Source organism: Phaethon lepturus, unplaced genomic scaffold, assembly GCF_000687285.1.
Source record: "Phaethon lepturus isolate BGI_N335 unplaced genomic scaffold, ASM68728v1 scaffold18281, whole genome shotgun sequence".
Classification (NCBI taxonomy): Eukaryota; Metazoa; Chordata; class Aves; order Phaethontiformes; family Phaethontidae; genus Phaethon; species Phaethon lepturus.
In genome coordinates this window covers 1-107,791 of record NW_010520021.1, presented here as the reverse complement: position 1 = coordinate 107,791, position 107,791 = coordinate 1, and the positions used below count along the sequence as shown (strand labels likewise).

At 39.4% G+C, this 107,791-nt stretch overlaps 1 protein-coding gene across 1 annotated transcript; it reads left to right on the top strand.

The window, feature by feature from the left end:
* Positions 1–35,022: 35,022 nt before the first annotated feature.
* On the top strand, positions 35,023–90,456 carry LOC104628612 (receptor-type tyrosine-protein phosphatase T-like; the record flags this gene model as incomplete). Its single annotated transcript, XM_010297257.1, has 5 exons — positions 35,023–35,294; positions 41,224–41,305; positions 44,506–44,621; positions 46,920–47,094; positions 90,227–90,456. Coding segments are annotated over 5 exons (875 nt in total), but the record flags the coding sequence as incomplete, so codon positions are not given.
* Positions 90,457–107,791: the final 17,335 nt, after the last annotated feature.

Genomic DNA, 107,791 nt, shown 5'->3' with positions numbered 1-107,791 from the left:
TGCTGACCCCTCTCCTTACTTCACTCACAGCATGCCACCTTTCTCCTTCAGGCAGTGCCTCAGATGCTCCAAACATTCCATTAACTGGAGTTTGCTATCTCTGCCATCTGTGCATTCCCAGTGTGACATTTGACTTCCCATGAACTCTATATAGACATGTACAAGGTGCATAGTGTTGGCAGATGTCTGTTTTAACCATATACAATAATATGAGTCATACATATTTTGGAAAATCTTGGAGCTTTGTAATGATTACCAATGTAGCTCATCTTGCTGATGAACTCACTGACCTAAGCTAGTATCTGTAGAATAAGCAATCTGCCCTCTCTCTTTACATTTATTGATCTTCCATGTAGTAGTGGTCCAGGCTGCTTGGCAGAGACATGCCTGTCTTCAGGAAAAATAAAACTAACCAGGGGTGAAGTTACAGGAATTTTGCCCTATATTCTTAAATGTACAGCAGAAGTCCATGACTATTCTGAGAGAAGAGACAGTGTTCTAGTGCTTGAAAGATTTCACTGCTGCTCTGTTCTGCAACCTGAATAAGACCCAGCGTGAGAACCAATAACCTATGAGGTAATGTGGAATGGGGGTCATAGTCTACAGTACATAAAAACTGCTTACCCAAGTTGGTAGGTTATGAATGCGTGAAGTCGCTAACTTTAGTCTGTCTCATTCCTTGCATTCCAGACTTTCTTCTGTTTTCTCATCCATTTTTATAAATTTGCAGTCTGTTAGGACAAGAAGCTTAACTTTTTCTTTGTTACATAATCTTAAAGATATTATAACTTCATACAGGTAGTTTAAATCAAAAAGCTGACTTTCTCATCATTTGTTGCGAGATCCTGGCGAGCACAGCCCAGACTACAGCTTCACATCTAGTTTGGCCTATTGCTAAATTTAATGCATCACATGTCTGCAGCATCTATGTTATACTTGGACCCCTTAGACGTCTCTCTAACCAAAGGGATCAAAACAGATCATCTAAAATCTTGGTATTGGTTCAAAGACAAATGTGAACTGCTCAGAAATTCTCGTTTGGATCTAGACACTGCTCTGTGAGAGCCTTCCCAATACAGGTAATACACTGAGAATTATTTTGGCTTCTTATTCTGTCAGCTATCTCTTTAGATTTCTATTTCCCTTTGTCTGAGAGAAACTTAAGAAATAGATGAATCACCAACATCCTCCCTCTGAAATAAAGGGTTCATACCTTCCATATTAAAGATAAAGTATTGCATCAAGTCTTTCATAAGGACTCCACTCAGTCTTCATCTTTTGTGGAAAAAGATAAGCCACTGATGTTTCTATCTGAAATTAACTCTTTGTTCAAACTGAAATCAGCCTAATGATTCTTCCCTACTACTTTTAATTAAAAGGATATGTGACCAATGCTAGGGTTTTTTTAGTCACCCTACAGATGTATGCTAACCTTTTTTTTAGCTCTTCAGATAGCAGACTTAATCTTCCCACCTGCTTTTCCTGAATACTTTTTCATTATTCCAAAAGTAAAGGCAATAACTATTACCTCACTTGATGATAAATATATTTAAAGCTTTCTTAAATTAAGTTCAGATATGAAATCTGAGAAGCTTATGTCAGGGTCGTGCATGTACAACATAATAGCCTGGCCATTGCTACATCGATATCAAAGTGAAATCAAGAAATCCCTATACACAAATAACAAGCTATGCAGTGACTTTGTACCAATACAGCTGTAGCTGCACTAAGAGAGGGCAAGTGTTCAGATGCATGGGTGAAAGACTGTAGGTTTTATAGACATCTTTATAATTAGTTCAGGTATCTAAGAGAATTCAGCTAATTTTTGGTAAGTTAAAATTAAATGGAGAGTTTGGTGCAGAAGTGAAGGAAACTGTTCCAGCTTCTCTAAACACACAGAAACTTTTATGTAGTCTCTTCACTGCAGCTTTACTTCAGAATACATAACAGTTCAAAGTATATGGCTCTGAAAATGCCATCATGAACATTAAAAATGTTTTTTTCAGGTTACTGGTATAACTGCAGTAACAGTCAATCAACATTGCAGTAGTGTGTTCTTACTGAATTTCTGCCGGGAATGTAAATGAGAAGCCATTCTGTTTTAAAAGCTTTAGCTAACATAATTAATTGCACTCATTTTCAAGGTGATGTCTGGCTTGTTTGGGGGAATGAGCAATAGGGGATTAAAAAAATTGGAAATTTCATCGGTGATTACAAAAGAGATCGTGATTTACTAATTGCCTTTTGTTGTTTCCTGACAGTTTGTATCTCTTACTAGCGAAACAATCTGCCTCAAGTCACTGAAAACATTTGTGTGTTGAGAGATTAGGATAAACATACTACAAGTAATTTTTTAGTTCTAAATTTGTTGTTTTCTTTCATGGGGAACTAGATTTGTCTCCTGTTTTTTGTAGAAAGTGTGACCATTTACCTTGTGACCCTGTACCTTGTGACCCTGTGCTTTAGATAAAAACATGTTCTGAAGATCTTAAGAGAGATTTCAGCAGAACAGAATGTAAGTGGGAGCAATCCTCTCTTCTTGGATGTGGTGGAACAGAACCCTGTTGGCACCTGTCCTCTCACGGGTTCAGCTGCAGGACATACTAAAAAGGAGTGATTTAAAGCAGTTGAACATCTAGATTCTGCATGTGTGTCTATTGCTGCCTTATCAAAACTCAGTCCCCCGCTTGGTTGTCTGATTCAACTGCTTGATATCTAGTAGGGCAGAAACTCCTCTATGGGGATGACTCCTGCTTCCTTTATTTACTGCCATGAAATTTCATTGCATATTGACCTGTCCTGGAAACAATATATGATTCTGTTCACAGGTGAATACACTAAGATTGTGAAGAAGCAGGTGTTCAGCTTGAAATTAAGGATTATAGTGCATTTAGGGGAGACACTCCTTTTATATGAATGTAAATGCAGCTGGATCTCCCCCTCTCCAGTTCAACGCTAGCAACTTGGCTTAAGGTTCACAAGACAAATTTTAAAAAGAAAAATCTTCAGAAGCAGAGAACCTTGAGAACAGATGTGATAGGACATTCAGGGATTTTTTTTTAAAGCCATCTGAGCTTCAATGGAAAATATATTTGTACTTCTGACAGTTATAACTCTTAGATTTAAATCTTTTCCATTTTGTATCTACAGGAAACTACCTTTGATATGGCTCAGTATGTCCAGCATACTGCCTACACGGATAAAGAGCACAAGAGTTTGGTTTTAATCACAGGACCTATATTATAGAAGACATACCATCACACACAAACTTTGTCTATACAGTGAGGTGCAGAGTCCCTGTATATCCTATTCTGTATGTCAAGGTGAGACTGGGCACTCCCACCAATTTCCCTAGCTCTGGGGGAAGGAAACCAGACCATGAGGTAGCTGTGGTTTTGAGCAAATCCTCTGTTGCTGAAGCAGAACTGGGGCACCTTTGAAAAGAGGACTGGAGCTGCCAGGCATGTTCAAATGCTTTTCTTTCTCTTAGCAGAGATGCATCTTCTGTGTCTAACTGCTTAATAACAGGATTTTTAGTCTTTTCCCCTCTTATTCTGCAGTAGCAATTTAGAAAAAATAGTTATCAATTAGAACTTAGAAAGATTTTTCCAATCCTAAAGAGAGAAGCAACTTTTGAGGGGTTTGGCATAGTAGGAGAGCCTTCTAATGCTTCAGCCTTAATAATTAAAAGGGGAATAAAACGTTAGGAAGATTTTTTTGGTTTATCTAAATGAAGTTTTTGAGAGCCAGCAATCGATTTCCTGTTTATGATATCATTGCTAATATAGGCTAATTAAAAGCAAGCAAATGAGCAAATATACATTGTTCCTGTTGTAGCTGGTAACTGAGGTAAGAAATTAAGTCGCTTGCCTTTTGTAAATTGTCAGCATCCTTGAAAAAAATTATTTGAGAGTTGGGGTCAGAACCCACTCCCAATGAACCTTAAGCACAAAAGGTTTCCTCCTAATATCCTGAAAACAAAATCTAAAAAGGTGGAGATGTGTTTTTTTCTTTCTTGTACTTTAGTGGTATATTATTAAGTTGCATAGGTTATTAGTCTGTAATATCAATAGACCATTTGTAAGGTATAAACAAGTATTAAAGAAAAAAAGAAATAACACGTGACAAGAATCTAATCCTCTGTACATACGAGTGAAATTAGTCTCTCTCTAATGATGGGCCTTTCTTTCCAGAGCCTTGTGCGCCTGAGCTGGGAGTGGGGAGGGGATGATAATCAGTTACTGCAGCCGCACCGTGTGAGCCAGGGTGAATCCGGGCGATAGTTTCTGCAGATTTCCTTCTCTCTACTCTGGTATATCCTCACTGGCAGCGTGTAACTTGTTAAATTAATATGTACAATGAGATCTGTTTGATTCTGTTGAATTCTGTAGAAAAACATACTGGAAGTGGGTTGAATCATGGGAGCGAACGCTTGGACAAGTTTCTGATGTGTGGGTTCCTTCGGGCATTTCCAAGTTTCACATACAAATGGAAAAGGTGCTGACTTTGTGACCTGAGTGAATTGGCAAATTGGGATCTAGGAGCCTGTGGATTTAATGAAGCAGAGACCCTGCTGATGGCAGCAGTAACCCAGTTCCAGGGTGCTTAACAAACCACAACAAGACCCTCTAAAGCATATCAGTAGATAAACAGAAAGTATCAGAAGCTGAATAAACAATAAAGGATTGGACAGCGTTTGGAAAAAGATCATAACTGATGCTCGCTGGTTCACTGAGGCTTAAATAATTTCCCTGTAGCCAATTCTATTTGGGAATGAAAAAGTAAATACTTTGTACTGCAGGACTGGTTGCTTATCTAGTAAAAAAAAGTTGAGGGTTGTTTGGCTTTTTTTTTTTTTCCCCTGAAATACTTCCCCCCCGCCCCCCGAAATATTTTTTTTCTGTGTAAAATCAAGACAAAAGAGCAGATGAGCCTAGAAGTAACAAGGTGCTAAATGAAGGTGCCCTGGATAACAGCGTGCCAGCTCTACCCCTCTCGCTGCTGTAAGATTAGTATGATTTGACATGTTTGTGATGGTTCTGAAATTACCCTGCAGTACTTTGCAAGCTAGCTCTGTTGTAAATTTGCTTCGTATTCCCTTGGTTCCTCTGCTATTGCTCTTGAGGGAGAAGTGGGGCAGGAGGGAGTGAAATGGAAGTGGTACTTCTGCTTGGCGCAGAGGATCATCTCCCTTGCAGGCTTGTGCGTTGCCTGTGTCACTTCAAGTGGTGGCAGAAATCTGAAACTGCTTGGGACACCCATTAAGCTCTGAATTCAGCACTTACTCTTTTTAGTCCCAGTAGTTGTTACCAGCATTTAAAGCCCCTGAGCCCAGTTGAGTTAACTGTTGTGACTGTCACCCAGTTGTTTTTCTTTCCTGCCCGAATGAGATGTCTCCCCTGAAAATAACATGAGTCTGGGATGCAGGAGGCACAGCTTTCAAATGTTAAACCAGATGGCAATTATCCTGAATTAGTCTCTCATTTGCAATACTCTCAGTTTTTGGAGAGTTTTTTTTTTTTTAAAGCACTTGTGATTACTGTGGTTTGACATTTAAAGACTTGTTTGTTTTTTAACTTGTTGCTAAAGTCACGTATGGTTTCTTGTATATTGGAAAGGCAATGGAGTCCTCCTGGGGACAGCACAGTGGCACAGATGTACAGGAGGGACCTGGCCTGCTTCTCATCTGTATGGAGCATTAACGGTCCAGTACATAACAGGAGACTGTGACCTGTTTTCCAATTCAGACAATTTATGTTATTTCCCTTTAAATGCCTTCTTTGGTATATACCATATATCTCTGGGTTTGGAGCTTTTTTTTTAAAGAAAAATTGCATTTGTAGCTATAACTTAGAATACAAGTCAGAAGCTTTGATCTCTCTCCCTCCTTCAGACAGGAGATACTGTACTTGTAGTAAACTTGAAGATGCAGAACAATTTTATTTTCATTTTCTAGTGTTTTAAAACAAAATCATTATTTGATCAATGAGAAGAGTAAAGTGGATTTTTGAAATGTGAATACTGATTTCTGAAACAATAAAAATCTGAGGGATTCTTGTGTAACTTCTCTGCAACAAAGGAATTCACCTCGACTGGATCAGGCAAATGTGGGAGAAAGCTGCTGCCTCCACAGAATCATTCTGCCTTTTGTAGTTGCTTTGTGACCGGTTTGGGGTTTGGACTGCGAAGTGAAAAATAAGTTATCAGGATTGTTTCATTCTAATGTCTTCAGAATGATTTTTCCAATTTGTAGTACTCACAGATATTTCTATGTATGTTGTGATTTGTAAACTCTCTTTACTTTTCATGTCCTGACACAACCCTGAAAAAATGTTTGAAGAGCAGGGTGATATCAGGTGATTGTTATTCTGAAAACATCTGAGAAAGTGGGAGTTTTGTTGCATAGATCCAGGTTTGCTGCTCAGATGACTTTTTTTAATTTTTCCTAAGAAAAACTGCTACTACCTCCATTGATTGCTACAGTTATACAGATAACTGTATTAAGTTTCTTGTTCTGTGCAAGGAAATAGTCTGAAAATTTTGGGACCTACATCTGGCAGTGGAATGTTTAAAGTGAGCGTTGCCATTTATTATTCAAAGTGATGAGCAATTCTCATCTTCCTTTCAGTGTCTTGCTAAAAGAAATACCGTCAAGCAAAAAAAGGGGGAAAAAAAAAAAAGTAACTCCTGAAATAGAACTTGTCTAGATAGTTCATCTATATCTTGTTCCTTTTGAGGACTAGCACAACTCTCATTTGCTGAAGTAACCTGGGCATCAAACCCAAATTTTTGTAGTTACCACTCCAGAGAGATCTTATTATCTGAGATATGTATTACCTATTGGAGAGATCAAATATATTTCTTCATTATCTGCCAAATTCCACTGGATTGTTATTTATATGTTTGCAAAATAAATCTTAAATAAGAGAAATCTTAAACAAAAGCACCCTGTTTCTACCTTCCACCCTTAATTATTTCTTATAATGATAGACTCAATGTTTGCTTTGACTTATGGCCAAAAATTAGAGTAGTTTTTGTGTAAAAGTGGAGATAAAAGAATAATGAGCATAATCTGAAGTAGGGGAAGGAATTGCATCATCCTCCAGAATGACAGTCAATATTAGTATACATTAAAGAAACTAATTAAAAATATTTATGGAGGAGGAATCCATTGAAGATCTGAAATCAGTGTGTGAGCTGGGCTTAAGTATGCATTTTATCTCTTTGCTACATAGCAAATTGTGAAAATGATAACTCCTAGAATTGGCCTGTGGAATTTGTTACAGGGGTGTGACTGGGAAGTCTGTAGCAAGATGCTGAAAACACAGACTTAAGGTTTTGTGTAAAGGTTATTTATAATCAAAGGTATAAAAATGATTAGAGCTTGTTCCAGCCTAGAGGTTAGGACAATATACGATTTGGGAGTTCTAGATAAATGTAAGGCAATGAAGCTGTAAAAGCTGAAAACAAGAAGAATATAAGTAATCATACAGTTGAAAAAAAAAAGCTGTAATAGAAAAAAGGGTTATAAAGGATAAAGCTGATGCCTTTAATGCATTGTTCAGCAGCATTAAAAGTGCAATAAAAAGCAAGCAAATTCTGGAATGAAGGAGTGAAAATTCTAACTGTCTCTTCAGGGCTGCTGGGCTGGCTGCATTACGTGGAACTCACCCTATTACAGAAAGGCTGTTAGAAAAGAGGTGAGGATACAGCAAAGGTCAAACTGGAATGATCTGGGGTCCTGTGAGTCTAAAAGTATTAAGGGAGGTTGGAAAAATATAGGTTTAATAGCCTTTAGAAAATAGAGGTGGGCAAAGCGGTTAACGGGGGCCGCATTGAATAAAGATGTTCTGCTGGGAATAAAATGGGCAGATCCTACAGGAATATCTGAGCTGGTGATATATTTAAGAACATTAGGCATTGTGAACCAGAAGTGAGAGAGGGCTATGCACATTAGTCACAATTCCTTGGAAGAAAGAGAAATACATCAAATAGAGACTTTCAAGGAGAAGAGTAGGGTAAATGCTCGAAGTACTTTTAAAACATCAGCTAAGCTGTAACTCTCAATATGGGGAGGAAGAGGGAAGTGGCTTTCCACCAGCCTTTTACTCCATAAAAACGTCCCAAACTTCCTTTGCAAAAGTGTTTTGTACATCTGAACTGTTCTCACTTAGTTGGAATAGTGTTGGAGAATGGAGATTTGAAGGTTTGTGTGGCTACTGGGATCGCTAATGAAAATCCAGGCTAAAGAGTGGAAGAAGAGGGGAGAGAGACTGCAGTTATACTGGAAAAATGAACACTGCTTTGATGTTGCTGTTGTACCGGATCTAGAAGTCTCCATGTCATCGTTCTAGAGGTGTAGCATTCTTTACATTTTCTTAGTCGAAGCTTTTCTGAAGGCACAGGCATCTCAGTCAAAAACGTGCTTCTGCAGCTATACTTTTATAAACCCTCCAGATTGCTTGAGCCTTGTGCAATAGCTGTGATGCTAAGCACTGAACTTTTCTAACAACTACCTGTAATCTTTCTGAAAAAGCTGCAGAAGGACTCATTCTGCAGTACAATAAAAGTTTTTAGGGAAACATACTCCTTTTTAATTTAAGATAAATGAGATTAAAACTGAAATTTTATTGCCTGAAGTTAATTTCTAGCTGTCCTACTCGTCAGTCCCAGCTCTTCAGTGATTATGGGTTCACTTGGTAGTGACAGTGCTCCAGTATGTGCTTTAGTTCGGTTGTTTTACTCGGCCTTTCCCAACCACATTGAGTTTGCTTACATTATTTTATTAAGGAAGTATGATACACAACACTATACTAGTGACAAAATAATATACAGTAGGCTTGAACACAAAGAACCCAAACCAACTTTCCTTTTTGTATGAGTTTCCTTGCTTCAGCACACACAGTATCATATATGGTACTATTGTGTTTTTCTCTGCTACCTTTTTAATTGATTGCTTTAATTATATATTATGCATCCATTTAGACTGCAGTCATAGTCAAAACAATGCATTTGGTACACTCTGTATATCCTAAATGTTACATTTGGCCAGCCTGTGTGTTCTCACTGAACAATTGCATAGGCGTATTTTGTGGATTTTTGGTGCTGGTTTGACTAAGAGACATTCTGCTCACTAGCTTGTCTAGATGCTTATTGTTTACCCGTCAAATTTTTCAACACTTCACTTGTACAGATGATGTTTTTCAGGCTGTGAAGACATTGCTTTGTTCTGAAACAATGATATTTGTTTGTCTTGGTGCATAAGAATTAACTTAAGTATCCTGGTAAACAGTAAAAAGAACATAGTCATAAATATTGATTTTTTTCATTAAACAAAACTTTATTTAACATATTTCCAAACTATTTATTGCAAGCAAAAAGTAAACATTTAAGGATTGTTTAAGGTGGAGATGGTCATTCAGAAACTCTTAGTCATCAGTGAAGTGAAATGGTAAAATCAAGGATGAAATTGTGGGTCTTGAGAATAATTTTTAGGGGAGAAATGGGTTGTTTACTGCCACAGGGCAAAGATATAACAAACTTTGGTGTTTCTCTTTACTGTTTGAGGTCTAACAGGATGAGGTCTGAACTGCCATTAGAAAGGAAAGAACTGTACCTGGGAAATACTAAAGCTTTCTGCTTTCTTTATGATTTTTGCAAATAACAAAAGCAACATTGTGTCCTTATGCTAAAGTGAAGCTAAATGGAGCTTTGTGGGCTCTTCTGGTTGTATGGGGGCTTTATTTTGTGGTTTTCTGGATTGTGTTTGTTTTTCTTTCCAATTTATCTCTTAACCAACAGGCTAGATTCTCCCACGATGCTTTCAGTGTATCTCTTAGCTCCTGGCTTTCTTAGAGCCTGGCCAGTTTGCAGCAGTTGACAATTTAATTTGGCAATTGTTTTCCCAAGAAAAGAACAGTAATTTTTCCCATTCTGTAACTTGCCTTCCTTACTTATGGAGCTTTTCAAAGGTCATAATATCTTAGCACACTCTAAATGTTGCAAAAGATTTAAATAACTTCTACTTCAACATAGGGGTAGGTATCATCAGTGAACTCAGCTACAATACGAGAGCTGAAAGCAAGCTGCATGAGGGAATCTAGGTAGAAAGTAAATAAGGTGAGGAAAAGTTAAAAATGTGGAATTAGCGGAACACTGAGATAGATCAACAAAGCAAATTTAAATATTTGGGTAAAATAATTTGCTTGGAATTGCCAGGAGAAATCACTGGCTTGTGTTCAGTCTGTGCCCCGCACTGTTTTAATTTTATGTCTTCTGTCTGTTTGTAATGTACTTTAAAAAAAAAAAAAAGTTAATAACTCTGCAAATTGGAGATAATTTGAGCAATGACCAAAATGGATACTTGTAATTTAAAAGTAATTATTTTTATTAATAAATAGCCAGAAGACAAGCTAGCTTAAACTTGCATTTGGTCAGAGAAGGTCTGTAGACAACTAGTAAAGGAAGGAGTATTTCCTTTCATGTCCCCAGAAAATCCTGTCTAAACACAAATTATTTATTGAGATCACATAGGTCAGACAGTTACTTGGTACTTAATGGTGTTTTATGCAATTTGTTTCTTTTCATTGTGGTTATTTCCAGTTGTTGAAGTACTCTATTATGCATGAGTGTACTATGACTATATATACAGATATTTTCTGCAGAGGAGGGATGGAACAGGCAGGACTATATGGGGACTTAACGAATTTCCATGTAGGTTGTTCTGAATTCCAGCTTGACCGCTAACTCGCTCTGTGGGAATGTCTGACTAGCCTTCCTTGACTGAACTGGTGAAATTGGATCTCCAAAATCTACAGTGGCACTCTTAAGGATGCAATTGTATTTCCCCAGTCTGCCTCTTGGTAAATAACTGAGTGCCTTTTCATACTTGGCAAGGAGATTGTTTTGGACACTTGCCCATACCTCAAAAAATGCAAAAAAAAAAATCTCGAGTGCCCTGGAATGGCATTGAAAATAGTTATGGAGGTAAATGTATAACTTGTAAGAGGCCAGTTCTTCTCTACTTGCAGCTGTTCTTTCGTCTTTACTTGCAAATTATTCTGCATATCTAGTTGAGAAACTAATGCTTACTACTGTGCTACCTGGCCTCTCTCACTTCGAGTGTTCGGTGGAAAAACACTGCCCTGTGCGGGGCATTGTTATCTCATTGTATGCTTTCTGATGTAGCAGCTCATGGAGAAAAGATAATGGTAGGGAGTTGTTGTACGGGGTTTTTACATTCCAGTGAAAATGCTTTAATCTAGCTTGAGACTTTTTCTGACACTCTGGTCTGAGCAATGTTCACTTGTTCAGTTTTGCACAAAAGGTAGAAATACTGCATGTAGTTTGTCTTAATCACTTCAGTCTTTGACTTCAGACCGTCAGAGGCTGAATTTCTCTTATGGCAGCGGGAATTAGGACCTTTAGAGGGTCACAATTTATCATGTGCAAGTATGATTTGTCTTGCTTCACTCAAACTGGACTTTCATAGGTTTAATTGAACTATGTTACTGTTGGGGGGGTTGCTGTTTGATCTCACTTTATTGGGTATCCAAAACATAGCTATTGACAAGCAAAATTAAAGCTGAGTGAAAAAACAGAAGTGAGGAAGGAGAAAATGTTACAGGAGGCAAATATCCCTACATGTTTTACAGAAATAGGACTTAAGTTGCCAGAGGCATTGTTTGTGACTTCATAGCTGAAGTTGAATTCCCTAAACCATGTAAGAAACTAAAAAATTACATGGTATAATGCAAGGTTTAAAGGTGTAGACAAGCATAGAGCTGTTTGTTTTGTCTGGAAGCATACAGAAGATCTGTGGTACACTAGGAAAAAATCACCTTGGATGAGTGACATACATAACTAATAGTCTTTTTACTGTTCCTCAGCTGTGTTCTCTGTCAAGGCACAGGCTATGTCACAGTCCTCAAGATTTAAACAGCTCTTTAGAAGTGTATTAGAATGTAAAAAAATTCTTGAGGAACTTACATGTATTTTAAAACAGCATCTTCAATACACGCTTGCAGTTGTTTTCAATAGCTATTACAGCAAACATTTGTGTTTCCATGCCTAGTTGCTCTTTTATGACCTGACAATGTAAATGTTTTTCATGTCATTGTGAGATGGTGCTGGTGGAGATGCTCACAGTATAGACATGTTGTTGTCCAAAATCCCCAAGGATAGCAAGGCACAACTACTTCTGATTGTCCCTGTGAGGTCTGTTACAGAAATACAGATACCCATTTTGATGACTTGCAAGCGTATTTGTGTAGGATCTCAGCTTAAGTCATAAACTATTACGTCTTATTGCCAAGATAGTGGGCAAGCTTCTTTTCATATTCCAGGAAGTGGCAAGAACATGTCTCCTTAGGGGAAAAAAATACAAAGGGTCTTAGCAGTCAGGACACTTGTGCTCCTTTGAGTGATGACATGGGCTACGTTGGTGCAAAAGGATCAGAACAGATCGAAAGGCTAAAGGAGTACTTGAGATGAGCAGTGTGCTCAATAGTGTGCTTGAGGCCTCCAGCTTAGAATGTTCCTTAAAATAAGTTTGGAATTAAGCAGTAAATAAGCTATCAGTATTTCAGACCCAAAATCCATTAAAACACAAATACTTTTCAAGTCATTGATACTGTATCTTCCAAATGCAAAACATTTAAAAAGCAAAATAAACATTAATTTTCTTAATTGTTTAAAAAATCAAAATTATTCAAAGGCACTGCTGTTCACATAGTACATTGGAAATATGGTTGCTGTGTCTTTCTTACCTGTGCATCAGTGGTTATATGGGTTTTTTTCAGATTAATACTATCTCTAAGACAAGATTGGTGTGTGTTTCTGCCAGTAAAGGAAAAGATTGGTTCAGAAGTTGGGAAAACAGGTCTTTTCTGCAAATACTTCTCCAGCCCCCAAAGCTGCTACAGACCATTCAAAATCTGTATGAGGGCTCCCTCTGAAATTCCTGGCAGACTCAGATGGGCTGATGATTCTCATGCATTTCTAAGGATGTTAAGCTTGGTCAAGGCCAAATAAAAACCAAATTGGAGAAAGCAAGAGAAATATTGTGAAATTAGTCACAATGTGAGTGGGTTCCTGTTTTTAGGAGGTGGGAAGCTTAGAAATTTGGGCAAATGGCTGTTTGTTGAGAATTCCAGTGCCTGGTTGAAAAAATCTGTCTGATATTTGCTATTTGTTGTGGAAGCTGTTGTTCCTTGCTAGTAAAAGGCTCAGTGATCCAATCCAGGAATAGAAACAGTGCTTTTGTTGCCTAGAGGCACATGTTGTGATGAGCAAAAATGAACAGTGAGTAACTCATCAGAAGAAAAATGCCAGATACAGGATTCATACTATTACAGAGCCTAAACAAATTCATAGTTGTCAAGCTAGGTTGGTGAATAATTCATAAATAAGAAGTGTCCATGTTACTGGGTAGACCACTCATACAAGGTTTTGCTCAGCTCCTTCTCGTGGTGGTGACTTACGAGCTTGTGTAAGTCCCCCCCATGCCCCCACAACAACCTTTTTTGTTTCATTTATCTGAATCGCTGTGTCAGGAGTTCAACTGGCATCCATACCCCTCTGCCAGCATTTCACAAGGAGCTGAGGCACTGATCTCCATGATCTTTTCTTCAACAGATGGCCTGGTGGGGAAAAAAGAATCTAGTTAATGCCAGCTTAGCCACTTACATTACTTCTCCAAGATCCTGCCTCCGTGTGAGCAGAAAAACAGTAATGCAAAGCATTTGCTGTCACGTTCATTACATGGGTTTGTAGAGCAGTATGGCACGGAAAGCTGATCCCGCATGGAATGCTAGTGTGAAGTGCTGAGTGTTTCCAATGCTTATACATTTTCCTGTGGACTACTTTTCCTCTTTGGGAGATACTTCATATCAGGAAAGTATAAGGATATCAGTGATTTATTCATTTTGCCAAGCATAGGATCACCACTGCTGAGATTAAATCTTCCATGGAGTTACAGTTTCATGTTTGTTTTTTTGATGATGTGGCAATAAGGACAAAGACCTTTCTGGCCTTAAGGGGCACAAAAGGCAGCTGGCATATGAATGGCAGAAGCAGCTGAACTACTGAGGTGTTTGAATCATTTGTGGTGTATTATCACATCCTTTTTAATTATTGTATTAGAGTTCTTGGTTCTTTGAACTTGGCACAATATTCACTGAAATGTTTTGCTCAGCTCCTGAAACTAGCTTGCATTTTAATAAGTGAAGCTCTAAGACTGACCCTTGGTTTAGAAATCTGCATCCTCTGGTAGCATGTTAGTACTGGGGAGTAACTTTGTAATTGGATTTTCAACAGATACGAGTGTGTTTTAAGTCCTCCTTGAGCTCTGTGAATGGTCCTAGTAGCACATACCGGTAAGTAGGGAAGAGGCACATAAACACAGAATTTGGAGCATAGTGATTGCTCTATATCCCCTAATTTGTGAAGGAATCTCTGGGACACTGTTCCAGCAGGTGCAAACTAGCAAGGTCAAACAGCTGCTGTAAATAAAAGCTGCTGTGGCCGCTTTGAATGAAGATTCAAGTGAGACATAAGAAATTCTGGATTTTTTTCTTTTCTATTTCATTATTCAGCATAGAAAAATCAATGTACATGTCTATGCTGCATGTATTAACAAGGCGTTATTTGTAGCATCTGGATGCATTGTGAGGCAAAAGCCCCAAAGAAAATCACAAATAAAACTTATGAGTTAGTATTTTGAGATTGGACAATATCAGCCTCGAAAGGCCTTGTGTGACTCTAATAGGACTTGGCTATTGTTGTCCTAATGACTTATTCATTAAATAGAAGAAAATCTATATGAACAGAACAAGATAAATCCATGTTTCTTCAAAAACATATGCATCAGCACATACTTCAATAAGTACTGTGAAAGTATAAGCTCTTCCCAAAGCCTGTGACAAAAGACTAAACATGCTGCTACGCTATGTGGTGGGGTAATATGTTTGAGCAGTTCAGACTTGAGAACGCTAAGGACATGTCTCTCCATTAATTAGGGAACACAATCTGTTGCATCTGCTTTTAGTTGGGGAAACTGCACTGGTTGGACACTCTGAGGAAGATGGACGACTTGTTTTCCTCACACACCTTCTATATCTGCTTGCAATTTTGGGACATTTGCAGGGCAGGAAGGGGAAAATCCCCAATGAAGTTGAGGTATCAGGACAAGAAAACATCAGGGAAGTGTCTACTGGTTTGTGAAAGAAAGGAAATTCTTAATTTTATGGTGTTGGAGGTGACCTTCAGATCCTTAGCTTATTTAAAACTTGTCTCAGCAACAAATTCTCTGGTATTCTCTGGTAGTGTATCTTCAAAGAGTAGCAAATCTGCTGTGATTCTCAGTAGCTGAATAGAATTTGTTTTTCTTGTGATTTTTTTCCCTGTATAATAAGCCTAAAACACCTTAAGTTTGAAGGTTTCAAGGTTGATAACTGATTACCCAGCCTTAGAAGAGTTTCTGTAAAACGTGATGTTCTGCAACTGCTCAGTATAAGATTTCTTGTACTATTTTATTTGAAAGCATTACAGGCTTGCTGATTCTAAAGAGAAAATACCAGACTAATTAGTTGCTTGTCAAATATGGCATGTCAGTTTCTATATGCTTTGTCGGAAGTAAAAAATACAGTCTCACACTGCGGAAATTTAAACTTAGTAGGATTAATTTCAGGTTGACCTTAATGTTCACGCTGTCTTTGCTTTGAAGGAAGAACTGTTCTCTCAATATTTATATTTATCAGGAAAATGTTGATTTTTAAGGAGCTGGTGGAAGATTGCCTGAGGAGGCAGCAACAGAATTGATTTCATTGCTTCACTCCTGCAGTAGGTGATGGAGTCGCTCTTGGTTGTGGATTGATAGGCTCGAGGCCAAAACTAGTTTGTGATTTTTTTCCTGTGGCCGCCTCAGCCCGAGCAAAGTAAGTGTTGCTTCACACGTTCTTGCTGGCTGCCGTAACTAAACAGCCACGGCATGAGGAATGAGCCCTAGAAACCGCGCCCTGCCACTGCTAGCACCTTGGCATGAGGTGCCTCGGCCCCGCTTTCACTGCGGCTTCGTGTACTGAAAGCTGTGAGTTTCAACAAGGTGCTGGGCATGGTCTGAGCTGTAACAGCTGAGAACTGGCAAATTTGATGTGAAATGTGTTGCTTAAATGTTTGTGAAAACTTTGGGGTTTTTGGGGGGTGTTTTGTGTGGGAAAGATGAGCGAGTGGGCTCTGTGGGGGTGCTTGCTAACTGCCCAGCAGCTCCCGTGGTAACTGGGTGTCCAGCCCTGCCTTTCCCTGGGGATATTCCTGTCTGGATATTCCCATGTCACGCTGCACACGATGCTCGGTTGCACCATGTTGAGGAGGGAAAACTGAAGATTGTAGCTTGGTGTTAGTGCATCTTAAACATCACTGTAGTAATAATAGCATCTTCAAGAGTTTGATGGGTAATTAAAATTCACCCTTATTTCAAAGTTGCAGGTATGTACTGCTTCACGTTTTAATGTATACTATGAGCATGCTTGAGACTCTTGTTGTAAAATCGTGTGGTTGAGTATGTGAAACCCTGTCACGCAGCAAGCATACATGCTTGAGAATGCAGGAATGAACGAGGAACAGGCACTTGAAAATTGTACCCGTAGTACTAAATGTAGTTCAAAGGTGCCTGGAGTTGTACGGAGTGTGGATGCTGTATTTAAAAACAGTGTTTTGCTTTCATTGACATGGCTGCAGTTTGTGGTCCGTGTCCTTAGTTTTGGTGCTGTCACAGTGCTGGCCAAAATACTTGGAAACATGCTGTGCTGCTCTTAATGTGGCAGTTTAGCTGTCCAGGCTTTTATTTTGTATTTCTGTAAAACAACAAAATATTTCACAACTTGATGCCATATGGAATTTTAGCTGCTTCTTGGTGTTTGATAGCATCATTGTGTATGAAATAGGCTTGTTTGACAGTTTCCTAAATAGCAAGTGGTTAAAACAATCTTTTATGCTGATGCGTAATAGAAATATATTAGAGGGAAAAATAAGTATGTTAATGACCCAGAGAATTCCATGAAGATTAAGGGTATACTCTTTGGAAACACGGCACTTAGAAAACCGAAGGGAAATGGTTGCATGCTGAGTCTAACCAATTCTGTGAACAGGAAGAAATTACACTCTGCTGTTCTTCCAAATTAGTTCCCTTGAACTATGTCTGTGTGAATACAAAATATAAACTGATGCAAATGGGACAAATTACCTTCTTGTTAATTCGTTTATGCATTGTCATGAATACACTGACTAAAGAAATCTTGAACTGTTTTAAATGAAGATGGTCTAATACTGGATACGCTATTTTAGAAGAAAAGAAAAATAAGATAGGATTCATAAAGCTTTTTCTTTTTTGGAGGAAGGGTTACACTTAGCATGTGGTATCTACAGCACCGTGTAATCAAAATTTCATAAAGATATCTATGTTGCAATTGTAAACCTAGGGCATGTTACCTGTTTTCAATGGAATATGCTGAGCCTTTGCCTTAAGAGGGTGAAACATAATTGTGTGTCCTCAGAGCACAAGCTGCAAGTGGTATGTGTTCAAAATGGAAAGATGTGTTTTAAATGAACTGCCTGTAGTTTTGGAAATTGGATTCTTCCTTACAGTATAAGAAGGCAAACCTGTAAAGGAAATTGTCAGACGGGAGGACTGCTCAAATTCCATTCCTCTGGCTCATGTCATGGTGCTCTGAATACTAAAATTAGCAGGGAAGACTAAACAAATGGAAAAGAGTTTGTTTTTGTTTTTTTTAAATGTAGTTTTTACAATCCGTAGTGGTCCATCTCTGGTACGTTTCTTACTCAGCCACTGAAAATGGTATGTTTATAGAGCCATTCTGAGCAGAGCATTATGAGGGACTATGTCTTAAGCTGTAACACTTTTTACTGTTCTTTTAGACAAAGCATTTGTTTTAATGTAGCATATTCTCCTCTGTACCTTACAGTCCCGAGCTGGGAAGGGAATGGCTCTGCATGCTGAACAGCGCTGCACTCTGTGTGTGTGCTTACAGCACTGCTGTCCTCTTAAGTTATCACAGATCACTCACACAAATAAGATGCTGAACTTGAAGGATTAGTGACAGACACAGTATTCAGGTTCTGTGTTGCAGTTCATCTCGGTGCTTTATCAAATAACTGGAGAATGCAATCTAAATGTCTTTGTATTTTTTTTTTTTTTTTTTTTTTTTGAGAAATTTTGATAGCTTGAGAAATACTCAGGCTACCCAGCATCCGATACCATTGTTCTTGATAAATTGATTACCCTGGCAATACAGTACATACACTCTCATTTAAAGGAAAATATTATGGGTTTCATGAGATCACTCATCACGGCGAGTTTAATATAACAGTGTTCTGTGAATGACAAAATCGTGAGCAAGTTATGTAGCTTTACTCTGATTAAGTGTCAGTAGAACCTCCAAAGTAAAAATACTGTTGCCTACCTGTCACAAATGTTTAGATTATTTAAACAGTTGTTTTTCAGAGGTATAAATTTTCTAATTTGGTCTTTATTAATCTTCACCTGTGAATGGCGTGCCATTGTGGTGCCTGTGGATGGAGTATGTATGTTGACCCTGCTCTAGTGCACGTGGAGTTAACACTAGTAGTAGTCAATGAAAGTGAAAGTAGTCTCTAGAAGGGGAGAAGTTGTGTAAGATCTGACAGATGTTTTTAGGGTTAGTGCTGCTACATATTTAAGTAACTGCCCTGGACTGTGTTGCAAGCTTAGGTAATGCTAACAAATAAGATCTTGTAATGATACATTTTATGTTGTATACAACTACTGGAGGAAGAAATCTTAATTATGCTATTTTTCCTGTGATTTTTATCTCCAAAGCTGTCTGGTTGAGTGCAATCTGTAAAACAAAAGTGGCACTTGGTTTTCCTTTTCAGTTGCTTTCTTAAGCAAAAATGGTTTAGGTTAAAGTATCCTGCTGATTCGTGCACTGTCTTCTGCACGGAGCAGAAAATAGTTCTGAGCAGTTATTTCACAAATACTTTAAAGATTTGGGGGGATGTATCTGCAAAACATAAAGTTCTCAGCGTAGTTTTCTTGCACAGAGAGATCTGAAGGCTTTAATTACTTTAGGGAAATATCAGCAACTCGAAACTGTATGATGTGCACAGACACACATGTTTTTCAAGAGAATACTCTGAATTATCTTCTGACAAGCAAGGCATTTCTTTAATGCTTAGTTTGGTATTGTGAGACAGCTGAAGGAGTAAGGGAATAAGTGACACCAAGCAGCATATCTAGTGGCAGTAGAAGTACAATGAATATCTGTCACACAGCGTATAATTTTGATGAAACTAATACACACCTGGAATTGCAGTATTATTGCCAGGGGCTTAAAAATTCTCGTGTCCAGAGCCTGACAGGAACCCGGGTTGTGCGTTTGTGTGCATGCGTATGTGGAGGATGGGATCCAAATTCCCTTCCTTCAGTTCTTTATTGGAATTCTCAGGTGAAAAGTCAACTGAAAATCATCCCAGTTTGCCAGAAATGCACCTGGCCATTTAAACTGGGTTCTAGAAATGAACAGGACGTGGATCCTAGGGAAATCTTTATCCCAAAATCCATGTCAGAAGAATGTTGACTCTTGGAGCTGTCCGCAACACAGATAACTCTGGCAGCAAGAGCAGAATTTGAAGTATTAAGCTAGGAGGAATAGGAGTACAATCCTGGACTAGATTTCTGTAATAAAGATTAATGGGAAAACTGAAAGCTTAATTGTGTCTGCATGCTTAGAAGGCTAGCCTGTTTGCATGAGTTTGTGAATATTCTAGTTAACTCAGTGTTAAAGCTTGTTTGTTTGCAAGGCTGTGAGGAGTAATTATTTTTCACAGATAGATAAACCTACTGAGAAAATGCTTGTTAATAATTTGACACTGATCCTGATCATGCTGAGTTCAGGGGGAAGTTCATTTGTCTGGTTCATTTAGAACAGGATCAGAACCTGAGAGAACTGCTCAAGTATATTTTAGTTTGAGTCCCTTCTAACCAAGGTATTTACATCCTGTTTCAACTGCGAACTCTTGGAGCAGAAGGGATAAGCCTTGCCTGTGGAAAAATCTGTTTCCTTTTGAAGTCATCCCAGTACTGAAAACTGCATTCAGGTTCTGAAAACATGACTGAAGTTTTCACTTTACCTCTTGGCTATCTGAAATGCTGTGCTGTAATTGCCTAACACTCTAATCAAGTCTCAATATCTTATATTGTTCCAAGACATTTAATACAGAATTTTAATTTTTATTCCTGTTTTTGCTGAGAACATCTCCCAGTATTCGTTGTCTGTTAATGACTAAAATGTGTAATCCCTCCAAAATGTTTCATACCTGCTTAAATTATGACAGTTTTGATAGATGGAATTAGTGAGTTGAAAGCGTGTCAGAGATCTGCCCTTTTACTGAAGTACATGTATATCTTGCCATTGGTTTCAGTGGAAGAATTAAGATGAGGCTGTATGCAGAAAACTATAGTGCCATTTGTACTTTAGATCAGAAAGTGTAGCTTATATATTGGAGCAAGTCATTCAACTATTGCTACACTTGGTGGCATCTTTGGAGATTGAAGTACAAGCTGAGAGTGACTGCTGTGATGACTAGCAAATAAATATAAACTTTGAGGGTAAAAATGGCATTCTATTTCAAAAAAATGAGACGGAGCCTATTAAGAATAGTTTCAAACTGTAGTGTAGACACTTGAAATTGGGGTGAAGAGAGAACTTCAGAATAAGATAACAGGAGACACTAAATTTATTTAAATCTCTGAGTTGCAGGAAATGAGAACTGGTGAGTCAGCTAGAATATCAGTAATTAGCTTCTTCACTTGGTGAAAAATGTACACTTCAGGTGGTCTAAATGATTACTTTGCACTAGTCTTAATTCTAGAAGTTATCATGTCCTTTTTTTGGACCTTTCTGCATGGATGTCAGACTAAGGTACTGGACAAACGACCAGCTGTGGTTTTGGTAAGGATCAACAAGTCTTTTTGATAGTCTGAGGAAATTGGTTGTTTTGCTAATGTGTTTTTTCATAGCTGTTTAATTGGCCGCTATAAAGAAAAGCAGGGAGTTTTGTGGTTTTTTTCTTTAAAGAAAAGAAAAAGGGATGATCCTGAAAGCTTGGAGGTAAAACCATTGAAACAAATAGATGAATCCACTTAAGTGAATCCAGCATGGAAGACTAACCAGCTGAACGTTTGCAGAGGAAACCTATGACTTTCTACTGTACAGAAATTACTTCTATGCCAGTGTAATAATGGATTAAAACTGGATTTACCAGGGATTTCAAAGCTTTTGAAATACCTCCTGAGAGTTTATTATATAAAGTAATCCTCAGGGGGAACAAATTTCTTGTGGGATTTGAAGACTAGTGGAGCCAGAAAATATTCGGATGTGGCAGAAGGTTAGAAACCGATGGCCCAAATGTCTTTCCTGATAATATATTGAATTGCACTCTGTAAGAGGAAATGAGCAATTTAGTAAGTAGCATTGCAATGAGAGAAAAATTTATTGAGAACTGTGAGGAACTTGAGACAAACTAACAGCTGGCATACTTGGGATAGGTTAGGGGCTGTGTCTCATGTATAACTTAGGATTTCTGGTTAACATTACAAACTGTTTACTCTGCAAACTAAAAATCTCTGTGTAAGCTTAGTCTTGTACTGTCTGCAATTTTTAGCTCCATCCATTAAAACAAAAGTGCCAAGAGCTGATGCAATGTTTGTAATGCGGTTATATTTACCTTCTGTTTAAATGAAATCCTCCTAGTTGGCTCAATGAGTTGAGCAATGTGGCAAGTACTACATAAAAGTTATCTAATAGGGGAAAAAGGTTGATTTAGATTGGACCAAGGAACTTACCAGGTATGATATTTGAAGTTTCCATCCAAGTAATGTTATCGAGTCAGTCTGCCATGACCTGCAGAGCTGAGAATGGGTGTTGTAGTACATCAGCAGGAAAACCTTCACCAGAAAAATGTGATTCAGTAGATATCATTAATTCCTAATAAAAATTTAACATCATGTGTATAATACTTCAAGGTGGCATTTCTTTTTCCCCTCTTAATATAAGTCAGTAACATTCAGCTAGAAAATGTCCACCAAACATTCTCTGAAAAAGAGAATGGTGATAGTAACTCCCCTGTTTATGTTGCTGTAATTCTATCAGGAGTTAAGACAGGCAAGCCAACACTGCCCATTTAAAAGAAAAATCTGTTCTGATTTAGTTCCCATAGGACTGAGCAAATAATAGTGATCACAGCTGGTTAAGGATGTGGGTTGGAATGACTGAGGCTTCTTTCTCCTGTGCCAATACGCCTCCACAGTGGTCCGCATCAGCCTCTGCTTGTGCAGTTTTGAGCTGCTCCTTTTGAGAAATTCTTGTGCTGCCATGCTGCGTGGTGACTTGTGAGATGGCCTTAATTATTTTCTAAATTCGCTGTGCCAAATTCTATCCTTGGCTATACTGCGGTACACCCAGAATAGCATCACCGATGTCAACAGCACCCGACACTTTGTTGAAACTGAGCTCAGCAAAGTTGAAAATTTGATGCAAAAATAGCTCAACACGTAACCTTTAACATATTCTGAGGTTAGAGCTGTAGTGCTGATTTCTTAAATATGCAAATAAGTGACCATATGGTTAGAACACATATGTAAATGAATATGTAAAAACAAAGTGTTCAAGAATCAATTCCTTTTCAGACACCATTTGCAGTAGTTGCCTTTTGGCCTTATGTTTAATATGTGTTTTCTGTCACAAATATAAAAGGTAATAAACCCTCTGCAGTTTCCTAGAAAACGTTACATATACAAGACATATGGGAGTTTTACACAAGTTGCGGAGGTCATAAATGTTGGCTAGTAATGTAGCTGCACGCCTACTAATGAGATATTTAATTCTGACTGACATGTAAGCCACTTCTGATACTCTGGAATTATGTCATAAAAAATATTCAGCTATTTATCTTGAACGATCAAGAGTCCAATATGTTGAAAATAAGTATGTGCTTGAACTACATGGAGTTCAGTACCTCCTAGTAAAGTTGTATTTTCACCAAAATACTACTGGCATTTGTCTTGCTGATGCCAAAGGTGATTCTAGGGTGTCTTACAGAAAGTCCTCATTGGTTCAACCTTTAGGGTCCAACTGGCCTAGTGATTTAGATTTTATGTCATTTTTTAATTAAACACAACGACAAGAAGGTAAGCATGATTTATTAACTTATCAAGGACAGGAAGCTACAGACACAGCTGTCTCAACTGATGTTCTCATGAGGTGTTGGAGACATGCAGTAGGCTGACGCAGACTGTTAGACACAGTAGACTAGTGTCTGAAAACCTTGAGCAACACCAGGGTAACCACCTGATAGCACTCAATCTCAGTGGCCTTAGAGTAGCCGCATTAAACCGAACCTTGTTATGAACCTTGAGCCGTCTATCCACACACCTCTTGACAAATGAGGCTGCATCCAGCAGATATCTGTTGCAGCCTTGGAAAGGGAGAGGGAGGTATAATGGAGTTTGTAGTCTGTCCACTTCATCTTTTAAAATGTGTGTAGAGGAGAGAATCAGGCAAAAGTGAAAAAATGTCTTCAGAGACAAACCAGAATTGGAAAACACGATCAGCTCAAAAGTAGAGAACAAAGGATACCCTGGAAAAGGAATGTTGTTAAGTTTTTAACGTCATAATTGGTCATCCACTGTATCTGGATGATGCAGAATAGTTTGAGGATAATCATGTGTTATTAGGCGTTTTTGTGTCTGACCATTGCATGTAACAGGCATACATAGGAAACATAGCTTTTGAAAACAGAAAGAAATGTTAATTCTTATATTCTGTGAATATCATGTATATTTAGGCATATCAAATAATGTTTCTGTTGACAATTCTGATATCAAGAGGCAGCAGACTTTTCACTTTTGTCTTGCTCTCCTCTCCCTCCAAGGAGAGTTGATGTGGCAGTAGCTGAGATGTAGTGACTTAATTATTTAATTGCTTACAGTCACCAACCTAAAGCATGCTTTCCTTGAATCTGTAGCTACCTGGTTGGAGAGATTTTTATATTTAGCCATTGGGTTTTAACAAGATACAGAATTCTCTTTTAAAAGTAAGTAACATATTTGAAAACAAAGCTACATAATAAGTAGCAACTACTTTTTTTTTTTTTTTGGCATTTTGTCCTAAGGAAGTTCTCTAGCATCTGGTTATAAATTATGCTCATTACACAAGTAGTTTTATGTCTTGAACTTTAAAAATACAATGAAGTGTATTTCCACAGGGTGTATACAGAGGCTGCTTACAGAAATACTGCCATTGGGAGGGGGAGGCATTTGAGAGCAGTTCATGCTACAGGTTAAATTAGGTGAGGAAGACATTTGGTATTCTGCTGAATCTTGAGCTTTCTTGGGATCTGCATTTGTAAAAGGCTTTGAACAGAGGCTTACTAAATGTCCCTACAACTCATTTCTGTGGGCCTTCTCTTTCAAGGCTCAGCTGTAATAAAGCTCTTGGGTGCTAAGAACAAGATTTGCAATGTCTTTAAATGAAGGTATTATGTTGAATTATGGCCACTCTCTCTATTTTGTTTATTTGCCCATTTAATAACCTAAACTTTATTAAGTGTTTAAATCAATTGCCTACATTTTACCAAAGTGTTAAGATAGCGATTGATAGCATAAATAGTTGTCAGGCTACAGGAATTGAAGAGCAACAAAATCTGTTCAGTTTTCAGGGTTTAGTGTACATTTTCATCAGTTCTAAAAGACAACGATGTAATGAAGAAGGTATAATTAAAGTTATAGAGAATTTTTGTCTATTGTTTATAGAGAATTGCATGTTTATTATTACAAGATTCCTTTACCTGATAGACTGGAATAGCTCCACTGCTAATGGACCCCCCTTTTTTTTTTATATATAGCACTGGCAAACAATTTATACCATATTTATAAATAATGGAATAGGGACACTCTCGAAGTACACTACAGCAGTGACCTTAGCAATGTTGAATGCTGGAAATGAATCTATTAAAAAGTTTTTCACTGTTGAGATTTATAGAATTGTTGCTGATTCTATAACACACACAACTTTTTGTTTCTCTTACAGCTCTGGCAAGCGGTCTTTTATTAAAGAAACATTTATGAAATGTGGGAGGAAAATTCTAGAAATAACTGTGGAGCCTACAGATAAGCATGAGCTATGCAGAACCATTGCCAGATGGCTGTAACTTTAGAGCAATGGTGCTCTCTGAGGTTTGATAAAAAATGTTTTCTGCTTTGTAAATCAAAATCTGAGTCTGTTGGTGAAGAGGAAGAGGTGATTTGACCACTGATGCTATTCCAGCAAACATCAGTGGCAGATGTTCTTCAGCTGATTTATAAGGAGGGAAGGACTGTGCTCTAGAGATGCAGGTGGAAAGCAACACCGGACATCACTTTGCACAACTGAAGTGAGAAATATTGTCATGAATCTTTGTGATAAACTGTGAAGTCCCTGTTATAGACTAGAGTTGTTAGACACCAGTGCTTTCAGGAACTGTCTGATCCAACATTTAGAACAAGATTTTGGGGCATCTTGAAGTGTAGTTAAGTATCGCTTCTATGTTTGTGTCTGTACAGATGTGAATTAACTGATTCATCTATGCTGATTTTCCACACTGAATCTAACAGGTTCCTTACAGACCATTCTGGCCTGTAGCTGAGGCCAAAAACTAGCAGTAGAGAAAAGGCTTCCCCCTTGCCTTTTTTTCTTTTTACCTTTTTTGCTCTTTTTTTTTTTTTTTTGCCTAGTTATTTCTGTAGTGTTACAGTCAGTTGTCTTGCAGTGCTAGGTTTTCTAGCTTGGCGATCGTGCCTATGTGAGAAATTGAGACAACGAGAAGTCCCTCCTGTGCTTAATAATTTCCTCTTGCCTCTACTGTGTTGGACACTATCACCCTCCCAAGTGCTTCTTTTCATTGCTATTTTTATAGAAGTTCTGCCTGCACATTTCAGTTTAATTTTCTGTGGGCCAGTGAAAAAATCCCTATTTGTCACTGAGGAAATTACAGAGTCAGAACCTGAATCCTGCATGTTAGCTTTATATTGCAAATATGTCAATCTCTATCATTGGCTGTCCTTGGTAAATGCCACAGGATTATGTGACCAAGGGCTATACATGTATGTTGCATTATAAGAAGAATGTTTTTAACAATAGAACGGGGAAGAAACTATTTTCATTTGACAATTTAAATACTCTTGTAAGGTTAAAAGAGTACCCCTTTAGCAAATGGAGTCCTTCTCTATGCATGAAGCAAAAAAAGCAGCATACAGAAGTAACAAAAATGGGCAAACAAATTTTAGGTGGATCGCAGTATGTGTTGCTGGGACAGACAGAACCCAGAGTGGGGACCACAAAGCTTCTGGACTCTGAATCTTATCTCTTAAGGAGACCATCCCTCTGCTTGTTAGGAGAACTGGGGTTCTTAAATTTTTGACAAAACATTTAATCCCCAAGTCCCTGCTTCACAATCTCTTGCAGAAACCCCGTTATCCACCTTAAACCCCTTGGCTTTGTCATTTGATCTCTTCCCATCTGGATTTCATAGTTGAAGAGGGCTTCCTGACTCTGGTCCACCCGCATGTAAAGAGGCAAGCCACTAAAATGCGATTATTTTTTTTTCTTCTTTGTAATCCATGATATATATTTTTTTCTTGTTTCTTCTATCGAGGGTAGTTTAGTGCTTCTCATTTGGCTGGTAGAGCCCCTGCGGTAGATGTTGCTTACTTCAGCATGTGCTTCAGGCTTGAATAAAGGGAAGTTGTTATTTGGCTGGAGGCCATTTCTGGCTTCTTAGCATCTTTCAGTGTCTGTGGGTCACCATTATTCAGACCTGGGAAAACATTTGTAAAAAGACTGTAGTTTGATAACACCTGAGACTTACTGGTAGCAGTGTCTGGATGCTGCTGGACATGCCGGCAGTCATTTATGGCTCCATCAGTGGAATCAACGAACAAGTCTGCAGTTTGCAATTATGAAACTCTGGGCAGCCTGGTTTCCCTAGTTCTGAGTATTTTCCTATAATTATTTGATTTTATATAACACAAAAGTTGTAAATTTTCTTCCTCCCAAGGACATTTGGAAATGTGCAAACCAGACCCACTTTTGTTACAGACCTACTCTTTCAGGCAAGATTGGTAAACCATTTATGTCGCTATCTTTAAATAATTACAGCAAATATTTGCGGTCACTGAAGTAATATGGGATCAATCTTGTTCCCAGAGAAGATTTTTCTTACCAAAAAACCCAACAACGTAATTCTTTTCATGACATTAATTTCTAGAAGAAAACCTCTTTAGAAATAGTAGACTGTCTCTTTAAAAAGTATGTTCCTGTGATCCAACAGTTTCCCAGGTGAATGAATTGTCCTTATGAATTATGCTGAACTCGTAGTTTATATTTGTATTTATCTGTGAATTAAGCTCTTTTTATTTCACTACTAGATTAATACAGTATGATCCACATTTGAGAAATAAAACACAGGTCCGATTTTGTCCTAATACTTGAAAAAGGGATAGCATCTATGAGATACACCTTGTTTAATTTTCCATTTGTACAAATGCTGCTGCCTGTAGTACTTTAGTCAGGGGAAAGCGATTTCTGAGCCTTGTTCAGTTGTTAGATATGAGTATGAAGAGTAGGGATATAAAAATGTGGGGAAGGCTAGATATTCAAGAAGGAAATCTTGAAGGTTGCAGGAGCAGGCCGTCCCCGTGTTCCAAAAGATGAGCTGGTGGGGAAGAAGACCAACCTGGCTGAACAGAGCTTCGGCTGGAACTCAGGAAAAAAAAAAAAAAAAGAGTTTATGACCTTTGGAAGAAGGAGCAGCTAACTCAGGAGTACAAGGATGTCGTGAGGTTATGCTGGGAGAAAATCAGAAGGGCCAAAGCCCAGCTAGAATTTAATCTGGCTGCTGCTGTAAAAGACAGTATAAAATGTTTCTATAAATATATCGGCAACAAAAGCAGCCCCCTGAGCTGGAATATGTTGAGGGGGGGCAGAATGAAGCCCCCATAATCTAAGGGGAAGCAGTTAGTGACCTGCTATGCCCCTTAGGCACACACACAAGTCTATGGGGGCAGATGGGATCCACTCAAGGGTACCAAGGGAGCTGGCGGAAGGGCTCACCACCCCACCTTGAAACATTTATCAGCAGTCCTGGCAAACCAGGGAGATCCTGGCTGACTGGAAGATAGCAAATGTGACTCCCATCTACAAGAAGCGCTGGAAGAAGGATTCAGGGAACTACAGACCTGTGGAAGTTGTCTATTTACATGTTAGTAATACATTTGACACCGTTTCCCTCAGCATTCTCCTGGAGAAACTGGCTGCTCATGGCATGGATGAGCATACGATTTGCTGGGCAAAAAGTTGGCTGGATGGCCGGGCCCAAAGAGTTGTGGTGAATGGAGTTCAATCCGGTTGGTGGCCAGTCACAAGCGGTGTTCCCCAGGGCTCAGTACTGGGGCCAGTTCTGTTTAATATCTTTATCAATGACCTGGACGAGGGGATTGAGTGCACCCTCAGAAAGTTTGCAGATGACACCAAGCTGGGCAGGAGTATTGATCTGCTCAAGGGTAGGAGGGCTCTGCAGAGGGATCTGGACAGGCTGGACTGATGGGCCGAGGCCAGTTGTATGAGGTTCAACAAGGTCAAATGCTGGGTCCTGCACTTGGGCCACAACAACCCCATGCAGCGCTACAGGCTTGGGGAACAGTGGCTGGAGAGCTGCCTGGAGGAAAAGGACTTGGGGGTGTTGGTTGACAGCCATCTGAACATGAGGCAACAGTGTGCCCAGGTGGCCAAGAAGGCCAACAGCATCCTGGCCTGTATCAGCAATAGCGTGGCCAGCCAGAGTAGGGAAATGATCGTGCCTCTGTACTTGGCACTGGTGAGGCCACACCCCAAGTCCTGTGTTTAGTTTTGGGCCCCTCACTACAAGAAGGACGTTGAGGTGCTGGAACGTGTCCAGAGAAGGGCAACAAAGCTGGGTCTAGAGCACAAGTCTTATGAGGAATGGCTGAGGGAACTGGGGTTGTATAGCCTGGAGAAAAGGAGACTGAGGGGAGACCTTATCGCTCTTTACAACTACCTGAAAAGAGGTTGTAGCAAGGTGGATGTTGGTCCCTTTTCCTAAGTTACAAGTGATAGAATGAGAGGAAACAGCCTCAACGTTGTGCCAGTAGAGGTTTAGACTGGATTCTTAGATTGGAGGAATTTCTTCTCCAAAAGTGTTACGAAGCACTGGAACAGGCTGCCCAGGGAACTGGTGGAGTCACTATCCCTGGAGGTATTTAAAAGATGTGTAGATGTGGTGCTTAGAGACATGGTGTAGTGGTGGACTTGGCAGTGTTAGGTTAACAGTTAGACTCAGTGATCTTAAAGTAATTTTCCAGCCAAAATGATTTCTCTGATTCTATTATGAAATTTGACATGGACAAATACAAGACCTGTGAAGACTTACTGGCTGGGGAACAGCTGGGCTGAATAGGACCTGAGGACCATGGCAGACGGCAAGCTGAACGTGAGCCAATTGTGTGCTCTGGCAGTGAAGGTGGCTATTTTTGGGTTGTTTTGACAGGGTCATAGCCATCACGGAAATGGAAGTGGTCCCCCCTTCATTGCCACTCTTTGGATTGCACTGAGCATACTGTGCCTCGTTTTGGGTGTCATAATATCGGAGAGACTGATGAACAGGAGCAAGATTGAGGCTGGCCACCAAGACTGTAGGGCTGGAGCACTTGTGCTGTAAGAAGAGGCTAAGGAGTTACCAGGGGTTGTTCAGCTCGGGGCAGGGAAGGCTTTTGGGGGGACCTAGCAGTGGCCCGCAGTTACCTATGAGGAGATTATCAGGAATACCAAGTTAGGATCTTTACTGTCTGGAGAATGAGACACAAAGGGTTTACACTGAAATGAGAGGTTTTGGACTGAGTATAAGGAAAAGCCATGAGGACCCTCAAGCAATGGAGCAGGTTTCCCAGAGGGGATGGGCAGCCCTCCTGGGAGTTTTGTAGGACTCGGGAGGTAAAAGTGCTGAGAAACCCGATCTGGCCTCATAGCTGACCCTGCTTTGAGCAGGAGCTCAGCCTGAGGCCCCTTCCAACCCAGATTATTCCGTATTTCTTTGTTCTACCTTAACAAGGTGATATGTTAGACTGACTTATTTGGAGATAGAACTGTTCTTTAGAAATGAGAAAAACTCTGTCTAAAACATGCTCACCTGATGGAGCTGCGGGAAAACCCATTCCTACATTTTGGGAAGGAGTTTGCTCTTTAAAAGAACATTCTGTACCTGATTCTGGTTTTCAAGGTTTTAGAAGCCTTGTTTTGCAAGTCGAGCATTTTGACAGCTTTCTTTTCAAGTTTACACTCAGTCTTTAGCGGTTGCTATAATTTCACTTTTAAACAGCACGGTTCTTCAACAGTGAAACAGCATCAGCCGAGGTCTGTCTGGTGATCACGAGGGGTTCTCAGTGGCTCATTTCTTCAGCTGTCATTTGTCAGAACACACTCATGTAATCTTAATGAACAATGTGCAAAACCATTAAAAACTCAATTACGGCTTTCTTTTTACTGCAGACGTGAGAAAATGCAATCATAAAGTGCTGATGTGTAAACACAATAGCCACCATCTGCTACAGAGTAGCATTTCAGCTCCAAAAAGAGGATATATGTTGCAGATGCATCAATAATAGGACGCTTATCAAGGCATCATTATGCACCAAGCAGGGGAAAAATTGAAATTTATGGCCAGCTAGAGAGCACTTCATGGTTTAATTCCCCAATTTTCAGTGGTATGTTTAATAACTATGAGAGAGTGCCGTTTTATGTTCCTATTGTTTGAGTGAATTTTTAAAAATGAATTTATTTACCGTCTTTGCATCCTCCTTGCTTCTGACTGAGCTGAACCTAGGACATTTATTTTTGATTATTCAGGACAAAATCAGCAAGATATTAATTAATTTAACTTGTTGATCCAAGAGCACTAAATTTAATTGACCTGATATTCAATCAGCGTGTACTTCTGTGTCCAATAAATATAAAAAAGAACTTTTACGTAGCACAGGTAATTTTTTTTTTTTTACCCCTAAACTGATTTTTTCAGTTCAGTGTTGACTTAACTTTCTGGAGGAAGGTAAATAAAACAACAATGCTAAATGATTTTTTTTCCTCTACAATTATTATTTATCAAAATTGGATATGCAGTGATTTAAAGAAGAGATTCTCCAAGATACCTTCTGTTTTATTCTGATTCTTTCCTGGAGACATTTAAGTGGCTTTCAGTCATCCATTGATCAATAATTTCCATCTGTGACATGTTAATTCATTCCCTAGTTCTTTATGAGAGTGGAAAATACGACAAATGGTTTGTTGGTGCCAGACCAGATTGTATCTCTCTTACTCACATGTGTAGGCCTACAGATTGAGAATAAGTCCCATCAGCTTCAATTCTGTGTTCAGTCTAACGAAGGCTGTCAGACTCCGAATCACAATACGTCAATTTTTATTAAGGATAATAAGGAAAATCACACTTGGCCTTAAAAGGCTGTTTTGAATTATTTTAATTTTTTTTCTGGTGGAAGCAACTTTCATGATCTCTCACCTGTCTCTAAGTGATGTATCCTGCCCAGACAAGCCTCACTGGGCATGGACATTTATAACAGCGGATCTCGGCTGTTGATCTTGGAGCATGCGGGGCAACCTTTTGAAGGCCCTAGAGGACAGGAGGTGGGACACCTGTTCAAGTTCATGCTGTGAAAAGGAAAATTAAAATATGTACAGGTGGGCGTATTTGGAGGCCAGTTTGTAGAATACAAATAATCCTCAACTGAATTTTGCAACTAGGCATATTCTTGTATCTGATGCCAATTATAGTCTTGACAAAACTATAAGTTTACATCCCCTACGATGGCCAGGTTTGAGGTGGTGTGCCCTATGCCTTGACTAGCCAGGGGAAGGGTTTATTGTGGAAGCTGCCACACTGAGTCTCTGCAGAAATAAAGAATGTGGTGTAGTTAGTAGATGACAAACTGATTTAAATGTGAGAGTAGTTTTCTCTGACAGAGATGGCACTATAAGTGGAATTTTTTTCTTTTTCACTGTCATATAAAATAATACCTCTTATCAGGACTTTACTGGAGACACATAGGTTTTTTTCTCCTGTGTATGTAAGCATACTGTATTTAAAAAAACCCATAAGCTATAAAAAGCTATGAGTAATTTGCATATGTCAATTGTTTATAAGGCTATTCTTTTAGTAAATAAGACTAATTACTTTGTTAAATGCTTTTTGATGGATGGATATTTTACTTGCTCATGTTGTCAGTCACTAGATTCAGGCTCCATAGTCTCTCTCAATTGTCAGCTGTTGCACAAAAGGCCATTGTCATACCATGAATAGCTTGTGATTCATTTTTTTGTAGGTGGCAAAAAATAAAGTTGTAATTAGTGCTTTAACTTTTTATAAAAGCTGGTGTTATTTCTCCCAGAGGAAAGCTCTTCATTTTTATATATGAGTCTGTAAAAGTGAAATACTCTCTAACTTTTTCTACCATTGAAGTACTTACCTATCCCAGTACTGTTCAAGACCATATTGTGTTAGACACAGTACAGCTTCAGCGTAGTGCTTTACGGTAGGATTCTCTGTATAATCCAAACTAAAAACAAACAAAAAGAAAAGATTGAGAAAGATGCCCAAAAGTGAAATGATGTGCCCTATGGTCCAATCAATGGTGCAAAACTGAGTTTTCCTGGGTTCCTACCCAATGTTGCAGGCACTTTGTCAAAAACCTTGTAGATGCACAGGAGCTCTGCTTTTCTTTACTGAGTGTATTAAAAGACCATACCAGCATCCTCAAGTATGAGATCTGGCACGTACAGAATTTGTCTTTGTTGTATCTTGCACTGTTTCTCAAAATGGCATTGCAGTGCTGCAGGCAGTGCATTTCACAGCAGCTACTATACTCCGCTATACTATACTACTGTTACTCAGCTGTTTTGCAATGGCTTTCCTCCCAGACTGTCAGTAGAAGAGTGGTTCTTATGACTATTCTTAATTTGTTTGTAAGGGAAGATGAGGTAGACTACGAGTACTGAGAGAGATTGTGGAAGTGAGTGTTGTAATTAGCCTTAGAAACCAGGTTGTCGGGTTTCCACTGTGCTGCCTTAACTATGTGGCTGTGCTGCCTCTTGAAGCCTCTTGGTAACCGCACTTTCTCATAATAAATTAACTTAGTTCAGAGAAACAGAATCCAAATCTCGGTTTCTCAAAACTTTAGCTTATTTGGGTGGATTTTTAAGAACAGTATGTATACAGTACTGGCTGAAGAAAGAGAAGGTTCAATGGGAGCAGGATTAGGTCAACAGTGAACACTTGTCAGGATCCCATCTTATGGACTTTGATCATTAGAGAGAAATTTATAAGTCTGGATTCAGGTCTTACGTTTCTCAAAGTCCTTGCTGTGAATCTGGAATTTCTTGATTTGGGGCCATTTTGATTTTTAGCATATCAAAGTGAAAGGCAGGATTGCCAGAGAGCACCTTGCCTATAAATTTTCATATTTCTTAGTACAGCTCCTTTCCCAGCTGTGCTTGAATTTTCCAAGGTCTCTAGAGTGTGTGATTTTTTTTATGAAAGACTGACTTCCTCCTGTGTTCATGCTTTTCAATCCTTTACAAAAGGCATGTATATTGTATAAACACAGGAAAAAAACATTTTTTTGTGGGAAAAAGTTACTGGTACCTGTTGATATAAATATATGGCTGTTCACTGCAGAGAATTGATCAAAATGTTTGTCTGGCTCATCTCTGCGTCATACTGCTACGGCGTGGAATAGGGAAAGTCAATAGGTTAGAAGTGAGGCAAGGCTTTTCAAACTCAATCTTCTGTGAACTGCAAGAGGCCAGCAGAGAAATAACATTTCTAGCATGCCTTGGCAGCAGCATCGGAACCGAGAGTGTCAAGGGGGCTGCATTTGATTAAAAATTATCATGCCTGGCTGCTGGCACACAGATTCCACACACACACACGTCCTCCCCCCACCTTTGTATTTTCTTCAGCTTTTCCTGAGTGCGAGTGTCTGCACACACATAAGGGAGATCCTTTAAAGTCAAATAACTCTCATAACGTTTTTCCTTATTGCTAACATTTGTCACCTTGATGCATCTGTGAAAGACATGAGTTAAGACACAATGTGCTCTAAAGAAACTGCTTGATGAATCAAAATGCGAGTTCAACATCAACTGCCATGTTAATATGATGCAAACTTCCAGGTTAACAAACTCATAAATTGCCTTAGTATATAGTTCCCTCTTGAAATTCAGCCTGTCCTTCCCTTCTAGAAGTATAATTCTCCTTGTTGCACTATTTCTAGTTGAGACCTTGCTGTTATGCTAACAAGCGTAATTCATTTGGGCTCTGAAAACTGGGTTTTTCTTAACACGTTACAACCTACAAAAGTTTATAGTGTCAAGATGCAGAGTTCACAGGTATAGGTTGGCGTGAAGTGGGTAGGGGCCACGAAAGCAAACATCAGCTGCGAATTTGGTCCATTGCTGTAGTTCTTGTATTGAATGTGCCTTTGAGCGAGCTGTATGCAGTAGGAGAGCCTCGTTGCTGCTTGAAGTGTGAATATGTTTTTGTTTACAGCAGCTGTTTTTATCACAAGGTTATAAAATAATAAAATAAAAGCAAAATAATATTTTTATTTCAATTTTTAAGTTACCTAATTAAAGTTGTTCTAGCTGGCCCTGAATGTGTGTATACACGGCAATTTTAAGATACTTTATTTCTGTTACCTAAAAACTAGCATAAAAGGGCTAGTTTGAGTTCTTCATGGGTTTTTTTCTGGCTTCTAAGGGACTCACTGACTTTTCTAATGGAACTGTTTTTACTGAAAAAGCTGAGCAAAACAACTCTTTCTTCTCTTCTTGCTTTCATCTATAGGCTCCTTCATGATGGTGAACAGCTCTGGGCGGGCATCTGGGCAGAAAGCTCACTTGCTGTTGCCTACGTTGAAGGAAAATGACACGCATTGCATCGACTTCCACTATTACTTATCCAGCAGAGACCGTTCGAGTCCTGGCTCTCTGAATGTCTACGTGAAGGTGAACGGAGGACCACAGGGCAATCCCATATGGAACGTATCGGGAGTTGTTACAGAAGGATGGGTGAAGGCAGAACTTGCCATCAGTACATTCTGGCCACATTTTTATCAGGTATCAGTTTGTAGTATTTTTCTCTCTTTTTCCTTTGAACATTTGGCTAGGTATGGGCTCAACTGTGATTAGCAACAGATATTCTGAAAATCAAATTCTCCCTCCCTGATTTTTTCCTATCAGAATGGGTTTATATGTAGCAGTTTTATAGCAAGAAGTTTATATAGGCATCTTGATATATTTCTTTCCACTTCACCCTTTTTCTTCAGTTGTGGTCAGTTCACAAAGTGATGGATAGACTGCTGGGAGTCAAATTATTGGAAAGTTAAGACCCACTTGTTTATCATTAAATTGGCACATAACCAGACCTGTATTGGCACTTTTCATGGCACTATGTAAACACAACTGGGTGTCTAGATGTGTAAGTGTATCTCTGCATAAATTTGGCTGAACTATTTTTGCCCCTTGGTTCCATAAGAAAGAACATTAGTTCATTCAACTTTGCATCCGGACTTTTCCTGTGCCCGTATGAGGGGTGTAAGTACATAAGTTACTAACTAATAAAATCTTGTGCCATGTTATCAATATGAGTATGCTCTTCACCTGATCCTCTGTTCCTTTTCTGTTTACCACTGCTTGTAACATACTTATACTTGTTCTGTTAGGAGATTTATTTAAAAACAAGCACAAAGTTGAGGAATGTAATGGGTAGGTTGTTTTTCGGTTGTCTTCATTTTAGAGCTTTGTTGTTGTCCGCTTCAAACTTCACGTGGCAACTTTGCAGTTTTAGTTTTAATTAGATAAGATTGCATACAATGGACTCACATACTTCTTGTTAGATGTTGAAGGCATATTTTTGTTTTGTTTTATATTCAATACAGAAAAAAAGCCTGGGAGGTAGTTGTAGGAAAAGCTGATGTACATATGATACCAATAAAAGATGTGAGTGAGATAGGAATTATGACAGAATAAACTATGAAAATGCAGCAAATAGAATGTGGATGGAAAACAGTAGGTAAAAAAGCTTGCTTTTTCTTCTTTTGCTTCTAATAACTGGGTAGGAGGTTTATAAAATCTGAGCTGAAGTAGAATGCTTTAATGTTCTGCCTCTGAAAAAGTGTGAGGAATATCAGCAGAACACATAGACCACACTATGCAGAGTGAGAGGAAGGTGTAAGAAGATGCAAATGCATGGAAAATGGTGTTTTAAGGGCTGTGCACAATTTGTCACTTGTTCTGAAGTCATGTTAAAGTGCTTCTACTCTGTTCATATTAACACGAACCTGGTTATGAACCAGAATTTACTTCATAGTAGGTGCTCCACAGAGATAACAGAAATGATCTTTCACCCATATAATCAGTGCTTGAAAAAACCTGGAAAAGACAGTCTGATCTCACACTAAGAGATCCTACTCTTAGATATACCACTAGTAGACTTCCTGAACCTTAGTCACTTCTTTTGCAAGTCCTTTTGCAGGTCAAGTTTGCTTTTCCTGAGTAAAAAGTCCTTTAAATCAAACAAGAATTTTTCACTGCAGCACAAAAATGAACAGATCGGAAGCCAGCAGTAACGACCTAGGAGTAGTTCCTTCCTAGAAAATGCAAGGGTTTTCTTTTCTTTTGAACAGGGGTGATGTTTTCTTCTCTTATATTTGTTTTCTTATTCCACAAGTGTGGCTTTCAAAATTTGAGACCTGTGCTACTATTATGGAGGATCTAATAGACTGATCTATCATCAGCCAATAATTTTATAAACCGTCTTGTGTTGATGGTCTGCAATCCTGTGAGTTTCTATATTTAATCAAGGTTTTTTAAAAAAGGGGAAGAAAGAAAACTTTATGCTTGCAAAAGTGCAGAGGAAAACACAATGAAAGACTCGGACAAAATTATTGTTATTTGGCAGCCTAAAGTAATGCTTCTGGTTAAAGGAGTCCAGAGGTGGCAGGATGACAAAAGCTTGGGTGTACTGTTGTCTAGGGAGTGTCTCATTTCACACTCACAATCTAGGATGTGCCATTGGAGTGTTATTTGTCAGCTTTAAATCAAAATTGCATGCCTGGAGAACTCTTTGTACATAAGAGGCCTGAAAGCATGTTCTGTATTTCAAAAGCACCAGGTAACACAGGAAAAACTAGCATTTTCCCTAAATAATAAAGTCTGCATCAGGCAAAATGTTGATTATTCTCTTAATGCACAGAAACCACACCATCCTGAATTGCAATGTGCATCGAAAATTCATTCAGGCAAAAAAATCTTAAACTATCTGCCCTGCATCTGAGGCTTCAAAAAGTACTTTGAGCCTTTGGACATGTGACTAGTGGAAAACTAGTAACCAAGCCAACTGCCAGAGGTCATTTTTTAGGTCTGGCAAGGGTCGTATGAGTCATCTGGATCCAAAAGCACTCTGCTGAGATATAAACGTGGGCATGGTGGAGATTTATAATGCCTACCCTAGAGTTGCTCGTACTTGGATTCCCAGCCTGCAAATGCTTTTAGTGTAGCGAGAAGAAGCTGTAATAGTTCTTGGAGAAAGGTAATACAGGTAATCTTGAATTACTGCTTGCCATAAGGATGAACTTAGTCCCAGAATGCACCAAGGGCAGCACTAGAGTCTGCCAGGGAGAGGTTTTTTGATGTATAGCAAGGAATGTTATTGATCCGTGCCTGAAGAAAACTGTTGTACCACAACAGATGAGCCAGGCTATGTTCCTAACACAGATGTTGTTGGTATATAGCAGCAGTAAAATGTAGGATTGTTTATTGGTAAGGAAACATGAAATGACTTGGTCTCGGGAGCATTTAAGAATGTTTTTTAAGAATAAAGCTTTGCATTTTGTCATCTATATGAATTTCTGATAAGTTCCTTAAACGTAAAGCATTGTTAAATGCCTGTGTCTCAACAATTACACTACACTTCTGACTTAACTTAAAAGGACATGAGGGATATTCAGTGTGAAATTTGCAGAACTGGGCCCCATAAGCATGGATTCCTGCCTTTTCCTCATGTTGGGTCTCAATTCCTTGTTTTCAGAAAAGCCTGGGTGCTTCTGTGCTTCTGGCTTTGCTAGGGCTGAGATGTTGCAAAATACAGAAAAAGGCAACAACGTGCAAGTTTGAACTGGGAAATAACAAGAATATCTGAGTATAAAGCTGAACAGATAATATAATAGTCTGTCAAAACAATTCACACAATATCGAGAGGACTCCTCCACTCTTCAGTGGATTCTGCACCAGTGTGTATGACTCAGTTCTTACCAGCTTAAGTTATATTGTGCTGTGTTAAAGACACTGTACATGTTGGTAATTAACAGAAGACAATTTTTTATGTATCGGTGCTTACTTTTGCCATGCACTAACAGCTAATACTAATGCCTTGGAGAGCTTTTCTTTCCAAGTTCTTGACTTGCAGGAAATTGAGAATTAGTTCATTGTGGCTTATAGCTTCTCACAAATGCAAAACCAAAATAAGATTTTGTAGCTGTAATGTTCAAGTCTGAAGGGAGTCACAATAGTTGCTTACATCACCTTCCCAGTAAGTGTAAATTTTATCATGAATTTTGTTTTATTTCTAAAAGAAATTACAATTTCCATACTAAGGACTTGCATTATACCCTTATTTTATACAGTCCCTAAAAAGCCTATCAAGAACCTTGACAACACAAAACACCTGTTGATGTTTTTTTGGATTATTTCATCTTCCAGAGACTTGCTTCCTCCTCTTGCTTCTCGGATAGCCTATTTTTTTTGTCCACTCTCCTCTGGAGTAGAACAATATTTCTAAATATTGTTAGCACTTGAGCTTTTCTTACTTTATAGCTTTGCCTATTAATATTTTTGTTCTACCTGGTTTTATCATGTCTTTTTTTGAATGGATGTCTTCCAGAAGATCTCACATTTGGATGTGTCTTGAGTTGAGGGAGCAGATCTTAGGAAGTCATGGAAACATTTGTAGAAACTACGTTCTAGAAGCCCAAATGCAAAGCAAAAAGATTAACAGCAATTCTGTACTCATGAAGGACATATTGGTCTACTTCCCTCGCCAGGGCATGCAGTGATCAGCATTTGGGCAGTTGAATTTTACTATATTAAATCTTGTGATGAAGGAGATGAAGAAGAGGCTAAACAGTGACAGACTGGGAATCCCAGCTGTTATTTTCTTTCTAAATAAATGTTGAAAACTGGCTTTTAAATAGTTAACTTTGTGTTCTAGTAATGAATTTTAGAGGTTACGAATTACTGAAATATTTTCTTCTACGAAACAAGTAGCTGCACTAGAATACTGCTCTAATAGTAGTAACTGTGCCAGCTGAATGTGTTAATTAACTCTGTCCTTGAAATATTATTATATACTCATGCAAAAATTAGCAATTTAGTACAGTGTGAACATTCCTTTAGTAAGAGGGAATGAAACTGGGGACAACCCTTTCAAATGCAGAGGACAGCATCCATATTACGTTCCTGTTTTTTTAAATAGTAAGGGATAGCACTTCATTCCTTTGGGAAGAGAATCGCTAACTGGAGAGGCAGCATTACCAGGTTGTTAAATAATCAGTCTGCATTTTTCTTTTTTCTATTGCAGTTTAACATTTCTAAACGTCCTGTTCCTCATAGAATCAAAGAATATCTCAAATTGGAAGGGACCCATAAGGACCATCAAGTCCAACTCCCTGCTCCTCGCAGGACTACCCAAAAAATAACGATATGACTACGAGTGTTGTCCAGATGCTCTGTGACCTCTGACAGGCTTGGTGCTGTGACCGCTTCCGTGGGGAGCCTGTTCCAGTGAGCGACCACCCTCTCAGTGAAGAGCCTTTTCCTCGTGTCCAGTCTGAACTTCCCCTGACGCAGCTTCATTCCGTTTCCTCGTGTCCTGTCGCTGGGCACCAGAGAGGAGATCAGCACCTTCCCCCTCCGCTGCCCCTCATGACGGAGCTGTAGACTCTGATAAGGTCACAGTCTACAGCTTATGTCCTGCAATCCTTTAATTGTTGGGCGAACTGCACCGTATCTAATACTGTTTTCTCCTGAATTTTTTTTTAGCTTATTTGGCAGTAGTTAACTTAGTTTTAATGATCTCTTGATCAGGTTTTTTTTCCCCTCTGTACCGCTGATTTTCAGATAGCCTGTATATTTTTAATAACTATAGGATAACTATAGTTATATTCCTAGTAACTATAAGGAATATAAGTCATATTCCTAATAACTATAAGAATGCTTCAGATCAGGGCAGTTTTCCAGGTAAAATCACAAAGCCATAAGGAAGAATGAGATTTTTGTTCATCTGTAATTGAATAACTCTCTATTAAGACCCAAATTAGTGGAACGCTTTCATTATCCAGGTACATAAATAAAATAGATAAGTATACCGTTAATGTAGAGAAATACTACATGTGGTTTTTAAGAATATTCTTTCTCAGCCCATTAGTTAGTTCAATCTAGGGAAAGGCATATATGTGGGAGAATCTTATTTCAGTCCAGTAACTAGAATCCAGGGTCATCTGTTGCTTGTGATTTGTTTTCTAATACTGCAGTGGCATGTATGCCAAACCAAGGTTTTCTCCAAAAGAATCCATGTAGGGTTATTGATTCAATAAAATTATTTTATGTCATGTATAGCGTTCTCCAGTTTTCTGAGGCATGCTAAGAACAAGATGTCAAACGATTATCCACTTAATAATCTTGTGCTGGTGCTTAAAGCAAATATAGATGTGGATATACACAGGGTATTTTTTGCTCTTCCAAATTAAAGCAGCACATAGCTGTCTCTAACACTAATAAATGTTGCTCTAACTTTTTGTTTTTCATATCAAACAGATTTTCAATCGTTGGTATGCATGTACATACTGAATTGCATTGGTATCCTGTCATTATTAATGATGAAATGCCTCGAATGACTCAGACATTGGAATAAGAGCAGAATATGGTGACTAGCCAAAGGTCTAGTGTAACTATGCTTTTTAAGAAAACTTTTCCCAATTTTGTATTTCAGGTGATATTTGAATCTGTGTCTTTGAAAGGACATCCAGGATACATAGCTGTGGATGAAGTCAGAGTTCTCGCCCATCCATGCAGTGAGCACTCTTTGTTTTTCTAACTGTATCAGTGTGTTTATAGACCAGGCTTTGCAGTCAAAAGGAGTGATTTACCCATCCAACCACCAGTGTGGTCAGCACTAGAATGTCTTCCTGTATCCCTCTGAAGTACCTAGAGACAATCAGCCTTGCGTAATTACGTAACTTTGCACGTTGTGCAAAAGGCAGAACTGCTGTCAGTCTGTGGCTAGTGCCAGGACATCTGTGGAAGTCTCTCTTCCTCTCTTGTTATGACAACATAAACCTGATTGTTTTATTATTTCTGAACCATATTACTGTAGAAAACAACATAAAAAGCTTCTGATAATATCCTGTGTGGTTAACTGAAGAAAAGAAGAAACAAATTGTTTTGGTATTTCCTTGGTAAAGGACATATCCCAAAGGTCTGTCTCTCTCAACAAATGTTAAACTCACTCAGCACCCCAGTAAAGATATTAAAAATAAATCTCATTCAGACAATGCACTTGCACAGGAGTAGAAACTAATGCAGGTTTATTATGCTGTTCAGAAATATTAGTGCCACATTTCTTCTATTGCAGCCATAAGAATAAGCTTAGATTTATTTAATATTTCTTTTCTGCTTAAACAAAACTTGAGACTCAGTCTTTGAGTCTGGACTTGTCTGGTTTCTCTGTGCACCTACAGTGTGGCTTGAGGGCTTTGTGGGTCTATATTGTGTATGCAGTATACAGTTTCTTCTAAAGATTTTTTTTTTTTAACAGCCCTAAACAGCCCCTCTTGTTAGTTTATCGTTTCAGTAAAGCAGTGACAGCTGCTCACAAAAAAAAATTGTGGATCATATCAATGGAGTGAAATTAACTGTTTTTCTTGCAATATAGAATTTCAAAGAATAGCTGCCATTCAGTGTGACAGACGTGACTCTGCTCAAGTTTAACAGGACATTCTGATAACTGCAGTATGGTTAATTGCCGTTTAACTAAATTATATTTGTATTTACCATGTGCTCATTGCTCAGGCCTTTGGGTGCATTTACTTCATTAAGAAATACTTACAATCTGTATTAACCAGATGTTGCTGATAACTGGCAACATCCAAACAAGTCCCCCAAATGGTCTGCGTGCATTCCACAGCACGTTGGGTGATGACTGATCCCTTTACAGGGGAAGAAGCCACTGAACAAACCATGAGGCAAAGCCTAGACAACAAGGTTATGGGATTTTAAACAAAGAGACAGGATGCTGTGCTACACCCCTGCTTAATCAAATATTTAAACTGATTTTAAATCTGTTTCTCCAAGTATATGCAGGTCCCTCTTGAAAATTAAGTGTATCCTTGGTGACTCAAAACAGAAATTACTTGAACAGTTCACTACTCTATTTTGAGTCAGTTTGCAACCTGCTGCGTGCAGAGCTCATTGCAAGCTGCAAGTTCTCTGCACTCTTTGATAAACGCTTCTCCTGTCTGACAGCCACCAGGGTAAATGTCACCAGGGTGTGTTCCACTGCCTTGTACAGGCTTTGCTCCCGTGTTTGTTTTGCAATTGTTATAACTCAAAGCACAGGGACCGTGAAGCTCCTGATGACCCTGGAGGTTACTGAAACTATTAGTGTTACTTTTCCATTTCTGCTTTACCTTCACAGATGACAGTATAGCAGACAAACCTAAGTATCAGCAAAAATGCAATTAAATGTCCCTAATGACACAGTAATGAAGTAAAATAAGTATCTTGATGGTGTTGCCTTTTTTTTGTTCAGTGAAGGAATGCACTGGAGTATAATTTTCATTATGCTAGAAGCTCATTGACTATGTGTACATGAGCACTTGCAATCATAGGACAGCCCTATGCCCTGGAGGTTGGGCAGACCTTGAGGACTAGAAATTTGGGGCTGGTGTGACTGCACTCACCCAGGCTGTGCAGCTTTGGCGCTGGCTAATATCTACCCACCTTAAACTGTGGGCAAAAATTGCTATTATTAGTCTGCAAATACCACGTGTAGTACATTCTGACTGTCACCCAGAGGTAGTTTTCCAGTAAACTTTGATGCAAATTACTGATCCCCAGAAAGCATGATGTTATAGAATCACTATATTTCAGGAGCTGTCAGCAAACCGAGCATGTGATGAATGGGATACAGAAACTAAATAAAAATATTTGGCATAGCATATAGGCACATGTTCTCTGTTCCTGTGTCTGTAGTAGACAAAAACCTCTATGTTAAGCTTCATGCACACACAGACACAGATGCCCACATTTTTTTGAAGCTATTTAATTACAGTAGAAGATGATGAGTTGGTATGTTGACTGAAATTATGTATTTCATCCATGTCTAATCATACAAGAAAAATGTAAAGATGAAGTTGAAAAGCTCTGACCTTTAGAGTTTCACAAAGCTGTTCAGTGTCGTACTAAAAGTTTTCAAATGGTGCACAAACCTTCATCTGAAGCCCAGCAAGAACTAAGTTCATTTAAAAGTGTCAGATTCACTGCTGTAATCTTCTTTGTTTTCTTGTGAGTTAACTTAGAGGTAAATGAGTCTGGTATTTAGTCAAAAAGATAATCCTCGATCCTTTTCCTTTGTGAACAAATGTGATGGCTGCAGTTTAATCAGTTTTATCAGTGGTTTAATATTGAATTAATACTGAATTTATTATCAGCAGCACACTGATATGAAAGATCTTAACCTAATACAGTGATACGATACTGTCATTTATATGAATATTTAATTTAATATCAGAGATTTGATATTAATGACATATCATTCTAAAGCTCTAGTTTATATTTGATAGTCAATAAAATAAAAAGGAAAAAAAAGACCCTTATGAAAATTTGGTTTGGGTCAGTCATGCTTGATAAGCTCAGAAGCATTCGATTTTTTTGGACCTTTTTTAGAAACACAATTTTCTAACAAAAAGAAATTACTCAAATATTGCTATAGCAAGCAGTAAGAAATTGTGCTGATGACCATGAACTTGTATTGTGATCTGATGTAAGTCTGTGTTTTCAGATGTACCAGAGCTCTGTATGATCCCTTAGGCCATTCCCTGTCAGATCGATCATCTACCTCGCTCTGCATTGTATAGTTAAATACTGAAGGACAGCTTTATTTTGCTAAATCACTTTGTCAGGGACAGACCCTAATGCTTTGCTGATTGTTTAGATGTGTAACAGTCAATTACCACCTTGCTCTACCCTTGCAATACTTTGCATCTTTTGTTAGGAAAAGCACCTCACTTCCTACGACTTCAGAACGTGGAGGTTAATGTGGGACAGAACGCCACGTTCCAGTGCATTGCTGGGGGGAAGTGGTCGCAGCATGACAAACTCTGGCTCCAGGTAAAATGATGCACTTTTTTGGGGGTGTGGTGTTTGTTGGTTTGGGGTTGGGTTTTTTTGTTTGTTTTGTTTGGTTTTGTGTTTGGTTTTTTTTTTTTACTTTTTTCCAAGTAAACTAAGTAGATAGAGAAAGACTGGGTGGTGGGTCAAAATCTTTTCATCCAGATCCCCTGAGAACTGCCTTAAATTCATTCTAGGTAAGAGTTTAAGGTGACAAAGGACAGAATCATGACACAGAAGGGGGAAAAAAAGGCTAGTGACAGCAAAATTTTGGTTTCAAACAAATGCCCATGTACCTCGTAAGCATTTAGTCATAAAGTAGAAGAGACAGAACAAGTGGAATATTTCTTGTCTTCTGCTTAATTATGCAATCTTCTTTCCTCTCACCACTGACTCTGGGCTGAGGGCAGAGTGGTGGTGATTAGATGTTAAGAAGCAAACCTACCCTAAGGTTTGTTTTTGCTACCTGGATGGTGAAAACAGGCAAAACCAGCTGAGTACCCACTGTGTTTCTTCCTCCCAGTTTCCCTTGGCTGCATCGATAGCAGATTGTTCCTTTTAGTCACTTGCTAAAAGACCAAAACATTCCCTCTCTTAATGTCCATATTTCACCCTGCTGGTTGGACTCGAAGACTGGGTAGTGCTATTCAAATGGGTGTAGTAACAACTTTAAGAACTCATTTTTGGTTCTAGACTTAGAACATGTATCAAACCAGAGAGGTGGAGTACATGTTTCCCAGTGAAGGACAAAGTTATTTCCTCTGCCCTTTGAAGGGGTCCAACATGTGGAGCCCCAACATTACCATACCATGCTCTATACGTAGAGCTCTTCTAGAAACTTTTAAAATAGTTGAACTTGTCACTTCTTCTAAACTGTGCAATTAAACTCCTCATGTCCCAAACAAGAGGATTCTCTTGCTTATATCTACTATGCATGTACACAGGGCCAACGTAAACTTTCAGAACGCTTAACTCAGTCGACAGTTTCTATTCACAGCTTGGGCTGATATGACTGAGGGCCTGACCACCCTGTATTTGTAGCATCTGAGGCAAACAAGAATGGCCTTTGTTGTGGTTGCTATGGCGTTTGTAGTCAAATAACTAACGGATTTTCTCAAACTTTTAAATTGACTTCAGACATTTTAACAAACTTTAAAAATAACAATTTCATGTATCGCTTAGGTACTAGGGGAGGAATCAGTTTACCTAATCATAAAAATGAAAATTACTACTGGGGAAAAGGCTTGGCTTGAGTTGGTGAGAAATGTAGTCGGCATCATGTAAAAATGACTTGAGAGTCACTTTAACTATACTCTCATCACAGCTGTTCCCCTAAAAAATACTTTTTTATCTGAAATTTATTAACCCATGATGTACTTTTAGCATCCACAGAGATACATTTTTGGCTTATTCTTTATCTTTTTTCAGTTCTGTCAGTGAAATCTTTCCACAGTTATGACTAGATATGTGTAAAAACAATTCTGACCTGAAGCAGTATGAACCTTTTCCTGTGAGAAGCAGGGGTTTGGGAGGAAATCATTATTGTTGCTAGTGGAAACCTGCTTTTCATTCTCTAAAATTGAAACTTTTAATGAAAATAGCCTTGGAAACACCCCCAAAAACTGATTACTGGAAATTGGCAAAACAGCAGTGTGTTTTCCTTTGAAACTCCTGAGAAACTAGACCAACTGAGCAAGTTCAGGTGTTTATGCTGTGGAGTACTTCTATTTCTAGCTAATTCTTCATCCATTTGGAAAAATGTAGTCTCACATTGATAGAGGGGTTTATTGAGGAATGTTGGACATATAAAGATGTCTGCTCATCTAACCAATTTAAATAAATTGGTTCAGAATCAATTTTCCTCTGAAAATATCAAATTTATAAAATCTGTTCATTTGTAGCATTTTCCCAGGTGTGCAAAATCCATTCATTTGTAGTATTTTCACATCCTAGACAGACCTCTAAGTATACAGTGTACAATTGCATGGTCTGAACTGTCACTCTCCACCCTTGTCAATACACATAACACATCAAAGGCCCAAATATGCTTCAAAAATTAAATAGACATGAAAACTTAAATATATGTGTGAGAATATTTAAGCCCTAGTTCATACAACCCTGTAAATTTTTCAGGGGTATGGCTAGCAGTCTTCTCTTGAAAGATTGTGCTTATATAAAATCTAACCTAGTGATGTGATGGTTTGAACAACATTATGAAACATAACAAAGAATGAATCACATATGGATGTATAATCTGTGTGTCTCCATGACTGACATTATTCTTCTCTGCCTTTACAGCAGTGGAATGGAAGGGACACAGCACTAATGGTCACTCGAGTGGTCAACCATAGACGTTTTTCCGCTACTGTCAGTGTAGCTGACACCTCCCAGCGCAGCATCAGCAAGTACCGATGTGTCATTCGTTCAGATGGTGGATCTGGAGTTTCAAATTATGCGGAATTAATAGTGAAAGGTAGGTTGCACTAAAGCAGCAGGTTTATGCAAGATGAGTGTTTCCTCCCAGATGGCATCTATATATAAAAATTGACATCATATTGGACCTTTTTCTTTCATATTAAAGTTAAGTAGGAAAAAAAAAGGTAAAAGTGACATGAATTTCAATCATTTTCTTAAAACAAATATTTGAATCATAACTTTGTATACAGCCCTTTTCGTAAGCTTTTGTAGTAATGCATGGTGTAGCTATGGATACTTTTAATGTAGTCAGCTAAACAGTTTGTCAGCTTCATCTGCCTGCCTTTACAGTATTAGGCATCAATAATCTTGTGATGGAGCATTGCATGTCAGAAAAGTCTACTCAGGGATGCTGGGAATAAATGATGGGATCGATTCTGTGGATGTCCTGAAGCACACAGTAGAAACATCAGTACTTCTTGAAGGATACTAGGGTTTTAGCCCTGTTATTTACTGTGATTCAAGAGCTGATACAGTGCCTGACACATGCAAGATGTGTCTTAATCTTGCCTTCATGAGACATGCATGCTATTTACAGTGCCTTTTTTTTTAAACTCTTCTTGCACTGCATCACACGGATGCTCACTGCCTCTCATGTGGAGAGATCAGAAGGTGGCTAAGTTGCTCCTGAGACATTGTGTGTTTGGGGTGGGGGTGATGTCAAATGGGAGGAGTACGAGTCTACTCAGAGTATAATTTTATTGACCTAAATGTTTCACTTTTCTATGAAAATGGAGGGCTGCTGTAGAAATGGGATCACTTTCATCTCCGCTGTAGTACTTCCTGGCAACTTACTCTGTCATTTGATGATTAGTATACTGATGCCTTTACACTGCCTTAAATATAGAGTGCTGAGTGGTGCAGATATTCAAACTACACAGATCGCAAAGAGAGTGCTATTAGATGCCAAGTGCGTTTAATTCCCACTCGGTGATCTTGCATCTTGTTCAAATCCGGAGGAATTAATTAATGATTAAAACGGAATTGAGTTGCCAAGAGTAGCATATCTAGTATTGTAACACAGCTAAATAAAGGGAAGAAAATCTCCCAGAGCAACAAAATACCAGAATATGCAAAGTTGAGTAGGTGCCTGACACTTCCATGTTCATTGATATAAGAAGGGAAAAAATAGAAGAATGTTATAAACATGAATGGTTGGACGTCCACCAGCAGAGACGTTGAAAATTTCATTGCTGGATTACTCAGGCAAACACCTAGCTAGACGAAATTTTAGGAGAGTAATATTGTTATGGGAAGGTACACTCCTCTGCTCCTTGCTCCTGCGTCATAAGCAGGTAAGGTTAAGTGGTTCATTTGAGGTTAGTTTGATGCAGCACTGTGGCACACTGGGGTTGCGTGGATGAGTGCTTCCAAGCAGTCTGACTAATTTTAGTGTGGATAATAGTGAATTGTAATGCATGCACACAGGCTGAAATGAAAGCAAATTGAAATTGTTTAATTCTGAAGAGATGTTTATTGAATTGCAATAATGTACTTGGGTATACATTAAATTAGTTTGTAACTGAAGTTTTGCTCAGTTGATATTCCTGCCCCTAAACCCACTAAATCCAAGCTGATACTCTGCTGCTCACTTGCTTTCTCTTGATCAGTTGAACATCAAATCAGAGGGGATTCCTTCAACAAAGGTTAAAATTTAAAAGTATATCTTTGTAATGTAAAGATCTCTTTGCTTCCCTATGCATAAGATGTTTTATTGTATTATTGAGAAAGGAAAGAATAATTTACATTTCTCAATATTGTATGATAATATTCGGTAGATACAGAATGAGAGGTTTTGCTTTGAAATACATGAACTTCTTCAACACCCTAAATTGGAACAACACATACTTCTTTCAGCAAATCAAGTGATCAATGAAATTAAACATGCATCACTTTCTGCCCCCCCCCGACATCTTTACTAAGAACAGTGTGCTGTTGTAAAGTAATTGCTCGAAATGTTAAACAAAAGATCGTAACTTTATTAGTTTCAAATTATTACAGTATATTTAGTGGCAAGAGATACCTCTGCAGTACTGTGAAAATGCTTTTCTGTAGACAGCTATTTGCTGTATATTCTAACACTTTTCTGTCCTCTGACTCTGTTGCAGGGCTTGCATAAATGGCAATACACTTATTCTTCTCTTTGCACTCTAGAATCATAACGGTCGAGCCAGGGAAACCTGTCATTTCCATCTGTACACCTTACTATCCTTTGGTACTCCAGTGGAAATAGTGCTCTCATCTCTCACTGTTGCACATTTAGTAATTTAATACAATTTTGTACAAGGTGTACAAAACACCCAGAGATTCTATGTCTTGCCATACATATGAATGGAAGGCTTCTTGTCTGTAATTTTATTTTAAGTAAAAGCTGCATGGCAGTTACTTGTATTCTGATCTAAATGTACGTTTTGCTTATGTAAAGATTGTTTAAAATACTGTGGAAATTGGCTGGAATCTTATCATTTAAGGTCTGTATTAATGATAGTGTCCTTCCAGGACATCTGTTACGTTATGTAAGGCTGTGAATAACATTTTAAACTGTGTGTGTATGTATGGAGGTTTATTTGCAATTGTTTTTTTCCCTGATCTCTTTCAGATATTCTGGATACCAAAAATAGTTATTCAAAACATAGTGGGAATTTGTGGAGAGCTGATAAAGAGGGAATATTACAGTATCTAAAACCTATTTTTCATGAGACAATTTTTGTGAGATTTTCACTCTCCAGGAGGTCCCTCAGAATGATTTTGTTGCTGCCTTATGTAAATTCTTTTAAGGCTGACAGAACTTTCTTATGGTCTGTTCTGCTACTACGGGAGTAGAAGTACTCAACAGAGCCCAGCTACATACCTCTCGGTGTATGTTCTAGGTCTCTTGGCTTTCAAAGTGTTCGGTTAGTTAACACGGATGAAAAACAGTCTGTCTCTTAACTGAGTGGCTTTCTGTCATCCTTGTGATATTTGGGACAGCTCATCTTCTATCAGTCCCTCTTTTCTTGAGGTTTTTAGATGTGAAAAGCTGATGCCTTCAGTGACACCAGAGGGAGAGGTGGTTTCTTTTTTGGAGTTGCTTAGTATTTTTTCTCTAGGTCTTTTCTGGTGTGATGCTTGTCACTGTAATTGCACCGTCTGTTTATTAACTCACCAGGTACACAGCGGAAACTGCTCTAATGATCTGAGTCTTTTCCTCATAAGTAGATGCTGGAATTTAAAAACAAACAAAACCAAAACAGAAAAACCACATACACAACCCCAAAACAAACAAAACCACACCACAACAAAAAAAAAAGTGTCAGGTTATCTGAGTTGAGATACTCAAGTGTGAAAAGCCTGCTAAATAGACATTTAAATAAATCTATATATTTAAGCTTCTCCAGTATTAAATATACTGTGCAAATTCCAAATTCACAATTATAACGCAGAATCATCAAGGAAAACCCCTCCAGGTATTTTGACTATCTCGGTATTTGTTATTGGATCTGCGTCCAGGATAGTTTCAGTTAATTATTAAAGAGCAGAAAGTCCTATTAAGACAAAGAGCTTTCTGGAGCTTAAAAGTAGTAAGAAATAAAAACATCTGTATTCTACAGCTGAGCCTGAACCTGGGCTGGAGCTGGCCCTAGAAATGTTGCATCAGGACCTCCATAGGTTTCCTTGAATAAAATAAGTGCAGTGTAGGTATGAAAGTATATAATATGGCGTTACACATGTAGTCTAGAGTAGAGCTTGTTCCTGGGATGAAAATATAATTGTCTTCAATGTAATTGTTTAGGATCCTCATAAACTTCCAAGTTTTCCCCTTTGTATTAAGCAATTACTAAGAGAGGTGCTGGATATGAAAAAGATTCTTTAAAGTTTGTTTGTTGGTTGGTTTATTTTTTAAAAATTTATTTTCATGACTGATGCACAGATAGTTCTATGCCCCAGGATATTCATGCCAAATGTTCTCAGTAAAACTAATCTAATATCCTTGCCATCATGGGGTAATATAAGTACTGTTTCTGTGGTTGTACTCCAGTCCCCATATTTCACTCGGGAGATTGGGGGTGCTGATATGAAAAGTAGGTACTGTACTGCAACTATCCTCTTTTGCTATCGGCGTGGCTGGAAGACCGAGTCCATTCCCTCCGTTAGAACCAGTTAGGAGATAAGCTCAGCTGTAGTATATGTGCGTTTTAGATTTCACTGTTAAAAAAAAAGTTGTGGGTGGTTTCTTTTCCTAGTATGCATTAATAAGTTCAGATAGGAGTTTTCATGCCTTCCAGCTACTTATCAGACTCATCCAGATACCAGAAGTTGCTGGGTAGATTTGGATTCATCTGCCTGAGTAATGCACATTGATCAAGGTCCTGGAAGTTATCACCTTGCGAACAGGAGACAGTCTCTTGCTGGTGCTACCAACAGTATCACTAAAACTGTGATAATGAGGGTTCTCCTCAGGCTGCATGCTGTCTCTTTCTCTTATTTTTTTTCAGCTTACACAAATAGGTTCAGTCTGCAGAATTTACATGTACTGCACCATGAGAAGTTAAGTATAGATTTGATAAAGCATGTAATGATGCTGCTCTTTTGAACACTACATCAGCACAGAATGGGTTTTTTGTGTGTGTGCATGTGAACCATTTATGAAGGTTATTCTGCCTTTGAAATTACTGAACAAGGGAGAATGGCTTCATGATTGTAGAGCATCTGAAAAAGCCACTTACGTTCCTTTATTTCTTTGCAGTCACAGTGGTGTAGGTTTTTTTTGAATGTAATACTCCCTTCCTCGGTGTTCGCATCTGGCCGGTAATTACTTGAACTTGTTGCTCTGTTTAATTGTCTAGTTTGGTGTAATCCAATAGCAGTTGCTTTAACTCAGTTTTGATAATTAGATGGGTGTGTAGTGAGAAAAGGGGAGGCAAAGAGATTACAAACACTCCCTCTGACCAAGAGCTTTAACGCCACTTTCTCTTCTTTCAGTCCAGCTTAATAACTTTCTGTGAGGTGGATGGGGAGATGTGAAGACAAAGCCATTGTCTCATAGAAATCGACAGTTAGCATGAACGATATGTATTCTTTCAAAAGGAAACATTTCCTTCTCCTTCTGTTTAACCTCCAGAATAGACTGGGAAATGAAGCCATCTCTTGAGAGCTGATTAATGCATGCTTTATATACAGGATCCAATTTTCAGAGTTGCACCGAGTGCCACGTAGACTTGCAGTCATGTTCCAGTATGTGCATTCCTTTTTCCCTCCTGTTTACATTCATGAACAAGGTATAAATTAGAATAAGCACATCCAGGAAAAATACAAAACTACAGCTGGGGTACAAAGAAAGCTTGAAAACTAATCGTGTATTGACAATTCAATTTATATTTTTTCCCAACTTTTTGTATCTTTTTCTTTAGTAGCCTTTCTGTTCCTGTGTAAAATGAGTAGGGAGTCCTGTCTTAAACTTTATCTTGATTGTAACCACTTGGGAAATTATAAAGACCTTCCTGTCACACCAGTGAGATGAGTTTCAGGAATTTCTTGAAAGATGGTGTGCATAATTTGTGAGTTTTTGTTTGTTTTCGTTTTTTGTTTGATTTTCTTCCTCAGGTGAATTTAAGTCCAAGTTCTGGTTTTATTCTGACTGAAATTTCACTTGAGAGACTGGTAGAGAAGTAGGCATGGGATGAATTTGCTTGGATTTGTTTTTAATGTATAGATTCCTAAGTATGATGTTGCTCGTGATGTGTGCAGGTCTTGGCTAAATACAAGATACAAATGCAATAACACATGAAGAAAGATTAAAGAACCATCTTTGAAGCAGAAGGGACTTGAGTAAATATCCTTCAGTTTTTCAAGGATGAAGTGTATTATGGAAAGCTGTTTCTTCCTTGTTTGAGGAATTGTCTCCAGCCTCGCTGATGCATCTTGGGTGCCAGTTGTTGCTGTGGCATGGTGAGCAGATAGCTCATGTCAGCTGTAGTTCTATTGACTGGAAGTCATGGGGGAAGAAGTCCTCACTGGTCTTAGAGAAAGCTCTAAATAGCTAGTTGTAGTGAGGAGGTCTCTGAGGGTTATATTCTTCACTCTTTCAAGACTCTAAGAAATAGCTTTTCCTTACAATGAAGGTGTGATTAACTTGGTAAAAGATTTGGGGGTTTTTATTTATCTTTAATTGCAGTTACTTGAACTGAGTAACTGCAAGATTCCCTGTGGGCAGAAGGGAACTTTCTTGTTGCTTTGGTTAGCAACTGTCTTTTGTACTTTATCTATGTCATGTTCCTTCTTCCCTTCATTCAAGGGAACAGAGGGAATCTCTGAAGAACAAAAATAATGAAAGGGAAAACATCACTGGTTGGTAGACCTTCTCCTTTCTCTAGATTCTCTCTGCTTTCCTTGACTTTTCTGTGAATTGATCTTGCAGGGTAGATCTCTAATAGAAAAAGTGATAAGCCTTGTTCTCTCATCTGCAGTTCTCATCTGAGGTGCCTTATCCTATCAGACAATATAAAGGAGAAAATGGGCAAAAAAGGCTAAATAAGCTCTCTTGTCATCGCATCCTCAATCCTAAAATGTTAAAAATGTTTCAATAATTTATATTAAACTTTGGTCTTCAGAGAAAAGATATGATCCAAAAATTAGTGGAAATAGAATGCTATTTATTGGTGTATATTCTGGTAAACCATACTTACCTATTCATTTCCTATTTTAGGAAGAAAACTCGCAACAAACAGTGCAGGTGGCAGAAGCAAGGATGCTGGCAAAACACAAATGAATGTGTTTCAGCCTACCTAGGATTGCACTTGTGTTTGAAACATATGGACAGGGTAGTTTCACGTATCTCATGCTGCCTTACATCTTGCAGAAAGATAGCAGTAATGTGACTTTCTAGGACGTTGCTGCTGGGTGTAAAGAACATTAACTTGAGTTCTTGGGTTTTCAATGCTGGAGGCTTCTGTTGTGCTGTAGTATCCATTTGTCAGTCTACAGAGTCTTGCAACTACCAGTTCTCATTTATTTTATAAAGGAAGGGAGGAGTAGCAGGTACTTGGCCAGTATTACTTCTCCTTCCCATTAGTTTTACAGCATGCTTGTCAAGTGTACTCAAAATACAGAATTAACACTTTATATCGCTTTTTCTCCAATCTATGCTGCTGTTTTTAGTAGGGTGTGTTCCTGCTAGATTATCCCTATGGTTTACGTCCTATAGTAGGAACTTTCAGCCTTTTCAGCTTCTAGTTAAAATTATGAAGCAGGTTTAAGGCAACAGCATAGAAATTAATTCAGGACAGCCGATGCTCAGGAAAGAGCATCCTATGCTAAGGGGCATACCCCAAATGCCTTTGCTAACTGGAAAGTTTCTTGCAGTGGTTAGGTTGGTAACTCAAACCACCAGATGTGTGCCATTGTAAAATGTGCCTGGCAGCTTTTCATTGCTCTTTGTTTCTTTTTAATGTAAAAATTTTCATGTGAGTTGATTGCTAATGATGCTCGTGTGACATTACAATTCAAAATTACACTTTTTTTTTTTTTTTGCTTATGCCTTAGCTAAAAGATTTAGCAGAAAAGATGATTCACATTCATTGTGAATTCGCATTCATAGCTTTCTACTGCTCATCTTTCTTCTGCCTGTTTAATTGTAGGGAAGTTATTAATGGGCTTCTCCTGGAAAATAGAATCTAAAGCTGTTCTTAATTTACTCACCCTGTGGTTACAATCCTGTTAAATGCTTTTAATTCAAGAGAAGTCCCTTGAAGTATCATCTGTCTCCATACTTGGTGAAGAGTCTGGTATGATTTAGGCTTACTTGGACATTTGTGAGATATAATTGTTGGGTATGAGCTGTTATCCCAGCAGGAAAGATATCCTTTTCACATCAAAATATTAATTCTGTTGCAGCAGAAAAAAAATAACCTAAAAAAGTAGTGCTTTAATATGAAATGCAGGCAAGGATGCATCAGATTTCTTACTATGAAAGGATGATCATTAATATGGGAGCCTTTAAGAATGAACTGGCAAAACAAAGAGTGTATTTACGATACAGTGAGACTTATATATCCCATTTGTATAGGAGAAACAAATGAATTTCCAACGAAGGGCATAGACTGTTTCTGTAGATGCAAATGTCTCAGACCGACATGATTATTGGAACTTTTAAAAATTTTGCAGCGTTGGACACAGCGTAAAGATGCACAGTTACTGATCTCTCTCAGAAATACAGGAGTTGCTGCACCTAGTAGGTTTTCTGCAAAGGTACTGTATTGTAGGACAACTGAGCTAAGAGGTTCAAAATCACCTGAAGGGATGTGGAAGGGACAGTTTCTGTCCTGAGCAAGGTGCTAACGAATTCCCCAGCCATCTTTGCCTTGATTTAAACTTTACCCTTTATGGGCAGCATACTGTGAATCTGCTTAGCACATAGTTGGGTTTCTTAGGATGTGTGAAATGTGTGCCCAGTTTTTATATTCATTTTTATTGTTTAAAAAAAAAATTGCAAAGCAAGAGACAGAACAGTTAAAAGCAATATGTTGGTTCATGGTGATCTGTGCTAAAGATGACTTACCTTGCTTTGTTTTACTTGGCTTTTTGCCCTTGTACATCTTGAACCACCTTTGATTGTGTTGAGGTCTAACCTCAATCATTAAACAATCTCTCTTCGTGTGCATACTCAGCCGTAGAGACTTCCAGGTCTGTGTGTTATACACACTCTTCTACCTCCTTTTCTTCTGAGCGTGCCACTACATGTGCTCCAACTCATCTTCGGTACGGGCACTTTTTAAACTACTCTGCTGGGTTTGGAGGGTGGCATTTACAAGCTGAAGCTCTAATCCTAAAGTAAAGAAGGTTGCAAGTTTTGGAGGAAAGAACGATGGAGCTTTGTAAACACCGAATTGTTGAGTTCAGAGCTAAGGATATTAGCATTATGGCAGCTCCAGAATCTTTTTAGCTTCAAAGCTAGGAGATGACAAAAGTCTTTTGAAGCCTGTTAGCGGTGCTGAATGGAGGCATTCAGCAATCTTGTGTTAGGTATTCAGATAAATGGGATTTTTAAAGTTTGCATAGCATTTACTTCTGAATGATGGGGCTGAACTACTTTGCTTTCAAAGCTGGTAAAACTGAACTCCACGGAGGAGCTGGGTGTTGGTTATGTTTGCATTTGTCCTTTGGGAAGGAAGAGATTAAAGAGCACGTTTCTGTGTTAAGGAAAGAATGATCACTTTAAAGTTAGTTCCCCACTCATCCGTGGGATTATTTGAGGCAAGAAAATAGCCAAAATTGCAGTTTTGAATTGAGATTTTGCAGTCTTCCTTCTCCATCTCTACCCAATTGAAGAATGCTTCCTTTTTCTGAGCAAATAATTTCCCAGCATCCGTTCCAGCTGTAAAATGATGAAATATACTTCTCATAAAATCACCACCCTAAAATCTGTTGTGCTGTTTTTTTAGTTTTGATCTGATGTGTTAATTTTTTGCCATGTTAGAGGCTACCACTTGTTCCCCTCTTTTTACTGTTGCTGGGACACTGGTTCAGATCACATCTTCACTGTTCCCTGTCCTGCTGTGACTTTTAAAGAACACTTTAGATCTAAGAGCAGATACCTGCTGAGCAGCAGTTGAAGAGGGTGATGATTATAGCAAGCCCTGCCATTATTTTAATTGTTAGCTTATGAATTTGAAGAGGAAAAAACATAATATGATGTTTCCTAACTCTCTACAGACCGTGCTGGCTGCTGAACAGCTATGCTATAAGACCTTCAACGTGGACCTTGTAAAACTCTGGCTGGGCTTATTCATAGACCTCTCCTAGTGTTGCTGATTTTTCTAACTTTCATTTTATTATCAATAATTTGCACTGCAGCATTGTGCTCTGCTGTGCTGCATAAATATGTAAAACCCCTTCTCTGAAGAAGTTACTCCCATCCTCTTTCTTATTTTTTTAACCAGGTTTCTCTCCAGTGCATCTCTTGCCTCTCTCTCTTTCTCAGCGGGAAACTTTCCATCAGTTCTTGCTTGTATGTGAGGAAGATGCAAATAGCTGCAAGACTTAGGCTATCTCTCTTTGGATCCTATAAATCAGTCTTTGCTTATGCTTTACTGTCCTATTTATTAGCCTGCAGCTAATACTGAATTACATGACAGACTACAACTTACAAACTGTTTGTTCCCTCAGCAGGATACAGGCACAAATTAAAATGCAAGGGGTTTGGATTGCTTACTTCCTTAATTTTCTCTTTTCTTTCCTTCATATTATGGCAAATGCCTCTTCTGCGGCTGCTGCTGCTCTTGAGTTTTTGACTGACTCTTGTGAACACTGCTGACCATTTCATGTTGCCTTTTAATCAGCACTATGGTATTATTCAGTCTTCTGACCCAGATTGCTCACTAAGTAGTGAATTGTCAGTGTTTTCCACAGTTTTGAGGTTGAAACTCTCAATCTGTGCTTGCTCTTGCATTGTTTTCTACCATCTCCCTTCTACTTAACCTTACCTCTGTTACATACCTTTGCTCTAGTTGGTGAATCTTGCAAATCATTTACTTTTGTTTGCCTTGTGTCAAGAATATGGTGCTTTAGGGGTGACCAAGAATTTTGGTATGTGCATTTTGTTGACTATCAGTTAGGCTGTTCAGGGCATGCAGCGATCACTTAGCTTGTGGAAAGTTTTATGATTATTATTGTAGTCACAAACGCATATGTTCCTGAGAACTGAAATCTTGTAGTGGACAAGCATTTTGTGTATACTTCTATATATCTAACTATGAGAAGTCCTAAGTGTAATACTCTTCCAGGAATTTCTTTTTCGGGATTTAAAATTGGAGATATTCACGTGCTGCCAATATTAACTTATGTATTCAAAGCTCTGGGAGTGTGAGTCTTGATTTTGTAAATGGTCTCTGACAGTTGAGTGCTCTGTTTATTTTCCACTGCTTACTAAGAAAGGACAGGACTACATTAAAAGCTGTATGGGTCAGGTGACACACCTTGAAGGCAGACAAGGCTTAACTCTGCTGTCTAGAATTGAATTGCACACTGACAGTAATTAGGAAAAATACATTCTTTGTCTCCAAAACACAACCTTTTCACCATATGCATGGTCCTTTCCAAAGCTCTGCCAAATCAATACCATTTAGCATTAGTTAACACTGCATTTAGTCAAGGAGTCTGAAGAAACTAATTCTGTTTTAGAATTATCCTCAAATTCACCATGATTCCTTTTTATGCTATCTTCTTGGAATCACAGTACTGTTATAGTCTTTGCAGTAAGATTATTGGTATTTCCTGAGCAAAAATACTCTTCCTTAAAGCTGTGATAGTTTCAGTAGGGACTAGACTATTCTCTCTTTCAGGATTTACTTTCAAAATAGAGGATCTGAATTTTCTTCATGCCTTAGCCCCACGTGTAGCAATTCTATACTCATAAAGAAGTTTTATTGTTTTTCATGTATCTCATCTCACTTACAGATGTAATGACAGAAAGAAAAAATATTTAATCTACTTTGACCTTTTGCAATATGTGAGCCATAGAATTTACAAGTCAATCTTGCATCATGTGCAATACCATATGAATAACGCAAAATAGTTTTCAAATGAGATTGATTGTGATTAAAAGTTCTTAAATTATACAAAATCTCAACAGCCTTAGGTAAGCTCTTTAAATACTTAATTATCTTCGCTATAGTGGAGCTATACTGAAGATAGACACTATAGCTTAGTGTCTATACCTTACTCTAGTCAAACGTTTCTAGTCAAAGCAGTCAGATCTCAAGTCTTTCTGCTAAATATAATAAATCCTGAAGTATTGAATGTTTTGTTGTTGTGTAGGAACTTGTATTGACCATGATCTTGGCTTTGTTTGGTTAACTTATGGAAGTGTCTGAAGGATCTTTGCAAGGTCCCTTGTTCTGTTGAAGTGCTGCTGTCGGTTCTGGGGAAAGTATCTCAATCTGGAATTTCACATATATTTGTGAAACAGTCTCATTTGTTTCCACAATGAATACTCTTGCTTACCGCAAGAGTATTTGTTCTCTTTCTTGCTATGGAATGGGAAACTTCTAAGCACATAGATTTTTATTACTTTTTTCCCCCTGTTTCTAACAAGCCTGTTCAGCAGTGACAAAGGAAGGAACTATAAACATGCACTGTATGCTTAAGAAAAAGCACTTTTTCCACACAGAATGTTTCAGATTGCTTCATGTAGCAGGGGATGGTCATTGCCTAAGTGATGAACCTCCAGACTTAATACAGTAACAAATAATAAATGTATAAAAAAGAAAGTGTACTGGATGGCTCAAGGAATAACTAAAAGAGACTTGACAGAAGTTGTTGGTTTTCAGATCAGGTGTGGTAAATCTTAACTTTTTTTTTTTTTTATCAGAGAGCCTTTTGGTGTCTGTCACAAAAATTAAAAAGAAATTTCTTGAGCCTCCCCCAAATTTTCTGTGTCACAGAAAATCTTTCACAGTTGGGACATGCAAGTATTTTTGTGTGTGCACTTGCACCAAATTTCTAACACTGTCTATGTACCATGAAGGCTGACCTTGTTCCATATTATCAGGATGTGTTCCCTGGTATGTTAGATTTGAGATAGTTTGAGGGAATATGGGGGCTTTTGCATGACTACTGTCCCTAGCCTTTGGATCAGTGCGTGAGTGCCTTGGGAACCACGTGCTGTTTTATCAACGTTGAACTGGCTAGCAAAAATCTGAGCAAAGGGATAAATGAAGTGACATTGTCTGTGACCTTCTTGCTCCGGTAGCTGTGAACTGTCATGGTCATCTTTGTTTCTCAGCTCCTTAGCATGTGCTACGGAGATCAGTACCTCATCTAGGAGGTAAGTTTTCCACGTTTTTAGTTGGATTTTAGCAAAAGTTTTTCAGAATTCCTTGTGTTTTTCTCTATGTGCTTTAACCTTGATAGGAATAAAGCACAGAGATTATTTTTTGAGCATTGGCAAATAGCCTGTGATCAGCAACTAGGTGTGTACTGGTAGTTTGGCCATATTGGAAAATGAAATTCATATACTTCTGGAATAAGTGAGACTCAGATCTTGTTTGGTGCTGGCTCTCCCACCCTCTTCCTTTTTTGCAGGAGTATTGTGTCATAGTTTCAATCTTCCCTAATTTGCCGCAGGCTCTGGAATGTTTTTTGTGGAAATACCAAGACCTATCACCCATCGTTACAGCTATCCTAGTGAAGAGCACACCATGCAGCATACTGGAATGTCTAGCATTTATTACTGCCTCAAAATGCATTTTGTGAGAAAAGAGAAAGAATTGATCTTTCAGTGTAATACTTTGGAGTCTCTCATAGGGAACAACCTAAATCAAGAAGTATGTTTCAAGGCTCAGCTTTAAATTGAAAATAAGCAAATATACAGCCCAGGAGAGCTGGAAGATGGAAGGAGTGTAGTGATCTGCAGGGTATTCTGAAACTCTATGTATCATAAAACCCTGAAATAAAAATATAAGTATTGAGTGGTGAAGAAAGATTCACCTAATTTTCATATGACTTAAGAGATTAGCAGACCCTTCTAGTGTGTCTGGCTATTACATCCATGACATTAGATTACTAGGGGTGATGATAATACTATTTGTTGCACTTACTATGGGGTGTGGCACAAATCCTGCAGCTGGCTTCAGCCAACGTTTGTGAGTTTTTCAGGTAGGAAGGGAGAGGGAAGGTTCCCAGCCAGAGTAATACCTTCCTGGTTATCACAGATGTTGTAAGGAGAGCTGTGTTGGCTGGATGGTCAGACGAAGTAAAGGTCGTATGACAATGTTCACCTGGCCAAACCAATACAAGGGGTTGACTGGAGCACAAACATGTAGGAAAATCTTAATTAAGGTTTACAGTAAGCTTAAAGGGCTTCTGTTGTTAACTACTTAGGGTAATGCTGTGACATGTAAAATAGGCAGAATCCAGCATTTGGTTAGTCTTGGAAAACTTTGGGTTTATATGAACACTTAAGATGCTGCTTGCTTAACATAACAGTTAATGGCTAGGATTTTTTTTTTTATATATATCTAAACTTGCTGGTGCTTAGCAAATATTCTGGGTTTCTTGAGTAAATTTTATTTTGCTGCTGAAATCTCAGTAGGTTGGCAACCTTAGCTGTTTGCCTGTTTGTTGTGGTTTGGGGTTTTTTTTAATTTTTTTTTTTTAATTTTTTTTTTTTCTTCAAGTTTGACTTAAAAATTTCAGGTAAGTAGACCTATAGGCTGACCTTAAATGCAAGGCTTTTTTGTGTGGTTTGCAATGCTACTTGCTATTGATAGATAGCAAGATAGAGAACCTCCCTAGCTGTTATAGCTAGAAGATAGTCAAATGGAATGAAACTGGGGGGAGAAGAACTGAACAGATGTATTTACTTGAAAAACGCAACTTAGTGCTCACTATCCAAGCTGGCTTGTCTAGTGAATGGCTTGAATTTTCTGTGGAAACAGCATATGAATTGGCATATGCACAACATAGAATGTCTGTGACCTCTAAAGGCGTGCAAAACACTACAGAATATTTTTGTATGATGTAGTCATAAGATTTGCTTAAATCTATAAAGTCTAAGCGACTTCAGTACCATCTTTACTCTGTGCCAGCTGAACTTTCTTTAGGAACCTGCACCTTAATCCTGAGCTTTTTGGGGTGGGGGTTGTTCCTGGGTTTTGGCAGAGGATGGTGTCTCCCCTTCGAAAGTGCTGCAACAGTTATGAATGGCAGTGATGGATCATATTCCTCCAAAATGTAAGCAGCAAAAAAAAAATAGTGTAGAGGCAAGTACATTACTAATGCACTAGCTACTTACCTGAGAAAGGGCTTCTGCAATGGCACTGCCAGGAGCTACAGGAAAGCAAATTCTCCTGCTCAAAGCATGGTCTGAAGGTCACTTGAGAGCATGAAGAAATACCCTTCTAAAGTTCAATACTGTGCACTTGGTGAGGTACGCTAGATGAAAATTACTTCAAGTGGCTTATGTATACTAAATTAGCAATCTCCAATATTTACTGCAACCACTGGTATATGCTGTGCTACCTGCTTGAAAAAATAAAAAAAGGGAGCTTTCTGTCCTAGGTAAAACTATTGTACATTTTTTGTGTCAGTTCTTACATTTCTACATGCACCTGTTACTTCTTTTTCTCATTAGCTGCTCTCTAGAGCAGCAATTCAAGCGACAGGTCATAATGTGATCCGCTCACCGACGTGTCTGTCCACATCAAAATGTTTTGCTGCAGGTGAGGCGGGAATTTTCCTTACATCAATCCAAATTTTGTCAGTAAGATCAGACAAATGGCCCTCTGGTTTTTGCAACGTATATTTATCCTGTTTCCAATTTGAACAAAGGAAAATACAGTAGGTAATGCTGGTGGAAGTGAATGGAGAAAATAACTAATAATTGGCCAGTAAGACATTTGAGTTGCCAGGGTTACTCCGAAATAGTAGAGTAATTTACAATTACAGCAGTGTAGTTCCTTGTATGGGGACTGCACTATTGATACCCGTTGCTTTATATGTGTTTTTGTAAAAAGCAAAAGAGGAAAGCCAATTTATTTCAAAACAAGTAATGAGAAATATTGTACGCAAACTGTCGCTTATTTATTTTTGTTTCTCCATTAAACCAGAATTGCTTGGGCATTGCTAAGCAGAATTTGGTGTCAGATACATGCAAGTTACAGTCTCTAATGTGTTCTTTCTCTTACCATTTGGGTCTATTGAACAAACTAATGTTCCAGGCAGTCGTATTACAAATGGAGAGTAAAAAGAAGTTCAGCTTGTTACTGGATATTTGAGATACTATGTTTATATCTATGGGGAGAAATGAGTCAACTTTTATGATCAAACCATGATTCAGAAGTGCTTTGCAGCAAAATGCATTTGAGTAACAAAAAATTGAAACAAACCCAGAAACTGTGTTAGTACAAAGCACAAAAGAATCTAACTTGTAGCACAGCTCTTTATTACATCCATGTGTTCTTCTTGTCCCATTGACCATTGCAGACTCCATGATTTACTCATCGTAGAAGTTCATTTTAGGAAAAAAGCCATCTATACCTGCCAGATCTGGACTGTGTGATATACAGACTGGCCAGTGGAGCTATATGTTTGTAAAGGAACAGAACACATAGCTCTTCTCTTCCACAGTTTCCTCCCCAGGTGTTATCTAGTGGTTTTTCAAAAAAGACATGTAATAGTTAAAGATCTAGATAGTTGTTTGTTTGGTTTTTAGCTGGGTTTGGTTTTTTTTTTTTTGATACTTAGCATTCCATGTCTGACCTGGGCAGTAGCTCTGATTACAGATATTACTCAAAAAGTGCTTCAGTGTCACAGTAGTATGTGCACCACACATCAAGAACCTCCTGTGCTTTAAGGCTGCTTAAAGGAAAAAGTCATTCTATGTGCACAGTAGAGAATTAAATTGGGTATTTGCTAGACCTTTGTAAATAGATGGAGATAGGAGACAAACTAAAAGGCAGTAGTTCTGGCAGTGTTTGTAGCTCTCAGAAGCTTTTGAACAGGAATTTAGTTGTTGGTTGACAATACATGGCATCCAATCTGCCAAAGCCGAGTACCTAAACTTGAGCAGACCAGATCGTCCTCTTGAGAACTTCAAAGGCATCTTCTTTGCTCGATTAACTGTATAAGTGACTGAGGCACTTGCTCTCTGAGGCCATTTCATTAGACCACTGAAATGTATGCTCAAAATAGCTGTACTAGATATCACTTCATGTGCACAATATTTCTTACTATTTCTAAAGTGGCTGTAGTTGTATGACACGGTAAGCTTAAAATAGCCTGTGTAGTTAGGACAGTGGATGTAGTCATCCAGGAGTACAAGCATAGGTACAAATCTTGTCATGCACTGTATCACATGTGTGGAAACAAACATTTACTCTACTGCAAATCAAAACTTGTACCTGTTAAAATTCATGAAAAACTGAATCCTTAACATGATATCTAACTAAATGACTGTGCTTGGGGCCCGGAGGCTAATGGTGTAAAATGTGTCAGTGCATTAGGATTTTACCTGAAATAATCCCTCGAACAATTTATATGTTAAATGAGTTGTCACATATCTTGGTAGGGTCTGCAGCCTGCTTTTCATTACAGATGATGTTATATTCCTGTTTGGAACCATCATTTGGAGAGAAAAAAAAAGATATTCAGTAAAACCCTGCTGGGTTCAATTTTCAGGAAAATTAACAAATGGAAGCTTAGAGTAATAAAATTGTGAAGGATGGGGCATGGTAAATATTGCATAAAATATGTATCTGAGAAGAATAGGTAAACAAAATTTTGTAGGTATGTGCATTTGCATCCTGAAGTCCTAACAAGTGTGCTGTTTGAATCTATGCATGTTGCTCTGTGATCTGAGAAGATAATCCAGTGTAGCAGGTATACAACTTGACTTTTTGTCTGAATACACTGCTTAGGCCCCCAGCGGTGATAGTAAGACAATTCACTTTTTCGTTTCGTTATATGTGGTTCATTTGCATTGACGGTTGTTTTGGGATGAGACCTAGATGGATGTCAGAGGACTTGATCAGAAATTCTCAAACTTTGTTGGCAGTGGTCAACTTCCACCATCTGTAGTTGTAGAGAGCAATAACTCCCCTCAGCCTCTTCTTCTCTAGGCTAAACCAACCCCTGTTCCCTCAGCTGCTCCTCATAAGACTTGCCCTCCAGACCCCTCACCAGCTTCATTGCCCTTCTCTGGACATGTTCCAGCAACTCAGTGTCCTTCTTGTAGGGAGGGGCCCAACACTGAACACCGTATTCGAGGTGCGGCCTCACCAGTGCCGAGTACAGGGGCACGATCCCTGCCCTGCTCCTGCTGGCCACACTATTCCTGTTACAGGCCAAGATGCTGTTGGCCTTCTTGGCTACCTGGGCACACTGCTGGTTCATATTCAGCCAGCTGTCAACCAGCGCCCCAAGGTCCTTTTCTGCCGGGCACTCTTTTCTTTCTAGCTACTCTTCCCCAGGCCCGTAGTGCTGCATGGGGTTGTTGTGATCCAAGTGCAGGACCTGGCACTTGGCCTTGTTGAACCTCATACAACTGGCCTCGGCCCATGGATCCAGCCTGTCCAGATCCCTCTGCAGAGCCCTCCTACCCTTGAGCAGATCAACACTCCCACCCAACTTGGTGTCATCTGCAAACTTACTGAGGGTGCACTCAATCCCCAGATCACTGATAAAGATATTAAACAGAACTGGCCCCAGTACTGTGCCCTGGGGAACACCGCTTGTAACCGGTCGCCAACTGGATTGAACTCCATTCACCACGACTCTTTGGGCCCGGCCATCCAGGCAGTTTTTTACTCAGCAAAGCATATGCCCATCCATGCCATGAGCAGCCAGTTTCTCCAGGAGAATGTGGAGGGAACTATGTCAAAGGCTATGCTAAAGTCCAGGTAGACAACATCCACAGCCTTTCCCTCATCCACTAAGCGGGTCACCTTGTCATAGAGGGAGATCAGGTTGGTCAAGCAGGACCTGCCTTTCATAAACCCGTGTTGGCTGGGCCTGATCACCTGAAGTCAGTGTCTTTGAGCTATAGGTTAATATTGCTGGCCTGAAGGAAAGTTTGAATTCTCCAGTCTTTCCAAGTGAAAGGCAGGCAGACATCAGCACAGTGCCTGGGATATCTTAAGTTCACATCAGTTACAGCTGATTGGTATTTTACTTAACTATTGAAAAAGGGATTGCAAATTTAATTAGTCAACAAAAGCCTTTCCTGTTCTTTGAAGACAGCCTTAGAGAGTGCTGGTTTTACATAGATTAAAGCTAGTTCATTACTAATATGGTCAGCTTGAATGTTTTCACGAGGTGTGTTTTAATGCAAGACACTATACTATTGAATGGTTAAAAAGACAGAAAATTCTTGACAGCAGCTTTTTCTTTGTTGATTTTTAGAGGAAACAAAACTACAGTAAATACCGCTGCCATCTGTTTCATATAGGAAATTTTGGGCTCTCAAAAGATGAAAAGCCAGTATGTATTTTTTTTAGTAGTTAAAAATGAGTAATTTTAGAATTTCTGTTTAATTTTTCATTGATTTGATTGCATTGAACCAGATGTTGTTTTTTTCCCCAAAGAGTCTGCACCAAATCAGTGTACATGTGTGTGATACATGCTTTGAGAAAATATGTGGCTAGCAAACTTTGAAAGCATGATCTAGAGATTTGGAGGTGCAGTGTCTCATATTTCTTAACACTTAAGTAAGCATGGAAATAGCTGCAAACCTACTATACTACCTATGCTGAATGAGCTTATTTGTCCAAACAGATTTTTCCATGTATAATGCACATTTTTTTACATCTGTCCACTCCCTTCCCTAGTGTATTCACTGTGAAAGTAAAACAACTTTGATTCCAGAAAGTCTTTTGCTCTCTGAGGCAGTGTTCATCACTACTATGTGCCATGTGAATGGAGCAAAAGCTGTGTATTGACTAGAACAAGTAAAACTTCTGCATTGGTTGGAAACTGCCGATATAATAATGAATGCTTTTACATATCTGGAAACAGTGTGTTCCTCTAAAAACTTGCTAATATTATTTTAAATAGGGAACATAAATATATGACTCATTCTCTCATATGTCTGATGTTCTTCTATAGAAAATGCCTTCCGCTCAGTATTCGAGGCATCTAACAATACTTATTCACATGCCACTTATCTTTTTAATAACTAAATAAGGATTTCTGAATAAGTACCATTAAACAAATTAGTACAGAGCATAAACATCTATTGTATTATTCCTGATAAAGAAATACCCTCTATTTCCACCCTCTCATTCAACCCTTTCTTTTATTGATAAATGTCATCTAAATGTTCTAGCAGTTCTGCTTGACCTCTCTAATCTTCTGTACCAAACTGACACATAGCACTTCCTTGGGAAAGGATTTTAGTTCTTATTCTGTGTGGTGGATTAAATAAGCATCAGTGAGTTTCTGAATACCTTCCGGGAATTTCCTTTGAGTGAACCTTAAATATTCTGTGTCTCTCAAAAAACTGCAGTTCTTGTTGGTGTCATAATTTCTGGATTTGGACTCTAATTCTCCCAGTTGGAGGCTACTAGTAGCAGTGTTTGGCACTGTGGGTGACCTTCCATTTATATTCATGGTTGATGCATCCCCAGGCATTGGTTCCTCTGGAGAGCACCCCTTGGCTCTCCAAAAGCTTTGGACAAAGTGTTCTGCATTATTCCCTCTATAGTTCATCGTATTTGGCTCCTTGATCTCATTCCTTTATTTGTTTCTTGTCACCAATTGTCTTCTGAAGTCTGTTTCTGTCTTTCTTGAACTTCTCTCCCTCGTTACGTGAACAACTTGCTTGTGGGTATCCCAGAGTTAACAGTGGTTTTATGGTAGGTGAGGCCCACTATGCAATTAATGAACAAATAAAGCCATTTAGCTCTGATTATAATAATGATGATTTGCTCATCCTCTGAACTTTGTTGCTGGGGACAGTAACGCTGGCAGCATCTGTAGACCCTGCCAAAGCTTGGGGCTGTATTCCTAAGCCTGCTCCCTGAGCTAGGTTGTACCTTGCCTCTGATTTCTCACCTTCCACCTGCTAAGATGAAAGACCCCTAGTGTTATCCATTGGGCGAGATTGCCCGTACTTTTGTCCCTATGGTTGTGCTTAAAGTCATCAAACAGTCTGGCTGTGTGTTGCTGGTCATGCTGTCATCTTCGTTCATATGTGGATGTCTGATGAGTTTGTAAATATATACAGAAAGCCATCTCTTTTGGTTAAAGCTATATATGTCGTTATTCAACATGTATGAAATAATGACATTTTTGGTACTGTCTCACTGTTACATAATTTCACCTATGCATTGTTTTCTGGGTGTGTTAATGAGGAAAGCACTGGGGTATGGAATAGTTTTCCTCTCTTATCCCAGTGGCAGGGCAATTAGTGGCCGCTGACTTTGACTCATGCGTGGTTATAGTGCTTTTATTCACAAGCTGTCACTATTACTCTCTAATCTAACTAGTTCACAGGAAAATAAAGTATGCCATCTTTCAGGATTGCATTATAAAATGGAAATAAAAGAAAAAAGATTTAGTAAAAAAGTAATGCCTAAACAGTAGCCTTATTCTTCAGGGAGAAAATAAAATACCTGCTGACAGCTCTTACCTTAATGATGTTCTTGCTTCTGTCAAAACATCAGACGCCCCATCATTTCCATTGGCATTTGCAAGACTCTTTAAAGAGATGCATAGGAAAGAAGAGAGTTTCAATGGGTGTTTTTTTTAGTTGGAATTCCTTTCCATAGCCACTGTTTTACTTGAAAAGGATCTTTTTTCTATCTGCCTTCTCTCAGATTGATTACAGAAGGGTTTGGGAGCAAAAGAAAGGGAAGGGTAGAGAAGATATAAAATTTACCCAAGTCACGATTTTCTCTACTGTAACATAATTAATCTGTGGGAACTGCTGCTCCAGAATATCATTGTAATGATTTAAAAAAAGAGATATTCGTGACCTGCACAAGCTGGCAATGGGGAGATGGGATACTCTGCTACTCCCAGCCACTCCAGTGTCTTCGTATGTATTTACAAGATAATGAAATTCCTCCTTTGTGGAGGTGTGAGGTGGAATGGAGGAGGTAGCAATGTTCACTTGGAGATAAATATAATTTTTTGGCATTCAGGATCAGTCCTAGCCTCCTCCCTGCAAGTTTTGGTGTTCTTCACCAGTACTGCTGCCCCTTTCCTTGGGGAACATGCGTATTTTGGCATCTACAGAACAGCACAGTGCATTGCAGTGTGGACACCAGTACTCAGCCCTGTGGTAATTCTGATGTGCTGGAAAGCTTTCATGAGGGTGAGCTGCAACCCATGCTGTAAAATGAGTTGGTTCACCGCAAATAATGTAAAATCTAAGCCCATCTAATTAACATAGGAGAAGAGTGAGGTGTGATGTAATTGGGATTGGGGCACCGAGACAGCTCAGTGTTTGCCTGAGCTGTTATTGAAAGTGAAGGAGGCTCATTGCCTGTGGGGAAGGAAAGCCTCAGAGCCGATAACTGGGAAGTTTGAGATCCTAAATTAATTCAAACTCACAGAGCCAGTCCATGAATTCAGTGGTCTTTGAATTTGATTGTTGGCTCTCAAGGATTTACCATTTGTTAGCTTTTCTCTTAAAACTCAAAGTGTGCTTGAAAGTCTTATACTTAAGGTAAGGCAGAGTTCCAAGTCCTGCGCTTACAGAGGAGTTAAAAGACGTGAAGGGTGTCATCATGGAGGGGATGGTGGCCCATGTGCTGCCACACTGGAGCAGGGACACTGCTGAGGAAAGACAGCGGCAGGAGACCGGTAACCCCAGAGAGTCAGGAAGAAGGTGCCGCACACCAGCCTCCTGCGCTGCCTGGGAGGGACTGAGCATAACCTGTGGCACGAATGAGGGAAACCTGGAAAGGTGGCGAGAGAAGTGTCTGGCTTAAGCTGAGCTATTTCTGCAATTGTGTATGTTCTTGTTTTTTAACTCAACACCTCAAATCAGAAGTTTGCATCAACTGGTAATATTAAATTAAGGAAAAAATCCCAAGCTGAGCCTGTTAGGCTGTCTGTGACAGCAAACCATCTTCTTGGCTTCCCTTGATTTTTTTTTTTTAATTCTTTTTTATCCCTATCATTGGTCTTGATACTTTGATACTACCTGGAGAGGGTATTTTGCACACAGGAGATTTTTCTGCTCTGGCGTGGGTTTCTTCCACAGGCTGCAGTCTAGATATCTGCTCCACTATGATTCTGTCAGGGTTGCAGGTGGACAGCCTGCTTCACCATGGTCTTCTCCACAAGCTGAAGGGGAAACTCTGCTCTGAGACCTGGAGATCCTCCTTCTTTGCTGATCTTGGTGCCTGCAGGATTGTTTCTCTCACATCTTTCACCCTCCTCTCACACATAGCTGCTGCACAGCATTTTTTACCTTTCCTTAAATATGTTATCACAGAGGCATCACCAATGTTGTTGATGGGCTCAGCTTCAGGCAGTGGTGGGTCCATCTTGGAGCTGAGTGAAACTGGCTCTGTCCTACATGGGGACAGCTCCTGGTCTTTTCTCACCGAAGCCATTCCTGCAGCCCTCCCACTTCTAAAACTTCCCCACATTAAACCAAATACAACTAAATACGGGGCAGCCACAAATCATCTAGTTAAGAGAAAACATCATCCAACGTTTTCATAGCATAACAACTGGTTGTGGCTTGCTTGCTTTGGGGTATATATTGCTCTAGTGAGTTCAGAGAATGTTCCCTCCCTTCTTCTATAGAAGTACCATCTAAATAAGAGGTATGGTGATGTCTGTCTTTGAGAGTGCCAACAACTAGCTGTACTGGGGCAGGATACCACACTCGATACAGTGCTGATCCCTGAGAGCTGGACATTTACACTTTGTGCCTGGTGCTGATGGCAAGGATGGCAGACTCAAATACAGAGCACAGTAAGTTGTAACAAGTTTTACTTTATATATTCTTTATCAATAGCTGACACCATAGAACACTGATCTTTTTTTGTCCTCGTCCACTCACAAGGCAGAGAGAGGATGAAACTGTAGAGAAACAGGCATCATGAAGTCTAAGCAGTGAAAACGAGAAAGCGATTCCCTGTCCAATTACCCTTTATCCACACAGTTGTTGTTTGCAATCTCTCTGTCTGGCTGTGTCATGCTGACTGGCAGGGAGATGCGGATGGGATAAGAATGAATCCATTGCAAATAGACAGCATTTTCTCTTTTGCGATGTACGTTTTACAATAAGTTGCTCTCCCAAAGATGAATCAGCTTGTTCTTTACTTGCAGTTTGTTTACGTGCTACCTCAAGTATTCTGGTATTTATTTCATCTCTTGCTGTCCCTTACTGTTCTCGTGACAGTATTCAGGAACAGAAAACATTTAAAGTAGATGTCCCATCAAAAGGAGATACATTTTAGATAACAGAGAGGATTCTGATTTTGATTCATATCATGGCTTGTGCTGCTTTCTACAGGTAATATTGTTTTATTAATTACATATCTCTTAGGACCTTCCTAATCTATTCTGTAAAATTTTAGACTCTACTACTCCCCCAAATTAAGATGCTGTCAGTGTTCATGTTTCATGGAAAGACCAAGCTCTTAATGTGACAATGATCTGCTGCTCTGTTCATGGGCAAGTTTTCTGCATTGCATGGTTGTAACAGGGACATGGTGAACAAACAGTTTGTGACACCCTTCCTGGTGAAATAAGATACAATGCAAGATATATGACTGAATCACTGCAAGTTTTCACTTTAATTATTGCTTTATGAAAGGTGGTTTTCTCCTTAAGCTGTTTCTTTCTTTCTGTATCTTATTTTCTTGACCAGATGGAGTAGAATTCAAATACAGACAGCTCTACCTTCATTCTAAGGGGGCTTTTAAAGGAAATAACAGATCATGGGAAATTATGTTCTTTCTTCCTTCCTCATCTCTGCTCTTCAGAACAGATTTAGATTGCCTTATTACAAGTTCTATTTTCTTTACTTTGAGAAATTTCTTAGAAGCTTTGTTTTCCATTTCATACCTCTACATTATGGAAGTTACCTTTCTACTTTCTGGCTTTTTTGTCTGTTTTTAACAAGAAAAGATAATAGGGCTGGTATTTTAAAATGCACAGACTTAGGAAATGCATTTGAGAGGCTACTCTAAATGTAGGAGGTTGCCTAAAACATAAGCCTTTGTAATATTTTTTTTCTTGTTGTTGTTGTCATGTAGTAATATTCAACAGCTGCCCCTTTACTGCAAATTCTGCCAGATTTTGCAACACACTTTAAAGGCTAAAGCTCCTGATCCCACAGGCTGGTGCCTGTGAAAATGTTTATGTGAAAAAGTGTTATCATGACCACAGCTCCAACAGGAGAACCTGTCGTATTATTAGACACTGAAAAGGAACTGTTGCTGTCATATCAAATACGTACTGCTGCTGCTCCTCACTGGTTCATCTGCTGGGTATCTGTTTATCTTATTAGAGGAAATAAAACAAGCAGCCCTTTAAGCCATTACACTGTGTATAAAGAACACTGAATTCTGGCAAACAACCAGAAAAGATAACCTGCTAAACAAGCTGGCCTTAAAACTGCATATTACAAGCATAAATCCTGGAGTGTTCTGTCAGTCCTTAACGGCACATGTGGAAAGAAAGGAAGAAGCTGTGTTCTTTGGCTGTGACAGGCCTGTGAGTTCTTTATGGATGCACTCAAGTTTTGTACCAGGTCTTTCTTTTTTGGTATTTGGAAGTGTTTTGTATGGTGAACGCTTTTGGCATCCTATAATGAGCATATAGCTGGTTATGCAATGTGAGAAATACCTAGACTTTGATCATGACATACTTACCCTTGGCTTTGAAGTGAGTGGGCAGAGGGTGGCACAGGATCTCTAAGTCCCTTGGGAGGATGGGGCAGAACAGTTCCTGTGGCCCCAAGAATGAATCCCTGTCCATTTTTGAGAACCTTGTAGGAAAAAGAGAATGGGATCCTATGTTTAATAGAGATGGGATGAATCATTTAGCAAGGCTGGATCTACTTGACTGTAAGTTGGACACAGTGACCTGGATGAACTAGAAACTGTAAAGACCAGGTAAGTAGGAATGGAAGAACATAGATCTTACCTGGTGTATCTTTTTAGGCTAAAGCTTATTTCAGGATTTACTACTGGCAGGGAGGTTTTGTGCATTACAGTGTATCATCTAGTCCTGACGGTGGAAAAAAGAAGGTAAGTGTGTTGTGTGTTCAGTTTGCGATTCTTAACTGTTCCGTGAGCGGCTTGTCATTTTAACAATCATAAATGATCCATGATCGCATTTTCCACTGCTATTTCCAACAAATGAAGCAATAGCAGTGTATCCTGTAAATCCTATAATACAGATAATCTTGGGATAGAGGTAATGAGAAGATATTTTTCCTAGCATGAACCATATTGTAGTTCTTCAGCTTCTTTTGTGTGTCAAATTATGTCTGTACCTTGCCCTAGCTATGACGGTATTCATCTGTTGTGTCTGTACATCCTTCAGATCTGTAGCCCTCAGTACATGAAAGACATGGAGCTGTTGGAGTGGGTCTAGAGGAGGCCACAAAAATGATCAGAGGGATGGCACACCTCTCCTCTGAGGGCAGGCTGAGAGAGTTGGGGTTGTTCAGCCTGGAGCAGAGAAGGCTCTGAGGAGACCTTATTGCAGCCTGCCAGGGCTTAAAGGGGGCTGATAAGAAAGATGGGGACAGACTTTTTAGCAGGGCCTGTAGCAACAGCACAAGGGGTAATGGTTTTAAATGAGAGTAAATTTTAACTAGATATGAGGAAGAAATTTTTTTAGAATGACATGGTGAACCACTGGAGGTGGTAGATGCCCCATCCCTGGAGACATTCCAGGTCAGGTTGGGCAGGGCTCTGAGCCACCTGATCTAGTGGAAGATGTCCCTGCTCATGGCAGCGGGGCTGGACTAAGTCCCTTCCAATCCAAACTATTCTCTGAGTCTATGATCTAGATTCTCAGTCTTCTATTGACAGGGTTTGTTAAGTTTTCCTTGAAATTGTCTCTGTATAGGAGAGGTGTGGTGTCCAAGTGCTTCTTTGAGTCGTTGCATTTACCTTCTGTGTTACACTAGTCTATAGTTAATTCTACTGAATAAGTTGTAGCAACATTCTGAAATATGTTTTTTTAATAAAGAACACAAGAAGGGACTGCCAATTGAGTCATTGTCATATGCAGCTACTAACTATTTTTTCTTGTTTACATATAAGAAAATGATGCTTTTAGATTTATTTCACATAAATTACTTTTAATTAAAAATCTTGTATATAAACACAACCGAGTTTAATGTCCAGGCACTTTAACTGACCCACAAAGAATGGATAATTCTGATTAAGCTGACATCACATTGGGATATCTTTCTTTCTCTCTTAATTCCAACGAATTTGAAAACAAGACGGGCTGCTCAGAAACAAGTAAGCTGGTAGTGCTGCTGCTGCCCTACCTTAGCACAATTACAAGAGCTTGTTGTCCTGAGGAGGTATTAGGTGTATAGATTTTCATCCCTGGGTCTTTGATGTCTGGTTGTTATGGCTCATTTAGAAAATGTTGATTCACAGGCTTAGAATCCTAAGTCTGTACTGTGATTTCTGAGGATAGGTATTGGGTGCAATTCAGTGGAAATTAATCTAGCCAAGTAATTAATCGTATCAGATGAAATTTTTAAAATCTCAACTTCTATGTGCCTGTGCTCCTTTCATGTGGTTACCTTAGGTCTCTTGAAGGATTCCACTGATTGAAGAGCCAGATACTGCTGTTACTAAATGTGTGAAGGAGGCATTGAACTTAATGAATCAAAGAAATGAAGGGGTTTGTAACATACAATCCAAGTAAAAGGCACTTAAAAGATCCTTGAAAAGGCCATGTAGGTCAAGTTAGCTAATAGTGGATATTAACTTGTGGATTGTATTCTGGCCAAATAATAGAGGCACAGCTTTGGATACCTGTGGGAGTGTGCCATGGGAACACCATGTGTGCTGCTTGCTTCATGGTCTGTTATGTTGCCTGCTGTCTTTACACAATTAAAGCTTAATGAAGGCCTTTACATACCTTATGTTGGTAAGACAAACAGTCTAGTTTTATTTCTTCAAAATTTTTTGTGCTCTTGTGTTGAATAATGCAAAAAAATGGGTTTGGTTTGGTTTTATTTATCTTAATGTTTTCAGGAAGCTGGAGACCTTCTCTTAGTTTTTGCACATTCCTTTTGGAAGATGTTACAGGTAGATCTTTAAAAGCGGAGACCTTTCAAAACCAAAAACCTTGTTTATGCCTGCAGTAGTGAAAACAGGCTTAACCACATAAGTGTAGATTATAGAAGTAATTCTGATGAACACGTACACAAAGCCACTAAGAAAATTTTGGTTTTCTGATGAAGAAAAATCTTTAGTATACTGTAAGTGCAACATTGACAGTCTGTTTGTGGAACGACCAGCAACTAGATACAACTGATTTGAACCCTCTCTGGCTTCGCTGGCTACAGTATTTTTTCCTAGTTCTGAGCTGTTGCAGAGTGCTGGTGTGTGTTTCCTTGAAATTTTGAGTTGTATATATCATTCTGAGCTGAGTGTGCTCTGCAGAATCCTGAAACTGGTTCCAGTAGTTGTATGTTGTCAGTGGCAAGAACTGAATGAGCAACTTATTTGCCAGTTACCATTGAGCTTTGACGAGGTGATCCTTGAAAATCAGCCAGTACTCCTGGACCCATCTTCTGTCCATGACCCGTGGGATTCTTCCCAGCAGAACCTTGAACAGGCCAAAGTCTGCTTTCCTGACATCTAGGCTTATGATCCTGATTAATTCCTTGTTCCTACCTCTCAGGAACATGAGCTACTGGAGGGTGTCCAGTTACTCCTACAGCTCTTATGAATACGTTCTGCTGGATTTCCCAGCAAAAGGCAGGCATCTCTCTGTAGCAGGGGTGACAGAAGACATGGAGTGCTGACCTTTCAGCTGTTCTAGTTCAACTCGGGAATATGAGGCTTTACCAGTCATTTCAGCTAATAGGATGGAAAAGTGGAAAAGGCAGCAGTCTTCCCCCCTCCCCCCGCTCCGCTTTTGCCTGTTGTGGTAATGTCTTGTAAAGAAGGACCTTAAACATTTCTGGCTAAATTTAATAACTATCTGTATAAGTCATTCTGTTATTTAAATCCTTTGCTGTGGAACAGAGCTCATTTGTAGCCCCCCGTGTGTCCTTGTTTTCATTATAAAACATTGGGCAATGTTCCACCCTAAGCACACCTTATTTGGGAGGTGGTATGAAACGTTAATACTGTGATTTTCACAGGATAACAAGATCGTCTAAATAGTAAGCAATGGGCTGTAAGGACTAGAATCCGAAACTGGTGCCACAGGCAGTTAGGAGTTGTAAGTTAAAATTGCAAGAGATTGTGTAATGGATTGGCAGCTAACACAGTACTTGAAATTCATTTGGCATTTACATGCACAGTAAATTCCAAATGAGCTCCTAAGAACCCTATAAAAAGAAAAAAAGTGTGCGTGTATGTGAACTGCTTGTTTCTCCCTCTAATACATCCTCTTAGTTCTAGATTATAATTTGCCTTTGTATCATTGCGAGTTTTTAAAATGTATATAAAGAGGTGATTTACATTCTTAGATAAAGTTCAGGCACTTCCAACAATATCAGAATAAGTGGACCACTGTTATCTTTGCAACTGAAGCTCATACATTCTGTGTGAATTCATCTCAATTTTACTGTCCATGTTTCAGGGCAGCTTGCTTGTATGCGATGGATATTGGTAGATCCCAAGAAAACATAGCCACAGATTTTATTAACAATGAAGTGAACACCTGCCAGTTGCATGGCAGATCACGATCAAGCTGGTAGTTTGACAGATGTGTACGTAATGGCTTTAAATCACTGTATCCTATATTTTGCTCAACTTCCAATAAGAGTTACAGAAATAAATTAAGGTGCAGCTGTCAAGATCAGCAGCAGAGTTGAAGGCATACATATAATACAACATACTAAAGAGCCGATGCCTTCTCCTGGAAAACTTTTGAAATATATTTTGCTAGATGAAAGCAGCAGATTTGTTTCCACTGTTTGTTTTTCTTGTCTCACTTTTAATAATCAAGAACGTTTGTAACCAAGCTGGTTCTAGAGGGTTCTGTTACAGTTTTGGGAGTGGTTCTGTAGCTGTTCCATTAGTCCCGGTGTACCTTTTTTTTAGTTATTTCATCGCTGTAACTCTCCTGGAAATGAAATCCTGTAATGCTTTGCTTAGGGTGTATACTACCTGCGCATGAACCAACCATAGTTCCTCAGAAGGTCCAGATGGGTTTAGATCAATTCTTTCCTTTTATGAAATTATTGCACACTTCTTAAGATTACATAAACCCCGATTTTATCACGAACCATCTATAGACAACTCTATTTAAAACCCTATATTTTTATCTCCGTGCCCCAGAGAGGCCAACTTTGGATGTTGTCGGTGTGTGCCTGTCAGTTTGACTCGCTCCCCAGCAATTTCTTTTGTCTCTAGTCACTTTTTATCCAGTTGGCATTGCTAGTTTTGACTGTAAGCTGCTGGCTCTGTTTTTCCCTGGATTTGTCAGGGAGTCGAGCCAGACCCTCAGAGGCAGGATTCACTCTGCTGCCTTGCAACAACTGTGTTTGCTGAGTAGCATCTTTTCTTGACTACCTCCCTCATCGTCTCCTATTTCCCAGTACCCCAGGATCTAATCAAATATTCATGCTGTGGTGAAAAGTGTAGGCAGCCCTGCAGTGGTTTCTTTTGCCTTGCCCCCACTTGTTGCTCCTGGTCATTGCAGAGTTTTTGACAGCCATCGGATAATGGAATTGGATGCTTGAAATTTGTCTGTACTCAGGTCTATAGACCTTTCATTGTTTAAACAGTTCTAGGGAGCATAAAGCATTTCTCCCTAGCAGGCAGTGTTTTTCCTCTCCCTCCAGACTGGTTATAGCCACCTGTTCAATAGACTAAATTCATCAAGTCATTTTTAATCATGTTCATTGGACTGTGGAGCTGTGCCAGGGTCCTACTAAGCAACAAATGGGTTCAAAGCAAGCACACTGCAGCTTCTGCTAGAAAATAGTTCCCTCTGGTGCTGGTTCTTATCAGGTTGCCTGTGAAGGATAAGAAATCATCAACATTTCAGATTACTGGGGAACAAAAGAGCAGAAACTTGGCTTATTTGCATCACAGTGCTAACTCCATTTATTTTGGGTTTGTACCAGCATAAACTAGAGACAAATTAGGCACAAAGCCAAATGATCTTTCTATTTCTCAAATAATTAAGCAAATCTACAAGGAGCTAAGCTGATGAATGGTTAACAAATGATAGTGAAATGATGAGATTCTATTCATCAAAGCCAGGTATTACACAGTAATCTGCCTGTCCTCAACTCCGGAGATGTTCTACTATTTTTAAGGATACCATGGAAAGAGGAACTCCGAGTGAAGCAAACCAAATTTGGTTTAAATAGCCTTACAAAGCGGTAGAATATACTGGTGCAAGTGTTTTGGGTAAGACTTGACCTATACTGTTTTTCTCTAGCTCTTCTGAAGGTCATGATTATGTATAACAATTCACTTCTAGTGATTTTTATTTGGGCTCCGAGGAGGGAATGTAAATTTACAAGTTTGAGCAATAAATGATTTTCTGTGGTACTGAAGAAAGTTCTCATCAGGTTTTAACTGGAGTTTATTTGGGCAGTGTAGGTTTCTGCTTGTAAAGACAGAAAATTAGCAAAAAAAATTGAGGGACTGAATACTATGCATAATCGGGTCAGGTCCTTTTAGACAATTGTGCAAGACTCTTCTGACAGCTCTTCTGTGCTGCTGTTCTTCTCACAGTTTCTGTGTTTGAATGAAACACTGCAAGACTGTTTCATGTTGAGATGTGTTAGAAACTGAATGTTTCACCAGGTACCCGTCAGGAATTACAGTATGAAATCACTAACTTTTTTAGCACAGACATTCATGATGATATATCTGACAGCTTATACAGTGACTTGTCTGCTTAAAATTTTCTATTGATTTGCATCAGTGGGAATTCCACATATACAAAGTGATCGGGAAAATAAACCCTTATGTGTCCTAACTCCATCTTAAGTATGTAGCAAATGCTCAGATAATCAACCTTTGGTATTTTGCTTCAATGTGAAGGATGCAGCTCTAGAGTTCAAAACTTAGATTTCCAACCTCTGTGGCATTTCCTTGCTGAACTTGTTTATCCATCATCGCTTCAAATCACAGCATAATGGAATCTAACATAATGACTTCTCTGCTGAATAAGAAGTATGGTCCTTGTACAAAGTGATAAACATTCCATACAAAGAGAAAAATAGTTTTGCAAGTCATAATTTGAAACACTAATGTAGGAAGACAACTTTTTGTACCTAATACTGTGTTGGTCATTTTGCATTTTAGTTGCTGATGCTTCAGTTTTACGGGATGACATGTTGTTCAGGCTGCTGCTAATTATGTGCTTGCTATTATGGTAATTGACATCTTTCAATTTTGTTGTTATGACTACAAAGTACTTGGGAACAGGCTGATAATGCATAAAGACTGCAGCCTGTCTTGCTGGCTGAGAATCATCACTGTTTCTTTCTGTTCTGTCTGTCCGCCTGTGCCGAGTTACAGGCTGTTTGCTGCAGAGGCTGTTTGTACAGTGCTTATCACCCCTGTGTTAGAGACATCACAGCCATACAAATACTGCAAGTATATGCATACATATAATACGTGTAATATATATACGTATAATATAATATACGTATAATCCAATTCTCTCGGTCAGCAGCGATCTCAAGTCCCACTCTGGAGTAGCATAGTGCTTAATCAGATTTTGCCTTATATTTAGGTAGGCTTGGTGATCTAGTTTCAGCCAGAAAGCATGGGTGAATTGCTGTTTCCTGATGATTCTTGACCTGTTTGATAGCCATACATTGGGCATTCTGGTATTAGAAGTTGACAGATTGTCTGTCAAAGCCTGTACGCCACTGTGCATCATCCCAAAAGGGTGACCAGTCATTATGATCTCAATCCTTTGGAGCATTCTTCATATTAAAAAAAAAAAAATAAAAAATTCTTCCATTTCTTGGTATATTTTCCATCTTCTTTTTCCCCTGTTTTCAGTCTTTGCAGCATGCACTGAATCTCAGGAATTTACTAAATGTATGCCTGTAAGGGGCCAGACTATGAAGGGAACTCTCAGCTGATTAAATCAGTAAATCCAAATTGAATCTGAACCTTTTCAGGAAAGCCCAGGTTCAATTTGCATTGGTTGGGGGAGTAATAATACACTGTGAGCAGCAAACTCTGGACAGAAATGTCTCAATGAAGAAACTACGAGTAATTTACTTCATCATATATGCCGATAATGTTTGGATGTCTACAGATTCTATTTTAGGAAGATTTGCAGCAAAATAAATACTCTGTTATGTCCTTGATAAAATCTTTTAACCTACCATTTCTACCATTAGAACATATATTTTTGTAATGGGGCTTTTCTTTGAAGGAAGTTGATTTGAGGTCTTGATGGGTATGCACAAAATGTGCTATAATGGGAATCAGACATAGCTGCTTCTCTAGAGGAACAGGTTTTTGTTGCATAACCTCAAGAGCAGGATCCTATCTGTGCAGGACCCTGGTTGTCCTTAACATTGACTTAACACTAGTTTTCAGACACAGGACACATTAAAAAACACTTCAGTTTTACAGTCTAAACCCCATAGGCCATGTTGCAGCTCTTCCAAAGCCTAAATAGGCTCCCAGATTTGTCTGATGGTAGGAGACCTTGTTTTTATTAGCTGTCTTGGGGGAGCACAACAGCAAGCGAGGAATAGGTACGTAACAAAAGAATTCCTTCACTAACTGCAGACACTCTTGGGAATATTGGGAGACACAAAAAAAAAAAAACAGTAAAACTATAACATCCAGGATCCTGGATCTCTGGTGGCCTTCAAGCCTCGGGGAAATACCCTGTTTGTTTTTCCACAGTTGAGCTATTAGATTTATTAGAGTGCTCTGCCCTCTTGCTGTGGTTCAAACCCAGCTAGCAAACAAGTACTACACAGCTGCTTGCTCGCTCTCCCATGGTGGGATGGGGAAGAGAATCAGAAGGGTAAAAGTGAGAAAGTTCATGGGTTGAGATAAAGACAGTTTAATAGGGAAAGCAAAAGCTGTGTGCACATATGAAGTAAAACAAGGAGTTAATTCACCACTTCCCATGGGCAGGCAGGTGTTCAGCCATCTTCAGGGAAGCAGGGCTCCATCACATGTAACGGTCACTTGGGAAGACAAACACCATCACTCAAAACGTGTGTGTCCCCTTCCTTCTTTCTCCAGCTTTATACGCTGAGGATGATGCTGTACAGTACAGAATATCCCTTTGGTCAGTCAGGGTCAGCTGTCCTGACTGTGTCCAAAATAATAAAAACATCCCTGTATTATCAACACTGTTTTCAGCACAAATCCAAAGCATAGCTTCATACGAGCTACTATGTAGAAAATTAACTCTATCCCAGCCAAAACCAGCACACCTCTTGATCAGGGAATTGCTCCCTGTGCTTGAGCATTTTTTCCATTGTGCTGCAGCTGGTGAAATTTTACCATCTCTCACTTCCCATCCCCTGTAATTTCTCTGCTATTGGCTGCTCACGCAGTTGGTAACTCTAAGAATAGATGAGTAGAAATGTCATTCATTGTTCACTACTGTAGATTGCTGTCTTAGGCCTTCAATCCCTTGTCCTTAATGGCTACAAAATAGGTTCTTTCATACACAAAAGAGATTTTGAAATGTCTCTTTTATGACATTCCATGGAGAAGGTTGTGATACAGGGTTAAAACTCTTGAAACAAAATGGGGTTTATCAGACATGAAGTTCATGGTGTCAACAGGCATGACTTCTCAACTGCCTCAAGTATAGTACACCCTTAAAGCTGTACTCTTATCGTATGGCTTCAATGTACATGGATCCCCATGTTCCAAACCAAGCCATGCTTCAAGTATATTTTTTTGTATGAATGTGATTAATATAAGAAGAAAAAGGAGAGAAGACAAGAAAACAAATTAATTGTAGTTTGCATTGTCTCTAAATTAGCAAGGGTTTTAGGTATATCTAGACAATGTCAGATACTTTTGAACTGTAACATTTTAGTAGGGTGAAGATCATGGTCTAAAAGCCCTGTTCAATTTATATTAAGGTAAATGGAATAAGCAGAGAAAGTGGTTTTTGAAAAAATTCCTCATCTTATTGGAGCATGTTTAGGGTTAATAGGCTTGACTGTCATGTATTCATAGAATTATAGAATCTTTGTGTTGGAAGGGACCTTTAAAGGTCATCTAGTCCAACCCTCCTGCCATGAGCAGGGACATCTTCAACTACATCAGGTTGCTCAGAGCCCTGTGCAACCTGACCTGGGATGTTTCCAGGGATGAGGCATCTACCACCTCTCTGGGCAACCTGGGCCAGTGCTTCACCACCCTCATTGGGAAAAAGGTCTTCCTTAGATCTAGTCTAAGTCTACCCTCTTCTAGTTTAAAACTGTTACCCCTTGTTCTATCGCAACAGGCCCTGCTAAAAGGTCTGTCCCCATCTTTCCTCTAAGCCCCCTTTAAGGCCTGGCCGGCTGCAATAAGGGCTCCCTGGAGCCTTCTCTGCTCCAGGCTGAACCATCCCAACTCTCCCCAGCCTGTCCTCCCAGCAGAGCTGTGCCAGCCCTCTGATCCTTTTTGTGGCCGCTTCTGGACCCACTCCAGCAGGTCCATGTCTTTCCCATTGCTGAGGGCTCCACAGCTGAACACAGTGTTCTTGCAGTTACATTCAGAAGTAGAAAGCTTGTTTGTTTGTTCAGGAAAAAATAATCGGAATATGTAAGTATTAATGTAAATGTTCAGTTTTGGCAGTATGTCTCTGTGTAGCAGGCAGACTTTCTTCTTTCGTGCGTATTTTACACTAGCAGGAGAGACTGGCATATGACTTAAAGGTGGAAGAGATCCCTTTACATCCTGGAAATTGCCATGAAACCTCAAGTTGTTCTTCCTAACGTTTATCTTGTTGGACAATATGATTCTTTTTGCTATCAGAAGCAAAGATTCTTGCCATGCTGACATTTTAATAAATTATTAGATTGCCCACATAGCTGTATAAGCAGTGTGGCCTTAGTGGCAGCAGAATAGTTATTGGCAGCAACTTGGCTCTTTTTCACACTTTGTTGCATATTTGTTGTCAAGTGGAAGAGTGATTTATCTCTGTTGAATTTCGAGGTGAAAAGTGCTACTCTACGTGTAAACCATAGTACAATTTATGTGGCTGTTACTACTGTGAATGTTTTGGAACCTGCATAAGGAATATTTAAATATTGTTGATATCCAGATATTCAAATATTTTCTTTAGGTTTCCTAGGGTGTGCATCTGTGCCTACTCCTAGAGAAAGAAGTAAAAAGAGAAAACTTAACTTTGAATGAAGCATAGCTGTGATAACAGCAAAGCGTGCTCTTCCCTTGTGCTCACCATGTTCCTCACAGTCTCCAAGTATGTCATTGAAATGTCGGTTAATAGGCAGTCAGTGAAGACATGAGTGACTTTCTGAAATGAACGCTCAGCAAAGTTCCACTTAAAATTAGTCAATCCTGATTTATCTAAGTTTTATATGAATACTGAGATCTGAACTGTATTCTTGCTCAGATCAGTATCAAGAAAACTGCACTCGGGTGGCCATCCACTCTAAGACTTAGTTGCCTGCATAGTTTGTTCGATGCTGCTTCACATGATACAGGCACGTTGGTTGAAAAGCTCCAAGGGTGCTGCTTTAGTGGTGTGTGTCCACCATGGTGGCTCCCCGAGATGCCTGTTGGCAAATTTGCTATGTACTATTACAAGCATCAGCTCTTTAGAGGCCATGGCAGATTTGACTTGCCTCTTCATGGTCAAATGTGATAAGTGTTTTTCACAGGTCCGTCATGGGAAAATAAATGCTTAAATGAGAACATTTGCTTTATGGGCTGAAAGACCCTAAATTTGTACATCAAGCCTGGCATCCACTTCTTTGTAGGGGGTCATAAAGTCTGTAGGCTGGAACACAAGACTACATTCAGTTTGTTGCCCTACAGCCATCCATGAACCGTTATTTCCAGTTATAAAACAACGTACTCATACTTGCCTCACAAATACGTTGTGAGGATTAACTGTGAGCAGTTCCCTGAAACTGCACTGCATGTACACACACCTGTGTCCTCACTCTTTAAGATGATGCAGCTCTGGGGTACATAAAATATTTGTGAGAAGAGAGATCAGTGTCAATGGTGCAACAGCAGATTGGACATCGCTGAGTCTACAAGTCACTGCCATGGTGGACTCCCATGTTTAAACTTCTGTCTCACTATTGCCTCAGTTCTCCTCACTGCTCCTCATCTTTTCTCACGTCTTTAGGTGGTGGACAGAGTGGTAAAGGTCAATGGGATGTTTAATTCCTCGCTTTGTCTTAAAAGAAACGAAGAACCTTGCCTCAGGCTTTTCCTGCAAACCTAGCAGGTTGCTATGGATTAAGCTACTTAATCAATCCAGACAAACCATTCCATGCTGCTTCATAGTAGTCAATACCTCCAGTCACTTGCCATTTCAGCAGCTTTAGAGACTAACGATCCTTCATTCTGCAGACAGAGATGTCCCAGAAAGCAAAAGTTGCTAAATAGCCTCTATAGATGAAGCTATAAAATGTTGTTGCCTTCATCCTTTCCCACCATCATAAGCTGGTAGCGTAGCAACTGATGAAGCTGCTTGAACTTGAGTTGACCTGAAATTACATGTTTCGCAGTTTATGTGTTTATTCCTGGCTTTCTACTTTTCTTGGTGCTTGTTGAGTTTACATTTCCAGTCCCTGTGGGAGACCAGCAGCTTGTTCATGCAGAAAGCTGAAATAGATTTAATAACACATGATATATGAGCTTAAATAGTCCATGGAGTTAGAAACACGAGAGCGCTAAAACTGGCTTTGACTATGGACTGGTGGAGAGGACCTTCTTTTTCATAGGATGTGGATGTTGTTTTCCACATCTCTGTACAGACCTGATGGAGCCATAAGAAAGAAGAGCCTCCCATAAACTGATGTTTCAAATTGTAGTGTTACAGAACTGGCTGTTAAAAGAACCAGCGTAGAGTGTAACTATGTGCAGATTACAGTCACCCTGGGGTTTCTTACACGGGGCAAAGAGAGAGCTCAGATACAGGTTCACAAGTAACCTGCAACTTGAATGACTGTTGGTGCATGAGCAGTTGCAGCCGTTTCTAGTGGAGAAATTGGTATGTTTTCACGACTTTCTGGAAAGCTCCGCTATTTTCATCTCACTTGTCGAAGGAGAGCTGATGCTCCGTTCTCATACTTTGTCATCCTTTTGTAATTACTGCATTCAGACTTGTGTCTTATGGTAAACCCTACCTTGTCTTTTTTCATGGGTCATTTCAAGACTAATACGAAATGTTAGTCCACACAAATCTGATGCATCTGTCATCAAGGACAAGCGCCAAGAAATGAGGGAAGTAGGGAAAAAAAAAATCACCAATTGTTGTGTGAGGAAAATATATCAAGGATGAGTTTGGAGAACAGGACTGGGTTCAAGTATGCTGGACATGTTTCTGGAGCGGCAAAATGGAGCAGTTAGATGCTGGTTAGAGAAAGTAATGGTCTTTTTACTGGGGTTTTTTTTGGTCAAATGAAAACTAAACCTTTTTTTCTGTGTGTGACACAATGTCAAGTGATGGGGCTAAGATGCTCCAGCCTTAGAACGGTCTTAGTAAGAGAATGAAATTCTTTCTTTGACAAGCACTTAAAGTATTGAATTATTAAATCAAAGGGCATCACTGTCACCAGTACATGCTCTGGCTGCATATATAAAAGGAAAGTGAGTTGTGCTCATCTTTTCCAGAGAAAAGCATAATCATTTATCTTCATGTGATGATTTTAGACTGCAGCACCTGAGTTCTGCTGCCCCGAATGAGGGCACTGAGGGAGCAAACGAAGAGCATACAGGTGCTCAGTATTATTTCTTACCGTGCAGGTCTTTGCACCGCTTGCTTTGTGGCTTCCTCCTTCATGGGCTAACTGGTCCGATACCTCACTGTATTTCACACTGAAGGTCTGGTGCTGAGAAAATGAGGTAAAATGCATCTCGCCTAAATTTTAATACCAGTCAAAAGAGGGAGGATAAGAGAGCAATTATTTTTATCTGTCTTGGATACATACCTTAAGATGAGTCCATTTCAGCCCCTTGACTATAAAGGGAACCTGAGATCATTAGTACAGGCTTCAAAATACAGAAGCTACATAGTAAAAGTCAGGGTACTTGTATCAGCTCATGGATGCCTGACTTCTTAATGCATGGAAGTCTTTATGCTGGGCCTCTCATGGTTCATGAAAGATCTCTATAAACAGAACGATGTTCCATAACAATGTCATTCTGTAAGCAACAAGAAGCATCCTACTGTTCTTGTTCGTGATGTCACTTTGTAGCTATTTTGCAGTTGAAAAACTCAGTAAATTACATGCACTTTAAAAATGATAGTTAATTGTCCATGATTCCCAACCCTGGGGAACCTGTCATTCTTGGAGATTACCTAGAGAGACTGCCTGTGCACTGTGCAGAGTAGCACTCCTGCCCATGTGGAGAAAGGTTGCCTTCTAGCACTCTTGGTGCACAAGGCTTCTGAATGTGTTTTGCTGCATTACTGGAGATTTCTACATATCAATACTGAGCCATTAGGGAGTCATGGGAGAGTCTATAGTCACCTTTTTTTCCTCTTTTACAGTACAAATGATGACTCAAACAGAAGCATTCGGTTCTAATCTATGTGAGTTCTTGTAATAAGCTTTACAATTAGAGCACAGAGTCTTCCATCTAATTTACGTAATTTACGCTGGGAAATGAGATACTGTTCAACTAATCCGATGCTATTTTCTTCTTTATTAGAGAATGAAAATATCCTCCGAGGCTCTGGTGGGATTCAGGCTAAGCTTCTGAGACACAAATAGTGTGAAATGCTAATGAAATAGTATGCTACTGTAATTCCCTCTTGGTATCTGCTGCCCCTCTCCCTTAACCTGTAACGGAATCAGAGGAGTTGGTAGGAGGCAGTGGGCCTGTACCAACTCTTTGTGGGCTCAGGGCAACTTTGTACATTTTTGTTTAATAAGATGACACCAGCACAGGTGAACTTTCTTCAATGAGTGTTTGTTCCAGCTGTCTTGCATGGTGACTGTAGTGCTTTCAGGAAAGGGTTAACAGGTTTTCTACTGCTTTATAGTAACTCCTGTAAGTGTTACTGTGTTCTCTTTAAAGCCAGGCAGCCCAGTTGCTTAATTTAGAACATATATATTCAAATCACCAAGGAGCATTTCCGCTACTTCTTAAGGGGAAGATACATAGAGAATATGTACTCTTCATTTTCATCAAGCTGCAACAAGTTCTCCCTCGGTGTGTAAGTACTGCACCTACACTGTTGCGAGATGTAAAGGGTGGTAGTCTGTAGTCTTCGAATTTTTCCTTGTTGAGAATGTCAGAAGACGAGCATCCTGCCAAATACTGCGTTTCTTCCTCCATTGGGTTTCTTTGGTGATGCCGATTGCTGTCCTCTGAGGTCTGCATGTCTCTTGGTTTTCATTGCTGTTGTGCTGATTCTTTGACCACTTTGCTCAATTCTTTCACACCTTTCTGGATCATTTTTATTTTCTCCCCCACTTCTTGTACATGAAACATATGACAAGTCCCTCGTAAACAGAAGCATTATCTCTTAAGGGAAGAGTGAGAAGAAAAAAGGGCATGACATGCTGTGGCAGATGAGTATTTTATATCATAGAGTACTAAAGTTGCTTCTCCCTGTGATTAGTAAATCCTGTGTTGGGAAGAAATATTAGATGGAGAGTACTGACACTCAGTTTGCTAATCGCTGGAACAATAAAGCAGGGTCTAAATGCAGCCCCGCACTCACTGCTCTAATGTCCTAGATCTTGAGCTAAATAACCAAACTGCCACTAGCTAAAAGGGTAAATTTCCATTTTTGTCTGTCAGTCTTTGCTTACTAAGCACATAAGCATCCCGTGGCTGATGGTTCATGAGGGTGAATGCAGTGTAGATCTCAACAGGGGCAAGAAGAGACCCGCATATCCACAGGGCTGCACCACATAGTGTGGGAATGCTCATGGAGGATAAGAGGTTAAACTCTGCCGTGTAAGGGTGATGTTTGTCTGCTGGCACTGTTCTGTTTCTTAGTGGGATGCAAAACCAATGGTAAAGGCTTTTGCACCTGTAAATGTATTAATCTGTGAAACCATTGCCCCTTGTTGTATAGGCTGTAGAAATCCTAAATCTTCCTTTTCTCTCACATTCATGGATTTTGGCTTTAATTAAATATCTAAAATTGTTGATTCCAGAATTGGCTCTGGGTACTTTTCTTTAGGAATAGACTGTATCGCTCTCGGTGCAATTCAGCTGTCCAGGTGAATTAATGAATCACTTTATTAATGCCACTGGCACACTCTTCCAAGACAGCTGACGTGTGCTACTGCTGTCAGCCTGTTACATTACTATAAGACAGATCTGAATGTCTCTCTTTTAGACAAAAAACTATTAGTACAGTGTCTATCAGTGCAGAGAAACAGTCTCATGCTAAATATTGTAAAATCTTTGTGCCATTTTTTTGTGCAGTAAATGAAACTGGAAGTTCAGACAATCACTGGAAAACAAAATTCAACTGCTGCATTTATTACAGTAGTAGGAAGTGTGCTAATAAGCAATGCCAATATAAATACTATCGTTCAGAGCTCAGACTGCTTATTGCTATGCTGTAAAACTAGAATGGGTACTCATGGATGCTGCTCAGTCAGTCAAGTGAACCTGTAATAGCCGGCAATGAAGAGTGCAAAAGAGTTGTGCAAAGGTGACAAATTCTGCTAAAAGGATGGAGGAACAAAAAACCAGAACAAGGCCATTTAACACGATACCATTTTTTCTTAAAACAGGCTGGACTTGCCTTCTAAAATCCAAATTTAAGTACCTATGTTCTTGATAGCTTTTAACCAGTCTGTGGCTACCGTGTAGAAAACTATACAAATATGTTTTGTTCTGTATTTTTTTGTTTAAAAAAAAGTTCTGAGAAGCTTGAAATTTGGTTTCCTCGCTTTCCAGTCCCATCCTTTGCCGTTTGGCAAGCACAGTCCACAGCTGCTCATTTAGGACGCTGTGAGAAAAGCTTACAGTTCCCATTAGCAGAGGAATAAGCAGTGTCATGTTTGAAAACAGAGATCCTGCTTGTCAGGCAAATGCCTTTTGATAGCAGCTCTCATCCCCACCTCTTCAACCCTCAAAGAAGGAAAAACACTGTCTCTTCTGATCTTATTTTTAGAACCTGTGCTGTGTGTTCTATGTGTGTGAGAAAACAAAGCCGGGCTCTCCGCGTGCATGTTACCGGCACCTTCCTGCCGCGCTGGGGGCCTGGCTACCTATGGGCTACCGTGCACAGCCAGTCTTTTGGAGGGACTTACAGGGTCCCCAGGCAGTGTGACAGGTACAGGCTGGATGGCTCAGCCAGATACGGACCTGCTTTCCTCCTCCGCTTAACGGCGTGACAGCCTTTTCTGCGGCCTCGCTGGTTTTGTTTTCTGGTTCTCTTCAGTCCGAAGTTGAGAGCTTATTTCGGTGTTTGGGTCGTGTTTGGAATGTCATGTGTTGGCATGATTACTCAGTCGCAAAAAAAGGGGTTGTAGGTTAGCACTTCAGAAACAGGACTGTTGAACCGTGCGATATACTCGTGTTTTGTAACATTAGGGGTTCTTTTTATCTAAAACCTTCCATAGGCCATCACATGCAAATGACGGTTCATGGTCTCCCTGGCTGTACGTTTTATCAGATGGTCTTGCTGTGAACAGGGAAGGAATTTAAAAAAAAAAAATTAAGTTTTTTTTCCTATAAAATCCATAGCTTAAGAGGTTTATCCAGCTGTTTTAAGATTATAATGCCTTTTTCTTATGGATTATCTCACAGGAGACAGCAATAAGAGTTGTTGGAGATTTTTTTCTAATTTTTCAGACTTCCCAGTTGCATCTGAAGGATTCATGGAGCCCATTTTTCTTCCATCATCTAACAATTACTTAGAAAATCACATAGAGAAATATTCCAGTAGAAGAGTAGAAACACTCAGGAGCAGTCGCCAAAGAGTAGTATACTTTCCAATAATAGTTGGAAAGTATAGTATTTATGGTACCAAGCCTGTCGGAGTTCAAGGAGCATCTGGACAATGCTCTTAATCATATGGTTTAGGTAATCCTGTGATGCCAGCAGCAGGGAGGTGGACTCAATGGTCCTTATGCGTCCCTTCCAACTTAAGGTATCCTATGGTTCTATTTGGTCTTTTTTTTGGTCCTTCATGTTATTTTTGTTTTCTCACACTCTTTGCACTACTAAACTTCCTGTCCTTACAAAGCCCTAACAACGTTCAGCCTTCTCAACTGCAGACCACAGCCGTATTTCCTTTTCTAATGGGAGGAGAAAGGCACACCGCAAATTCCACACAACTGCACCTGCTTTGCACGTGCAATAAAACCTACTCACGTTCTATAACTGCCTTTTTGAGCTTGTACTACACAGGTCTGTTGTTTCCTCGAAAGAGGGAACTGCGTATTATTGTGTCCTTCCTGAGTCTGGGATACAGGCTAGATATTGTTCCAGTTGCAGCAATCCAGTGCCTGATGTCCTCGGTCCTGGGGAGCCTGTGGCTTTCTCCTCTGTGCCTGGAGGAGGAGGGAGAATGGCTGAAAGGCAGCAACAGGCTAGACAAAGCTTATGATATAAAACAGTCTGGATCAAATGGGGCTTAAAATATAGTTCATCACAATTATACGTGTACAAGGCCAATCTGTCACCATGTTTATTTAATCAAGATCACATAGCGATTTTAATTAAAATAGTGAGCTCATAACATCAGGCTGGTCATCTGTAACTGACAAGTGTGCTTAGTTACAAAGGCCAAAAAATGGTCCTTATTTATGTGCTAGTTTTGCTAAATAATGGGTACCTGGTTTAGATACTTGCAGTAATTCGGCACAGAGTGATAGTCAAAAAAAAAATTGCTTCTTGTCCAGTTGGTGCCAGTAGGAAAAAGCCCATTATTTTCAGTGAGGTGGGACTGAGCCTTGAATAAGTTCTCTAACAGCTGCTTATCTTGGTTTCTTAAATTTGGAAAATGGGAGTGACAGTTTAAACTCTTAATTTTGTGGCAAATGGTACTTAGAAAAGGGAAAAATTAAGGGGAGGGGAAGGCAGGGGGGAGTTAGATTTGGCGTAAAGTAGAGAAAGAAGACAGTAATGCTGGACGTCATCTTAATTTAAATCAGTTAGGCAATAGTAGTTGCTAAACTTGCTAGATGAGACTTTTATGTCTGGTCAGCAGGACAAACTGCTCTATTAATTAGACTCAGTCCTGTAAATCTCTTCTAACTTGCAATCAAATCCCAAAGTAACCTGGGTCGTGTTGCTATTGAATTCTATAGCCCAGGAGAATGGAGTTTAATATTTAATTTGTCTTGTTTTCAGCTATGATGTGACTTGTTAGATGTCATTTTTGCATTGGGAATAAAAATCACTAAATCTATCTTTTAATTGTCTTGCACCAAGAAACAAGTAATAAACTGCTTGTGATTTATAATAATTTGATTTTTAATGAAAATGTATCTACATGCATTTCTTGAAAACAAATTTCTTGGAGAAATAACCTTATTAAATCAAAACATAATCAGCCTGACATTTCATATCAGAAAAAGATTCTGGCAGGAGCTAGGGGAACAGTGCAAAATAAAGGCAGAAACAAACATTCCACAAAAGACTCAGCTCGTGATGCTGTTTTTTAATTCAAGTTGGATACCTGCTACAATTACGATTCAGACTGCTTTTTTTTTTTCAGAGGTACAATGCACAACTACTGCAGTCAATCTCAAGGAGATAGCATGGTTCATTGTAATTAGTTAGCCAGAGGAAATGAAATTTTCCAACGTTTCAAGTTGATCGTTTTGTATAATAATGATTTCTCTGCATTTGTTTCTCTTCACTGAGCCAATGTTAACCTGCAAGACTTTGCCAGAGGGGAAAGTCCCATCTTCCTCCCATCATGTGGTGCTCAAAATCCTTTCTTCCACATTTCTGTTGGTCCTGGATTCTTCCAGTTCTCTGGGCTCTTTGAGGAATCACCTTTAAGAGGGGTTTAGAATAACTCCCACAGAACTCTAAAATTAATGTCATGCTACAACACTTACAGGTTTCTTTTTCTGAGACAGAAATGTCCTTTCCATCACCTTATTTTCATAAGAGAATAGAGTTTGTGTCCTCTGGGCTGAGGGCAAACCACATTAGAGTGTGACAGAGGGAAAGCTACATGAGATTAAAGAAATTGCTCATAACCTTGCACAGTTCAGCTCAGGTTTTCAAACCGACAAGGCTTAAGCTTTTTGTGTGCTCCTGATATGGAAGTGTTATTTATACACTGACAGACGGGGGGGGGGGAAATTAAAAATCAGGCAGGCAGCTGGAGCCCTGTAGATTATTTTTTTTTAATAGCTTTCATCAAAGGATGCTGCTAAGATGTCCTTTATTGGCTTGCTTTTCTTTTTATCACAGAGGTGATGCTCAGTGGCAGGGTTCCTGCCCCCTCGTGACATCTGGGCACTCCAACTTGCATGCAGAATTTGCTTGGGTATCTTTGCTCGCGAAGTTAAGCAAACCTTGCAATCAAACATGACAGGAGGTGTTGATTCACTGATGCTTTAGAGTTTTTCTTGGTTCTGAGCTACCAAAAGCCCCAGTTAGAGTCAGTTCTAGCAGCATCCTGACTACTGATACCATTGACCATGGGAAGCTCTCTGGTGTTTAAATTTGCTAGTATTTTCTCAGACACAGAGTCAGTGCTTTGATTAAAAATATATCCTATTTTTAACCTTTATTTTTCTTGCTAAAATCACAAGATGAGCAAGTAATTTGAGTTTTCCACTCTTGTGGAATTGTGTCATGTTAAGAATTACACTTTGGCTGAAGAACAATACCACGATCAATGATCATGATAGTCTGCCACGCTGGGTCATAGGGCAGAGGAAGGGCTGTTGTACCGGAAACTTTTTATACATGGGATGTGCTAAGTGCACTCACTCGTCTTTATTTAAGACTTCTTTCTCCCCTCACCCTCCAATATCATATTGACTGTTATTGCTGATATGCTTAAAGGAGAGAATAAGTATAAACCTTCTGACCTTTCAGAAGTGATTTTTGGATTCTGTTTTAAACAGAAGTTACTTTGTGGTTAATGTATTTTTGCAGGTGTTTCTGAACTGGTAGTACTAACCTCAGTGTAAGTGGGCTGAATTTTTAACACAAAAGAAGCCAAATTCTTTTCAGTAACAGATTAAATTCTTATGAAAGATTTGGTAAATGACAGAAGAAACTGTGGCTGTGTTACAAAAAACATTTTGGGACAGCCTTGCAATACAGATACATAGTGGAAATTTGGTCCTTTTGACAAAATTGTCTCAGACCTCTTGTGACTTCTTTTTGCCTACAGAACCTCCAACTCCTATCGCTCCTCCTGAGCTGCTGGCTGTCGGAGCCACGTACCTGTGGATCAAACCCAACGCCAACTCCATCATTGGGGACGGGCCCATCATATTGAAAGAAGTGGAGTATCGGACGACCACTGGGAATTGGGCGGAAACGCACATTGTAGACTCTCCTAATTACAAACTGTGGCATTTGGATCCTGATGTGGAGTATGAGATCAGAGTGCTGCTCACTCGCCCTGGAGAAGGAGGCACAGGGCCCCCTGGACCACCACTCACAACAAGAACAAAATGTGCAGGTAGGGTTTCTACTGCTTTACAATACGGCACAGATATTTTGGCTCACTTACTAACAAATGGTCCTCTGCACACCCTTACTGTTCGTGTTCTTCATCGGTGGTCTAAGTTGACATTATGAATTTTGGGATATCCTGGAATATTTTACTTTTTATTCCATAGGCAAGTGTTTAAGAAATGGTTGGTTTTATGCACGTAGTGCATTTGCCAGACTCTCTGCGACAGTGTGTGGCTGCTTTCTGTTGAAATGGGCAAGCAGATGAGAATTTTCCCAACCAAATCTCCAGCAGGCAAATTGTTCTTAAGACTAGTCTATTACAAAAGTTTCACTCTGTAAATGTATAACGATATATTTGTTTTTCTTGGGTAATGCTTCAGCATTGTTTATTAACATATTGACAGTGCTATAAATTTATGAGTGCGGTGTGTTAAAGCAGTAAACATTTAGGTTTTAAGATAAATTTTTGTATTCCATTTGATGGAATTTATTCTTCTCTTCTGGTAATGAAACCTGTTCAAACACTGTGCAGCATCTTCCCTTTTGTCTTTCATATTGGAACAGATCAATTTTGATCCAGGGACAGGAGAAGCCTGTCTTCTTTGTAAGCCATATTGGTTGGCCTTTCCAGGAAAAACTAAAGGATCATGTTCCTCATGTTTCAAATATATTGGCTATTCATCCTGTTTTCATACATTAATCATTAGCCATTAAGGGAAGTAAAGCTCTGTGCCTTGCAAGGGGATGAACAAAGCAGTTTTCTACCTAGCAGGTTTTTTTCCATTGCACAGCTGTCTTCTCAATGTTTGCATTCCTGTAATTTTTGAAAGATCCTTTCTGTGGTGTGAACAAAGAACAGAGACTAAAAGGCTGCTCTCCTTTTTCTACAACTTTCCTTCCCTGCCCACAAATTAGTGGTTTATAGCAAGTGGATTTAAGTAGTGGAGAGCTTATGCAAATGCATTCGGATTCCAGTTGCTCTTTCTGACCAAATAGCAAGTCTGAAGTGTGAAGAATGCGTCAAGAACAGCCAAATGCCATGCTGGGATGGGATTAAGCAGCGCAATATTAGCGTTCCTCACCCACTGTCACAGCATGAGCATCCCCAGTACCATCCTCTTCCTCTACCAGGAGAGGAAACCTGGCAGGTTGAGTGTGTTGGGGGGGAACATCCTTACTGCCTTTCCTTTTTTTACAAGTTATAAAGTAGTGAACATTTAGTGTCTCTTTGGGAAGAACTGGTTGGGGAAAAAAAAAAAATCTGAGTGTGAGGTCCTGGCACATAAGTGTTTGCAATATCCAGTGCTGGTCCATTGGTAGAAGACGGGCCTTTGGAGGCTTTTCTGTGGGTAGATGGAAAGCATGAAGTGACATGACTGATGTCCTGGCTTATTTGGGAAATTGGCACATGGTCTTCTACTCATCTTTTGGCTACCTCTCCCTTCACTAGTGCAGTCAAACTATCTAACCCTTAGCAGAAGTAACTGCAAGCCTGGCCTGGGACTCAGCACTCTCTATGCTGAGATTTTATCTGCAGTTCATGCATTGCGACTTTGCAGGGACACGGTCTGCAGCAGCCAAACTTGCAAACTTCTCTGTATTACCTGTAAAGAATGCTTGCTTTAGTTTAATTCAGGGGTAAAAAAAAAAAAAATAAAATGTTGGCTTTGTGCTTAATGGTGTCTTGTCCTGGATCCCAAATTGCTGAGTTTCTTTACTCAGCATAGGTATTGACTGGTGATCATGAAGGATGATGTAGACAATTTGTTCAAATTGGCTGTGCCACTCACTATTTTCTGTCCTAATTTACTAATGAAAATCTAACTGGAGAAGGTCATTCTATTAAACTGAGTTGTCATACAGAGCTTGTTGAGATTGATGGTGATGGCATTTATATTTTGTTTAGGGCATTGGGTGGGAGAAATTGTAATGATCTTGATCTAAGCATAGACTTGAAAGAAGGGAGAGACTTACCCAGTACCTAAAGATGTACAACTTCCACAAAATGCCAACGGAAATGATAGACACGAAAATGGAACTCATTATTCCAATTTCCATATGTCATGGAACTCCTTCAAAATCTCCTGTTTTGAGGATAATTACACAAAATTTCCATAGTAAATTTTTTAAAAATTGTGCTGAATCAAGTAAACAGCACTAATTCCTTGACTTTTCTTAGGGCATCTAATGAATTGCATCAATTAAAATTGGGGGAGGGGAATAGTTGAGGATGCTTTTTTCAAGTGAATTGTTTGGTTCCTTTCTTTGTCGTTACTTTTTCTTAGCAAGAGGCAAGTACCGAATTTCTGCACATTTGTATGCAATCCATATTACATACTGGAGTAGTCCTGTTTCACTGGACTGTTTAGTGTTGGTACTGTGTTTACCAGGCCCACTAATAAAGATAACAAAACTGAATGCAGAAGTAACAGTAGAGAATTACACAGAATCACAGAATCACTAAGGTTGGAAAGGACCTTCAAGATCATCAAGTCCAACCATTAATCCAGCGCCACCATGTCCCCTAATAATCAAGTAGTATATACTTATTTAAATTGCAAGAAATCAGTGTAACTATAAACAGAAGGTGTCTGCAACTTTCCAACAGTGAGAAGGCAATGACCCTTTTACTAAATAATCTCCTTAGTGTCTTTTCACATAGTCATTGTATACTTGTGTGTTAGAGAGTCTGAGTAATTAGTCGCATAACCTTCAATTTAGGCACAATTTGCAATGAGATTTTTATTTCTTTTTGTCTCTAGATTAGAACAGTATTTGGGAAGAACCATGCTTTTCTCACACTTCAAGTAAAATGAAAGCTCATTTACAAAGTTGCAGTTGTCTGCTGTGAGTTTCTTGACTGTTGGCCTCGGATCAGAGCAAAAGCATGACCAGAACGGCTCAGCATGAGCTTAGAAAGTCATTACACCATGACTCAACTCTTATCAAGATCGTTCATGACTTTCAGATTTTTGATCAGAGTGAATGGAAGTTGTTTACATGGACCTTAAGTTTTTCATTATATAAAACCCATATAAACTAATTATGAAAGGTCTTTCTCTAAACGAGCACAAAGAAGTTTTATTAAACTGGATAATATCTTATCTAAATTTCCATAAAGAGTATGTGCCTGAGCATTCATTATCCCACTGGTGATGCTTTTGGTTTTCTACAGGACAGCATTACAAGACTTCATTTATATTTGATCTTTAGAAATGATACTGAAAATTAAGTCTCATCTTGCCTCCTTCCAGGAGAAGCCAAATGACAGAAAATATGGCCAAATCTGCCTTTGTAAATGAATCATTTAATTGTGGGTTTTTGGTGGGTTTGTTTTGTGGTTTGGTTTTTTTGGGGGGTGTGGTGGGGAGAAGGTATTTAATAGACTGTGGTAGGATGTGGCGTGGGACAGGAGAAGATTAAATGACCTTGAGGATGGAATAGTAAACTGTCAGTCAGAGGGAAGAGTTGGTCAGCAGGGAATGGGGAAAAGAGAAAGACTGCTTAAAGTTCAGACCAGACACAGAGCTGAGGGGTAGTTAAAGGAAAGAAAGATAGAAAAATTTAGGTTTTCCCCAAAAAATAATAAGGGGGTGGATAACAAGATCAGAATCTACATTCAGAGTTTGATATGGTGTTGCAAAGTAGTTGGAAAGCCTTTTCCTTTAGTTATTATTAAAAGGTACTTTGTTGCCATGAAATCTTGCAAAATTTAGAAGTAGTAAGTTTGCCTTTTTTTGTTTTAAGATTACATTTTCATATTTTATAGAAATGTTTTTGTCTGTTGCTCTGTTACAAATGTTAGTAAAAGGAGTTAGTTGTCTAGTGTTATGAAATGCACAAACTGAACAACCAGAAGGTTGCTTTGTTGTGTGCTGAGATAGTATGAGTTGTTACAACAGGTTCAAAAATATTTCTTTCTGATTTAATTTTAAGAAGATAGCTCCTGTTAAATAGGAAACATTAATATGTTAATGTTGAAAAATAAGATTCAGGGTTTCTATACCACTGCCTTCATTTTTTTTCTGGCTTACAAAAAAAAAAACTGATACATGAGTCAAAGCACCACACAAATCGCATATCAAGTGATTTGAAAGAGCCTTCTGTACAACCTATGTGTAGGTGTTATTAAAATCCCCATTTCATAGACTAATTTAACTTGGAGTTACTCTAAGCCTTGCCCTGAAACATTCATTCATTTCCCTATTAATAATAGTTAATTTTTAGCTATACTGTCTTCTATAACTTTAAATGTAGCTAACTGGGAAAATAGATGCTTATTTAGCAGGGTTGCCTACTTCTGAAAAACACTTCCTGTAGTGTTTTTAGCACTGAAGGAAAAACTTATTAGCAATGAAGGAAAACCTTACCTGGGTTTCTTGTTTTCTATCTTGGTAAATGCGATGAGTGACTTCCTTTTCTCAGCTACAAGACACACGATGACACAGAGGCTTGCGGAGCACGAGGAAATGCACTTGTTCTCGTCACAGCGCCTGTTCCCACGAGCCGTGGAGCGCTGCAGGGGAGCTGCGGAGAACGGCATGATCTTGTATCTGAGTTTCGGCACATGGATCCCGCAAGGACTATGGGACTGGTACCCATCTGAGGGACTTTGTCCGCTTAGTTTGATGATTGAAAATCTGTTTTCATTCCACCTCAATATTGCCTTTGGCATGTCAGCTAGAGAGGTACCAGTCGAGTTACAAAAATGATAGTCCTTCTTTTTGATCCTTGATCCCCAGTTTGTGCTTGAAAACAGCCTGGCAGTATTGTTGAAAGATCAGGGCTTCATCTGTAGGACATCCTAACAGCTTAAGTCCTTTTGCATGCAAGATATTGATTTTCCCTGCTAAACTGATTGAATAGATAATAAATGTATCTTGATTTCTGCTTTATTCTTTCCCCCTCCTCACTTAATTTTTGAGGGAGTAGAAAAACAGCATCTACCCTTTAAATAACAGCTGAAAGAAAAGGTGAAGCATTTCTTGATGATATGCGATTTGTGGCCACGAGCTTGTCCGAGTGGTACGCTTTTCTTGTCTCTGTTATCTCTCAACTTCTGTTTCACCCATAACATCTACCTTCAGACCTCTTGGACAGTATAGACAATGCCTCAATCGAAACTGCAGAGCTCTATAGGAAGCAAAGTGTATTTCTGATTTCAAGTTGCAGAAGTGCAGTTGGTTGCAGGTATAGGGGTGTTCGAGGCAAAAGATGTCTCTTTGAGGACCTATCAGTGTGAAGTTATGGATGTATTGGCTGTAGAAATGTAGTGAAACTGGAAAGATACCTTTCAAAGAACAGAAGATAATATGGATCTGTGAATTAGTTACTGGAAAAGAATTGAAAAAAATGAGCATCTATATTGTCTGGGATATGACAGTGATGACCTATATGGAACAGAAGGAATTTGGGAGGAGGAAGACAGGTAATTAAATGGTGAAAGGGGAAGCAGAGAGCTTTGGTGCACTCTGGGTGACTGACTGAATACAGGACTCCTGAAAAGCCAGGTTGTGGGAGCTGACAAGATACTTGGTTTGGCATGAGGCCACGGTCCGTGCAAAGTTCAGGCACTAAATTCAGTGTGTTGGAAAGCAGCAATGTGCACGGGAGAGGCTGGGATTTACTGCTGGAGTACATCAGTATGCCATCAATCTGATATTTGTTTCTAGCAGTGACCAATGCCTGAAAATTCCCGAGTCTAGCAAAGCATGTCCCTTATTGCCTTTAACCATGGTACATGTTCTGAGGAATGTTCTTTATCCTGACCCTTGTAGAAGATTGGCCTTTTGTCCTGAGGCATGTGGATTGATTGCCTTTATCTTAGTTTGCATAAATACAGTTATAAATATAAAGGCAGTCATAATAGTGCTTTAGTCTGGATTTTTTTTCCAGAGGGATTTTGCTCATGATGGATTTAAATTCTAGGGATTTACTTTTTATCTGTAAAGGCAGTTTTTTTATCCAGACATGGTTTGTGGTTGTTTGTTTGTTTTAATTTTTATTTATTATTAGGATGAAGTCTGGTTATTCATTTCCACACCACACTGTTTATGCTTAGTGGTGTTACTGTTCAATTCAATGGCTTTCTATAATGTGGTTTGAACATAGCATTACTTTCTGAGTGGGCAGGCTGGTCAGTAAGATGACAACTTCCCTAAAGGCATGAGGCTTTCATGCCAGCAAGAGCAGTTCTCGCTAGTGATGGGACCTCACAACTTCTTCCAAAAGAAGTGAACCTGCCTAGCAATTAGTTTCACACCAGCTGAATTTAGGACGCCGGTCTTTTTGATATTCCTTGGCTCCTGAGCTCTGTTCAGGCTTCGTCCCAACCAGCCTTCGTACTCCTAATCTGAAGAGGCAAAAATGGGGAGAAAGGAGAAAACAAACCAAAAAAGCCCATAACAACAAACCTCGTTCTTTTTTGTTGAACCCTGAGAAATCCCTGAGCACTGGCTGACTTAGTGGTATTGTAGATTTGAGGCAGCGAAACATCTGTTCTGTGCATAGTACTTTTCTAAGTAAAAAGTGGTTTTGAATGAAATTTTAAGTGCATACAGACCAGTTTGATGTTTCTCTTGCTGCAGTTTTTCCAGGCTGTATTTCTACTTGAAACACGCTGGGCGTACGTGAAGGCTTTGTACAAGAAGGTCGCTGACAGGACAGTCGGTCCCACATTAACGATTTCAGATCTTCTGGGCTGGAGCCTGGACACAAGTGGTGTGCAGAGAACCTAAAACGAAATTATGTCAGCTTCCATGTTACCAAGCCACCCCAGGTTACTCAGGGAATGAGCTCTCATCTTTGTAAGCAAGACAACGTTGTTTGAATGTTCTCGTATGCATTCAGATAATTGTGTGATTCCTCTTTTTCAGCTCACTCAAACTGTGCAGTGAGGGATGCAAAATAAGCAGATATTTGCTGTGTTAATATCTTCTTTCTTCTTTGCTTATGCAGCTTCATTTTAGCATCCTCAGTTTAAGGGTGTCTCCAGTATGGTCCTAAAAATGTGACTTCACAGGGCTTAGCAACTGGTGTTGCTTTACCAAAGTCAGCATTTTACACCCGTTGAAAATCCGGCCAAAAAATTTGCAAAACTGGGCCAGGCGTTTTTTCTTGGTTGTCACTCAGTCCCCTGCTAAAAGCAATTTATTTAAATTGCACGGTGTCTCTTAGTCTTCAGTTAAGTGGCATCTTTCACAAAATGTCATCCCTTGTTACCATATTATTACTGCTTCTGTTAGGTTTGTGAGGGTGCCACGAGATGATCGCTTCCAGATGCCGCTTTATACGCGTGTGAAGAGCCCCGTTAGTGGGAGGAAGCGGGAAGGATAACGCTACATATTTGTGCAGTGCATGTGTTAAGCATTAAACTTCCACTGAGGAGCGACCGGAGGGAGGTGTCTGTTTTCCTTCCCTGTGTAATATATACCATAACTCATCCTGGGAGGGAAACGACAGACCCAGTCTTGCGAAGCATTTATTAAGCTCTTGCATAGTCAGGATCCTGCCTTTGTCCTGGGACAAACGCTGCTCGCTGCTTCCTGCTTATGTTTCTCTTTTTGCTTTTCCAAAGCCAGCTGAAACATAAATGCCTTTCACTTTTAAATGTATTTCTAATGTACCCAAGTCTACATTAAAAACCACTCAAATAATAAGAGGCATTTAGAGTTTATATACTGAAAGTGCCCGATTTTAAACGTTTCAAAAATAAAATGGATGTTAATTGGCTTTCTTGGAAGCTCTAACATATAATACAAAAGCAAGGCAGGGGCAAAATGGAAGATAGCGCTACATTTTTGACCTCATGTTAATGCTTTTAACCTGGAGATATTTGTAAGACATTTAGGAACTATTTTGTCCCTTACATGTTTAGTTGTTTTATGCTTTGTCATAAATATTTTACTCTTACGTTTTTCCCCAGTGGACTCTGAAACATTGAGCTCCAAATGACTTCTTGTTTAACCCTTGCCAATTTACCCAGACGAACAGGGCTGTTGCATAGCTTGAAAATTAAAAAAGCGTGTAGATGTCTTCAATTCAGCCGCAGAACCAGCAGGTGGAGGACGAGAGTACAAAACCTTTCCTGTAATGGTGTGTACGTCTGCACAAGTACTTCGTATTTTCATACTGGTTGAGCTTGAAAACGGAACTTTATTTTATTTTTTTAAGCTACTAATTCTGTCCATGGACATTTCTGTGACCCACTAACTTACTGTATCTGAACACGACAAAGCCAAGAGTGAACCAGAGATCTCATTCCCCTTTGGGGGACGCAGGGTTCCCTTTGTAGCTGAGTTCACAATATACAGGTGGAGAAGCAAAGACCCCCAATCTTCTCAGGCTTTGGGTTGTGATCCAGGTGATTGCCGTGACCTTGGGACTGGGTAGGGATTTATAAACTTCGTCACCATTTTAATTATTTGTTATTCCACTGAGTGCAATGAGGGGAAAAAAGCAAATGCTTTCAACTCCTTTGAACTTATTTTTGCTTTTTAGTTTTATAAGCTTAAAAACTTTTTATTTTTTTAAGCTGGGCTTTTTGAAAATATGAAGCAGTGGAATATTTTATGACTTTAGAAATAGCATTCAAGTAGACCATAGCTGTGACCATATCAAAGTACTCAAATATTGCTGGAGAGGCATACAGGCCTGAGCATCCAAATCAGACTGACAGTTGTTATTATAATGTATTTCACTCAAGATCTGCTAAATCCTCATTTTAGCTGCCAATAATCCTTCAAATTATTAAACTAAAGTCTTGGTGAAGAGACCATTGGAAGGGAGTTTAAAGGAAGACCACAGCTCATAAGATAACAAAATTAGAAAGCCTTAATGTCCCAGATTCCTCCCTGTAGCACTCTGAAAAGTTTTCTACCATTTGCTAGAGAACGAAAAAGAAGGAGGAGGGAAGTAGTTCTTGCAAATAGATCCAAACCTTCAGAAGCTGATTTGTCAATAAATGAATTTTGACAAAAATGTTTAGTGAGCTTGAAAGATTAGATTGTATATCAAGGAAGTCCGCCACTTTGAAGCTAAAGCCTTCAAGTGATAAAGATGTTTAATAATGTTTTAAATGCCAACAGTTTTTCTTCCTCTTAAGTTGTCTTTTTTAACAGAGCAGGGAGTGAGGCAGAGGAGTGGGATGCCAAATCTAAGAAAAGGGATACTGTACCAAAGGCAATCTTATGTATGAACTACTGTACCTATATGTATAAAACCAGTTCTTCCCAGTTGGTTTTAGTCTCTTTAGATGGATTACTTGCTAACCTACTATAGGAGTAAATCTTTCTACCTGCTGTTCGATAGGTCAGTCCGCTATAATGCTTATTTTTATACTCATACCACATTCCTCTGTAAGAAGATGCACAGGGTTCTTTTTTCTGGCCAGAAAGAATCCCATTGTCACTAAAGAAACGTGCCTGAAAGCGAGTCTACAACCGTGATGGTTTTTTGTTTCATACAAAATTGAAACCGTGGTATGCCAATTCAGACAAAGCAGATACCCTTGCTGCTATAGGGGAGCCCATATGTCTTTGCGTTGTTGTCCGATACATGCAATGGATTAAAATCCTGGTGTAAAGTGTTGCATGTTGCATCCTATGATTTGCTTTGTGCTGATGGAAGGGGGTTTGGGTGATAAGAGTTAAATTTCTTGTAAACGCTATTTCCCATCACATCTCAACACGTACATTATCTTTTTCTTTGAAATCACTCAACAGCGCACTCGTACTAGTTTCAGGTACAAGATTTCCCTTTCCTTTGTGAAAACTCGACTTTTTTGATTCCAGTCTCTGTTCTACTCTTCTAAAGAAATCGGGAACCACAGAGTTAAAAGATGAACTTTGCAGTACCTGACATAAAATCCTTGGCGTGAAAATGAGTTTTGTATCCACTTCTAGTGCTCCTATTTATGTTCTGAAGCTGTTTTCAAATAGTTGTTGCTTCCAATTAGTGTTGTGCATACAAACTCCAGATAACGCACCTTCTGCCAGCCTTCTACTGTCTGTGGAAAGGCTTCGACAATTTATTGCTTTCCCCTGATCCAGCTGGCACAGCAGAGCAAATATTTATTATTTTCACACAGAAGCAAATATCTTGGTGTAAGAGAGTTGGAATCACACTCTGTGCAAACAGGTGCTTCGTATAATATCAGTACGTTGTGCTGCAACCGATCAGGAGTTTATGTTGAATCTTCCAAGCCTCTCGCGCTGCGGGCAGCGCAGTTGGACCGAGGCTCACAGGTTGGTGTCAGTGCTCCCGGGCGATCAGACTTGGTTCGTTAGTATGAGTGATAGTTTGTCTCTCCTTATTTGTCTCGGCGTATGTCTCAATGTAAAAGATGTTCTTGCTTGTACCAAGAAATAACCTCGAAACCAGATCGTGGTGGCCTGTGCTAAAAGTAATATTATCTTGTTAAAGTACTCTTTAGGCTGTAGAAATGTACCTGTGTGCTGAAGGCGTAATTGTTATCAGCTTGCTATTCCTGCCTTTTCTCTGTCACAGGGGTGTCCCTTGGCCGCAAAATGCTGACATGTTTTAAAAATAAGCGCTGTTTATCGATAGAGGGGAAGGCAGAGCATTGCCTGCGATGCAGATGTGTTAAGCAAAGGTAACAGTGTTAAAAGTACAATGTAAGAACCTAAAAAAAAAGGAGTGGTGGGATAGTTTTACTCTATAGCAAAATACTCCAAAATGTATTTTCAAACAACATACTGTTTACTGGGGTTTATGTTTTCTGTTCTGAATTGCTTCAGTGCTGTTCAGTTTCTTTTTTCAGGAAAAGTGTGTTGGTTTTTTTCTTTTTCTGGTTAGAGCAATTTGCGCAAAAATATTTGCACTTCATCACCTTAACTTTGTGCATTTCTGGTAACAACAATAATTAAAAATTAAGGAACTTCTGCTCAATTGTTAGTTCTTAAATCATAATATTCCAGTAGCAATCAGCTCCTGTGACCACCTCCTCTCATTTACAGCACACAGTTCTGAAACGTTCACCTTTTGTCTTATTTATTCAGCTTCTCAGGGTTGAGTGTCTGCCACGAAGAATCTATAGGGTGCCTGGCACAGTAGATCCTTTTTATTTTTACGAGGGCACGCAAGCTTATCTTCTATTTTTCATGCTGGGTGTCTAAAGGTTCATCATCCACCTCTGTATTCTGGCATTTGTTCCACTTAGAAGCTGATTCTAGGTTGTTTACACCAGCAACAAGGTGCCATACTTTTCCAAAATGATGGGAGTTAAGGAGAAGTAGGAGGAGTTGTAGAAAGTCCAAATGCACCCAAATCTCAATTTCAGATGACGGTATAATGAATTAATATTAAAAACTTCATGTGTTCTGTGAAATACACTGTTCGTCTAGCAAAAATAACTGAAGGCTGTTTGACTTGCTATCGGCATGGCCATGCTGGGCATTTGCATATGTGCAAAAGATTGAATTTTCTGCTTGGAAGTCCTTTGCCATGAGGTCAGCTCCGAGTGAGGTTGGTGGGAAAGAGATGGGTCTTCATTTAAATACCTTCCAGAGTACTTTAGCCTTCAGAAACAGCGATGTTTTAAAGAATGGGTGGTGAGTGTTGCTTTTTTCAAATACAATTCCCCCATTCATAGTATGAAAAAGGACCTTGCACATAATTCAGCGTTTCTTTGTCTGTGATTGCTGCAGTGTGTCCACGATTACCTAATTTCAGATCTGGCAGCGTTAGTCTCTACAGAAGTGCTTACAAAATCACAGTTTAAATTAGTGAAATAGAAGGGAATATGAGGTGCTACACTGTTCATCTTACAGAAATATTACAATTTTTTCTTGCATGAGAATTAGGAAAAATAACGTCAGAGCAGTATGATGCTATACAACCCACTTGGGAGGAGGCACCAGAGATTTCTGCAGCTGATCCGAGACCTAGAATTGCGTATGAGTTTCTCAAGCCGAAGAAAGAGCCCTGCTCCTCGCCTGATGCGGGGCAGCTGGGTCTAGCAGCCGTGGGGCAGGTGTTCTGTGCTACTGCTGCGCAGAAATCGGATCGTGGCGCAGCGGCCCCCGGTACCGGCTGCTCGTTGCCCCCCTGCCCTCGACAGTCCGGTATTTGAAGTGTATGATTTCTCAGAGTGCTCGGCTGGGGGAACTCTGGGTTTATAGCTTTTGTGCGGGGAATGGCCTAGCATTCAAAATGCCTGCGAGAGGGTTTTATAAATGAAATCACGTCTGATTGCTGCTATAAAGAGCACAAAGATTTAGATATGTATACAGGTTTTGGCTCCCCAGCCTCTGCCTCATTCTTAAACAGGTCTTGCATCTGAGGCTCTTTCAGCTAACTCAACTGTTCCCTTCAAATGATGTTTTCTCCCGCTGCCTCAGAGTTCTGAAATCAGGGTGCAAGTTTCCTCCTACATGACTAAAATCTATAACCTTCAGTCGCTGTAAAACAGCTTTTGTGCACTCGGTGATGTATTTCTCTCTCACTGTAGCACCTGTCCTCTGCTAACCATCCCACTTGGCACAATCAGTTTTATCCATTTGACTACTTTCAGTTGGATTGCTTAGACCTTTTCAGCTGTCAGCAAATCTTAACAGTTACTCTTTTAACCCAGACATGCCTACTAGACATGTGTTTGTCTGCTGACCACATATTTCCCATTGCAGGTAAATAACTCTTAAAAACAGGTTACTCTCTAGAGGTTAGGCAAAAAAAGCAGAATGAGATTAAATTGCTACCTGAGTTACAGACTTCATAAACATCATGCAGAAATCACCTGTATTCACCACAGGAGGACAAAACCTGCCACACTACGCATGAGCTTTGCACAGGAATCGCGAAACGGCATTGCCTCTGATCAAATACTTGAATGTGTTGACAGATAGGAATGTTTTTATACTCAAATACCTTTAAAACTTTATGAAACAAATCCTACCTTAGGTTGTGTCCAGGGTTAAGGACCAGGGTACTACTGCTATATCACCTTCAGCATTTTCTTTAAATTTGTTTTCCTTAAAGGAGTCAGGCTGAAATAGCAAATTGTAGCCTGCAGCACTCCATCTGTTTCCTCCTGAGAGCATGAGGACAGTGCGAGATGCTCTGGGCACCCTTCACACCACTGCAGGTTGCCTTGTTGTGTATTCGGAGCACAGAAATAACAATAACATGGTCATATTCTGGGCAGCAAAGCTGAGCGGTTCCCAGATTGTGTTGACAGGTCCATCCTTACAAATCCTTTCTGCTTTGCTTTTGTGATATTTGTGAGAGTTACAGTACCGTTGATCCAAAAAGCTTAAAAATCGCGAGTCAGAAACCAACTGTCTCTTTCCCCACTCCATACGTAGCAGACCTTTGCTAAATTTGGTCTGGTTTTTGTTTGTTTAAACCTTCCTTTTGCTTATCCTTTCATGAGTATGTGACAATCACAAATCTCTCATTCATCCTCCATGCAGAACTGCAGGCACTGAGCCACTGCTTCCAGGCTGCTGTCTATGTGCCTCCTCTCTGCTACACCGGTCCACCCCAAGACAGAAAACCTTTGTGTAGTGGCAAAGCCAACAGCTTTCCCTATGATGACCTGGCAGAGGAAAATGGGAGTTTGTTTTAGCTGTGTGGCAGGCACATGTCTAGCTCTGTGAATAAGGAGAGTAAGGTTGGGAGCAGGTTGCTAAAACGACTTTATTGGATCTGCTTCCCGTTTGCCCTCATGTCCAGCCCCAAGAGAGTCAGATGGTGGGATGTGGAGCCAGAGCTTTGTGCTTGGCCAAGAACCTGGCTGGAAGTGCTGTTCTCCAGCCTCAAAAGGCTGCTCAGAAAACAGATTCCCTCACTACCTACGTTTACTCTTCTTGCTGTGCTGGTGGGGAGATGACAGAAGTTCCAGCGCTTGTTCCACAGATCCCCATAAAGCGCCAGGGACGTCTTTGCTACCGCTGGTGATATGCGGCACCATGGCTTCTACTGGTCACAATTAGCTCCAACAAGTCCTTTGAGTTTTCTGGGTTTCTTACAAAGGTACCCACCAAATTATATAGCTTGCAATAATTTCAGCTTTGCTTACACTAAAATACTCTACTAGACTATCTAGGGAGCCTTGTTCTGTGTAGTGTGTTGTCTGCTTGAAGAGGAGTGTGGGAGCCTCAGAAACTGTGCCAGTGTTGTGGCAGGCCGTTAAACACCACACAGCCATTCGCCCACTCCCCCTGCAGTGGGATGGGGGAGAGAATAGGAAAAAAAGGTAAAACTCATAGGTTGAGATGAAAACAGTTTAATAGGACAGAGAAGGAAGGAATACTACTGCTAATAAATACACAAAACAAGTGATGCACAACGCAATTGCTC